Genomic DNA, 144,179 nt, shown 5'->3' with positions numbered 1-144,179 from the left:
GTCGTCGGCGCCTTGCAGCGCGTTGGGGCAAGCGCCATCGGGCGTGCCAGGCTGGCTACGCTCGCTGGGAAGGAAATGGGTTCCCGTCCAGAATAGGTCTCCGGACGACGGTGTACCTGGCCCCACGGTGGGCGCCAAATGTCGGGTGGTAGGTGCGACATATGCCAACGGGTGGCTTATCATTGTGGGAGCCAGTAAGACATCGCCGGTGCCTGGAAACGGGATAAGGCGAATACATGCACGCCGGCGAATCTTACCCAGGTTCGGGGCTCTCCGTGGAGATAACACCCCTAGTCCTGCTCTGCGGGGTCTCCGCATGATCACTAGATCAACACAAGTGGCTACAAGTGGCTCCTTGAGCTGTTTTGCTAGAGGAGGAAGAAGGGTAAGGCTAGCTCTCCTCTTCTCTCTACGTGGTGTCTGAAACTCTAAGATCCACCCTTTGCATGGGTGCCCGGGGGGTTTATATAGGCCTACCCCCCAGGGGTACAATGGTAATCCGGCTAGATGCGGTTCCAGGCCGTCAGTGTCTGTATCCGCCGGCTTCTCCGCCGGCCAATGGGGCCCGCCGACTGGTGGGTCCCGCCGGTTGCTGGTTACTGTAGCCTCGCCCCTGATGACGAGGGCTTTGCTGAGGTAAGCATGGCTACAGTGCCGCCGTCCGGCGGACTCTCACTGTAGCCTTACCTCGTCTTGTCTTCTTAATGATGCACATACTTCGAGGGAGTGAGGTAGCCGGCTATTGGGAGCCAGCTACACCCCAGGCCGACTAAAAGGGGGCTTGACCGCCTTCGAGCGTCTCTCTGGCTGTAGGGGCCCGCCGCCCGCGGGCCGTACTGACAACCCGTCGTGGGTGGCGTCATGGTCAACATGGCTACAGTGCCGCGCCGGACGGGGGATGGCCGACCCATACGGCGCACTGTGGCCATGCGTGCTCCGGAATTCGGGGGTGGCAGACTTTACTGTAGCCACGCCCGGTCTTGTCACCGTTATGTGGGTGCTGTCCTGGAGGGTGCAATCTTGGCCGCTTGCCGGGAGTCAGTCTTCTTGTGGCCGGCTTCTTGGAGTCGGCCTTCTTGTGGCCGGCTTCTTGGAGCCGGCCTTCTTTTCAGAAAGGTTTCAGGGTCAGGCTGCCTTCCAGCAGTCGCCCTGTGAGATGGCCGGCCAGGGGAATGCGGCCCCGTGCTTTGGGTGCTTGAAGGCTCGATCGGCCTGATAATTTTTGAAGAGCCAGGGGGAGTCGGTTAGGCTACCCGTGGTCATTTACTCCGACAAACATGAAGGTACAATTAAATTTTCTACATCATTTACTCTCATGCATATAGCCAAGATACATGTAGCTCATTGCTTGCTCTGTCATGCCTGTGCATTCACATGCTTTCATAGTCTATCTTCACATGATTGCATACATGTAGGGGGAGCCAATGCATGTTACATGTCCTTCCAAAGCTTTACTTGTTACTTCTCATATTTTTATCTAAAGCTTTGATGTATGTTGTCATCAATTACCAAAAAGGGGGAGATTGAAAGCACAAGTGCTCCCTGGGTGATTTTTGTAAGTAATGTCAACATATATCTTGTTGGACTAATATTTTCATCTAGTATATTTCAGAAAGTCCAACAAAGGTGTGGCATGGACAAGAGGATGTGGAACCCCTTCAAGGTGCTAAGGACAAAGATTGGCAAAAGCTCAAGACTCTTCATTTCTATTTTAGTGATCAAAGATCACATTGAGTCCATAGGAAAAGCCAATACTATTAAAAGGGGATGATGTGTTGCTTAATGGTCTACTTGCTCAAAATGCTTAGTGATATGCTCCAGATCCCTCAACCACTCTCTCAATTCCAAATATGTCCTAAATCTAAAGTCAAACTCGGCCCCACCGATTTGATCCATCTGGCGCCACCGAGTTCACTTGACATAGCCACTGCCAGAAACCCTAATTCCTGATGTTGCTGCAGCTGTTAGGCTGCCCTTAGTTGTTTATTCACCAGCGCGGAGCATGGTGCTTCCGCTCTTGCACGGGCATAGCCGCTCCCCGACCGTGTCGTCCGCCAGCGCGGAGCATGGGGCTTCCATTGGTACGTGGGTTGGAGCTCCCTCTGAGGGGAGACTCCTGGGCGTGTACAGCCCTATCCTGACACGTGGCTTGCATGGCTGGACTGGAGGAGGTGTGTATGGGCACTTGTGAGCCAGCGCGGGGCTCACGAGGCCCTACCTCAAGGCGGGTTGCGCCTGAATTTGATTCGAAACACTTGTGATGGTACTACGATATGGTTAGGCAGCCTTCACCGAGTGAATCTCTTGAGGATATCGCATGAGAAGGCCAAACACCAACGACCCCAGGAGGTGACATGAATGGGACCGGCCCGCCAGACAGAGCTCAGCTGTTGGGTTTGTCGACGCTACATGGACGGACCCGAGCACAGACGCTGTGCCCAGTCTTCTCATGCGAAGATCCTGAAGACAGACAACCGGCGCGTGGCTCCCGCAACGGCGAGGCACCGGGTCGTGCGCCCTAACTTACACGCTCTTGATTAGCTCATGTGAGAACAAGGCACCAAGGACCATGGGAGGTGACGTGCACGGGAGCTGGCCCGCGAGACAGAGCTCAGCCACTTGGATTTAGCGACGCTGCAGGAGCGGACCCGAGCACAGACGTCATGCCAGTCCTTAATCATGAGGCGGTCATGGGCGGGTTTGCATAAGATGTTCATGGCGACGAAGCACCGAACAGGCAAATAATCACATAACGAAACTCATGGAAGGGTAAGGCCAGTTCTGATAGATGCAAAGAACGATACATGCCGTAGGGACAGACCCACACGGCTTGGAGATAATGCAGCCCGAGGGGCGCCCCCAATGGAATAAATCAAAAAGTGTCACCTGGCACTGTTGCTGAAGAAGTGTTGAAGTAGCTAAAGACGCGTGCTGCAGAAGCCGCTCCTCACGAGTCGTCCAGGTCCTGAACCTCGTGAGGCTCTGGAGACCCAGGGGGGCTCGCAAGGATCTAGCGCCACCTCCGATAGGATTGCCTGATGCCTGGCCTCGTGAGCAGCCAGGACGCCCCGCATGTGGCGCTGGTGCGTGGCAGCCCTGTTCAGCAAACCGAAAGGCATGCGAACGTAGCTGTGAGGGGGCCTTCACACCGGCCAATGTGGGACGGCCAGAAGAGCTCCTGCGACGCGGCTCTGTTGAGCCCTGGGATGTTTTTTTTGACTGGGAACTGTGGGGCAAACCCCCACAACATATCAAAAACTTTATTAAACAAAGTAACAAAGATACAACAGCTGATTACAAGGAGTAATCTAGAAAAAGAAGCTAAACTAAAAGGAGAGGAGGGGGCAAAAAAGCCTTACTACACTAAGCCTTAAGGGGGAAGGAAAGAGATCCACTTGAGAAGGTCATCCTTGTAGGCAGATTTAATCCTATATTGCAACAAGGAGATATCATGCCTAAAAGCAGCACACCATTTATAAAATCTGGCCCTCTCATTTCTGAAAACCTTGGCATTTCGAATGATCCAAATGTTCCAACATGCAGTGAACACCACTTTAAAGAAAAAAGGCTTGTCAAAATCATTCCTAGCTTGAATAGCCACATCAGACATAGAGTTCCCTGCAGGCCAATCAATTTGCAGGTAGTTCCAGACACGAACATTGAAATTGTAGTTGAAGAAGAGATGATCCCTGGTCTCTCGAACCTGCAGGGGGCAGAGTCTACAATGCACACCATCCTCCATGTGCCAATGCCTTCTGTCCACCATATCCTTTGTATTCAGCCTGTCCATGATGAGCATCCAAGCAAACACCTTAATCTTGAGAGTATAGGATGATTTCCATATCCAACAGAGTAGAGGGTTAAAGGTTTCAGATTGGAATGTGTTGGTGTAAAACATCTTGGGTCTATACTGCTTGGAAGAGTTCTGCCAAAACCACACATCCTTAGAGCCAGATACTCTACTATGAGAATCCATCATAGATTGAATCATGCCCAATTCTCCAAAAGCCTGAGCAGACAGTGGGAGATGAAAATGTTGTACAATATCCTGAGAACTGAAGAACTCCTTGACTGTAATCCATGGGTCCTTAACATAAGAAAATAACCTAGGAAATCTTGATTGAAGAAGAGAGACCTCATCACCAATATTCCAGTTATCTGACCAGAACAAAGCAGTGTCACCATCATTAACCTCAACCCAAGAACACTCTCTAAAACTCAGCATAACCTTGCAAATATCCTTTGAGCCCTGGGATGTTGACGCAGACGCGCAGCTCGCTGCCCTCGTCAGGGAGAGAGCCACGCTGGGTGGTGTAGGGAGACGCTCGCCTCACATGGCTCTTGCCTCCTGAAGCTCCTTGGTTGCCTTGGTGATGAACTCCTGAGCACCTAGCGCCTCATGCCCTGCGCCCTCCTCCTGAAAAATGCGTGTTGAAGCACGCCTCCATATGGTGCCCGAGCACCTCCCTTGTGACGCCGGCCAGGTCAGAGGCCCTCTAGAGGAGAGCCCCCGAGCCCAGCCGGAGAGGTGCGCTGGGCGCGCCTTCCTATGGGAGAGGAGAAGGCGCGCCCGGCAGTGGGCGCAGGTCCTAAAGCACGGCCTTCGGACGCCTCATCCTCCTGGGGTCCTAGGCGGGGCTGCTACTTCTTCTTCTTGGGGACGCCCTCAGGAGGGTAGACAGCGCCCTCGTCATCTGGTTTCTCGACCGCCGCTGCCTGGTAGGCGCGCTCGAGGGAGCACACCGCGTCCTTTTTGTCGCAAGCGACTGTGATGATGTTGCAGCTTCCTGGCATCTTGAGGACATTGTAGCCATGATAAGTTGCAGCCATGAACTTGGCCAGGACCGGATACCCAAGGATGGCGTTGTACGGGATTCGAATGTGGGCGACGTCGAAGTCGATGAGCTCACTGCGGTAGTTGTCGCGCTTGCCGAAGGTGACAGGGAGGCGGATCTGCCCTATTGGGGTAGTGGAGCCATCGGTCACCCCCGAGAAGGGCTTGGTAGGCTGAAGCTGGTCGTACGGCACCTGGAGCCTGTCGAACGTCTCGATGGAGAGAACATTAAGCCCCGCGCCGCAATCGATGAGTGTCTTGCTGACAAGGACGTTGCTGATGGTTGGCGAGCAGAGCATCGGAGGGCGCCGGCAGTGGCCGCGCACTTGAGCTGGTCAGCAGAGTCGAAGGTGATGGCGTACTTGGACCACCTGAGCGGACGCGTTGCCTCGAGCTTGGGGAGGGCCGCGTTCACCCCGCAAGCGAATTGCTTGAAGATGTGATGGGAGGCAGGGGCCTGAGCGCTGCCTAGGATGCAAGCGATGGCACGAGGCTCTTGGAAGCCCCCTAGCCCCATCATCTTGGTGGTGGTCATCATTCCATCTTGGTGGCGGCGGTCGCAGAGGAAGGCCAGCGTTGCCCTGAGGACGGTCCTGACGAGGTTGATCCCTCCAGGGGCCCTCGCGAGGCTGGCCCTGCCAGCGGTCCTCACGAGGCTGATCGCGCCAGTCCTGGCGGGGGTCGCGGTTGTCCCAGCGTCCTCCGCCTCAGCCTCCTCCGCGGCCGTAGCCTTGGTCGTTGCGCTCGGAACAACGAACGAGGTGCCCGTCGCGGATGGCCCTAAGCTCTTGGCAGTGACTGGTGTTGTCGCTGTGCACATTGTGGAAGACGCAGAACGGGCGGCTGCCCTTGGATGACTCCGGGTGGTCGCAACCGCGCTTCATCTCGGGTTCGGCCGCGAGCACAGCTGGACTCTTGCGCTTTACGTCCTTGGCCTTAGCCTTCTTGTCTTCTGGGTCAGCCTCCGGGAGCTCCAGAAGGGAGAGGTGACCATCCTCGGCCCTTGCGCGCTTGGTTGCCATGTTGAACATTTCCAGAGCCGAGCACAGGTCCTTGTGTATGGCGAGCTCTTCCTTCATCTTGTCATCCCGGACGCAATCAGTGAAAGCTGAAATGATAGCCTCGTCCGACACCTTGGAATCTTGAGGTGAACGTTGGTGAAACGCTGGATGTATTTGTGCGAGGACTCTCCTGGCTGCTGCTTGATGCACCGCAGGTCACCCGTAGCCGGTGTGTGGTCGCAACTGCCCTGGAAGTTGGTGATGAAGCGCTCTCGCATCTCATCCCAGGAGGAGATCGATCCCGTGGGGAGGTTCAGGAGCCACGAGCGTAGCCATCCTTGAGGGCCATGGGAAACTAGTTTGCCATGACCTTCTCATTGCTGTTGGCGCCTCGATGCTCAGTTCATAGAGCTGCAGGAACTCGGTAGGTTCGGGGGTGCCGTCATAGCGTGGAGGCACGTCTGGCTCGAACTTCCCAGGCTAGACGACGCGGCGCAGCTTCGGGGTGAATGCGCAGAAAGCCTGCCCCACTCACCGGAGCAAGCTGTGGAGGTGGAGCCTGATCTTGGCGCTTGCACACCATCGCCTCTTGCGGCACACAGTCTTGACGTGGTGGTCCTGGGAGCGCACGCGCCTCTCCTTGCGGCCGATGAACCACCTGGCAGCTTTCCTCGTCGCGCGCCAGTGCCCTGTGCGGCAGTTCGCGCCGTGGAGCCTCACGCCCCGGCTCGAGGACGACGTCTTGCCTAGGAGGTGGAGGAGGCGCACCATGGGCCACATCACCCGCAAGAGGCGGCGGGGTAAGCAATGAGCAGGATGGTGCGGGGGCCTCTCCAGTGGCGCTGACGAGCTCGGCGATGCGGTCCAGCCTGTCCTTGTAGAGGTCATTGGTCGGGCGATAGAGCAGGAGCTCGCGTGCCATGAGCAATGCAGCCTACGTGTTCGCCGGCCCGCGACAAGCATGAGAAGACGAAGCCGCCGCCAGAGTCAGCAACGGAGTGGCGGTGCGCCCATCACGCCGCACAGAAGGCTGCAGCGATGAAGCCTGCTGCTCATGGGCCGCCGGGCCAGTGGCGGCGTTAGCCGCAGGCAATGGGGAACGACGGGAGCATCGCCGCCTGCAAGCACTATCTGGGCGACGCGGGCAGCAAGGCGGCCCGACGCTCGGCACGGACTCAACGAGCATTAGCCATGGGAATGGCGAGACGGTGGCGAATCAGCCGGAGGAAGAGAGGCTCCGACGCACCCCTACTTGGCGCGCCAAATGTCGGATTCAGGGCTCCGCAGACCCAAGATAGATTTGAACTCTAGGGTGCGTGCGAAGAACTCAACCTCCCCAGTCTGCCAACTCGTCGATCTCATGGCCTAGCTCTATGAACTGGAAGGAAATGGGACAAGGCAGTTTACCCAGGTTCGGGCCACCTTGCGGTGTAATACCCTACTCCTACTTTGTGGTGGATTTGCCTCGAGGTGGGCTGAGGATGAACTGGTACAAGGGGTGAAAAACCTCAGGAGGTTTGTTCTTGTGTTTGTGTGAGTTGGTGAGGGTGTGGATGATCTCTCTCCTCTCTATGGTGGTGGCTAGGCTATACTTATAGTGGCCTTGGTCCTCTTCCCCCAAAATGAAGGCGGGAAGGGATCCCACAATGGCCAAATTCGAAGGGAGACAACTAGTACTTCTTATCCCGACGAAAGGTGGTCTGCGCCTGCAAAGCCTCTGGTCGTGATGTCATGGTGGGCTCGGCGATGACCTCCATCCTGCCGTCTTGGCGGTCTTGGTCTTGTAGCATGGAAATTGAAACCTTTGGTTGATTCCTCAGGACTCCGCGGCTGCGCTTGCCTCTTTAGCACCAAAGAGGAAACCTGTTGTACTGCACCCGCTAGCGCCCGCCGGGCCTTGGTCGTCATGGCTTGCGTCGTCTGAACCTCACGAGGTGAGGGCTCGCATCGTAATCTCTGCTCCTCAGGAGCCAGCCTAAGGAGGCTGCTCCCTTTGGAGGTCTTGGCGTCGTCCGTGTCGCGAGGCTTGGCCCCTCGCGAGGGTTTTCTATTGTTGGTGCTGAAGATGGGCCGTACCAGGCCGCAGTGGAGCCACGCCGTGGGCCGCAGGCAGGCATGTTTGGGTACCCCGGTTCCCAAAACGCCGACTCTTCCGATGATGTGTGAGTAGTTCACCACAGACCTACGGGTCCATAGCTAGTAGCTAGATGGCTTCTTCTCTCTCTTTGATCTTCAATAAAATGTTCTCCTTGATGTTCCAGGAGATCTATTTGATGTAACCTTCTTTTGTGGTGCATTTGTTGAGATCCGATGAATTGTGGATTTATGATCAAATTATCTATGAATATTGTTTGAGTCTTCTCTGAACTCTTTTATGCATTATTAAGATAGCTTTATATTTCTCTCCGATCTATTGATTTGGTTTGTCCAACTAGATTGATTTTTCTTGCAATGGGAGAGCTTTGTTTTGGGTTCAATCTTACTGTCCTCACCCAGTGATAGGAGGGGTAGGGAGGCACGTACTTGTATTGTTTCCATTAAGGATAAAAAGATGGGGTTTATTTCAAATTGATTGGATCTATCCCTCTACATCATGTAATCTTCCTTAAGGCGTTACTCCATTCTTGTTAACTTAATGCACTAAATGCATGCTGGATAGCGGTCGATGTGTGGAGTAATAGTAGTAGATGCAAAATCTTTTCGGTCTACTTGTCACAGACGTGATGCCTATATTCATGATCATTGCCTTAGATATCATTATAACTTTGCGCTTTTCTATCAATTACTCAACAGTAATTTGTTTACCCACCATATGCGTTCTTTCAACAGAGAAGCCTCTAGTCAAAACTATGGCCCCGGGGTCTATTTTTCTCATATTATTTTCAGATCTATAAAACCAAAAACCAAAAAATACCTTGCTGCAATTTATTGATCTTTACTTTATTTTGCACTTTTATTTATCTTTTTGCGGTGTGTTTGTTGGGATCAATGAATTGTGAGTTTATGATCAGATTATACAGGAATATTATTTGAGTTTTCTCTGTAATCTTATGATTGTTATAGCTTTGTATTTTTGTCTGGTCCATTGATTTGGTTTGGCCAACTTGATTGATTTTTCTTGCAATGGGAGAGGTGCTTTGTGATGGGTTCGATCTTGCAGTACTCAACCCCAGTGACAGAAAGAGACATCACACATATTTTTATCGTTGCCATTAAGGATAAAAAGATGGGGTTTATTCATGCGTGAGTTTACTTTGTCTATCATGTCATCTTGCTTAAGGCATTACTCCGTTCTTTATGAACTTAATACTCTAGATGCATGCTGGATAGCGGTCGATGTGTGGAGTAATAGTAGTAGATGCAGGCAAGAGTCGGTCTACTTGTCTCGGATGTGATGCCTATATACACTACAAAAAAATACACTTCCGTGATGATACGTGTTTGTCACAGTAGGTCACGTTTTCTGTCATGCTTGTACATCCATGATGATTTTATGACAGAATCAAGATAGTCATACCTGTGCTGTCGTAGAAGTGTTCCGTGACATTACCAAAATTATCATCACGGAAGTGTCCACTTCCATGACGATAAATCGCGCGTCATAGAAGTGCTTTCGTCAAGGGTGACCGACACGTGGCATCGACCGTAATGGGTCACCATTAAGCTATCGGTTCTGGTTTTGGATCCAATAACCCGTTAATAGCCCGGACCAATGGGGATTTTCCACGTGTAAAATTCTCATTGGCCGAAGGAAACATGTGTTGGCTGAACGTTGGGACATATGTCATCCACTCATTGGACAAGAGGCGCCTATGATACGTCGACACGTGGCACGGCCCAACAGAGGACCATTCCGGTAAAAAGGCCGCCCCAGCTAAAGGCCCACAATGTTTTTTCCAGACACTAGTGGGCTGGCCCATTAATAGCCTGCCATGTTTTGGGTCAAATTGAGGCCCATACCAGATCAGTCCCGTTCACAGCCTGCCGTGTTTTGGGCCAAATTACGGCCCATATCGGATCTGGCCCGTTAACAGGCCTCTGTTCTTTTGGGCCCATACTAAGACAGTTTGTATTTCAGCCTGTTAAATGCCCGTTTACTAGTTCGGCCCGATAATAGTTTCGATCTGTTAGCGGCCCATGGAACATCTGGGACGTTGTCGGCCCGGTTTAACTTTAGGCTATTTAACGGCCCATGCAGAAACTGGGCTCTTTCTTGTCCGAAGTAACTTTAGGCCTCTTAACGGCCCGTAGTCTTCGTGGATAAATTTCAGCCCAACTGGCCTATCGGCCTGTTAATGGCCCGTGTAATAGATGGGCCTAATTACATCCCACGTTGAATCCGGACTGCTTACATCCCATCTGATAATGGCCCGTGACACATTTAGGCCAATGGCCCACGTAGATACCAACCTGCTTAAAGCCCATAATTTTATTGGGCTAAACAGGCCCGAGATATATTTTGGCATGTTAACTGCTCGTAATATTTGGGCCAAAACATGGGCCTTAGGAAGTTTCGGCCTGTATTGGCCCGTGAATATTTCGGCTCAATGCTAGCCCAATCTAGGTTTTAGCCTTTTAAAAGCCCATGGTATTCTCTGGCCCAGCTGGACAGAACTTTACTCGACCTGTTAAAGGCGGGAAACAACTGTAGGTTTAGACCTGCTAATGGCCCAAGATGATTATAGGCCCACGTTTTGGCCCATATGAGTAACGGGCCGTCCTGAAGACTGACGACACTAAGATCCACTGAACCTTCCGATCAAGAATAAACCTAGACTATACAACAAAGAAATTACATCATATTACATCCCCTCGGCATCAAAGTTCGCCGCCAGTGATAATAAAGGGCAACCAGATAGCAGATTACATAAACTGAGCAGGTCGCCACCAGTGAAAGTTAATAGGCGGACAAAATAATAGACAGAACCAACAGCACTTCAACATAGTTCAAGAAAGGTTAGCCCAGCCCAGGAGCTGCAGCGCAAGAAGCTTAGCAACCTGATGAGACTGTGCTTCTTTGGCGCTCATATCCACCAGCTCAAGCTGCATAGCATCAATAAACGTCCTGTATTTATGGTTATTCTTGCATAGAGATTGAAGTTCCAGTCGTATTTGAGCGGAAGCATGTATTTCTGCTTGAATTTCAGACTGAAAAAGTCGAATAGATTCAGGCGGCGATGTCGGAGTAAATGACCACGGGTAGCCTATCCGACTACCCCTGGCTCTTCAAAAAATTATCAGGCCATTTGAGCCTTCAAGCATTCAAGGCGTTGGGCCGCCTTCCCCCGGGCGGCTACCCCTGGAGCCGACTCTCAGAAGGCGACCCAGTCTTAGAAACCTCCCCCAAGATAACTACGAGATGGCCGACTCTAGGAAGCCGGCCACGGGGAATGCCGACTCCCAAGAGCCCGCCATGAAGAACGCCGACTCCAAGAAGCCGGCCGAGACCGCACCCACCAAAACTACGCCCCCATAACGGTGACAAGATGGGGTGTGGCTACAGTGCGACCCACTACCCCCGAATCCCGAGGCAGGCATGGCCGCAGGACGCCGTACGGGTCAGCCATCTCCCGTCCGGCTCGGCACTGTAGCCATGCTGGCCTCAACGTCATCCACGACAGACGCCAGTAAGGCCCGCGGGCGGCGGGCCGCTTTAGCCAGAGAGAGGCACGACGGCGGCCCGGCCTCCCCCAGTCGGCCAAGGGCGTAGCCGGCCCCCAGAAGCCGGCTACCCCCCTCCCTCGAAACATGTGCCACATTAAGGAGACAAGACGAGGTAAGGCTATAGTGAGAGCCCTCGAGGCGGCACACTGTAGCCACGCTTACCTCGACAAAGCCCTCGTCATCAGGGGCGAGGCTACAGTAAACAGCCGCCGACAAGACCCCCAGGCGATGGGGCCGGCCTGTCGACCAAGAGGCCGGCAGCCGGCGGGACCCACCATTCGGCGGGCCCCAATGGCCGGCGGAGAAGCCGGCGAGCGCAGACGCTGACGACTGGGACCCGCGCCCAGCCGGATTACAATTGTACCCCTGGGGGTAGGCCTATATAAACCCCCCGGGGCACCCATGCAAAGGGTTGGCTTCTTAGAGTTACACACACACCATATAGAGAGGAAAGCGAGAGCTAGACTTGCTCTTCTTCTCCCTTGAACCCGACAGCTCAAGGGGCACTTGTAGCTACTCTTTCTGATCTAGTGATCATGCGGAGACCCCGCAGAGCAGGACTAGGGGTGTTATCTCCATGGAGGGCCCCGAACCTGCGTAAGATTCGCCAGCGAGCATGTTTTCGCCTCATCCCGTTTCCAGGCACCGACGACGTCTTACTGGCTCCCACAATGATAAGCCACCCGTTGGCATATGTCGCACCTACCACCCGACATTTGGCGCCCACCGTGGGGCCAGGTGCACCGTCGTCCGGAGACCTGTTCTGGACGGGAACCCTTTTCCTCCCCCGCGAGCGCAGCCAGCCTGCTGCGCCCGATGGCGTTTGCCCCGACGCGCTGCAAGGCGTCGACGACGCCTGCGTGACGAGCCGCCTCGCTGATTTGCTCGGCGAGGCTCGCATCTCCGACGAGCCCGCGTCCGACACGGGCACGGACTACCCCGAGAGCCGCCTCGTCAGCCTCCTCGACCAACTTCACGTCTCCAGCGAGCCTGCTGCAGACTTGGAGTCGGTCGGCTCCACCGACCCGATGCTTGTCGATTCCGACACAGCATCGCTTGACGCCTACCCGTCCGACGTGGTGGTCTTCGACGACCCTCTCCCTCGAGCTGACGGCGGCAGCAGCGCCGTCACTGAAGTGTTGGTCATCAGCCACGTCGCCAACTCGGGCGAGAACGCCCAGGACGCCCTGCAACCAGCGATGCACGACTTATCCGTCCCCATCCCGGCCGACGCCGACGCCGAGACCTTGGAGGCACGCCGCCTCGCCCTCATCGCGGAAGGCCAGAAGATAGCCTCCATGAGACGCCTCACCGAGGCCCACCAGCGCGAAGTCGACCGCGCCGCCTTCGGTACGCTGCCGCGTAGCGGGCCGAGCCGAGCCGGCTTCGTCCAGAAGCGCGGCGCGGCTATCGCCAGCATGCTGGGGGCAGATCGCCCCGTCTACGCCACCCCGCTCGAGAATCTACGAGCTGCTCAGGCGGCCGCTGAAGAGCTGAATGGGTTGGGAGCCGATGAGCTCCCCTACATGACAAGGCAGATCCAGCAGCTGATCGACGCGGCCGCAAAACGGCACGAAGCCGGCGCCCACGCTGATAGTCATCCCCCGCGCTGGGAGCACGCCGCGACGTCCCAATCGTCGACTGCGAGCGGCGCCCGCGAGAGGAAAGACAAGGAGCCGGCTGCTAGCCGCAGCCGGACTCGTATCACCATCGAGCACGACGCGGAAGGCCGCCCTTGAGCGGTGGAGCGCCAAGGAAATCCGCCTCCCCCCCCGCCTCGAAGGGAGAGACGTCCCACCCCGCCGCCTGTCACGCATCCGACTCTTGGTGACCGACTAGGCCGCCACGAAGGAGTCGGCGAGAACGACGCCCGCCACCGGATCGACCGCCTTGCTCGATCCCTGGTGCTAGAAGAAGAAGACGATGTCGGCCCGCCGTGCGTTGGCCCCCGGATCCACGACGAGCCCTTCCCCAAAGGGTTCTCGCTCCCCAGAGACACGCCCAAGTACAACGGCTCTGTGAAGCTGGAAGATTGGCTCATCGACTATTCTACTGCGGTCAGCATAGCCAACGGCAACAGACGCGTCGCCATGAAATACGTCCCCCTCATGCTGCAAGGCACGGCGCGCACCTGGCTCAATAGCCTCAAGCCCTACAGCATCAAGAGCTGGCTGGACTTCACGGAAGTCTTTGTCCGCAACTTCACCAGCACGTACAAGCGGCCTCCCAAGCCTCGCCAGCTCTCCCTATGCGTCCAAGGGCCCAACGAATCAACCCGCGACTACCTCACGCGGTGGGCCGAGCTCCGCAACTCCTGCGAGAGGGTGCACGAGGTTCAGGCCATCGAGTACTTCACCGCCGGGAGCCGAGAGGGCACCCTCCTCAAGCACCGGCTCCTCTGCGACGAGCCGGCTACCCTCGACGAGCTGCTGATCATCGCGGATAAGTACGCCACGGCCGACTCCTCGACGAAGACCGAGCTCCAAGTGGACGCCTCTGGGAAGGTGCTCACTCCGGCTCCCAAGACGCCGGCTAGCGAGTCCAATCGGCGCCCCTACCAGAACGACCACAAGCGCAAGGCCCCTATGCCGCCTTCCACCAGTCGGCAGGTGGCCACAGTTGAAGACGAGCAACCCGAAGAACGGCCCGCTCTCAAGAAGAAGGGTGGCAGGCCGGCTTGGCAGCCGGCTTTCTCCTACGAGCAGACTCTCGATGCCCCCTGCAAGTTCCACAGCGGCGCGAAGCCGTCCAACCACACGACCCGAAAGTGCCACTGGCTCACGCGAATCTCCAAGGGCGAGGGGCTGGTGCCGCCTCCGCCTCCCGGCCCGCCGCCTCCAGCCCCCAGCAGCCGGCGGCTCGGCCAGCAGTCGGAGCCATTCAAGATGAGTTCCCTGAAGAGCACGCCGCCTACGTCATCTTCACAAGCCAAGTTGAAGACAAGCGTAGTCGGCGCCGTCAGCACCAAGAGGTCAACGCAGTCGCCTCTAGCACTCCCGAGTTCATGCACTGGTCCGAGAAGCCCATCAACTGGAGCCAGGCCGACCACCCAGAGGTGATGCCATCCCCTGGCTCCTATGCACCAGTCTTGGATGTCACCCTCGCGACGGAGAGGCGAGCTGCCCGATTCTCCTGCGTCCTGATTGATGGCGGAAGCAGTATCAATATACTGTACCGCGATACCATGGAGAAGCTGAACATCAAGGCAAAGCAGCTCATGCCAAGCCGGACCGTGTTCCATGGCATCGTGCCCGGCTTGTCTTGTTCCCCGATCGGCAAGATCAAGATGGATGTTCTCTTCGGAGACAAGGATCATTTTCGCCGAGAAGCGATCTGGTTTGAGGTAGTGGATCTGGAGAGCCCCTACCATGCTTTGCTTGGCCGACCTGCTCTGGCCAAGTTCATGGCTGTGCCCCACTACGCCTACCTAAAGATGAAGATGCCGAGCTCGAAGGGGATCATCACCGTAGCCGGCGACTACAAGAAGTCCATCGAGTGCGCCATGGCCAGCAGTCGGCTGGCCGAGTCCCTCGTAGTGGCAGAAGAGAAGAAGATGCTGGAACGGGTTGTAGCCATGGCCGGCAAGCAGCCGGCTTTGTCCCCCAACCCCAAAGATTATGATGCGCAGGGCTCCTTCCAGCCGGCCAAGGAGACGAAGAAGATACCTCTGGACCCAGAGAATCCGGAAAGGTTTGCTGTTATTGGGGCAAACCTGGACAGTAAATAGGAAGGCGAGCTCGTCGACTTCCTCCGTGAGAATTGAGACGTCTTCGCATGGTCCCCAAAGGAGATGCCGGGTGTCTCGAAGGATTTCGCCGAGCACAAATTGCACGTCCGAGCCGACGCAAAGCCGGTCAAGCAGCCCCTCCGCCGACTGTCAGAAGAGAAGCGAAGAATCGTAGGAGAAGAGATAGCCAGGCTCCTCACCGCTGGCTTTATTATGGAAGTATTTTTTCCAAAGTGGCTTGCCAACCCAGTCTTGGTTCTGAAAAAGAATAACAAGTGGCGTATGTGTATAGACTACATCAGCCTCAACAAGGCCTGCCCCAAGGATCCGTTTGCTTTGCCACGGATTGACCAAGTGATAGACTCCACAGCCTGATGCGAGCTGTTGAGTTTTTTGGATGCCTACTCAGGGTACCATCAAATCAAGTTGGACCCAACAGACCGACTGAAGACTGCCTTCATCACACCATTCGGAGCTTTCTGTTACCTGACTATGACATTCGGCCTCAGGAATGCCGGTGCCACTTTTCAGCATTGCATGCAGAAATGCCTCCTCAAGCAACTCGGCAGAAATGCCCACGTCTACGTAGACGACATTGTGGTGAAGACAGAGAAGCGCGGCACCCTGCTGGAGGACCTCAAAGAAACATTCGCCAACTTGCGCCGATTCCAAATCAAGCTCAACCCCGAGAAATGTGTGTTCGGAGTACCAGCCGGCCAGCTGTTAGGCTTTCTGGTCTCTGAACGCGGCATCGAGTGCAACCCTGTGAAGATCAAGGCCATCGAGAGGATGGAGATTCCCACCAAATTGCGAGATGTGCAGAAGTTCACCGGGTGCTTGGCCTCCCTAAACCGCTTTATCAGCCGGCTAGGAGAGAAGGCTCTCCCCCTGTACCGACTCATGAAGAAGTCCACTCACTTCGAGTGGAATGACCAAGCCGACCAAGCCTTCCATGAGCTGAAGAAGATGTTGACCACTCCACCTGTCCTGGCGGCACCGACTGAGAAGGAGCCCATGCTTCTCTACATTGCCGCGACTAGCCGAGTGGTCAGTACAGTTTTCGTGGTCCAGCGCCCAGAGGAAGGCCGAGCCCAGCTAGTTCAATGGCCGGTGTATTATCTAAGCGAAGTACTATCCAGCTCAAAGCAAAACTACCCGCACTACCAGAAGATGTGCTATGGGGTGTACTTCGCCGCCAAGAAGCTGAAGCCCTACTTCCAAGAGTATCCCATCACGGTCGTGTGCACCGCCCCGCTTGTTGAGATCATAGGCAGCCGGGATGCATCCAGCCGGGTGGCTAAATGGGCCATTTCATTGGCACCATACACAATCTTCTACCAACCCCGCACCGCCATCAAGTCCCAAGCATTGGCCGACTTCCTCGTCGACTGGGCCGAGACCCAGTACCTACCGCCGGCTCCCGACTCTACCCATTGGCGGATGCACTTCGACGGGTCCAAGATGCACACCGGTTTGGGAGCCGGCATCGTCCTCACGTCTCCCAAAGGCGACAAGCTCAGATACACGCTGCAAATCCACTTCGCCGCCTCCAACAACGTGGCCGTGTACGAGGCGCTCATACACAGGCTCCGGCTAGCCAAAGAACTCGGCATACGCCGGATCCTATGTTATGGCGACTCAGACTTGGTGGTCCAGCAGTCGTCGGGCGACTGGGACGCCAAGGATGCAAACATGGCGAGCTATCGATTCCTCGTCCAGCAGATCAGCGGGTACTTCGAAGGGTGCGAGTTCCTTCACGTGCCAAGGGCCGACAACGACCAAGCAGATGCCCTGGCACGGATCGGCTCCACCCGACAGGCTATACCGACCGGCGTCTCCCTCCAGCGCCTCCTCAAGCCGTCCATCAAGCCGTCTCCAGAGTCGGACTCTATCTTTGTACCGCCTGTGCCAGATGCAGACGAATCCGACTGGAGGAACCCCGCAGGCGGCAGGGGGACTTCGACAACTGGCCCGGGGACTGCCGTAGTCGCACCCGGCCCGGGGACTTCTGAACCCGGCCCGGGGACTGCAGCAGTCGGCCCAGGGACTGCAGCAACACAAGAAGCGGTGGCCAACTCCAATTCCACGCCACCCGACCCACCCACCCGAGTCATGGTGGTAGTACTAACAGAAGAAGAAGTCACAGCTCCATCATGGGCCCAGCCCATCCTCAAATTCCTAGTCAATAGAGAGCTGCCGGCTGATGAGATCTCAGCAAGACTAGTGCAACGACGAGCCGGAGCATATGCAATAATCAACAGAGAGCTTGTCAAGCGTAGCGTCACTGGAGTCTTCCAGCGCTATGTCGAGCCAGAAAAAGCAGTGGCAATCCTCAAGGATATCCATCAAGGCGAATGCGGCCACCACGCAGCCTCAAGATCACTTGTGGCCAAAGCTTTCCGCCACGGCTTCTTTTGGCCGACTGCTTTGGAAGATGCTAAAGAGATAGTCAAGAGCTGCAGAGGATGCCAAGTTTTCAGTTCCAAGCAACACCTGCCGGCGTCCGCACTCAAGACCATTCCCCTCACCTGGCCCTTTGCCGTCTGAGGACTGGACATGGTGGGCCCTTTCAAGACAGCCCACGGCGGCTTGACACATCTGCTTGTCGCCGTGGACAAGTTCACCAAGTGGATCGAAGCGAAACCGATCAAGAAGCTGAATGGGCCGACTGCCGTGACGTTCATCACCGACATCACTACTCGGTATGGCGTACCGCACAGCATCATCACCGACAATGGCACAAACTTTGCCAAAGGAGCACTGGCACGTTTCTGCGCGACGCAGGGTATTCGACTGGACTTAGCATCCGTTGCCCACCCGCAGTCAAACGGCCAGGTCGAGCGAGCAAATGGACTCATCCTCTCCGGCATCAAGCCCCGACTGGTTGTACCACTAGAGCGATCGGCCGGCTGCTGGCTCGATGAGCTGTCGGCTGTCCTCTGGAGTCTGCGTACCACCCCCAACAAGTCAACCGGCTTCACTCCATTCTTCCTTATATATGGTGCCGAGGCCGTCATCCCAACCGACATCGAGTTCGACTCGCCTCGGATCACCATGTACACGGAGGCGGAGGCCAAGGAAGCAAGAGAAGACGGTGTCGACCTACTGGAAGAAGGCCGGCTGTTGGCACTCAGCCGGTCCGCCATCTACCAGTAGGGGTTGCGCCGTTACCACAACCGCAAGGTCAAGCCAAGATCTTTCCAGGAGGGCGACCTTGTGCTTCGGCTGATCCAGCGAACAGGCGGCCAGCACAAGCTCTCGGCTGCCTGGGAAGGCCCTTTCGTCATCAGCAAGGCACTAGGCAACGACTCCTACTACTTGATCGACGCGCAAAAACCAAGAGCACGCAAGAGGGATGACTCTGGCAAGGAGTCGGAGCGACCATGGAACGCGAACCTCCTGAGAAGATTTTACAGTTGAAAGCAGTATGTATCATGCTACCCTTTTGTATTAAGTACGAAACAACAGCCCCCCCGAGGAGCACTCGGGGACTGCCTTCTTTTATCTATGAGTGACGAGTGTCATATCCATGAATGTATTATTACATTTGATTTCCTGTATGGCACCGGGTTCGACTAGTCGGCCCGGGGACTGGCCGCCTTAAGCTATATTAAAGTTCTACCTGAAGTCAGACAAGTAGTGTGCCGACTCTCGAGTCCTCTCTTGCTGAAAGTCGCAGCTCGAGGAACCGACTGTCCGACTAGCAAGAGCCAAGGCAGAAAGGATGCCCACACGAAAAACGGCTAAGGACCAATGAACTTGTATAGCGAAAGGACGGCCTCCAACCACGCTTGCCGGCTGTCAGAACAGCTGGCTGGCCGGCTTCCCAAACACTTCGCTATAATCCAACAAAGCTAGAGTACTTGCCCTCCCAATTGGCCAAGCACTTCTCCAGCCATAGATTGCAGAGCAACTGCCTGACTGGGGAGGCGGCAACCAAGGGAAGGCGGCAAAGGAAACAGCAGAAGGATGAAAAGCAAAGAACAAGGAAAAGCCAAACACTTGCATAAGTCATATATACATATAAAGCCCCCAACAGGCCGGCAATCGACATAGTTCGAATACACCCCCAGTGGGTGGAATTGTGTAAACTTAACAGAACATTGTTCCAAAAGTGACAAGACAGGAAAATAAAAGAGAGCAGACTAGACTAAGGGTGCGATGTGGGAGCCGGGTTGGTCGGTGGAGACGGCGTCGCCGGCTGAAGGAGTGGCCGGCTGGCGGGTCTCGGCTTGATCACCGCCAGTGGCAGGCGACGCACCCGCGCGTGACGTGTTGCTGGAGGCACGGTCAAGCTGAGGCTGGCCGGCTGCCCCACCATCCGGCCCGGCGTCTTCACCCTCCTCCTCCTTTTCTTCGCCCTCGTCGCTGGAGTCAATCTCCTCCGCCGAGTCTTCGCCGTCTGCCGGGTTCAGCCCGAACCATTCCTCTGGCTGGGCAACACCGTTGTCATCTACCTCAGGGGCGAAGGCGCTGGTGTCGGTGTAGTCGGCGATCGCCGAAGCCCGCCGGATGATAGCCGGCCGTGCCGGCTCCAGCTCCGTGTCGGCCTGCTGCCCCCAGGTAGCCAGCTGATCCAGACTCAGGACAGGATACCAGGCCTTGACGAACTCCAACGCCCGCCTGGCGCCGGACCGAGCCGCCGAAGCCTTCCAGGCTTCGAAGCGGCCGACTGCCACCTCCAGCCAGTTGGCAGTCCGACTAGGGGTGCGGGGAACCACTTCGCCGGGCCAGAGGGCGGCCAACACCTGCGCGCCGGCACGTTGAAGCCGGCGGAGCAGTCGATGAGCCGGCTGGAGGCGGGCCTGGATCGCCAAGAGCTGCTCCTCCAGCGACCAGCTAGCGTTTGGTGCAATCTCGGCGCCAGCCTGCCTCCGTGCCTCGCGGCGGGCCTCGATGATCTGGTTGTTGGCGGTAGAGTAGCCAGGGAAGTACTCTGCGCAAGAAAGAAAGAGAAAGAAGAGAAAACACCAAGTCAGAAAATGAGCCAAAAGCGGCAGGCGGCAAGAAAGGACGAAGAAGAAGGCGGCTTACTGTCAACCAAATCTTCGATCTGGCCATAGCCGTTGATCAGCGTCTGCCTTGCTTCGGCCCAGCCAGCCGCCTCTGTCTCATACTCGGCCTGGAGGGCGGCTTCGCTGTCCTGCACCGCCTTCAGAGCCGCCTTGTGGCTCTCCTCCTGGTCGGCCAACCTCTTGGCCAGGCGGTCACGTTCCTGCACCAAGGCGGAAAACTCGGCCTCCTTGGCACGAAGGGCGGCCTGAGACCCTCCCAGCTGCGCCCTTAGACTGGCGTTGGCCGCTGCAGGGACGGCAGAGAAAGAAGAAGCAATAAGAAGAAGTCGTCAAGGAAGATCTGACCCGACTGCTCAGCAGTCGGCCCGAATCTCGGGGACTACACCCAGTGGGTGCGCTGACGCGCCCCCACGTGAGATAAAGGACGAAGCACTTACCCCGGGTCTCAGTTCGGTTGGCGGTCTTCTGGGTCAGCTCCCGAGCCTGGGAGTTGAAGGCAGCTGCGCGAAGATTGTGGTAGCCCTGCAAGACAGGCAGAAGAGCGAAGTAAGAGCAAGAATAGCAAAACTAGATCCGCTAAGAAGTTCCAAGCCGCCTGCTCAGCAGCCGACTCGGAACTCGGGGACTACACCCAGTGGGTGCGCTGACGCGCCCCCACGGAAGAAACCAAGATCAAAAAAGCAAGATAAGAAGACTAACCCGGATGGCCGCCCGCGTCGAAAGGAACTCGTCGTTGTATTTCCTCACCGCCGTAGCCTGGACTTGGAGCCGGGTCCGGATGTCCTGCGCGGCCACATTCATCACGGCCGTCCCTCCGCCCGGCGTCCACCCCGAGGTGGCGCTGGCCGCCTCCATATCCTGGGCCAACGAGCTGGAGCCCGCGGCCGGCTGCAGCTCCGACACAGCCTTCTGCGGCTCTGATGCGGCCTTCCCTGCGCGCTGGCGCGGCGGCGTCCGGACCGCCAGATCAGTCCTCGCGGCCGGCTGGCCCCCGGCCGACTGCGCAGGCGGCAGATCAGGCTGGCCGCCTTGAGCCGCCCCAGTCGGTGGGGCCGGTGCCGCCACCCTCTCCAGGATGACGATGTCGTCTTCCCTCTCCAGCCCCGGCTGGTCACCGCCGGCTTCTTCTGGCGGGGGCTCCGGGGCCCCAGGAGCCGCGACGCGCAGTGGGGTGACCAGCAAGGCCCCCTCCGCCATCGCCGCAGCCGCAGCCTCCGCTTGGGCCTTGGCTGCGGCGTCAGCGCACGCCTTCGCCGCCTCCTCCTCCTGCGCCGCCTTGGCGGCGGCCGCCCTTAATGCCTCCGCCTCCCGCGCCTCCCGCTCCTCCCGCGCGTTCCGCTTCGTCGCCACCTGAAGATCGGCACGGGGGTCCACGCGGCGAGTAGTGCTCCCAGATCCTCCCGGCGACCCAACGACGGAGCCGGCAGCAGCCCGCTCGAGCGACAATGGAGCCCTAGTTTTTTGGAGAAAAGACAAGGATTCAGGAGAAAATACAAGAAGGAGTGTATACTTACGCGGACACCGTCTGCGGCTGCTTCACCGCCTTGCGGAAGAGGGCCGCCTTCATGGCTGCCTCCTCCCGCCTGGTCGCCGCTGCCCCGCCTCTGGGCTTCTTCGGCCGACTGCCGAACAAGCCCGGCACGGCACGACGCTTTTGCCCGCCGCCCCGAGCAGGCGGCACAGCGGAGGAACCCTTGCCGTGGCCAGGCGCCGGCTGGCGGCGTGGGACGACTTCAGCCTCGTCATCGTCCGGCCAGTCGTCGAAGCTGACTCCAAGCCCGGAGCCGCCTGCTTCACCGCCGGCTTGGACACCGCCCGCCTCGGTGTTGTCGTCCGTAGCGGCCGCCCCCAAGTCGGGGTCCTCCAGATCGTGCTCCGTCCGGTCGGGGACGAATCGGCGCTCCGCGTCCGACCCGCCTGCAGGCCGAAGAAGAGGGCTCTATCGAGACAAGCCGACTAGTCAGAGTTGGCCAAAAGGAACTCGGCGACAAAACTGAAAGAAGAGAAGGAGAAAAGGAGAGCATACCGTGGGCGGCGGATGGGCTCGGCAATATGGCTCCTTGCCGAACTGCCACTCTGCAGAGAGCTTGCAGTTCGCAAGGTAGTTCACCATATAGGCCACCTCGTCGTGCGGCATGTCTTTGGTGCACATCCGGCTCGGATCGAGCTGGCCGCTCATCTGACAGATCAGATGAGGGCGGCTCTGGAGCGGGAGCACCCGGCGCATGATGAAGGCGGCCAGCAGGTCGGGCCCCGACAAGCCCTCCGACTGGATCATCGCCCGCACTCGGGCGACAGCTGCGGTTCTAGCCGGCGTCAGCGTCACGGCCCGATAGGACCACTGGGGCCGCCTGCCTACCGGTGGGCCGGCTACGTAAGCCGGCAGATTGACGTAGTCGCCCTGCGGGGCGACGTTCTTCACGTAGAAGTATGACTTCTGCCATAGCTTCACCGACTGGATCAGCGTGATGACGGGGAAGGGGTTGTCGGCAGCCACCCTCCGCATCGCGACGAAGGCGCCAGTCTGAGCCGGCACGCCCTGCATCCGCGTGCCCAGCTTGGACTGGAAGAACTCCCCCCAGAGCTCGAGGGTGGGGAGGACGTCGAGGTAGCCTTCACACAAGGTGACGAAGGCGGACAGCAGCACCACCGTGTTCGGGGTGAGGTGGTGCGGCTGGAGTTGGTAGAACTCCAGAAAAGAGCGGAAGAAGGCGCTCACGGGCAAGCCGATGCCGTGCAAGAAATGCGAGCGGAAGACTACCCGCTCTCCTTCCTCCGGCTCCGGCGTAATCTCCTTCGCCGGCGCAAGACGGACCTCCACCTTGTCCGCGCCGGGCAGCCGCCGCGTTTTGCGGAGGAACTCGACGTGATCCTCATGGACGTTGGAGCCGTCCCAATCCCCGCGGAACTGCATCGTGGCGTAGGGCTGGCGAGAATGAGCGCGGCGGCGGAGGATCGAGTGGTGGCGCGGTGCGGCGGCGAGGCGCCGTCGCAAGAAAGAGCAGAAGGAAGAAGATGGCGGAGAGGGGAGGGGCGTGCCAGCGCCTGCCTCTCTCCCCCTCCCCCTACTTATAGCTTCACACGGTGAAGCCGGGGAGGCAGGGCGTGGGGTGAGACGTGGGATTAACTGCACCCACTCCCCCCACGCCTCGCGATTATTACGCCCTAAAGGCGTGCCGAAACCGCCGCAGGAAGACGTGCGGGCGGCTTCGGGCCGCAGAGAATCCGCGCCTGGGCCCGGGTGTAGGCGTGGCGGGCCCCCGACCTGCGGCGACGTCCTGTCGGCGCGTGGGCTGGCAGGCTTTTTAGCCAAGGGATGCCACGTGGTTCGCAGGCGGCAAGTGGCCGGCCCGCGGCCCGGTGCGCGCGCTGGCAGGCTCCCGCCCTCCGACTCCAAAAAAATTCGCCAAGACGGCGCACCCAACCGAAGACGGCTCGCAGCTGCCGGCTCGTCAAGATATGAAGCTGACCGAGCTTCTCGACTCCCACCCAGCCTCGAAGCTCAATCAGCTTCGGGGACTACTGTCGGAATAAATGGCCATGGGTAGCCTAACCGACTACCCCTGGCACTTCAAAAAATTATCAGGCCATTTGAGCCTTCAAGCATTCAAGGCGTTGGGCCGCCTTCCCCCGGCCGGCTACCCCCGGAGCCGACTCTCAGAAGGCGACCCAGTCTTAGAAACCTCCCCCAAGATAACTACGAGATGGCCGACTCCAGGAAGCCGGCCACGGAGAACGCCGACTCCCAAGAGCCGGCCATGAAGAACGCCGACTCCCAAGAGCCGGCCATGAAGAACGCCGACTCCAAGAAGCCGGCCGAGACCACACCCACCAAAACTACGCTCCCATAACGGTGACAAGATGGGGTGTGGCTACAGTGCGGCCCACAACCCCCGAATCCCGAGGCAGGCATGACCGCAGGACGCCGTACGGGTCAGCCATCTCCCGTCCGGCTCGGCACTGTAGCCATGCTGGCCTCAACGTCATCCACGACAGACGCCAGTAAGGCCCGCGGGCGGCGGGCCCCTTTAGCCAGAGAGAGGCACGAAGGCGGGCCGGCCTCCCCCAGTCGGCCAGGGGCGTAGCCGGCCCCCAGAAGCCGGCTACCCCCTCCCTCGAAACATGTGCCACATTAAGGAGACAAGACGAGGTAAGGCTACAGTGAGAGCCCTCGAGGCGGCACACAGTAGCCACGCTTACCTCGACAAAGCCCTCATCATCAGGGGCGAGGCTACAGTAAACAGCCGCCGACAAGACCCCCAGGCGGTGGGGCCGGCCTGTCGACCAAGAGGCCGGCAGCTGGCGGGTCCCACCAGTCGGCGGGCCCCAATGGCCGGCGGAGAAGCCGGCGAGCGCAGACGCTGACGACTGGGACCCGCGCCCAGCCGGATTACAATTGTACCCCTGGGGGGTAGGCCTATATAAACCCCCCGGGGCACCCATGCAAAGGGTTGGCTTCTTAGAGTTACACACACACCATATAGAGAGGAAAGCGAGAGCTAGACTTGCTCTTCCTCTCCCTTGAACCCGACAGCTCAAGGGGCACTTGTAGCTACTCTTTCTGATCTAGTGATCATGCGGAGACCCCGCAGAGCAGGACTAGGGGTGTTATCTCCATGGAGGGCCCCGAACCTGCGTAAGATTCGCCAGCGAGCATGTTTTCGCCTCATCCCGTTTCCAGGCACCGGCGACGTCTTACTGGCTCCCACAATGATAAGCCACCCGTTGGCATATGTCGCACCTACCACCCGACATTTGGCGCCCACCGTGGGGCCAGGTGCACCGTCGTCCGGAGACCTGTTCTGGACGGGAACCCTTTTCCTTAGGTATGAGAAGCTATGACTCTTCCTCTTAAATATCTCTTTCTCACACACAAACACAAACTCTGTCTCCCAGGGTCTCATATCTCTCCACCATTCTCTTGTATGTCGCTCACACACACATTCTCTCTCCCTAGAGATATCTTGTGTTCCCTCATATGTCTCTAGCTATCACTCTCGTTGTGAAATATCTTTCTCTCTCGTAGACACAAAACTCGGTCTCTCGGGATCTCATTTCTCTCTGAGATTTGTTTGTATGTGACTCACATGCACCCTCTCTCTATCTCTCTCACACCCACACACAAAACTCAGCCTTCTGATCCACTCGACTCCTATCTCTAACACACACTAGCTAGCATCTTTATCTTTCTATTTATCTGTTTCTCCATCATCCTTCTTTCTCGCCCTCACTCTTGCTTCCTATCATGCACACTATATATGTTTCTCTCTACATGCAGTCAAGTGCCATCGTTTTATCTTTCTCTCACACGCACATAACTTCACCCTCTGAACCACCCGGCGGTCATCTCCAACACTCAAACTAGCTGATGTTCCTCTAGCTAGCATCTCTATCTCTGTATCTATCTGTAATTTCTCCGTCAACATTTCTTTCTCGCATGCACTCTTGCTTCCTATCACCCACACTATATATGTCTCTCCATACATGCATTTATAGGTTGATCTCTTTTGCACAATCGTTGTGTCTCGCTCCCTCTGCTCGCCATAGATGCATGCTCCAGCCCACACCACTATCTCTTAAAGACAAAAACACATGCTCAATTATCGAGCCTTCTTCCCTGCACTCTCACATGCATGCATATTGTCATACCGATCCGTCTCTCCCATGTCGTTGATCTTATGACTTATGTCTTCTTTCTTTTATCTCGATCATGCTTGCGCACACACACACATCCCATGTATACATGTATACCTCTCGCACATGCACGTTCAAGGTCTCCTATGTCTCCATACGTAGTTAATTACCATCAACCCTAACGCCACATTGAATCGTTCTCTTCTTGTGTGCACATAACTTCCACCTGGATGGGTAAAACACACACTCACACTTAACAATCTCCTTCTAGCTACCCCCCTCTCTCACTCTTCCCCTATATCCCCGAAACCAATAAGACCATCCCTTCGTTTAATTCCCGCCTACATGCACCATCGATATATAGTAGTCTTCCACGGTGTCTCTTGAACAAACAAGTTCTCTCGATGTCGACTCATGTCATGCGCACACCCCTTCTCTTCCCTCTCTACGGGCCTTTTCTCTCTCGCACCACCTCGTTGGTGGCCTCTGCCATACACATCACCTCTCTATGATGAAGCCACGCACACTTAAATTACATCCGCCACCGAGGACCCCGCGTCACACACACACACACGCACCCACCCACCCACCCCCCCACACACTAAGACTCCATTTCACACACACATGCTCTAGGCGGAGCATTTTTTCCTACCACCCTTCATCCAACCTTTCCCGTATGATAAGCGGTCACCTTAATTTACTTGTATAACTTGGACAAATTCCACTTTACTTTAGTAGTTAGCAAACTTATCATCTCTACTCTTATAAAAAAGCGAGTTGGTGATGATGGTGTGCCTGCCATCTTGTAATATAGACCGTCCGATCTATATCTGACAGATAGAAAGCAAACTATGACAATTTTACAAAAGATACCCGCACCTCTCTCCAAACCCTTATTGCTGAGCAATTAAAAAAGGAAGTCTGTGGAACAATCTAGCATGGTGGCCATTGCCGCTTGCCGGCGCCGTCCATCCCCATGCCTCCGCCCAGTCCGACCACCAGTCACCACCACGCTCCACTCCTCCTCACCTTATCTCTCATCTTTCATTTTTTCGATGAAATTGTCGAGATACTAGTTTTCTAATAACATTCTCAAGATATCATTAGTTTTTACACATGGAATTACTCCTGCATGGGTCAATCACAACAGGTGTTTTGTAAAAAAATGCATATTGATGTTCCGTGCAATGCACGAGCATCTTGCTAATAATTATATAACGCAAATCACAAGCAGGAAGTGACATTTTTTTACAAACCACGTTAACATGGCCACGTAAATCACTAGCTAAAGTGTAATACCATTATACTTATATCCCGATGCAAAAGGTTCAGTACATGTCCGAAGAGTAGAGTCGCACACACGCACTCTGTCTCTCAGAATCTCTCACACACACCAGTTACATGACACCCACTTAAGCCGGATAGACGTGATGGTGCGCATTTATTTAAGCCGGATGGCGAACCCAAACAGTAGCTGCATTCATTCCACTCCCGCCGCCTCTTCTCTGGTCGCCGGAGCCCAGTAGCCATGGCCCGGCCGAAGGTAATGACATACGCCATAGTCCCGCCGGAGCGGCGCTTTAATCTGGAAATTTTAGTGGTCATGCATGCATCTTTTTGTGCTAGCACTCCTATATAAGGGTTGACCGGTCGCTTCCCGCGGATGTGCGCGGGCGGTGGAAGAGGAAGGAGAAGGGAAGCGGGCTGTGGAGTAACGTTTTTTACCACATTTTCTTAGGAAACTGAGTGCAATAAGTGAGTAGTTTTGCAAACTACCAGTACTACACCTGAAACGGTTCAAATCCAATACCACCACCACGCCCGCGTCTGACCGCCCTGGCCGGCCCAACCCGCCTAACTTGCCGGCGCGCGCTTCCCGCGTGAAACGGTCAACGTCGCCCCGGAACGTCAGTGCCGCATTAATGCCTGGCCAGAGCGGAGGCGACCTCTCACTGGCGTCGGCTTTGAAGCAGCGCGATAGCTGAGAGAGCGCCGCTTCCCGGTGCACGCGAATGCTCCGCGTCGAGGCTGGCCATAGTTTGGATGAGTCTCCATCGTGGGGAGCCACACTAACTGCGATGATATGGACTCCCGTTGCCCACAGTTATGGATTGTTCCATCTATGAAGAACACGTGGGACTGGAACTACGATACGGAGATGTAGCCAGGAGTGGACGTACGAACCTGAGTAATGTAGCGCAGTAAGTGAAGTAGAAAGGCACAAATAGTATGAACATGTGTGGTATATAGGCATTTGTCTCTTACTACCACTAAATGTTGTGCGTGCAATGCCCGGTGATGTTATGGAGTACGTGCCTAAGTACTCTACTACTACTATATTAATTGGAGGCACATATTAGGTTTTATATTTGTTTACGTGTATGCCCCGAGACCTTCCAACTAGACGTGTCTTTCTCTCCGGGTCGCACTTTGTATCGTTCATACCACTAGTACTACTACGTGTGGTCTTCGACCCAGAAGTGGAAGAAGTGGAGACGCTCTACCACGCTGTTCATGTCCCACTCCTTTCACTGACGTGTGGGACATCCAGCACGTGGCGTGTTTGGCACTCCTTCGTCATAAGAGTTGAAACGCTAGCATTCATCAGAAATAAAAATAAAATATAAATCAGCAGTGATACTATACCACGCGGTTTCCTTGCTCCTCGATATCGGAAAGAATACTTCCGTTTGCCGACATGTGGGACGTCGACCATCCTGGTCCACTTGCCATGCCCGCAGAACTCCAAGGGAGAGTCACCCCTATCGTCGCACCGCAGTAATTACTAATCAGCCGTCAAATCACAGGCCCAACCTTTCCCACTGTGAAGTTGCTCAGACGAAGGAACCATCATGACTTCGTTGAATTCCGCTTCTTGAAGAAAACTACTATACCAGCAGTACTGCTAGCTACAGTAGTTACTCCAGCAGAGGCCTCCTTTGGTCCATAGGATAGGAATTTTATAGGAATATGAAAATCATAGGAAGTGAGATGACATGCATCTCAATTCCTATAGAGAAAGAGATGCCATTTGATACATAGGATAGGAATTTTTCCATTGTGTCTAGGCTAATGTACTGGTAATTTGCTCTAAAAACTACAGTAGTAACTAGTACGGGTACATGCTCGTAATTAATTAAAAAAACGTACGGACGACACAGACACACACACTAACTACTAGTACTACTACTTCTCACATGCTGGCCAGACGCCGTCGTTCTCCTTCCCGGCTTTGTCGGCGACACCCCACCGTGCTTGGATCTCCGCTGACCTCTCCGCAGCAGCGCGTGCGTCCTCTTCTTTCTTGCGGCGGCGGGCCTCTCGTTTCTTGAGTGCTTTCTGACTTTTCCGCTCCCTCTGTGCGGCTTTGGCCGCCTCTTGCTCTACCGCCCATTCGGCCTTGGCAGCCTCAAATTCCGCCCACATAGGTGTGAGGTCGCGAGCGGCGATGAACTCGGCATGGCGGGATGCCATCGCTTCCCTACCATTCTGTGTGCGGTCGTGGGCAGCGAGGAACTCGATGCGGCGGGATGCCATCACTTCCTTACCGGTTAGTGTGCGGCGCGGTGATATGAATGACGCTTGGTGACAGCTCTGGGTTGGAGTGGCCGAACAACCGTATAGGGCATTGGTTTGTCAAGAGCTCAAGGACAGAAGACGAAGGAAATTTGGATTCCCCTTCAATCTTGGTCATTTATTACCGAGTAAAATGCATTGGTGGTCATCGAACTTGTCTTGATAGCTCACTTTGATCATTGTATACGAGAGATGGTGATTATACGATCACGGGCTCAGCGTATAGCTCCGTTTTTTGTCTAGTTGACCAGTCAAACAGTCCGCATGCGCCTCATCAGCTCGTGTTCTTTATCAATCTATTTATGCGGGCCTACCTGTCAGTGGAGAAAGAAATAAAAACCAAAATTATGCGTATGTGAGGAATCAAACCACGGACTCGTCGCTGCAACGCACACTCGTCAGCCAAAAGAAAATGAAATACTTTGTGTTAAATGCACAAACAAATTTATTATATTATACCTGATGCGCAATTAGCACACACTGTCCATAGAGGCAAGTAGCATGTACGCGTGCAGATACTCACACTCACGCTGTCAAACCATGGTAATGCATGCATGTCGCCCTCTCAATCAAAGTCCTGCTCATGGCGCAACGCAAACGGCGAGCCCGTCACCTGCGCGCCCCGGCGGTGCCTGAGATTACTGTTTAGACGTTTGCTGGAGGCCTCTACGAACACCGAGCATGTATTCACCTGGCTCAACACCAACGGTCATACTCGTGACTCGGCGCCTTGCTCATGTATATCGTCCATCACAACGACAATCTATAAAATAGCCTAGCTAGAGAGGGTACTATGGTACGGAGTATGTACTATCGCGAGCGACCGATCATAGTGCCACTGCACACGAGTGGGTGTCTGATCGATTCGTCCATTATTCGTAAGTTATGCATGGTTGTGTGGTGTCTAATGGTGGTCGCCGAAGGCTAGCTGGCGACAAGAGCGGTTGCATGGACACCTGGTTGTCAATACGTGCCGCATACGGTTCAAAGGCTTGTCATCCATGAGTTCACATTTTACCACCACGTCAGCATCTGACCGCCCTAGCCTACAGAAACCCCTTCCATCGCTAGAGCGCGCTTCCCGCCTGAAACGGTCACCATCTCTCCAGAACTTCAATGCCGCATTCACCGGACTTAACTGCACGTGCAGTTGGTGTGTCACTAACATGCGGGCCAGATGCCCATTGGGCCCACATGTCTGTGACCCAACGCACCTATGGTTAAGTCACTAAAGCAGCGTCCGCATTCATGCTCTACGTGACCTCTCACTGGCGCCGCCATTGCACCAGCGCAGCGGCTGATAGAGCGCCACCTGCGCGGCATCCGGGTGCAAGCGACTGTTTCGCGTTAACGACGCCACGGCCATCCTTCCGTCTGCTGCCCACATTAATGACACGCGGCTACCAACGAACCTACTCCGGCGCCAGCCGTCCATCCTTCTGCCGCGGCTCATTGCCATTCGCCCGCTATATTAACTTGAGCCCCAGCTCCCAGCCATAGCCAAAGACCCACACTCATTCTCCTCCGATCCCTTCCTTCTGTCGGCACCTCTCCAACCATGGCCTCCCGGCGCTCCAAATCTCCCTTGGATGTACTGTCGCAGGAGCAGACGAAGGACATCGACGGCTCCGCTCCGGGCGCGCTCCAAAGCTCTCTTGGACGTACTCTCGCAGGAGCAGATGAAGGAGATCGCCGGCTCCCCCCTGATGATGTTTGCCAAGACTACGTTGGTGGTTCCCCCAAGAGAAGAGGATGATGTAGCAAAGCAACAGTAGGTATTTCCCTCAGTAATGAAACCAAGGTAGAACAGAGCAACAAAACGTAAACAGCCCCTGCACACAAATAACAGCCACTCGCAACCCGACGTGATAAAGGGGTTGTCATTCCCTTTCGGGTACATCGCCAGAAATTGGCACGGAGACGGGAGAAAATTGTAATAGATTGAAATAATAAATCGCAAATAAAATAAAGTGCAGCAAGATATTTTTGTGTTTTGGGGTTTAATATATCTGAATAAAAATGCAAAGGAAAAGTAGATCGCAAGGCAAATATATGAAGAAGAAGAACCGGGGGCCGTAGGTTTCACTAGTGGCTTCTCTCGAGAAAAAATAGCAAACGGTGGGTAAACAAATTACTGTTGGGCAACTGATAGAACTTCAAATAATTATGACGATATCCAGGCAATGATCATTAGATAGGCATCACGTCCAAGATTAGTAGACCGACTCCTGCCTGCATCTACTACTATTATTCCACACATCGACCACTATCCAGCATGCATCTAGTGTCTTAAGTTCATGGAAAAACAGAGTAATGCAATAAGAACGATGACATGATGTAGACAAGATCCGTTTATCTATATGGTGGTAGATATAGATCTGATCTTTTTATCCTTAGTGGCAACGATACATACGTGTCTGTTCCCCTTCTGTCACTAGGATCAAGCACCGTAAGATCGAACCCACTACCGGGCACCTCTTCCCATTGCAAGATAAATAGATCAAGTTGGCCAAACAAAACACAAATATCGGAGAAGAAATACGAGGCTATAAGAGATCATGCATATAAGAGATCAAAGAAACTCAAATAACTTTCATGGATATAAAAAGATATGGCTGATCAGAAACTCAAAGTTCATCAGATCCCAACAAACACACCGCAAAAGAGTTACATCATATGGATCTCCAAGAGACCATTGTATTGAGAATCAGCGAGAGAGAGAGAAAGCCATCTAGCTACTAACTGCGGACCCGAAGGTCTACAAAGAACTACTCACGCATCATCGGAGAGGCACCAATGGAGGTGGTGAACCCCATCCGAGATGGTGTCTAGATTGGATCCGGTGGTTCTGGACTCTGCAGCGGCTGGATGAATATTTCGACGACTCCCCTAGGGTTTCTGGAATATTTGGGTATTTATAGAGCAAAGAGGCGGTCCGGGGGCACCCGAGGTGGGCACAACCCACCAGGGAACGCCCGGGCCTCCTGGCACGCCCTGGTGGGTTGTGCCCCCCTCGGGGCACCCCCAGGTGCAACCAGGGCCCATTGCCTTTCTTCTGGCCCATAAAAAATCATCATGGAGTTTCGTGGCATTTGGACTCCGTTTGATATTGAATTCCTGCGATGTAAAAAACATGGGAAAAACATCAACTGGCACTTGGCACTATGTTAATAGGTTTGTAACAAAAAATGATATAAAATGACTATAAAATGATTATAAAACATCCAAGATTGATAATAAAATAGCATGGAACAATCAAAAATTATAGATACGTTGGAGACATATCAGCATCCCCGAGCTTAACTCCTACTCGTCCTCGAGTAGGTAAGTGATAAAAACAGAATTTTTGATGTGGAGTGCTGTTCATCAAGTCAAATCATATTCTTTTCTTTATATCATGGACATTTGGACTTTCATGTGATTCAAAGCAATAATCTAGTTTTGACATAATAGTTTAGATACACAAGCATATCAACAAGCAACCATGTTTTTCAAAATTACAATGCTAAAATAAGTTATCCCTAGCCCATCATGCTCAAACATTGATCCATTCATGAAACACACACGAATATTAACTACACCCAATACTTGAGCACGATCATATTGCCTCCTAGTTGGTGCTTTTTATGAGAGATGATGGTGACTCAAATTTCAAAAATAAAAATTGCATAAAGTAAAAGAAAGGCCTTTCGCAGAGGGAAGTAGGGATTTGTAGAGGTGCCAGAGCTCAAAGCGAAAAAAATTAGAGATAAAAACATTTTGGGAGGTGTATCCATAGCACCAATGAAAACGACTTAGAGGTCCGAACACTTTCCATGCTAGATATGCCATAGGCGGTTCCCAAACAGAAAATAAAAGTTATTACTTTTTCCACCATTTCTTTCACTTTCCATGGCTAACTGTATCCACGGGTGCCGTCCATACCGACACTTTCCAAGGAATTTATTATTTGACAACATAAAGTAAATATTTTTTTGCATTTCGGGACTGGGCATCCCTAAGACCTTTGCCTTACTCTCGTGCAATAACAAGTGAATAAACACTCATCTTGAGAATAACACATCCAACATGGAAAATATTAGCCACCCGTTACCGTTCTGCGAGCGAAACAAACACACAAAAGAGAAGTTTATTTTGAAAATTAGAGATGGCACATGCAAATTTGCTTAGAACGGCAAAAGAATACCGCATATAGGTAGATATAGTGGACTCATGTGGCAAAACTGGTTTAAAGGATTTTGGATGCACAAGTAGAGGTCATACTTGGTGCAAAATGAAGGCTAGCAAAAGATTGGGAAGCGACCAACCAAGAAACGAATAATCTCATAAGCAAGCATTAAGTATAATTAATACCGAATAATGCACAACAAGTAGGATATAATTTTCATTGCATGATTATTGACTTTCATGCATGCATAGGGAATCAGAAACCTTAACACCAATATTCTTACTAGAGCACAATTACTCATCAACATAACTCACATATCACATCATCATGTCTCAAAACTATTACTAAGAATCAAGTTTATTTTGTCCAATGATCTTCATGACATTTTCTTTTTCTTTATCCTTCTTGGATATCTATCACTTTGGCACTAATTTTCATGTGTTGCTTTTCATAAGCTCAAACAAATATAAGTGAAGATCAAGAGCATAACAAATTTTCTTTCTCTCAAAATAATTTAAGTGAAGCAAGAGAGAATTTCTTCAGAATTTTACTAACTCTCAAATAAATTTAAGTGAAGCAAGAGAGCATTTCTTCAAAAATAACAAAGCACACCGTGCTCAAAAAGATATAAGTGAAGCACTAGAGCAAGTCCTAGCTCATTAAAGATTTAAGTGAAGCATAGAGAGCAATTCTAACAAGTCATGATATAATTTTAGCTCTCTCAAATAGGTGTGTCCATCAAGGATTGATGACTTAAAGCATAAAATAAAACAAGTAGAGACACATATCATACAAGACGCTCCAAACAAAACACATATCATGTGACGAATAAAAATATAGTCTCGAGTAAAATATCGATAGTTGTTGGAAGAAAGCGGGGATGCCACTCGGGGGCATCCCCAAGCTTAGTTGGTTGCTCATTCTTGAATAATAGCTTGGGATGCCGGGGCATCACCAAGCTTAGGCTCTTACATCCTTCATCCATCGTAAGATAACCCAAAACTTGAAAACTTCAATCACACAAAACTCAACAAAACCTTCGTGAGATCCGTCAGTGTAAGAAAAATAAACCACTACTATAAGTGCTGTATCAAACCAATTCATATTTTGTTTTTGTATTATATCTACTGTATTCCAACTTCTCTATGGCAAAAACTCATCAAAGAAAACCATAGAGTCATCAAAATAAGCACACAACACAAAGAAAACAGAATCTGTCAAAACAGAACAGTCTGTAGCAATCTGATTTGTTCGATTACTTCTGGAACTCCAAAACTTCTGAAAAACTAGGACAACCTGGATAATTTGTATATTGATCTACTGGAAAAAGAATTAGCATTTTATCGCGTTCTAGTGAATGTAAACAATTGTTTTTGTGAGCACAAAGTTTCTGTCTTTTTCAGCAAGATCAAACAACTATCACCCAAGAAGATCCTATTGGTTCTACTTGGCACAAACACTAAATAAAACACAAAAAACAGAATCATAACAGTAGCATAATTGTGCTAACTCTCAAGAACAGAAAACAAAAAGAAAAATAAATTTTATTCATTGGGTTGCCTCCCAACAAGCGCTATAGTTTTACACCCTTAGCTAGGCATAAAGCAAGGATCTAAGTTTTGCCATCCTTGTCCCTTGGAAAGAGAAGGGAAAACTTTCTATCAATGGCATTTAATTTTTTATTTTGTGAAAGCACATGGCCATTTATAGCAGAAGAAAGAGTAAGCACATTGCGAAAATTCGTATCTAAGCTAATCTTCATCTCTTTAATTATTTCATTTTGATAAAAACACATAAGAGTAGTTGATTCGGGTGCCAAAATATGGCTATCATCTTTTCATAAGTATCAACGGGATCCCCTTCAAGAAAACTGTTTTCAAATATAGAATCTAAAACTTGCTTGAAGGAAGAGGGTAAACCATCATAAAAACTTTTCAAGTATATCTCTATCTGATATTGGGGCACAGAGCTAGCTCGAATTCTCAACAACCTGTCCCAAGCATCTTTCAAGGATTCATCAAGTAAATAACGAAAAATTCTGGGATCATCTTCATCACAATGGTTAAGATTTTCCTTAACAACCCTGGTAGATCCTTCTATAGCATCATTGTTTATGAGCTTAGAGAGGACAGAGGGGTTATCCAAAGCATTAAGACAAGGGAGAAAACCCCTAGCTCTTTTGAGATTGGACATGGCGAAAAAACAGCGAACGAAAAAAGAGAGGCGAATAAAACGACAAATTTTTGTGAAGTGGGGGAGAGGAAAACGAGAGGAAAATGGCAAATAATGTAAATTGCGAGGAGATGAGATTTGTGATTAGTAACCTGGTTATGTTGAAGATCCTCCCCGGCAACGGCGCCAGAAATTCCCTTGATGATGTTTGCCAAGACTGCGTCGGTGGTACCCCCAAGAGGAGAGGATGATGTAGCACAACAACGGTAGTTATTTCCCTCAGTAATGAAACCAAGGTATCGAACCAGTAGGAGAACAGAGCAACAAAATGTAAACAGCCCCTACACACAAATAATTGCCACTCACAACCAGACGTGTTAAAGGGGTTGTCAATCCCTTTCGGGTACGGCCGCCAGAAATTGGCACAGAGACAAGAGAAAATTGTAATAGATTGAAATAATAGATCGCAAATAAAATAAAGTGCAACAATATATTTTCGTGTTTTTGGGTTTAATAGATCTGAATAAAAATGCAAAGGAAAAGTAGATCGCAAGGCAAATATATGAAGAAGAAGACCCGGGGGCCGTAGGTTTCACTAGTGGCTTCCCTCGAGAAAAATAGCAAACAGTGGGTAAAAAAATTATTGTTGGGCAATTGATAGAACTTAAAATAATTATGATGATATCCAGGCAATGATCATTACATAGGCATCACGTCCAAGATTAGTAGACCGACTCCTGCCTGCATCTACTACTATTACTCCACACATCGACCGCTATCCAGCATGCATCTAGTGTATTAAGTTAATGGAAAAACGGAGTAATGCAATAAGAACGATGACATGATGTAGACAAGATCCGTTTATCTATATGGTAGTAGATATAGATCTCGTCTTTTTATCCTTAGTGGTAACGATACATACGTGTCGGTTCCCCTTCTGTCACTGGGATCAAGCACCGTAAGATCGAACCCACTATCGGGCACCTCTTCCCATTGCAAGATAAATAGATCAAGTTGGCCAAACAAAACCCAAATATCGGAGAAGAAATATGAGGCTATTAGAGGTCATGCATATAAGAGATCAAAGAAACTGAAATAACTTTCATGGATATAAAAAGATATGGCTGATCATAAATTCAAAGTTCATCAGATCCCAACAAACACACCGCAAAAGAGTTACACCATATTGATCTCCAAGAGACCATTGTATTGAGAATCAGCGAGAGAGAGAAAGCCATCTAGCTACTAACTGCGGACCCAAAGGTCTACACAGAACTACTCACGCATCATCGAAGAGGCACCAATGGAGGTGGTGAACCCCATCCGAGATGGTATCTAGATTGGATCTGGTGGTTCTGGACTCTGCGGCGGCTGGATGAATATTTCGACGACTCCCCTAGGGTTTCTGGAATATTTGGGTATTTATAGAGAAAAGAGGCGGTCTGGGGGCACCCGAGGTGGGCACAACCCACCAGTGCGAAATATGTAATGAATTTCGTCCAGTTTATAGGAAAAGTTTTCAAAATGTAATGAATTTCATCACGCTAATTTGAAATTTGCTTTATTTGCACGAATTTTGTCCGGTTAGTTCATATAGTTGTCGAAAGGTATGCGGGCAGCATTGGATGGCATCCATTAGTGTCCTCGGACAGATGCCGGTGTAAATTTCTGGGCCAGCGCTGGAGATGCCCTAACTATCATGCTATAATCGCTAACAGTGCTCCATTATTTCGCAGAGAATAGTTATCCCTTGATCAAAATCAGATCCGCCGTGTTTCGCACTCCTCCCACGTAAGAGTGTAGACTCTTGCTTACATAAAAATGGAGCAAGTGGACATCACTGTAGCACGTCATATCACTCAAACTAGCCTGCCTAACGCGCGGGAAAGCACCGTCCTCGTCATTTTGTTCTGGATTTCTATCGATCGATCGCACGAAAATTTTATGCTTTGCAAGTTCAAAAGGAAAAGGCGGCACACTTACGACTCGTACGCGTCGCGTTCGCATCACACCCCCGACAGTCCGGCTCGCAGTACGCTCACCAAACAAGACACGCATTGTCTTGCATTTTCACTGACATGTGGGACTGCAATTGAATAAACAGTCGATAGCCGAAATCTAATCGCTCGGTGGGGGTTGGCTGAGAAGAGAGACGGGGGAGGGAGAAGAGATCGCCTGCCCGCCGCGCACGGACTCCAAGAAATATATGGTGATAATGTGAAGTGGGCCATGCCGGAGTCCGGACCGCATCCAAGCCCGCTTCTGACCGCCCTGGCCCACCAGAACCCCCCACCACCTCCCCCCGCGCGCTCTCCCCTCAGATGCCAGCTACCCTCATTCATAACAAGTAGTACCAGTAAAATTCTAGGCTATAAGCCCACTTATGTGGAGGAGAGAGAGGCATTGACAAAGTCAAGGAGTGAGATCTGCAGGAGCCCGTCTCTACACGTGCTCCTAGGTATAAAAAAACTAATTCTAAAAAAAGAGGGCATAAAAACAATTGTGTCTAAAACAACAAAGGTAAAAAACATTTGAGAGGAAATAGATAGAGAGAAAGTGAGAAAAAGGTGTAACCTTATAGTCAACACTATGGTAGTATTAGGGCATCCACAATGTTGGTTTTTCTTGCCTCTAACGCCGCCTCTAGTTCTTTTGCACCGTCGCCATACATTGTGCACACGGGCTCTTGGCAAAAAATGCCTTGCGACGCCTCCAAGCCTCTCAACTGATTAAAATAATCTCTTTACCGCACTTGTCATTCACTAGTTTGTACCTGTGCACAGCGTTGAATAGGAGAAAGTACATGCTTTGGCTGTATATTATATTTGAACCTGGGGTCCACTTAGAGACAATGTGCAGTCGCTACACATTACACACTTTTCAGCTGAAATTAGAGGTTGGACGAGGGGCCCACCTTAGAGGCAGTGTTGCCTCCAAACATTGTGGATGCTCTTACATGAGGAAGGAGGGAGTGGTGCACATGCCAAGTTCACTGGGATGCCGTGTTTCACACTCCTCCGTCGTAACAGTGGAGACAATAGCTTTCATCAAAAATAAACAATGAATACTCATTGCTCGTCCTCTATATCGGAAATAATACTTTCATTCGCCGACATGTGGGACGTTGACCATCCTGGTCCACCTGCCATGCACAAAATTATCCTGGTCCACCCCGGTCGTAGCGCAGGCCCAACCTTACCCACTGTAAGTTGGTCAGACGAAGGAACCATCATGACTTTGTTGAATTCTGCTTCTTCAAGAAAACTTACTGTACCCGCAGTACTGCTACCACACGCGAAGACTGGACGGCACTGTACCACGTCATATCACTGAAACCCACTAGGCCAAACTAGCCCCCCTATGATTTGTACTCCCTCCTTTTCAAAGTTAGTAGTACAAAGTTGAGTCATCTATTTTGGAATGGAGGGAGTACGTCTCTGTATTGCTATGATTTTGTGTTGTACGTCTCTGTACTTTTGCTACGATTTTCCTACCCTATGAACCAAATGAGGCCTGAATGTATCAGTGTCGACTATTGTCTGATCGATCGCGAAGCCTACAATTTTAGGAGGTTGGTCTATTGGCCGATTGACGACGGATCGGTATAAGCATACCACGAGCTCATCAGCCCCAACGTTTCTCTTCGGTGAGTGTTTTTCAAGTACTATAGCTCGTACAGTAGCTAGCCTACTAACACCAAGAATCATCAAACAAGCCCTGCCGATATGATAAACAGTTCAAACTTACATCTAAGCATGCCATATATTACATCAAAAGCTGGTGAGGATACATCTGTTTCCACAACTCGGAGAGGGTTTGCATGATTCACTATCAAACAAAAGTAGCAAGTACCACCCACACAAGACAGTGCCCTAGCCGTAAGATGGTTTGATAACACGCATCGCTCTGGTAATTAAACACAATGCAAACTACCCTGAAGGATTAGCGCGACCAACTATTTCTTGTCATCGATCTCTCGGGCAATAACCACAGCACGAACGATGGCATGGGAATCAATCGCTGGGGTGATGTCCACCACGACATCGGAATCGATCTCTGGGGCGATGTCCACATGATGGACAGCGGCATCGGAATCGATCTCCGGGGCGATGTCAATAGGACGGACTGCGACATCGAAAACGATCTCTGGGGCGTTGTCCACAGGACGGGCCATGACATCGGAATCATCAAGGACGTCCACGGGCACCTGCACAACCCTAACATATTAGCAAGCACATTGCAAATAATCAAAAACCACAACTATGGTAAGCCATTATTTTTTACCTTGTGCAGCTCACCGGGGGATCCCATCCCTGCGGGGGCCATCTCCTCGTCCTCGATGGGGGACATCACCTTGCCAAGGGAATACTGCTTCTCAACGGCGACTATCTCCTCAAACTCGGCCTTGAGCCTCGCATAGGTGGCCATTAGAGTTTCTTGGGTAGGCACGTTGGGCCCCTTGCTGTTCTTCCAACTTTCTTTGAGGAGTTCATCCGCCAACATCGTCAACTCTTTGGTCAGTGCTTGTTTCTTGGAGTTCTTCGTCTCCATGGGTTGGCCCGCCAACATGGTCAACTCGTTGGTAGGTGCTCGCTTCTTGGAGAGCGCTGTCTCCAGTGGGTTGTCCGTCGGCAACTCTTTGCCTAGTGCTCCAGGATCCACCAATGAACTGACAAAACTACAATCGCAACGAAAACGGGAAAATAATAGGCTATGAGAATTGGTAGGTGCTTCGCAAAAAGAAGATTCTTGGAATGAAAATATAGTAGCTCATTGATTCGCCCACCTTTCCTTCATCGATACAGAAGAAACATGGCAGAAGTGAGTAGCCTGGAGTGAGGTTTTCTTCAAGAAAGGGGAGAAAGGGCTTCAACGAGCGTTCCAGTGAAATGATGGTTGCTTCGTCCAGTCCAACTTCGAGGCCACTTCGAGGCCACTTTACCACTGCTGGTAAAGGTGTGGGTTTTGTGATATGACGGGTCATGACTGGCACACCGGGGTGACCGGTGAGTCTCGACTATAGCACCTCGATGTGATTTGGTGGATGGCACGCATGCCCGGATGCTTTGATGTTCCACATGTAGATAGAGCGGCTAGTCATATAGGAGTACTCAATGGTTGCCTCTAAATATTGTGCACTGCGACCAAGGCGGAGAGGAAAACGATAGAAGTATGCATTTATTTACAGTGTAGATTCACTCATTTTGCTCTAGTACTACTCATTTAGGGTGTAGTCTAGTCACTTGTTGAAATCTCTAGAAAGGCAAATACTCCTTTACGGTTTACAGGGCTATACTAGCAAGTAGTACTACAATAGTGGGCTCAAATAGTAATTTTGTCTCATGCAAGAGCCTGGCTATATGCATGCTCCAAGCCCTTGTCGACCCACTTTTGGGTGTTTGGTAGGGTGTATGAAGGGTGCATGAGTCCACACTAGCTTAACACAAATACACTAGGAGCATGCATGAAGAGGGGTGTTGGGATGAGCATGCACGAAGAGGGAACAACTATGCTGAGATGAGAATGCAACCAAACACACTGTGGCAAGTGTTCGCAACTGCCACGTTCGGGTTGCACTTGGCTCTTTGCCTCTTCGAGAAGACGAACAATGATGTTACTACTACTTCTACAGTATTGAATCCACTGTTGCATGTCCATCCACCGCGTGCGGGAGGGATAGCTTGTTGTAGTACTCTATAAGGCTAGTTGTAATGGGAGTATCAAAGGTAGTACTCCCTCCGTTCCTAAATATTTGTCTTTCTAGAGATTTCAACAAGTGACTACATATGGAGCAAAATGAGTGAATCTACACTCTAAAATATGTATATATACATCCGTATGTGATAGTCCATTTGAAATATCTAAAAAGACAAATATTTAGGAATGGAGGGAGTATCATGCATACCAACTAGGCAAATTTGATGAGGTGGCATAGAAGTAAATGAAGGAAGAGAGGGTTGAGTATCATATCATGCTACCGTATCATATTAAATGTTGTGCTACTATGTGTCATGCATGCTAATAAATGAACTCATTGATGATACTAACATATGATACTATGCACTACGGATGTGTAGTATCATACACTAGTATCATATGCATGATACTAGTATTCCATTACGACCAGCCTAAGCAAAATCCTATCCTCGTCTGCGAGCCACCGCGCGCATGGGCGAGGGAGAAGGCGTGTAGTAGTAAAATCAAGCTTCTCCTCGTTGTACAAGTTGACGCGACACGTCATAACACTAGCCCCACGTGGTTTCCTTTAAGCTTGGTTGAAAGACCCGTAGTGTACAATATATTTGCTGCAACCTCTAACATTTATCCCACCACAAATTAAAAAATATATTACTGTCTTGACCAGATGAGTGTGCAAACTACAATCACCAGGATGACAGATAGGGCCAGAAGATTATTTTAATAAAAAAGCATGGAGCCGACCCCAACGATTTTAAGCTTACAGGCATGGTACACGCTATCCTAGACTACTCTACACATGAAACTGCCACACGAGCGTCCGGGCTGCGCTTGGCTCTTCGCCTCTTCGGGAAGTCAAACAATGATGGAGTACTACTATAGTGGAGGAGTACTACGGTATGCTTCTGGCCATCTAACACCGAATGAACTGCTCCATGTCCACCACGTGCGGGAGGGAGAGTGTGTAGCGAAAGCTTCTCCTAGTCCTGCTAGCCACCACGCTCATGGGCGAGGGAGGGACGCAACTTCATTGACTTATTGCTCCTGCCTTTGCGTGTATGACAGGTGGGGCCAACAGGTGGGTGGCCCATCTGTCAGGCAGCCAAAGGCAGGTGCAGTTAAGGCGAGAGGGCGTTGTAGTAATCAAACTTCTCGTTGTTGTACGAGTTGACGCGACACATAAAAGCACTGCACTCGATATATTTCAATAATTTGCGTTTACCGATGCATTAATTACAACGCATGCATGCATGCCGTGACTCTCCTTTTGATACTTGCATGTGTTGATTTAATGCACCTTGCCAAATTTTGACTATAAATTTAACTAACCAAATGTTCATGCATGTCACAAAAATTAATCATTGAAAACTATGTTCAAATACGAATCAAACGATATAATTTTTGTTAACATGCACTAACATTTTGTCAGTTAAATCTTTGGTCAAAATTTAGCACCAATTATAAAGGGGCCCAATAAATATTGTACTCTCACATTTTGTTTTGAGGATACTCCCACATAGAAAATATAAATAATAATGCATGTTGGGGCAGCCCACGTTTCCGATAATTTTAGCCGTGGGCTTGTTCACAAATTTTACGAGGGGGTGGTTGTTCATTTAATGGAGGGTCTTGTACCAAACTTGAACCATACAAAGTGTGACCTGGCACACCGTAACACCACTTGGAATAAGCGGGTAGCTATCTCAAAAAAATCACCAACTCAAAAAACGGCGACCTGGCACGTACACAATTTTAAACGATTGTTTTGATGGAGTGAAAAAGGAAAACTACCCCACTACGTATATATAGGCCGAAGCCTCCGCGCTTGCTTGCTAGGGTTTCTCTATTCTCACACTCTCATCCTCTCCAGATCTAAACAAGATAGCTGTGGTAACACTGTCTTTCTCCCTACAAAAAACACTGTCTTTCTGTCCTCACCGCTGGTTACAGATCCGGACGTATCCCCCTCCACCGGTGAAGGGGATGAGGGGCAGCATTTAGGCCATCGTCGACAGCGAGGGAGGAGACCCACTGCCGGCCGCACCGTTATCTCTGGCCGAGCGCCGGCACGGGAGGTCCTCCGATCCCTTCGTCGTTGCCCTAGTGTGGCGGATCCGGCATCCCGCCGCCCACCTATCCACATCCCGATGACCTTCAGGTATATCTTCCTTCGAAACCGCCCTAGCTCTACTTCCCCAGCTCGCTACGTCGCTGCATGTGCATCATTTTCTACCTCTTAGCCCCTCTCGATCGGATGGTCCAACGACACATATTTCTTCTTCTTCTATTGTTAGAGGTAAAGCTACTTCATGGAGTCGAATCTTGTACTTGGTTCAAACAAGAAATAAAGTGGGGGTGGGGGAATTTAGTATGTACATCGTACTTGGTACAAATAGGAAGGAAAGGGGGTGAAAGTAGTACAGACTGGTCATCCAACCGGTCTCTTGGTCGAAAAGGGAAATATAGGGGAAACGTTGTACACAGTGGTATGACCAGGACTAGATTTGCTATCCACACATAGGAGTAGATGGCTAGAGTGAACAAAAATGGGACCAACCCAGATATGTTTCTTGGATGTTTGTTTCTCGGGGCAACAAACTTTGAATCACCACTTTATGCCCCGGTTTAGGTACATGGTGCTGGACTGCTGGTGCGCCCACTGTCCCATGCCCTTATACCAAATATTTAGTTGTTCTTAATCTAATGCCCCTAGTAAAATGAAGCCATGCCACTGTTATAAGCCATGACAAGTTTGGCCAAATGTTTTTGCCTGTAATTGTTTGAGACTCTAACTGTTTCCTCTGTAGCTTTTTGTGCAAACAGGGATATCCATTTCACTCGGTTGCTGTTGTGACCTTTTGGTGCACTGCACAAAACACTTCTTAAAAGAAGTGACTTTTGTGCTGTTTAACTGGAATGTCAAAATGGAACAGTTGGTTCATTTCGGTGGAACTGCACAAAGGGAGATATGTGTTCCAATCCTCATCATCCATATTGGCACCATAACCTTCCTTTACGTAAGAATGATATTTAATGCATGTGTTCATCTCTATTTTGTGACTCCCATGAGAAAATAATGCTATTGTTTACTAGTACACTTATACTCCCTCACTAATAAAACAAATTCGGAAATAGAAGGCCAATCATGTACTTGGTTTCACCAACTGGTGAGGAAAAAGAGAAACAGAGCATGAAGAGGAAGAAGAAGAAGAATAAATAGTGCCAAGGTGATCTTGCTGAAGCCGAGGCCTCAGTCGAGGCCATTCAAGGGCTCCGGCAACGTCTAACTTACATGTGAGACGATCCTCCAGGGAGCCCTTCCACTTCTGCATATTGTCCATCATGAATTTGATGCTACTGTTAGAGTAATATGCTAATATCTTTCTATCCTTTCTCACTAAGCTAATGAAGGTTTCATCTTGTTCCTACTTGTGCAAACAAGGATCATGTTGTGCCAATCATAAATTTTAGTGGAACTACACAAGACAATACAATGAACTGTATCCCAGCCAGTGCTTTAACTCTGCTGGAAGTTCTTGATAATCGTTCGATATAATCTCAGCAATGGTAAACAAGAGTGATTTCAACCATACATTTGAAGTGCACAAAAATATATACTATTGAGTGATTCCAGTGAGTGCTTTATCATCTCTTCTGGGACTACATGAATAAGATTTTTTGCTCAGGTTGGTACCGGCCTAAGGCCTTCATCCATATTAGTTTGCTATCAGCTCTATTTGTATCGTGCTACTGTCATGAGAAACTCCTTTATCTTTGCACGTTAAAGTTTAGCAACCTATGATACATGGCAATGCTTTGAGTGTTCAGCTAATTGGCACTGATTAAATAAACTAAGGCCTCTCTTTAAGCAAGACTACTATGCTGCTAACTTTACCCAGTAAGATAATGAGGGTGCTTCTATTTGTTAGTGTATGTTTCATCAACTAGTCCCACTATTACAGTAATCTCACTCTCTAAATATATGTGCCAACAGGGATGCTCGATTTTGGTGGAACTGCACAAAAACTTTGGGTGCTTCATTGCCTGGACAGCTTCCTTCCTTTCCTATCAGTCACTAATCTGGGCTTGCTTCCTTCCTTTGCTGTCAGTCACTTTGCTTATCTCGGCTTCCAGTCAAAGGAAATAGTAATTGATATGCTACCTCACATAGGTTGGTACTGGTCTTTATCCTGATTATTGTGCTTGCCATATGTATTGGTAATTTGGTATTGTGCTACTGTTTGCCGATTTCATAAAGGAGTAACTTGGAGCCTGAACTCGCAGGCAAATCATTACATTGGGTGATTTCAGTAGAACTGCACAAAAAGATCAGATGGACAGATACTTATGCTGCTGCTATGTACTCCAAAGTTCACTCAGACAAGCATCGATGTTGACAAGAAGAAGTGCCTATATTCATTCGAGTATCAACCGGCGTCAACCAGTTGTCAAACTCCAAGTATTAGGAGAGTGAACGCCAAAAATATTGCTTGGCGCATAGCCCAGAAAAACGCAGTCCAGTCTTTGGTCCCAACTTGTGCCTTTTGGTTATCGGCACATATGGTAGCGAACTGTATGGCATGGAGTCGAAAGATTCCAGAAAAGTTGGTTGACGCATATATTCATCTGGCACTTAATCAGTCTGCATGCCATGGATGCTCCATTTCAGTTGAACTGCACAACAAATTTGGGTGGTTCATTTTCTCAACAACCTCCTTTCTTGTCTGCAATCTAAAATTTTGGCGAGCTACAGGACCAAGATGGGCCAGTAAACTAGTTGGATGAAAGTAGTGGCCAAGTTTCTAACCACCCTCGGCACGAGGCCACTATTTGAGGATAAACCTACAAGCAAAGTTCAGATTGTCTGTGCTGCCTCTTATGTACTCGAAAGTTTACTCGTACAAGCATTAATTTTAGCAAGAAGTACCTCCGACTTAACACCATTTACCAGTCTGTACCCTAGGTAATTAAAGTTCATCCATGGATGATATTGACTGTGATCTCAATCATTTGGTTGCATAAACATACTGAACATGTGTATATCTGAATCTTTTTGTGAATTATCTATGAATATTGTCGTGTGATCTATCAATCATTTGGATGCATAGACATGCTGAACTTGTGTATATATGAATCTTTTGAGTTGTTGATTGTGAATGTTGGCTATGAATATGAACGTGCCCTGTGAACCTGAGTTTGATAAGAATGTTTACCTGTTCTATTGTACTTGTGTGTGAACTTGTTAGTATGTCTACTGTGGGATTTGTGACGTGTGGGTGTCAACGGCATACCTTCTCCCCGAGAAGAATTGCACCTGCTTTGTTAGGGTAGCAACGGTGCATCAGCTCTTTTTAATATTTTTGCTCTGTCTTCCCCCTCCCCCGCTCAACCCCTGCCATAATGTTTTCGGCCTCAAAACAAGCATAGTACTGCGTTGTTTTTGGGGCTTGATGAAAAATCGAGTGCTGGTTTCTGTAGGTTGGCCCGCCCAGCAAATGGGCTGCTGGTCCACCACGGACTGGGAGGCTAAAAATACAAGTTGTATGGTGCAGAGGCAAGTAAAAAAACGCCATCGAGAGCCATCCACTGAAGAATCGCTTCTGATGTGCTTTTTCAGTCGCACTGCCGGCCCCTCTTTAATTTAGTTCGCTCGGGGATCTAGCTGGTATCATTTTTTTCCAGAGGGCGAACAAGTATCAGCTAGGCCTAGGTATGCGTAGCCCATGACATACGGAGACAGTGGTTTCAACTTATTTTTTTAGGTCCATACCGGCCTATGGGCCTCCTAGCGTAGGTTTTACTTTTTCTTAAAGATCGGCAGCCCAATATAAGAATAATAATATTGTGTCCAATTTATGTTTTCCCTTCTAACCACATTATATATATTTATATTATTACTATTATCGTATATTTTATAGAGACTTATATATACATTATAAAAACATCCCACGTGTTATTAACTTATAAAAGTAAATGTTTAACAGAAGTTGGCAAGGAAAATCCTAGTTGTTTTTGACTCATAGGTAGGAAAATCCTGGTGATTGCGTACAAAAGCTTGCGAAGATTTTAAGGATGAATGTAATAATAACGCGCTCATTTTTATTTTGAGCAATAACACGCTAATTTGTTAATTTTATATGAAAAAATGTGTCACTCTGGTTTATTTTTTGTTATTAATTGCTCCTTCTAACCTAACATTATATATAGAATGAGCCCAGCTAATTTGTGTATCTCAAGAAAGTGCAAATGGGTTGGGATTTCTTAGAAAATATTAAATGGGCCGCATTGACGCGGAATTATTTGTTCACCCAGCCCAGCAAATGGACTGTACATTCTAGAAAACATGGATTAAATATATGCCACATTTTTCAGGCTGACAGGTGGGCCAATAGGTCGAAGCCTACGCAGGGCGTTGTCAACTTGGTCAACAAAATGATTATGACATCCACAGCCATTGGATTTATATCCAACGGCCGACATACACCTTCAATCTCTCGTCTTCTTCCTCCAGCATCGCCGGGACCACCTGGTCCGGCCTCCGGCGGCTAGCGGGTCTGCTTAGCACGCATCGCTGCGAAGCGCTACCCCACCGTCAGCCGGGATATCCCTCCACCCCTCCACACCTCCTATTATTCTCCACCGACTGCAGCCCCACGCCGCACCATAACCAGTTATAACCCCTTTACTCCTCTCAATCTGCGACTCCATTGCCGCGTCTTCCCATCTCCGGGTCGTTCCCGTCCGGGGCCTCGCCGTCGTCCACCGCCTCGCTGCGCTCGGCGCGGCGTGGTCAACAAACGAGAGTCATTGGAAGAGGACTGTACGTGGAGAGTCTGACGGCTAGGACCCACGAGGTCCATGGTCGCACGCAAGGAAAGTTCCTCCTTTTTACGCAAAAAAAATGTTTCCTCCCCCTGACAGCTGGGACCCACCGGCTGTATCTTCGCACGGAAGAAAGTGCCTCCTTGTTATGCGAAAAACTATTCCTCTCGTTGACAGCTGGGATCCGTCAGATTTGGTGGCTGACTTCTGGGCCTACTAAGCGGACGTGTACGCAGGGCTTTCTCAACTTAATCAACAAATGATTCTAGCAGCTGGATCGTTGGATGTTAATCCAACAGGCGTGCTCCTTCTTCAACCTCTGTTCTTGCTCCAGTCTCCCGTGGGCGGCAGTGCTGCCGCGCACCCGAACCAGTCAAGTTTCCCACTCCTCTCCATCTGCGACTCCACTGCCGCGTCTTCCCCATCTCTGGGTCGTTCCAGTCTGGGGCCTCGCCGTCGTCCACCGGCCTTGTTGCGCTCAGCACGGTGTGGTCAACATGGTCAACAAATGAGAGTCATCGGAAGATGACTGTACGTGAGAGGCTGACAGTGGGGACGCACCACGCCCATGGACGCATGCATGCAACAACATCCTTTTTACCCTGAAAAATAATGTTTCCCCCCTGACTGCTGGGACCCACCACCTACATCTTCGCACGCAAGGAAGTGCGTCCATATTACGGACAAAAAAAAGACCCCCTGACTACTGGGACCCACCAGCTACATCTTCGCACGCAAGGAAGTGCCTGACAGTCGGGACCCACCTGGTCGAAGCGTATGTAGCGTTGTCATTCTGGTCGCGAACGTGTACGTACATACTAGTCGATGTAGATGCGCGCACGTGTCGTAGTAGAGGCGCGCACGTGTCACGGTAGGGGCGCGCACGTAGCATGTACACGTACGTACAACGGCCAGGGTCCAAGAAAGTAAATACAGCCACGTACGTACATATGGGCGGGGTTTCGAACGCCTACTCGCGCATACCTATGGCCAGGGCTCGTGTACATGGCTGGGTCAGAATGGAGAAACTGCATCGTCGTCGTGTTCATGGGAAGGCAACGGAACACGTGTTGTTCATCGGGAGCCAACCGGCTTGGACGGAACAGCCCATGGAAACGAGGCCTAGCGTACTGCAAAACGGAGGAAACAGCCTTGTGTTCGACCGGCCACGGTCGAAACTGGATCCTGTTCATTGGGAGGGGTCTGGCGTACCGCAAAATGGAGGAAACGGACCTCCTACGGTCGAAACGGGGTCCTGTTGATCGAGAGGGGTGTGGCGTACCGCAAAACGGAGGAAACAGACTTGTGTTGGAGCGCTACGGTCGAAACGGGGGTCCCGTTCATCGGGAGGGGTGTGGTGCACCGCAAAACGGGACTCCACGAGATACTGTTCATCTCCACCGTTGACTGCCTCCATGGGCTACTGTTCATCCATTGTCGACCTCCTCCAGCCTCCACCTGCAACTGTTCATCCAGCCTCCACCGCGCGCTCCTCCACCGACTACTATTCATCCAGCCCTCTCCACGGGGTCCTGTTCAACCACCCCTCCATGGGCAACTGTTCATCCAGCCCTCCACCAGCTACTGTTCAACTAGCCCTCCATGGGGTCGTCATGTTCATCCTGCCCTCCACGGGTCCTATTCATCCACCCCCAACCGGCTCGATCGATCGGGGTACTGTTCACCCAGCGGCAACGGCCTCTACTACCACAGGGTCTTGTTCATCCACCTCCACCGGGAACTGTTCATCCAACCACCCAACAACGCAAACTGTTCATCCAGAGGCAGCAGGTTCGATCGACTTTAGTTAGCAGCAGTAGCGAAGCGAAGGAATCGCTCGATCGGGTTCAGTTAACAGCCTTCGATCATTCGCTCGGGTTCAGTAACGCGTAGCCTGCAGTGCAATCGCTCGGGTTCAGTTAGAGCCCAACGCCTCGCTCGGGTTCAGTTAGAGCGCAACGCCTCACACAAACGCGCGTACGTACGAGGGAAACGCGCATCGCTCGGCCCCCGACCACCCACCATAACCGGGAACTCCCCGATATTTTCCTCGCCCTCGCTTCTACCATGGTTTTTCCATCATGGACGGCCCAAAGAATGTCATGCAGCTGCGTCTCCGGCCCGCCCAGGATGAAAAGCCCATTTTCTGTCATGATTTTTTGTCATAGAAGTAGGAGCCCACCACATCTATGATGATACTGGGTTTTGTCACAATTATCGTCATAGAAGTGTCATAAGCATGACAGAAAAAAATTCATTCGGCCCAAAATGTCACGGATGTGTCTTTTTTTTGTAGTGATACATGGTCATTGCCTTGGATATCGTCATGATTGTTTGCTTTTCTATCAATTTCCCAATAGTAATTTTTTTACCCACCGTATGCTATTTTCAAGAGAGAAGCCTCTAGTGAAAACTATGGCCCCCGGATCTACTTTTTATCATATATTAAAATCAAAAATATCTTGCTGCAATTTTTCGTTATTTATTTTACTTTGTGTTTTAATCATCTATCTATCACTATGATATTTTATCCTTGCAATTAACCGCTGAGAGATTGACAACCCCTTGTTCGCGTTGGGTGCAAACATTTGTTATTTTGTGTGTAGGTACTGCTAACGAGGTGTTGTGTGGTTCTCCTACTGGATTGATAACCATGGTTCTTAACTGAGGGAAATACGTATATCTACTATAATGCATCATCCTCTCCTTTTCGTGGAAGTCCCAACGCAGCTCACAAGTAGCAGGAAGAATTTCTGGCGCCATTGCTGGGGAGACATCATCAACATCTATCAAGTACCATCGCATAAACTTTCATCTCCTTCCATTTACATTATTTGCCATTTGCCTTTAGTTTTCATCTCCCCCACTTCTAAAACGTTTTCACAAAAATACAAAAATATTTTCTGTTTGCCTTTTTGTTTGCTTGTTATCTTGCTTGCCATGTCGCTATGACTAGTATCACTATTCCTCCTTTGTCTCCGGACTTTGAAGATCTTTACTTCAAACAAAAACAAGGAGAAAATTTGAAAGATGCTTGGTATAGAATCATGAAATCTTATCATGTTTGCACTATAAAAGGGGATATGAAAATTTTACTTTGAAATTTTTATGTAGGGCTCACCATGCCTAATAGAGAACTTCTGGATTTTGCTGCAAAAGGGAATTTTATTGATTGCGATTCCATCATTGCTTATGAAATAGTAGAAGGAATAGCGGGAACCCCTCCTCCACAAAAGGGATTTAATTAAATTCAAGAGGTAATTCAAATCTTGGAGAAGTTAAGTGATATGCAGAAAAAATTGGTTGTGTTACAAAAATCTAATGAACCTCTTAAAAAATATTAGTGGGAATCTCAACTGCATGAATATCTTGATTACTCTTTGAAATAAGCATCTAGATGCTTCAGATATACAAATTGCTTCATTTTTAGAAAATAATGGGAAGCATAAAGAACCTCCAAGGTTCGAGAAAAGCCCCATCAATATTGCAAAAACTAAAGACGACAACACTTGAAACTATGCGTTACGCCTAGCTAGGAACGCAAAACGATAGCGCTAGTTGGGAGGCAACCCAATAGTTATTTTAATTTTCTTGTTTATTTTTTTGTTTCTTTTGTGTGCACACAATTATGCTACATTTATGGTTGTGTTTTTGTGTTTAAATAGTGTTTGTGCCAAGTAAATCCTTTAGGGTGATTTGGTTGATAGTTGCTTTGATTGTGTGCAAAAACAAAAACTTTTGTGTCCAGTAGCAGAATTGTTAAAATTGGCTGGAGCATGATAAAATTCTAATTTTTTTACACATGATTGATATAAAAATTGCCCATGATTTCCTATTTTTTCAGAATTTTTGGAGTAACATAAGTATCGTCATTGTTCGAATTATTATAGATTGTTCTGTTTTCCGACAAATTTTGTTTTTGTTGCATTGTTTGCTTGTTTTGATGAATCTATGGATTGTATCGGGGGGTATAAGCCATGGTAAAGTTAGAATACAGTAGGTATAACATAATAATAAAATATGAATGGGTTAACAACAGTACTTAAAGTAGTGATTTGCTTTGTTATACTAACGGATCTCACGAAGGTTTTGTTGAGTTTTGTGTGCTGAAGTTTTCATGTTTTGGGTGAGATCAAGATGTATGAAGGAATAAGGAATGGCAAGAGCCTAAGCATGTGGATGCTCGAGGAACCCCAAGGTAATATCCGAGGACTCCCAAGCATCTAAGCTTGGGGATGCCTCAGCAGGCATGCCCTCTTGCTTCTACCAACTATCGGTAATTTTACTTGGAGCTATATTTTTATTCATCACATGATATGAGTTTTGCTTGGAGCGTCATGTATTATATGAGCCTTTGCTTTGTTTGCTTTTTAGTTTGTCATAATCATTGTAACACCCCAAAAAAATTTAATCTAATTTTATTAAGTAAAATTTGGCCAGAAATAAAATTTTGAATTATACTAGGTCATTTATTAATTCTAGAGCCTTTTCTATTTTCTGTTTTACAAAATTCTCCCCTCCATAGAAGATTATTTTGTAAAATGTGGTGGTCTTTGGTTGTTTTGTAGATCATTTCATTTATATCATAGACAACAGTAGGAAACATTTTCATGATGAAATTTTCCACAGAGTAATACTTTTAATAACATTTTCAATCTCTCAAATGCTTCTATTGAGCTACAGTTATTTTAAATAATTGTTTTAAAACCCCACAAAAATTATGAGAGATCAGGTGATGCCTATAAATTACTTTTGAGCAAAACCTAACTATATCTTTTGAAAATTTTGAGTGAAACATCCTCTTTTCATTTGTGCCCCATTATTGAGTTATAACTGCAACCCCAATTTTCCTAGATCCATTAATTCTGAAACTTTGGTACCTTGTAGTCCTTCCAACCAAAACCTTAACTCCAGGAGATCAGCTCCATTTGCATCTTTCAAGTCCACGAATCATGCCACTGAAGTTTCTGTCCAGAACTGAATTCTCGTAAAACTTGCACTAGCAAGTTTCTGATCTTGCCAAACTAGCTCCACCTCCATCTCTATCATCTAAAGAGACCCCATCCTGCCAAGTGTCAAATCCATCAAAGTCTTTTAGCTTGCCCTAGCATTCTGTCAAACATCTTCCGGGCATGGCAGAAACTTTGCAACTTTCTAACTTGCACAGGAAACTTTGCCATTTGGCAAAAGTAACATGTCCATCATCCTTGCCACACTAGGGATCATCATCCTGTCAAAATTCAACCCCAGTGGGGCACTCTAGGCCACCCTGGCATTTTGTCAAACGCATTGCATGCGTGCACTGGGCACGGCCAGAGTGTGCGTATTACATGCGTCGGCACCGAGCTTGTGCCGCCGCTCTGCTGCCTCCCCCTCTCATCCTGATCCTCCTATGGATCAGCTCGGCCGCCCAGGACCTCGCCGACACCCTCGCTTGGCCTCTAGCGCCGGCCACCACCGTCCACGACGACCAGGACCGCCGCCTGACGAGTCCCGCACGGCCACGTCTCTGTCCAACCCGCGTGGCGCGCCCCGAGCAGTCCAGCTCCTCCCAGGAGTAACTGCGGGCGGCCACCACCCTCGCCTACCTCCACCGGCCACGCCTACTGCCGTAATGGCCGCCGCCGTCGTGTCTATCTTCGGGAACCCGCGAAGCCGACCTCACCGGGCTATAAAAGGTTACCCCGAGCATGATCCCAACACCATCAGCCCCTCTCCTCCCTCTCTGAGCTCTCTCGAACAGAAGAACGACCGGAAGCGGTCATCTTCCTCACCTCCGACCGAGGCGGCCGCCGCCGTTGTTCGGTTGATTCCGACACCACTAGAGCCACTCCCTCTCCAAGTTCTTCTCTAGTAGCTTTCTAGGGATCCCACGAATCCAACCCACTCTCTCGATTCTGCTCAGGAGCCACCTTAGGCGAAAGCTCAATCCCACCCGACACCACCGTCCGCCGAAGAGCTCGCCGCCAGTGACTTCGTCCACTCCGGTGACCAAGGATGGTACCCACGGGTTCGCCTCGATCTCCTGAGCTCGTGGGTGGCCTCGGTTTTCCGAATGGTGCCACCGTTCACCGGAGCCGATCGCCGGAGCTCCGCCTTTGTTCGGCCGGAGTAGGAGGCGTGCGCGAGGACCGGTCAAACCTGACCAGTGGGCCAGGGGGGCCCACTGTCTGTGACCCAGCGCCACGCCAGCTCGACTTAAGTGGAGGCGTATTTCTTAAAATACGTCTCATCCTCTGGAAATCACAACATCGGGACGGGTAATCACGAAAGTACGTTTTCCTTATTCTGAAAGCGTATTCTTGATCGAATTGTTTCCTTTTTCTGTTTTAATTTAAAATCCAGATTTGTCCCTAACTTTGACTGGCTCTAGTTTTTAAACCACAACTCCAAATGACATGATTCTTTTTCTGGTATTTCTCAAATTTCATCTAGTTTATTTTAGTGTTTATTCCAAAATTTTCCAAACAACTTTTTAGCACTATTTTGGATTTATGTGGTAATTATAATATTTTGAAAATAGGAGATGGATGGGAGATATAATTTTCAAAGTTTTGGAGTGCACCTAATCTTTCTGCATGCTCAAGGCAAGCATCTTGAACACATGATATGGTGAATTCATAGTTGTTTGTTTGCGAGCATAATTGAATTATGAATATGTTTTGAATTCACATAGAATGTGCATATTGCTAGTCATACATGCATGACCCCCTTTATGGTATTTTATCTTCATTTAAACATGAGGTATAGGTGAGTATGGTTATTTTCACATGCCATATATGCCTGTGATGGTCCAGGCTAATCCGCCGGAAAGAATCAGTCACGAGGAAAGTGACTATGAGATTGAAATCTCGTTATGATGAGAATGAATAGTAAGGGCCTGTTGGGACATGCCAGGTGGTGACCCTGTCGTGTACCACTAAGGAAATATGTTGTGCTAACCACTGCAGGAAAAACTTAAACCACCTGAGTTGACCGTAGATCGAGTCTTGTTCTGGTAACCCCCATACTGGTTTCGTGCTACCACTTGTCCCTTCCATAGGCAGGGTACGGTTCAGTAGGTTGTTAACCCCTTTCCCTGCACACCTCGTACAGAGAGGCCACGGTGAGGGTTTCTAGGTACCGGCTGCAATGCCAGTCATCGGGTCAGGGGGCATGGGTGTATCCGGCTGGGCCGAGACTGGGCACCCCTTGTAATCCGCGTGTGCTAATAGTGATCCCATGCTACTCGAGACGATGGTCTCCCCGCCTTAGAGTTTCTCTTGAACGATGCTTTGGGTGATTCTAGGCATCCGGAAAGTTAATCTGGTGTGTGCTGGTCAGGTGTGTTTTCAATCCAAAGGCCGTAACGGGAATTAGTCAGCGTCTCGGTGCTGGCTAAAGAAATCCTTTACTTGTGGGTAAAGAGTACACCCTCTGCAGAGTTATATATATTCGAATAGTCGTGTCCATGGTTAAGGACTACAGTCTGGGTTGGTCAAGTGCCGGTCTTAGTGTCAGTCTCCGGGGGAAATAAGTAAAGTGATCATGGTTCCTTCTGCAGGATAATTATTGTTACTACTGGTGCTACTATGGATATTATTATTGATATGGATATTGTTGTGGACAAACCTCTTCCTCTTATGTTTAACCTTGAGTATCTCTTGGGATGGCTAGACTACCCGGGATACTCAAGTTTATTTTCGTTTCTGAGTATCACTTGGGATGGCTAGTCCACCTGAATACTCATGTTATTTTTGTATAAGCCCTTTATGAGGCGTCGCTCAGACACCCGATTCTCATGTTATTTTCTTATAAGCCCTTTATGAGGCATTTATTTTCAAGACCTCTCGTGGCATCGCTTGAGTTCTCGGGCGGTCTTGTCTCGCCCGATTCTCTTTTAGACACCCGTTTGGCATTTCTCTTGGAATTTCTCGGGCGTTCCAACGCCCGACGTTCCGTTTCATTTCTTTGATTTACTAATAACATGACTTATTTTCTGTATGGATATTTGTCATGCCATGCTTTAATACTCAGTCAGCACATGCATGCAATTTAATTCGTCATGAGCATATGCATCCGGTATATCTTTTGTTCTTGATGTTTGCGAGTACATTCAAACGTACTCACTGGCTTGTCCCTGGCTATTGTCTTGGCCAGATCATGACTCAGAGAGGAGCATTACGGAGACACCCCCGCAACCTAGGATTCGGAGATAGAAGCCACACGAGATAGGAGTTATCCAGGTCAGCTGTTCCCGTGGGAATGGAGTTGCATCAACGTTGGAGATCCACTTGTCGCTTCCATCATCTGCCACTAGAAATCATTATTGTACTCAATGGACCTATAAGGCCTTGTACTCTAATCCTTGTAATTGCTTGGAATTCTATATCAAGGAAATATCCACCAGCAACAGTAATCCTGGGGCTGGTGGTGACATAAGGGTCGTTTGCTGGGAATTTATGTCCCGGAAATCCGGCCCCGACAACCTTGGTATCAGAGCTAGGCTGACCACCGGCTAATACTATCTTAGCCTGGTCACTATCCCTAGGTTTCCACACCGTCCATATCCTTTCTTATCCACCGTCAAGCTCATCCTATCCGATAGCCTGCTGATGACCCACAAGTATAGGGGATCTATCGTAGTCCTTTCGATAAGTAAGAGTGTCGAACCCAATGAGGAGCAGAAGGAAATGATAAGCAGTTTTCAGCAAGGTATTCTCTGCAAGCACTGAAATTATAGGTAACAGATAGTTTTGTGATAAGATAATTTGTAACGGGTAACAAGTAATGAAAGTAAATAAGGTGCAGCAAGGTGGCCCAATGCTTTTTGTAGCAAAGTACAACCTCGACAAACTCTTATATAGAGAAAAGAATTATCGTCAAGCTAGTTTTCATCACGTTCATATGATTCGCGTTCGGTACTTTGATAATTTGATATGTGGTGGACCGGTGCTTGGGTTCTGTCCTTACTTGAACAAGCATCCCACTTATGATTAACTCCTATTGCAAGCATCCGCAACTACAAAAGAAGTATTAAGGTAAACCTAACCATAGCATGAAACATATGGATCCAAATCAGCCCCTTACGAAGCAACGCATAAACTAGGGTTTAAGCTTCTGTCACTCTAGCAACCCATTATCTAGTTATTACTTCCCAATGCCTTCCACTAGGCCCAAATAATGATGAAGTGTCATGTAGTCGACGTTCACATAACACCACTAGAGGAGGGACAACATACATCTCATCAAAATATCGAACGAATACCAAATTCACATGACTACTAATAGCAAGACTTCTTCCATGTCCTCAGGAACAAACGTAACTACTCACAAAGCATATTCATGTTCATAATCAGAGGAGTATTAATATGCATAATGGATCGGAACATATGATCTTCCACCAAATAAACCAACTAGCATCAACTACAAGGAGTAATCAACACTACTAGCAACCTACAGGTACCAATCCTAGACTTAGAGACAAGAATTGGATACAAGAGATGAACAAGGTTTTGAGAGGAGATGGTGCTGGTGAAGATGTTGATGGAGATTGGTCCCCTCCCAATGAGAGGAGCGTTGGTGATGACGATGGCGATGATTTCCCCCTCCTGGATGGAAGTTTCCCCTGCAGAACAGCTCCGCCAGAGCCCTAGATTGGTTCCGCCAAGGTTCCGCCTCACGGCGGCGAAGTCTCGTCCCGAAAGCTTGCTTATGATTTTTTCGGATGAAAGACTTCATATAGCAGAAGATGGGCACCGGAGGCCAGCCAGGGGGCCCACGAGGCTGGGGCGCACCCAGGGGGTAGGGCACGCCCCCACCCTCGTGGCCAGGGTGTGGGCCCCCTTTGGTATTTTCTTCGCTCAGTATTTTTTATTATTTCCAAAAATTACTTCCGTGGAGTTTCAGGACTTTTGGAGTTGTGCAGAATAGGTCTCTAATATTTGCTCCTTTTCCAGCCCAGAATTCCAGCTGCCGGCGTTCTCCCTCTTCATGTAAACCTTGTAAAATAAGAGAGAATAGGCATAAGTATTGTGACATAATGTGTAATAGCAGCCCATAATGCAATAATTATCGATATAAAGCATGATGCAAAATGGACATATCAACTCCCCCAAGCTTAGACCTCGCTTGTCCTCAAGCGGAAGCCGATAACGATAAATATGTCCACATGTTTAGAGATAGAGGTGTCGATAAAATAAAGTACAAACATGAGGGCATCATGATCATTCTTATAACAGCAACATATATGGATATTGTCATATGATTTCTTATTCTCAAGTAATAATCTATTCACAATGCAAAGTATGAATCAAAAACTTCATTGGGAACTAACATACTATAATCTCAGTCACTGAAGCAATTGCAATTTATCATAACATCAGAAAGAGTCAATATAAGAGCTTTTCAGCAAGTCCACATACTCAACTATCATTTAGTCTTTCACAATTGCTAATACTCACGCAATACTTGTGGTTACAGAGTTTTAGTCGGACACAGAGAAAGATAGGGGCTTATAGTTTCGCCTCCCAACCTTTTACCTCAAGGGTAATGTCAACAATAATAGTTCATGCTAACTTACATCCAATTGGATATATATATATCAGGATCTTTCCAACACACTGTGCTTGCCAAAGGATAAAATGTAAAAAGGAAAGGTGAAGATCACCATGACTCTTGCATAAGGTGTAAAAAGGAAAGGTGAAGATCACCTTGACTCTTGTATAAGGATTGGAGATAAAAGTAAAAGATAGGCCCTTCGCAGAGGGAAGCAGAGGTTGTCATGCGCCTTCAGGGTTGGATGCACAAAATCTTAATGCGAAAGAACATCACTTTATATTGCCACTTGTGATATGGACCTTTATTATGCAGTCCGTCGCTTTTATTTCTTCCACATCACAAGATCGTATAAAGCTTATTTCCTCCACACTAATCAATCATACATATTTAGAGAGCAATTTTTATTGCTTGCATCGATGACAACTTACTTGAAGGATCTTACTCAATCCATAGGTAGATATGGTGGACTCTCATGGCAAACTGGATTTAAGGGTATTTGGAAGCACAAGTAGTATCTCTACTTGGTGCAAAGAATTGGCTAGCATGAGAGAGAAAGGCAAACTCAACATGTTGGATGATCCATGACAATATACTTTATTACAGATGTAAGAAAACATAACCCATTACGTTGTCTTCCTTGTCCAACATCAACTCTTTAGCATGTCATACTTTAATGAGTGCTCACAATCATAAAAGATGTCCAAGATAGTATATTTATATGTGAAACCTCTCTTTCTTTATTACTTCCTATTAATTGCAACGATGACCAGAACTATGTTTGTCAACTCTCAACAAATTTTAATCATCATACTCTTTATATGTGAAGTCATTACTCTCCATAAGATCAATATGATATCTTTATTTCTTTTTATTCGTTCTTTTTCTTTAATTCACTCAAAATCATAGCAAGATAATCAAGCCCTTGACTCAACACTAATCTTTATTATATAGCTCACGGACTCGATTACATAGAGGGATCATAAAGCAAAACTCAAAACTAGATCATACCAAAAACTTTATTCTACTAGATCAAGATATTACTAAAAGGATCGAACTAAGAAAAACAGTAAAGATAGGAGTGTGATGGTGATACGATACCGGGGCACCTCCCCCAAGCTTGGCAGTTGCCAAGGGGAGTGCCCATACCCATGTGATTATGTCTCCTTCTTCGGAGGTCGCGATGATGGAGTTGTTGATGATGTAAATTGTGCTTTCAGCTTCTTCATGTTGTAATTGAGAAGAGCACTTTCCTCCTTTAAATCATCCACCTCCGACTCCAGCTTCAAGATCTTGTCACATAGATCTCCTTTGCTTTTCTACCAAAAACGAGAAGGAATAGATCGATTGTTAGATAGTTTAGCCCTCTTAGGGAGACTAGACTTCTTGAACTTCACGTGCATATCCCCAGGTTGAGGTAGAGGAACATCCTCCTCCTCCGAACTTGAATCATTGATCCTCATCAAATGAGCATCCTCCTCCTCATCCATAGTTCGACCACAAGGAGATAAATCCCCATAGGTCTTTGGGTCAGCAATGAGGTGTGAGACATAGCTCTCTCCGTCGGAATCCTGAGATGACATCTTGCTCCGAATCTGCTATAGAAACAGCTCAAAACAAAAACAGAGGATATTTGCGTGATATGGTGGTCAAAACCTTCGGGAGATTATATAATGAATTTTTACCGACCGAAAGAAGTATCGTGCAAGAAAACAGAGTCCGGAGAGCACACGAGGTGCCCACGAGGCAGGGGGCGCGCCCAGGGGGGTAGGGCGCGCCCTCCCACCCTCGTGGAGGCCTCGTGTCCTTCCCGGACTGCTTCTTATTTTCCTATTTTTCTAAATATTCCTAAACGGAGAAAAATTGCCATTAGAACTATTTTGGAGTCCGTTTACTTACCGTACCACATAGCTATTCCTTTTCGGAGTCTGAAACGTTCTGGAAAGTGTCCCTTATGTATTCCTCCGGGGTTACAGTTTCAATAATATTAGTTTCAACATTTATGGGATTACCTGAGATATAATGTTTGATTCTTTGACCGTTCACCACCTTCGGATTTGTGCCTTCGAAAGTTGTTGATTTTTATGGCACCGGAACGATAGACCTCCTCGATAACGTAAGGACCTTCCCATTTAGAGAGAAGTTTTCCTGCAAAAAATCTTAAACGAGAGTTGAATAGCAACACATAATCACCTACATTAAACTCACGCTTTTGTATCCTTTTGTCATGCCATCTTTTAACTTTTTCTTTAAACAACTTGGCATTCTCATAGGCTTGGGTTCTCCATTCATCAAGTGAGCTAATGTCAAATAACCTCTTCTCACCGGCAAGTTTGAAATCATAATTGAGCTCTTTAATAGCCCAATATGCCTTATGTTCTAGTTCGAGAGGTAAGTGACATGCTTTTCCATAAACCATTTTATACGGAGACATACCCATAGGATTTTTATATGCAGTTCTATAGGCCCATAATGCATCATCAAGTTTCTTGGACCAATTCTTTCTAGATCTATTAACAGTCTTTTGCAAAATTAATTTGAGCTCTCTGTTACTCAATTCTACTTGACCACTAGACTAAGGGTGATAAGGAGATGCAATTCTGTGATTAACATCATACTTAGCAAGCATTTTACGAAAAGCACCAGAATGAAATGTGAACCACCATCAGTCATTAAATATCTAGGGACTCCAAACCTCGGAAAAATAACTTCTTTAAGCATCTTAATAGAGGTGTTATGATCAGCACTACTAGTTGGAATAGCTTCTACCCACTTAGTAACGTAATCAACAGCAACTAGAATATGTGTATACCCATTAGAGGCAGGAAACGGTCCCATATAATCAAAGCCCCAAACATCAAATGGTTCAATAACAAGTGAATAATTCATAGGCATTTCTTGACGTCTACTAATATTACCAATTCTTTGACATTCATCACAAGATAAGACAAACTTACGGGCATCCTTGAAGAGAGTAGGCCAATAAAAACCGGATTGCAATACCTTATGTGCAGTTCTATCTCCAGCGTGGTGCCCTCCATAAGCCTCGGAGTGACACTTGCGTAGGATCTGTTCCTGTTCATGCTCAGGTACACAACGTCTAATAACACCATCTACTCCTTCTTTATAAAGATGTGGGTCATCCCAAAAGTAATGTCTCAAATCATAGAAAAACTTTTTCTTTTGCTGGTATGTGAAACTAGGTGGTATAAATTTAGCAACAATGTAATTAGCATAATCAGCATACCATGGAGCAGTACAAGAAGCATTTATGACATTTAATTGTTCATCAGGAAAGCTATCATCAATAGGTAGTGGGTCATCAAGAACATTTTCTAACCTAGACAAGTTATCTGCAACGGGGTTCTCAGCTCCCTTTCTATCAATAATATGCAAATAAAATTCTTGTAGCGAGAGAACCCATCTAATAAGTCTAGGTTTAGCATCTTTCTTTTCCATAAGATATTTAATAACAGCATGATCAGTGTGAATAGTTACTTTAGAATCAACAATATAAGGTCTGAACTTATCACAAGCAAATGCAACTGCTAAGAATTCTTTTTCAGTAGTAGCATAATTTCTCTGAGGACTGTCTAGAGTTTTACTAGCATATTGAATAACATTTAATTTCTTATCAACTCTTTGTCCTAGAACAGCACCTACGGCATAATCACTAGCATCGCACATAATTTCAAAGGGTAAATTCCAATCAGGTGGCTGAACAATAGGTGCAGAGATTAATGCTTTCTTAAGTATTTCAAATGCTTCTACACAATCATCATCGAAAATGAAAGGTATATCTTTTTGTAAGAGATTAGTCAGAGGCCGAGAAATTTTTGAGAAGTCCTTAATGAACCTCCTATAAAAACCGGCATGACGAAGGAAACTTCTTATACCTTTGATGTCCTTGGGACATGGCATCTTTTCAATAGCATCAACTTTAGCTTTATCAACTTCAATGCCTCTTTCAGAAATTTTATGCCACAAGACAATACCTTCATTAACCATAAAGTGGCACTTCTCCCAATTCAAGACAAGACTAGTTTCTTCACATCTCTGCAAAACTCGATCAAGGTTGCACAAGCAATCATCAAAAGAGGAGCCATAAACGGAGAAATCGTCCATGAAAACCTCACAAATCTTTTCACAAAAGTCAGTGAATATAGCCATCATGCATCTTTGAAAGGTAGCAGGTGCATTACATAAACCAAAAGGCATACGTCTATAAGCAAAAGTACCGAAAGGGCAAGTAAAAGTGGTCTTTGCTTGATCATCAGCTAACACAGGTATTTGAGAGAAACCAGAGTAACCATCTAGAAAGCAAAAATGTGTATGTTTGGATAATCTTTCTAGCATTTGATCAATAAAAGGTAAGGGGTAATGATCTTTTTTAGTAGCCTTATTTAATTTGCGGAAATCAATTACCATCCTATAACCTGTAATAATTCTTTGCGGAATCAATTCATCTTTATCATTAGGAACGATAGTAATACCTCCTTTCTTATGGACACAATGGACAGGACTTACCCACTGACTATCAACAACGGGATAAATTATACCTGCCTCAAGGAGCTTCAGTATTTCCTTTCTTATCACTTCTTTCATCTTAGGATTCAACCGTCGTTGGTGATCAATAACTGGCTTGGCATCTTTCTCCAAATTTATTTTGTGTTGACATAGAGTGGGACTAATGCCCTTAAGATCATCAAGAGTATATCCAATAGCACCACGGTGCTTCTTCAGAGTTTTCAATAATTTCTCTTCTTCATGCTCTAAAAGGTTAGCACTAACAATAACAGGATATATCTTCTTTTCATCAAGATAAGCATATTTAAGAGTATCAGGCAACGATTTAAGCTCAAACACGGGATCACCCTTGGGTGGAGGAGGATCCCCTAAGATTTCAACAGGCAAATTGTGTTTCAGAATAGGTCCTTGTTTAAAGAATACTTCATCTATGTCCCTTCTTTCATTCATAAACATATCATTTTCATGGTCTAGCAAATATTGTTCTAAAGGATCACTAGGAGGTACGACAATAGAAGCAAGACCAATAATTTCATCTTTACTAGGCAATTCCTCATCAAGAGGTTGTCTACGAAATTTAGAGAAATTAAACTCATGAGACATATCATCCAAACCAATAGTAACAACATCCTTCTTGCAATCTATCTTAGCATTAACAGTATTCAAGAAGGGCCTACCAAATATAATGGGGCAAAAGCTATCTTGTGGGGAACCAAGAACAAGAAAATCAGCAGGATATTTAGCATTCCCATACAAGACTTCAACATCTCTAACAATCCCAATTGGTGAAATAGTATCTCTATTGGCAAGTTTAATGGTGACATCAATATCTTCTAACTCAGCGGGTGCAATATCATGCATAATTTCTTTGTATAAGGAAATAGGTATTGCACTAGCACTAGCACCCATATCACACAAGCCATGATAACAATGATCTCCTATTTTAACAGAAATAACAGGTATGCCTACCACAGGTCTATGTTTATCTTTAGCACCAGGTTTAGCAATTCTAGCAGTCTCATCAGAGAAGTAAATAACATGCCCATCGATATTATCAACCAAGATATCTTTAACCATAGCAATATTAGGTTCAACCTTAACTTGCTCAGGGGGTTTGTGTGTCCTAATATTACTTTTGTTGACTAGAGTTGAAGATTTAGCATGATCCTTAATTCTAACAGGGAAAGGTGGTTTCTCAACATAAGCAGTAGGAACAATAGGATCATTATAAGTGATAGACTTTTCTTCAACTTTAATAGGTGAAACTACTTTTACTTCAATGGGGGGATTATATTTAAACCACTTCTCATTAGGGAGATCAACATGAGCAGCAAAAGATTCACAAAAAGAAGCTACTATCTCAGAGTCAAGTCCATATTTAGTGCTAAATTTACGGAAAACATCGGTATCCATAAAAGATTTAACACAATCAAACTTAGGTGTTATACCTGACTCCTTACCTTCGTCGAGATCCCAATCTTCAGAGTTGCGTTTAATTCTTTCCAATAAATCCCATTTGAATTCAATAGTCTTCATCATAAAGGAACCAGTACAAGAAGTATCGAGCATGGAGCAATTGTTGTCAGAAAGCCGAGCATAAATTTTTTGAATAATCATCTCTCTGTAGAGCTCATGATTGGGGCATGAATATAAAATTGACTTAAGCCTCCCCCAAGCTTGAGCGATGCTTTCTCCTTCGCGAGGCCAAAAATTATATATATAATTACAATCACGATGAACAAGATGCATAGGATAAAACTTCTGATGAAATTCCAATTTCAATCGCTTGTAGTCCCATGATCCCATATCATCACATAGCCTATACCATGTCAATGCATCTCCCTTCAAAGATAAAGGGAAGACCTTCTTCTTGATAACATCATCAGGCATACCTGCAAGCTTAAATAATCCACAAACTTCATCCACATAGATTAGGTGTAAATCGGCATGCAATGTTCCATCTCCTGCAAAAGGATTAGCTAGCAGTTTCTCTATCATACCTGAAGGAATTTCAAAGTAAACATTTTCATTTTCAGTAGGTTCAGTAGGTTGAGGAGCAACTCTTTGCTCTACTGGTCGAGGTGAAGATACCCCGAACAAGCCCCTCAAAGGATTACTTTCCATAGTAACAAGTGACAGTAAATTTCAGCACACTATATAAATTTTTCCTTACCAAATTCCACCTACCAAAGGTGCTTCACTCCCCGGCAACGGCGCTAGAAAAGAGTCTTGACGACCCAGAAGTATAGGGGATCTATCGTAGTCCTTTCGATAAGTAAGAGTGTCGAACCCAACGAGGAGCAGAAGGAAATGATAAGCGGTTTTCAGCAAGGTATTCTCTGCAAGCACTGAAATTATAGGTAACAGATAGTTTTGTGATAAGATAATTTGTAACGGGTAACAAGTAATGAAAGTAAATAAGGTGCAGCAAGGTGGCCCAATCCTTTTTGTAGCAAAGGACAAGCCTGGACAAACTCTTATATAGATAAAGGCGCTCCCGAGGACACATGGGAATTATCGTCAAGCTAGTTTTCATAACATTCATATGATTCACGTTCGGTACTTTGATAATTTGATATGTGGGTGGACCGGTGCTTGGGTGCTGTCCTTACATGAACAAGCATCTCACTTATGATTAACTCCTATTGCAAGCATCCACAGCTACAAAATAAGTATTAAGGTAAACCTAACCATAGCATGAAACATATGGATCCAAATCAGCCCCTTACGAAGCAACGCATAAACTAGGGTTTAAGCTTCTATCACTCTAGCAACCCATTATCTACTTATTACTTCCCAATGCCTTCCTCTAGGCCCAAATAATGGTGAAGTGTCATGTAGTCGACGTTCACATAACACCACTAGAGGAGAGACAACATACATCTCATCAAAATATCGAACAAATACCAAATTCACATGACTACTAATAGCAAGACTTCTCCCATGTCCTTAGGAACAAACGTAACTACTCACAAAGCATATTCATGTTCTTAATCAGGGGAGTATTAATATGCATAATGGATCTGAACATATGATCTTCCACCAAATAAACCAACTAGCATCAACTACATGGAGTAATCAACACTACTAGCAACCTACAGGTACCAATCCCAGACTTAGAGACAAGAATTGGATACAAGAGATGAACTAGGGTTTGAGAGGAGATGGTGCTGGTGAAGATGTTGATGGAGATTGGCCCCCTCCCGATGAGAGGAGCGTTGGTGATGACGATGGCGATGATTTCCCCCACCCGGAGAGAAGTTTCCCTGGCAGAACAGCTCCGCCAGACCCCTAGATTGGTTCCGCCAAGGTTCCGCCTCGTGGCGGCGGAGTCTCGTCCTGAAAGCTTGCTTATGATTTTTTTCGGATAAAAGACTTCATATAGCAGAAGGTGGGCACCGGAGGCCAGCCAGGGGGCCCACGAGGCAGGGGGGCGCGCCCAGGGGGGTAAGGCGCGCCCCCACCCTCGTGGCTAGGGTGTGGCCCCCTCTGGTATTTTCTTCGCTCAGTATTTTTTATTATTTCCAAAAATAACTTTCGTGGAGTTTCAGGACTTTTGGAGTTGTGCAGAATAGGTCTCTAATATTTGCTCGTTTTCCAGCCCAGAATTCCAGCTGCCGGCATTCTCCCTCTTCATGTAAACCTTGTAAAATAAGAGAGAATAGGCATAAGTATTGTGACATAATGTGTAATAACAAACCATAATGCAATAATTATCGATATAAAAGCATGATGCAAAATGGACGTATCACCTGCACAGTGGCGAGCCGACATCTTTTTGACAGTCGGTGCCCAACCTATCATCCTAGGCCATAGGCCGTGCGCCCGTGGCTGACACCTGAGTTGTCCCATCCGCAAGTGTGCGATGGAAGACTCCGCTGGCTTATAAGGGAAGCCTTGCCCGAACTCAGCACATCACAACTCTCACTTGCACCCTGATTTCCAAACCACCAAGATGCCTGGTCCCATCATCTGCAACGAGACCACCGCATCCGAGCATGGAGATTTCGTAGCGATCCTCGCCAATCGCACTCGTCATGCTTTCGGCATAGACGAACCCCCAGAATTTGTTGTGTACCAGGAACACACAAGTGATGCCATCCATCACTTCTGGGCCACAGTGCACATCTACGGGAGGGGCACCACATCAGAGTGTCCCTACCGGTTCACCAGAAGGACGACCTCCGACAAGCCCCAAGCCATCCAACTTTCAGCCCGAGAGGGGATAGTTCATCCCCGGCATTTGGCACCGAGGGTTAACACTCGCTCTTTCTTCTACTACCCTAGTAGTGAAGGCTATGGCAGCCCGACCCAAGTCGCCAACGGTGACCATGAGTCGGATCCTACTCTAGTGCATCTGGTGCGCTACCTGAGAGCGCAAGAGGCACTATTCGATCAGGTCACTAATGACCTGATTGCGACTCGAAGGACGCTTGCTCTCCTGACACCGGTGAGAAGTGAAGCTGCAACCGACAATGACACCCCGATAATGCTACTTGGGAGGCCAGTTGAGCCCCCAAGGTCTGCTCATGTCATCTATCCGGGTAATGCTTTCGCCTCCCCAGGAGAACTCCGTCATCTCTTGGAGACCTACTCCAATGGAATTCTGACCACGAGACCCCACAAGGGGCATCATCGCTATCCCGGCACTGTAGCTCCCCATCCTACCCCGAACAACTCCGACACTGAAGCTCACGGAGAGGCCTCGACATCTGCAAGACACGCCCGGCTGGATGTCAATGAGGTGGACTAAGTCTACCATTAGTGTTGTTAAATCTTAGTAGTACCGTTGTCTTGTATTTTCAGTGTAGCAGTCACATGGCATAGTGAGCTTGTAAGTTACCCGTGTGCCATTGTTTTAATGGTACTGTGTGTGATATAGCATAAATGGTTGGCATGTGGCGACAGAGTAAATGGTAGACGTGACTGCCGACATGCATAGTAATACGTCACACTCCTTTTGAGAAGTGGTGTCCGAGAATTTGACTTGGACAACCCTATGTCGGAGCCAATGCACAAGTCGTACCAGCGCTGCATCGTGTTTCCTGACCCAGGCACCTTATAAGGGGTCGTATCCATGCACCACACCAGCCACCACCACACTTGAGCACCACTCTTCTCCATACATCCTTCCATGTCTCACCCCGAAGCCTACCTACGAACTCCAGATGCAAGCCCTGGTAGTTTTGTTAAGGTTTTGTGGGATCTGACCCGCAATACACTTGGTTCCAGCCACCCACCCCAGTATGAGTTGTTCAAAATGAGGATCACCTCTGATTCCTCAAAATACTAGGCAGTTGTGCACATCCCACCGAAGGATTTAAATCAAGGCCCTCCATATGTTGTCTTCGTCGGGAGATCCATGCCCACCTCAGGCATGGCTATTGAGGCTGCTGCTTATGAAGCAGTTACCCGTCTTCCATTCAGGGTACCCGCTGCCAGTGAAAGGAAACACTACTATTTCCCGAGCCGCGCAGCTTCTGGAGCAGAAGCCACATTCCGTTGTGAACGTATAGAAAGCGATCCAACTCTGGCCAACCTCATTCAATATGTGATGGCCCAGGAGCATCTAACCCAGCAACTAATGGATCACCTCCATTATCTTGCTGTCCTAAATCCTCATATCGCCATTGGTGGACCACCATGGCCAACTCCGGAAGGGCGTGTTCTTCGTTTACTTCCTTCACTTCCCCTGGAAGAAGAAGAATGTGCTCCAGCACCAGGAACCCTTCCACAAGAACCTATAGATCTCACCTTCGGACCATAGACGATCATTGTTGTTGTACCTAGCACTAGTTTACGTGTTGCAACCATTGTATTGTAATTTAGGGCGTATGTCGTAAGTGCATTGCCATGACTACATTCTGCATATGATCATTGTTGGGATTTGCATTCAGTTCTTCTGCCCTTAACAAATCTCGAGGACGAGATTTTTCTTAAGGTGGGTAGAGTTTGTAACACCCAAAAAAATTAATCAAATTTTATTAAGTAAAATTTGGACAGAAATAAAATTTTGAATTATACTAGCTCATTTATTAATTCCAGAGCCTTTTCTATTTTCTGTTTTACAAAGTTCTCCCCTCCATAGAAGATTCTTTTGTAAAATGTTGTGGTCTTTGGTTGTTTTGTAGATCATTTCATTTATATCATAGACAACAGTAGGAAACATTTTCATAATGAAATTTTCCACAGAGTAATACTTTTAATAACATTTTCAATCTCTGAAATGCTTCTGTTGCACTACAGTTATTTTAAATAATTGTTTTATAACCCCACAAAAATTATGAGAGGTCAGGTGATGCCTATAAATCACTTTTGAGCAAAAACCTAACTATGTCTTTTGAAAATTTTGAGTGAAACATCCTCTTTTCATTTCTGCCCCATTATTGAGTTATAATTGCAACCCCAATTTTCCTAGATCCATTAATTCTGAAACTTTGGCACCTTGTAGTCCTTCCAACCTAAACCTTAACTCCAGGAGATCAGCTCCATTTGCATCTTTCAAGTCCACCAATCATGCCACTGAAGTTTCTGTCCAGAATGAATTCTGGTAAAACTTGCACTAGCAAGTTTCCGATCTTGCCAAACTAGCTCCACCTCCATCTCTATCATCTAAAGAGACCCCATCCTGCCAAGTGTCAATTCCATCAAAGTCTTTTAGCTTGGCCTAGCATTCTGTCAAACACCTTCCGGGCATGCCAGAAACTTTGCAACTTTCTAACTTGCACAGAGAACTTTCCCAAAGTAACATGTCCATCATCCTTGCCACACTAGGGATCATCATCCTGTCAAAATTCAACCCTAGTGGGGCACTGTAGGCCACCCTGGCATTTTGTCAAACGCATTGTGTGCGTGCACTGGGCGCGGCCAGAGTGTGCGTATTACACGCGTCGGCACCGAGCTTCTGCCGCCGCTCTGCTGCCTCCTCCTCTGATCCTGATCCTCCTATGGATCAGCTCGGCCGCCCAGGACCTCACCGACACCCTCGCTTGGCCTCTAGCGCCGGCCGCCGCCGTCCACGATGACCAGGACCGCCGCCTGACGAGTCACGCACGGCCACGTCTCTGTCCAACCCACGTGGCGCGCCCCGAGCAGTCCAGCTCCTCCTAGGAGTAACTGCGGGAGGCCACCGCCCTCGCCTACCTTCACCGGCCATGCCTACCGCCGTAATGGCCGCCGCCGTCATGTCTATCTTTGGGAAGCCGCGAAGCCGACCTCACCGGGCTATAAAAGGTTACCCCGAGCATGATCCCAACACCATCAGCCCCTCTCCTCCCTCTCTGAGCTCTCTGGAACAGAAGAACGACCGGAAGCAGTCGTCTTCCTCACCTCCGACCGAGGCAGCCGCTGCCGCTGTTCGATTGATTCTGACACCACTAGAGCCACTCCCTCTCCAAGTTCTTCTCTAGTAGCTTTCTAGGGATCCCACGAATCCAACCCACCTCTCGATTCTGCTCAGGAGCCGTCATAGGCGAAAGCTCAATCCCACCCGACACCACCGTCTGCCGAAGAGCTCGCCGCCGGTGACTCCGTCCACTCCGGCGACCAAGGAGGGTACCCACGGGTTCGCCTCGATCTCCTGAGCTCGTGGGTGGCCTCGGTTTTCCGAATGGTGCCACCGTTCACCGGCGCCGTGTATCATCCCAAATTTTCAATTTGAAATTTATACATAGGTCATTCATGCATATCATATTTTATTGCATTTTCATTTCGCAATCCTCGAAATTCTAAGCAACTCAAGGACCCACGGAGAGAGTTGGGGATTTCACGTTTTTCATATTTGAATTTTATCAAATATTGAAATAAGGATCACTTTGGTTTTAATTATTTTTCTCTTCCAAAATATTTCATATTAAAATATATGAGAGGAGATAATATGACTTCTCCAAAATAAATGAAATATTGGAGGAAAAATATTAAAATCAAATAAATAAATTTTATTTGGATTTTATTGCAATTTTATTCGAATTAGGAAAAAAATATGCGTTTTTCAAAATTGCATTAGAGGCCCAAATAAATGTTCACTTTGACCGGAATATTATTAGAGGACCGCAAAAAATTATTTCAGGATTTTTGGAGTCTGTTTATTATTTCTTTTATTAGTTTTTCCGCGTCAGGTTTTTTCTTTTAAAAAGAGCACTAACCTAACGGGCCGTGTTCGACACGGACACCTCGCAAGGCCGGCCTTATAAGCCTGTGCCCGACCCCGCCAGCCCAGCCACCACGCCCTGCAAACCCTAGCCCGCGCCACCGCCCGACGCCGCCGTCCCGCCGGAGCCGCACCGCCGCCACTGCAGACCTCGCCGGAGGTAGCTGACGCCGCCGACGCCGTTCGGTTTTTTTTAAACCCTAGATCTAGTTTTTTTAAATAGACCGGTTCATTCGGTTTTCCGTCGGTTTATTTTTTTGCGGACGTTCGTTCGTACGTTCGTTTTAACAAACATTGTTCATCGGTTAGTCGCAGACAGCGAACGTTCGTTCGTTAGCCTGTTTGTCAGTTTCTCTTTTTCCAGGATTTTTCTGCGATTATTTTCGATCATGATTTCTGCCCTAATCTTCGATGTAGTATATCTTTTCGCTCGTTTGTCCAAATCAGGTGAAACAAGCGCCTAGATCTTCGTCTCGAAACGCTCTTTCTGTTTAACCAACTTGAACAAGATTTTGGTACTGTAAAATTTGACTTTAGTCCAGATTAGTAATCGGACCCTGTTTCTTTAGTAATCAGGTGAAACAAGCGCCTAGATCTTCAATTGAACTTTCTGGTTAGTACTTCTTATTTGAGTTTTACCCGTGCATCTTTGCTTGATTGCTTATGTATGCTATTGTTTATTTGCGATAGAATTCCCGGAGTGCGAAGCGTGCTACTATGAGTCTCTAGGATTTGCATATCGTCAGCAAGGCAAGTAACACATTGATCGTACTCTTTCATACCCAGTTTTTATGCATTAGTTCTAAACATCAAACACTGCATGATTAGGATGTGATTAACTTGTGGGTTTGGGAAGTAGTTGATGAGGTAGAACCTATTACCTGTTTCATTATCAAACCCTTGGGAGTTACTTCTACGTTATGCTTATATTGATATGCTATGCTCGTAGACGTGGATTGGGTTTGAGTGTATCCATGACAGATGTGAGTTTGTTAATTAATTGTTCAATTTATGGTGGCAACTTTAATACACATCTGAGTGGATTGTTGGTTTTGGGCACCTGGGGTTATACCAGTGTTGTCCTAGGAGATCCCGGGGTTATACCGTGTGATCCTCCTATGGTCCGCCACCCAGGCTCAAGGGGATCATAAGATTATTCATGCTAGAAACTTCTGTGTGCAGCCGCAAGCTATTATGGGCTCTAGCATAGTTGAGTATGTTGCATGACCTCTTCCAGTGGTAGGCTAGCAGATGTAGGGGTAGGTTGGTACTATCTACCCGGGGTTAGAGTTAATGCTTCTGAAAGACTGTGTCTCGGTCATCCGTTTCTCAAACACAATGTAGTGCGAGAAATCCAACGGAGGAGATCGAGTCTTGTGGGGAAAAGTGCGCAAACCTCTGCAGAGTGTATAAACTAATCATGGTTAGCCGTGTCCCCGGTTATGGACAACTTGAGTATCTGGTACTTGAATTATTGATTTGATCTCATCACTCTAAATTAATTTGTTGGGTTGATAATTACTTTTTAATTGGGATTGAGATGGGGGTACCATTCTCAATGTTTCAACTACCATGATAGTTAAATAAAATGTATTCCTTTGTTGTAGGAAAAAATGGCTTTTCACAAAACATTATAACCATAGAGCCTCCACCAGCCATATATGCATGTAGTGATAGCATTTGTCTGTTCATTGCTCTAATGTGTTATATTGCCAGCATATTCCATGTGCTGACCCGTTCTTCGGGCTGCAACGTATCATGTTGCAGACTTTTCAGACGAGGAGTAATGTGCGCTAGGTCGTTTGTCATGCACTCAGCTATGCCGTTGGAGTTGATGGACTCACTTTATCTTCCAAGCCTTCCGCTGTTGTCTTATTTAGATGGCCTTAAGCCATATTTATTGTAATAAGTTCTCTTTTGAGACATTCGATGTAATAAGTGTGTGATTGCTACTCTATTATAAATCCTTCGAGTACTGTGTGTGTCAGCATTACCGATCCAGGGATGATACTGAACACAGAGACTTGACCGTCTGAGGTCAGGTCGCTACAAGATGGTATCAGAGCACATGCTGAATGTAGGACATGACCACTAAGATGAGCCATAGGTCACTCTTCTCTACTCATTTCTGACTCCTCTCCATTTTCTACTCTTTAAGATGACGGACTCAAGGAACAAGTTTGCACAACCGGATGAAGACACACCCTTTGGACGACACTTGAAGGAAGTCACTAGATACGTGAACATCGGAATACCAAGCTTCACCGGGACCTACACCGCTACTTTACCGGAAGAAGAGCGCTGGATGATTCGAGTTCAAGTTCCAGGAAGGACATTCACGCCAGTCACTGAGCCCATAGAGTTTTCCTTTGATGCCCCAACCTGGAGTCTAGGAAAGAGCATGGCAGCCCACATCGCCATGGGACGCATTGGCGAAGTTTACCACAAGGATCTCAAGGATACTATCTACCAGATATGTGGGCGCCGAGATGAGCAATGGGAGATAGTCAGCACCAGGAGGGACAGGTCCATTGCAGCATTCATCCAGGAGCTAAACCAGCACATATGATGCCAGGAGAACCAGATGTGCGCAAGCATGATAGATTTGAAGAAGGCGATGACTAGGATCACAGAGCTAGAAGAGGAACTCAAGTCTACACGTGATGGATATGAGGAGGAAATGATGATACTCATGGAGAAGAATGACGACCTAACAAGGAAGCTAGGAGTTTTCATGGGAGACCCCGCGCTAGGAGGAGAAGACGACGAACCCAAGGAAGTTCGTTCTGAAGACTACATCATCATCGACGACACTGACTCCGACCCTGATGGTAGTGATGATGATTATGAAGACGAAGCTAGAGCAGATATCATGGAGTCTTCCACTGTTCAATATTTCTAGAATGACCACCATACGATTAGTAGTATTCCCCCATGTATATAGTAGTAGTCCGAGCACTTTTGTAACGATAGTTCTAGACCGATTGTATGCCCTTGCTTGAATTGATTTTGTGTGATATGATTGTGTTTGTCGCATGTGCATATGGGTAGTGCTTTCTCACTAGACCTCATTTCTATTCTAATCTCTCCCCTCTAAACCCATCAGATGCCTCCGAGACGTGATACCGGGTTTGTCTTCCCACCGGAGATCACCCAGTTGATCCAGCAACAAAATGCCTTGATGCAGATATTAGTCCAGAACCAAGGCAACAACAACCACAACAACAACAACAACCCGCCGCCACCACCTCCAGTTGATAACTTAGCCCTTTTTTTGAGGTTGCAGCTGCCGATGTTTTCTAGTAGCACCGAGCCAATAGTTGCTGATGACTGGTTACGCAAGGTTGGAAGGGAGTTGACCATCGCAGGTTGCACAGATGCTGAGAAGGTGCGTTTTGCCGCACACCAATTGGATGGACCAGCAGCTTCATGGTGGGATAATTACACAACCACTTTCCCTATAGACAATATCACTTGGGATCAGTTTCAGCAAGCATTTTGCACAGCCCATGTCTCAACTGGAGCTATGAGCATGAAGAAGCGTGAGTTTCGCAACTTGCGCCAGGGAAATCGTACTGTGGCTCAGTACGTAGATGAGTTTAGTAAGCTATCTTGTTATGCCCCTGATGATGTGGCCACAGATGCCGCGAAGCAGGAGAAGTTTATGGAAGGGCTGAATGATGAGATGAGCATGCAGTTGATGGTGGGAACATTTAACAACTACCAGGAGCTGGTAGACAAGGCTCTTATGATGGAAGGGAAGCAACAACAGATTAAGAGCCACAAGAGGAAGTATGGACAAGGAAAGTACAATTCTGGAGCTCAGCAGAAGCCTCGTTTAACCCCGAACTCGGGAGGATTTGCCCATAACCATGGAGGCCACACTCACAATGGAGGGAGTTTGCATAACCACAGTGGCCCCAAGAATGGAAACGTGAATGGAGCAGGCAGCAATCAGAACCGCTCTAACCCAGCCATACCCGCCAAGAAGGATCAAAGTCACATTACCTATTTCAAGTGCGGGAAGACTGGGCACTATGCCAATGGTTGTTCGGAATTGAAGAACGGAAATGGCAATGGAAGCGCTAGGAAGAAGCCCAACCTTTTCAACAGGGGACAAGTGAACCACGTGAATGTGGAGGAGGTTGAAGAGCAGCCTGATGCAGTTATCGGTAAGTTTTTGGTTAAGTCATTTACCGCCCTTGTTTTATTTGATACTGGTGCATCGCATTCATACATTTCAAGGGGGTTTGTGGACAAGTTTAAGTTACCCACCTTAGCCCTTAGGACACCCTTGCTAGTGAGCTCACCCGGTGCAGAGTATATGGCCAGCCGATGGTGCGATCGGATACCCTTAACCATTGGTAGCCACGTTTTCCCCTCAGACCTAATAATATTGGGATCACAAGGATTGGATGTGATACTAGGAATGGATTGGTTATCAAAGTATGGAGGAAACATTGACTGTGCTAGCAGATCAATTCCACTCACCACCCCGGAGGGAAAAAGGATCAAGTATGTATCTAGGCATGCGCCTAGGAGGACTCAAGTAAATTCTCTCACGGGAGTTGTTCAGGAGGAAGTGCCGGTAGTCAAGGATTACCCCAATGTATTTCCAGAGGAATTACCAGGCATGCAGCCAGATCGAGACATCGAGTTTTTGATAGAGCTGTTGGCAGGCACTGGACCGATATCGAAGAGACCGTACCGGATGCCCGCGAATGATCTTGAAGAGATCAAGAAGCAGATTAAGGAGTTGTTGGAGAAAGGTTACATCTGACGAAGTTCATCACCATGGGGAGCCCCAGTGCTCTTGGTTGAGAAGAAGGATGGATCATTGAGGATGGTTGTTGATTATCGTGCGTTGAATGAAGTGACGATCAAGAACAAGTACCCACTGCCGATGATCAATGATTTGTTTGACCAGCTGCAAGGAGCTAAAGTGTTTTCGAAGATCGATTTGCGATCAGGATATCACCAGCTGAAGATCCGAGAAAAGGATATACCCAAAACCGCTTTCACCACAAGGTACGGGTTATATGAGTATACGGTTATGTCATTTGGACTGACTAACGCCCCTGCCTATTTCATGAGTATGATGAACAAGGTGTTCATGGAGTTCTTGGATAAGTTTGTCGTGGTGTTCATTGATGATATCTTGGTATACTCGAAGAATGAAGAGGAACACAAGGAGCATTTGCGTTTAGTTCTCGAGAAGCTCAGGGAACATCAGTTATATGCCAAGTTCAGCAAATGTGAGTTTTGGTTGAAGGAAGTTGGATTTCTTGGACATGTTATATCAGGAGAAGGTATAGCAGTGGATCCTACCAAGGTTCAGTCAGTCACGGAGTGGTTGGCACCCACCTCAGTTGGAGAGATCCGCAGTTTTCTTGGACTCGCGGGATACTATCGGAGATTTATTGAGAATTTCTCCAAGATTGCGAAGCCTATGACGGCATTGTTGAAGAAGGACACCAAGTTCCATTGGACTGAAGAATGTGAAGCAAGTTTCCAGAGTTGAAGAAACGTTTGACTACAGCCCCAGTGCTGATTCTGCCGGATATACACAAGGATTTCCAAGTGTATTGCGACGCCTCTCGCTTAGGACTTGGAGGAGTACTTATGCAGGACGGAAGAGTTGTTTCATATGCCTCACGACAGCTTTGCCCGCATGAGTTGAATTATGCAATGCATGATTTGGAGTTAGCAGCCGTAGTGCATGCGCTCAAGACCTGCAGACAATTTCTTATTTGAAATCGTTGTGATGTGTACACGGATCATAAGAGTTTGAAGTACATTTTCACACAGAAGGAGCTGAACCTCAGGCAGAGGAGATGGTTGGAGCTCATAAAGGATTATGATATGAAGTTGCACTATCATCCAGGAAAGGCCAATGTCGTAGCAGACGCTTTGAGCCGGAAGAGTTATGTCAATACCCTCGGAAGCGGAGGATTGCCAAAGGAGTTAGCAGAAGATCTCAGGGAGCTAAGTTTGGAGATAGTTCCTAGAGGCTTTGTCGCAGCATTATAGGTTCAGTCAACATTATTGGAAAAGATCCGAGAAGCTCAGAAGGAAGACAAATAAATTGTTGAAATAAAGGAGAAGATGAGTGAAGGAAAAGCCAAGGGTTTTCGTGAGGATGAGCACGACACCTTGTGGTTTGAGGACCATGTATATGTGCCCAATAATGCGGAGATCAGGAAGTTAATACTTCAGGAGGCTCATGACTCACCATACTCGATACACCCCCGGAAACACCAAGATGTATTTGGATTTGAAGGAGCGTTTCTGGTGGACTGGTATGAAGAAAGATATTGCCGAGTATGTAGCCATATGTGATGTATGTCAGAGAGTGAAGGCAGAACATCAGAAGCCAGCAGGATTACTGCAGCCTATGCTGATACCCGAATGGAAATGGGACAAGCTTGGCATGGATTTTCTCACCGGATTACCCAGGACCCGATCAGGATATGATTCTATCTGGGTAGTAGTGGATCATTTGACCAAAGTACCCCACTTTATCCCAGTGAAAACCACATATACCAGTGCAAAGTTGGCTAAGATATACATGACCAGGATCGTATGTCTGCATGGAGTTCCGAGGACCATCATATCAGATAGAGGAACACAGTTTACTTCAAAGTTTTGGCACCAGCTGCACCAGACTTTGGGAACCAGGCTAGAGTTTAGTACAGCCTTTCCTCCACAGACGGATGGACAGACCGAGAGAGTCAATCAGATTCTGGAGGACATATTGAGAGCTTCTGCATTAGATTATGGATCTAGTTGAGATGACAACTTGCCCTACGCGGAGTTCTCATACAACAACAGCTACCAGGCCAGTTTGAAGATGGCACCGTTCGAATCCATGTATGGAAGAAGATGCCGCACACCATTGATGTGGGATGAAATTGGAGACCCCCAGTTGTTTGGACCGGATTTGATTAAGGAGTCTGAAGAGAAAGTTAAGCTGATTCGAGATAGACTGAAGGTAGCTCAGTCCCGACAGAAGAGTTATGCAGATTCAAAACGCAAGGAGGTAGTCTATGAAATCGGAGATAGAGAATATCTGCGAGTATCACCTCTGCGAGGATTTAAACGTTTTGGAGTTGAGGGAAAGTTAGCCCCGAGATTTGTAGGACCGTACCGAGTTTTGGAACGCATGGGAGAGGTTGCCTACAAGTTGGAGTTACCCAAAGGGTTGTCATGAGTTCATGATGTGTTTCCCGTTTCCCAGTTAAAGAAGTGCCATGCAGAGATGGCCGATATTCCTCTGAAAGATACAGTGCCCCTGGAAGCAATTCAGTTGGATAGTGATTTGACATATGAGGAGAAACCTGTCAAAATTCTCAAGTTTGCCAACCGAGTTACTCGCAGCAAGGTTATCAAGTTTTGCAAAGTTCAGTGGAGCCACCATACCGAGGATGAAGCCACGTGGGAACAAGAGGATGATCTACGCAAGGACCACCCACACCTATTTTCTAGCCAACCCGAATCTCGAGGACGAGATTCATGTTAGGGGGGTAGGTTTGTAACATCCCAAATTTTCAATTTGGAATGTTATACATAGGTCATTCATGCATATCATATTTTATTGCATCTTCGTATTGCAATCCTCGAAATTCTAAGCAACTCAAGGACCCACGGAGAGAGTTGGGGATTTCACGTTTTTCATATTTGAATTTTATCAAATATTGAAATAAGGATCACTTTGGTTTTAATTATTTTTCTCTCCGAAAATATTTCATATTAAAATATATGAGAGGAGATAATATGACTTCTCCAAAATAAATGAAATATTGGAGGAAAATATTAAAATCAAATAAATAAATTTTATTTGGATTTTATTGCAATTTTATTCGAATTAGGAAAAAATATGCGTTTTTCAAAATTGCATTAGAGGCCCAAATAAATGTTCACTTTGTCCGGAATATTATTGCAGGACCACGAAAATTTATTTCAGGATTTTTGGAGTCTGTTTAGTATTTATTTTATTTGTTTTTCCATGTCAGTTTTTTTTAAAGAGCACCGACCTAACGGGCCGTGTTCGACCCGGACACCTCGCCCGGCCGGCCTTATAAGCCCGCGCCCGACCCCGCCAACCCAGCCACCCCACCCTGCAAACCCTAGCCCACGCCGCCAGCCCACGATGCCGTCGCCGTCGCCCCGCGCCTCTCGCCGACGCCACCGCCCCGTGCCGCCGTCCCGCACCGCCGCCGTCCCGTCGGAGCCGCGCCGCCGCCGCCCTGCGATCCCGCCACCCCTGCCGACCTCGCCGGAGGTAGCCGACGCCGCCGCCGCCGTTCATCGGTTTTTCTTAGAAAAACTGTTCGGTTTTTTAAACCCTAGATCTAGTTTTTTTAAATAGATCGGTTCGTTCGGTTTTCCATCGGTTTATTTTTTGTGGACGTTTGTCCGTACGTTCGTTTTAACAAACGTTGTTCGTCGGTTAGTCGCAGACAGCGAACATTCGTTCGTTAGCCTGTTCGTCAGTTTTTCTTTTTCCAGGGTTTTTCCGCGATTATTTTCTATCGCGATTTCTGCCCTAATCTTCGATCAAGTATATCTTTTCGCTCGTTTATCCAAATCATGTGAAACAAGCGCCTAGATCTTCGTCTCGAAACCCTCTTTCTGTTTAGCAAACTTGAACAAGATTTTGGTACTATAAAATTTGACTTTAGTCCAGATTAGTAATCGGACCCTGTTTCTTTCGTAGTTTGAGTTTCGTTGCTCCGTTTGATTTGATTATTTTTGCAAACCGGAGTTCTTCAATTGAACTTTTTGGTTAGAACTTCTTATTTGAGTTTTACCTGTGCATATTTGCTTGATTGCTTATGTATGCTATTGTTTATTTGTGATAGAATTCCCGGAGTGCGAAGCGTGCTACTATGAGTCTCTAGGATTTGCAGATCGTCAGCAAGGCAAGTAACACATTGATCATACTCTTTCATACCCCGTTTTTATGCATTAGTTCCAAACCTCAAACACTGCATGATTAGGTTGTGATTAACTTGTGGGTTTGGGAAGTAGTTGATGAGGTAGAACCTATTACCCGTTTCATTATCGAACCCTTGGGAGTTACTTCTACGTTATGCTTATATTGCTATGCTATGCTCGTAGACGTGGATTGGGTTTGAGTGTATCCATGACAGATTTGAGTTTGTTAATTAATGGTTCAATTTAAGGTGGCAACTTTAATACACATCTGGGTGGATTGTTGGTTTTGGGCACCTGGGGTTATACCAGTGTTGTCCTAGGAGATCCCGGGGTTATATCGTGTGATCCTCCTATGGTCCGCCACCCAGGCTCAAGGGGATCATAAGATTATTCATGCTAGAAACTTCCGTGTGCAGCCACAAGCCATTATGGGCTCTAGCATAGTTGAGTATGTTGCATGACCTCTTCCAGTGGTAGGCTAGTAGATGTAGAGATGTAGGTTGGTACTATCTACCCGGGGTTAGAGTTAATGCTTCTGAAAGACTGTGTCTCGGTCATCCGTTTCTCAAACACCATGTAGTGCGAGAAATCCAACGGAGGAGATCGAGTCTTGTGGGGAAAAGTGCGCAAACCTCTGCAGAGTGTATAAACTAATCATGGTTAGCCGTGTCCCCGGTTATGGACAACTTGAGTATCTGGTACTTGAATTATTGATTTGATCTCATCACTCTAAATTAATTTGTTGGGTTGATAATTACTTTTAATTGGGATTGAGATGGGGGTACCATTCTCAATGTTTCAACCACCATGATAGTTAAATAAAATATATTCCTTTGTTGTAGGGAAAAATTGGCTTTTCGCAAAACATTATAACCATAGAGCCTCCACCAGCCATATATGCATGTAGTGATAGCATTTATCTGTTCATTGCTCTACTGTGTTATATTGCCAGCATATTCCATGTGCTGACCCGTTTTCGGGCTGCAACGTATCATGTTGCAGACTTTTCAGACGAGGAGTAAGGTGCGCTAGGTCATTTGTCATGCACTCAGCTATGCCGTTGGAGTTGATGGACTCACTTTATCTTCCAAGCCTTCCGCTGTTATCTTATTTAGATGGCCTTAAGCCATATTTATTGTAATAAGTTCTCTTTTGAGACATTCGATGTAATAAGTGTATGATTGCTACTCTGTTATAAATCCTTCGAGTACTGTGTGTATCGGCATTACCGATCCAGTGATGACACTGAACACAAAGACTTGACCGTCTGAGGTCGGGTCGCTACACGCCGATCGCCGGAGCTCCGCCTCTGTTCGGCCGGAGAAGGAGGCGCACGCGAGGACCGGACAAACCTGACCAGTGGGCCAGGGGGGGCCACTGTCAGTGACCCAGCGCGATGCCAGCTCGACTTAAGTGAAGGCATATTTCTTAAAATACGTCTCATCCTCTAGAAAGCGCAACAGCGGGACACGTAATCACGGAAGTACGTTTTCCTTATTCTGAAAGCGTATTCTCGATCGAACTATTTCCTTTTTCTGTTTTAATTTAAAATCCAGATTTGACCCTAGCTTTGACTGGCTCTAGTTTTTGAACCACAACTCCAAGTGACTTGATTCTTTTTCTGGTATTTCTCAAATTTCATCTAGTTTATTTTAGTATTTATTCCAAAATTTTCCAAACAACTTTTTAGAACTATTTTGGATTTATGTGGTAATTGTAATATTTTGAAAATAGGAGATGGAGGGGAGATATAATTTTCAAAGTATTGGAGTGCACCTAATCTTTCTGCATGCTCAAGGCAAGCATCTTGAACACATGATATGGTGAATTCATAGTTGTTTGTTAGTGAGCATAATTGAATTATGAGTATGTTTTGAATTCATATAGAATGCGCATATTGCTAGTCATACATGCATGACCCCCTTTATGGTATTTTATCTTCATTTCAACATGAGGTATAGGTGAGTATGGTTATTTTCACATGCCATATATGCCTGTGATGGTCCAGGTTAATCTGCAGGAAAGAATCGGTCACGAGGAAAGTGACTGTGAGATTGAAATCTCGTTATGATGAGAATGAATAGTAAGGGCATGTCGGGACATGCCAGGTGGTGACACTGTCGGGTACCACTAAGGAAATATGTTGTGCTAACCACTGCAGGAAAAACTTAAACCTCCTGAGTTGATCGTAGATCGAGTCTTGTTCCGGTAACCGCCATACTGGTTTCGTGCTACCACTTGTCCCTGCCACAGGCAGGGTACGGTTCAGTAAGTTGTTAACCACTTTCCCTGCACACACACCGTACAGAGAGGCCACGATGAGGGTTTCTAGGTACTGGCTACAATGCCAGTCATCGGGTTAGGGGGCATGGGTGTATCCGGCTGGGCCGAGAGGGGGCACCCCTTGTAATCTGTGCGTGTTAACAGTGATCCCATGCTACTCGAGACAATGGTCTCCCCGCCTTAGAGTTTATCTTGAATGATGCTTTGGGTGATTCCTGGCATCCGGAAAGTTAATCTGGTGTGTGTTGGTCAGGTGCGTTTTCAATCAAAAGGCTGTAACAGGAATTAGTCAGCATCTCGGTGCTGGCTAAAGAAATCCTTTACTTGTGGCTAAAGAGTACACCCTCTGCAGAGTTATATCTATTCGAATAGCTGTGTCCATGGTTAAGGACTACAGTCTGGGTTGGTCAAGTGTCGGTCTTAGTGTCAGTCTCCGGAGGAAATAAGTAAAGTGATCATGGTTCCTTCTGCAGGATAATTATTGTCACTACTGGTGCTACTATGGATATTATTGTTGATATGGATATTGTTGTGGACTAACCTTTTCCTCTTATGTTTAACCTTGAGTATCTCTTGGGATGGCTAGACTACCCGAGATACTCAAGTTTATTTTTGTTTCTGAGTATCATTTGGGATGGCTAGTCCACCTGAATACTCATGTTATTTTCTTATAAGCCCTTTATGAGGCGTCGCTCAGACACCTGACTGTGGCATTTATTTTCACGACCTCTCGTGGCGTCGCTTGAGTTCTCGGGTGGTCTTGTCTCACCCGATTCTCTTTTAGACACCCGTTTGGCATTTCTCTTGGAATTTCTCGGGCGGTCCAATGCCCGACGTTCCGTTTCATTTCTTTGATTTACTAATAACATGACTTATTTTCTGTATGGATATTTGTCATGCCATGCTTTAGTACTCAGTTAGCACATGCATGCAATTTAATTCGTCATGAGCATATGCATCCGGTATATCTTTTGTTCTTGATGTTTGCGAGTACATTCAAACGTACTCACTGGCTTGTCCCTGGCTATTGTCTTGGCCAGATGATGACTCAGAGAGGAGCATTACGGAGACACCCCGCAACCTAGGATTCGGAGATAGCAGCCACGCGAGATAGGAGTTATCCAGGTCAGCTATTCCCGTGGGAATGGAGTTGCATCAACGTTGGAGATCCACGAGTCGCTTCCATCATCTACCACTAGAAATCATTATTGTACTCAATGGCCTATAAGGTCTTGTACTCTAATCCTTGTAATTGCTTGGAATTCTATATCAAGGAAATATCCACCAAATAGTAATCCTGGGGCTGGTGGTGACATAAGGGTCGTTTGCTGGGAATTTATGTCCCGGAAATCCGGCCCCGACAATCATCTTTGCTAGACACACCTTTTTGAGAGGGACACACATTATTCATGATTTTTTAGAATACTCGATGTGCTTCACTTATATCTTTTCAGCTAGGCAGTTGCTCTAGTGCTTCACTTATATCCTTTAGAGCATGGCAGTGGTTATATTTTAAAGAAATAGTTGCACTCTCATGCTTCACTTATATATTTTTCGGAGTTGATAATAGTAATGGCAATTATTGTGGGTTATGAATTTGGTCCTCATATGATAGATATTCAAGAGGGTATAATAAAAACTTTCATGTAGATAACTGAATATGATAAGTTTGATCCCTTGCAATAGTTTTTCAATATAAAGGTGGTAATATGTGGGTTGTGCTAGTAAGTAATTGTGGTTTAGTAAGAATATTGGTGCTAATGTTTGTGATTCCCGTACCATGCACGTATGGTCTCCCGTTATGCTAAGAAGTTGGAGCATGATTTATTATTGATTGTCTTCCTTATGAGTGGCATTCGGGGACAAGCAAATGGTCTTTTCCTACAAATCTATCACCCTAGGGGCAAGTGTAGTAGTATTTTGCTTCGAGGGCTAATAAACTTTTGCAATAAGTATGTGAGTTCTTTATGACTAATGTGAGTCCATGGATTATACGCACTCTCACCTTTCCGCAATTTGCTAGCCTCTTCATTACCGTGCATTGCCCTTTCTCACCTTGAGATGTGGTGCAAAATTGGCCGATGCATCCAAACTCAGTGGTATGATACGCTCTATCACACATAAGCCTCCTTATATCTCCCTCAAAACAGCCACCATACCTACCTATTATGGCATTTCCTTAGCCTTTCTAAGATATATTGTCATGCAACTTCCACCATTCCGTTTTATTATGACACACATCATCATTGTCATATTGCTTTGCATGATCATATAGCTGACATAGTATTTATGGCTCATCCACTGTTCATCATTTTCTATACATGTTACGCTAGATCATTGCACATCCCGGTACACCATCGGAGGCATTCATATAGAGTCATATTTTGTTCTAGTATCGATTTGTAATTTTCTTTCGAGTTGTAAGTAAATAGAAGTGTGATGATCATTATATTCATTATTAGAGCATTGTCCCAAGTGAGGAAAAAAATAGAGGCCAAAAAGAGTCCACAAAAAAGGGAGGCCAAAAAGAGTCCACAAAAAAAGGGAGGCCAAAAAGAGCCCCAAAAAAAGACAAAAAAAGAGAAAATGAGAGAAGGGGCAATGTTACTATCCTTTCCACACTTGTGCTTCAAAGTAGCACCATGTTTTTCATATAGAGAGTCTCATATGCTTTGTTTTCGTATAACTAGTGGGAATTATTTTCATTATAAGAACTTGGCTTGTATATTCCAATGATGGGCTTCCTCAAATGCCCGAGGTATTCATGAGGAAGCAAGTTGGATGCACACCCACTTAATCCTATTTTTGAGCTTTCATACACTTATAGCTCTTAGTGCACCCGTTGCATGGCAATCCCTACTCCTTGCATTGACATCAATTGATGGGCATCTCCATAGCCCATTGATTAGCCTTCTCAATGTGAGACTTTCTTCTTTTTTGTCTTCTCCACACAACCTCCAACATCATACTCTATTCCACCCATAGTGCTATATCCATGGCTTGCGCTCATGTATTGCATGAGAGTTGAAAAAGCCGAAGCGTGTTAAAAAGTATGAACCAATTGCTCGGCTTGTCATCGGGGTTGTGCATGATATAATCATGGATGTTTTATATGCAATTGTATATCATTTTTTGGGACTAACCTATTAACCTAGTGCACAGTGCCAGTTGCTGTTTTTTGCTTGTTTTTGGCTTTTCAGGAAAACAATATCAAATAGAGTCCAAACGGAGAAAAAACTTTCGATTAATTTTTTTTGACACCAGAAGAGACCCTAGAAGGTTCGGGAGAAGACCTGACGAGACACGAGGGAGCGATAAGCTTGGGAGGCGCACCCCCAGGCTTGTGGGCCCCTCGTGGCACCTCTTGACCTAATTCTGCCTCTATAAATTCTAAAATATTCCCCTGACATCAGAGAGCCACCCGAAATACTTTTTCTGCCGTCGCAAGTTTCTTTTCCCACGAGATCCCATCTGGAGGTCTTCTCCGGTACTCTGCTAGAGGTGGATTCGATCACGGAGGGGCTCTACATCAACTTTGCCGCCCTTCCGATGATGTGTGAGTAGTTCACCACAGACCTACGGGTCCATAGCTAGTAGCTAGATGGTTTCTTTTCTTTCTTTGATCTTCAATACAATGTTCTCCTTGTTGTTCTTGGAGATCTATTCGATGTAATGAATTTTTGCGGTGTGTTTGTTGGGATCCGATGAATTGTGAATTTATGATCAAATTATCGATGAATATTATTTGAGTTTTCTTTGAACTCTTTTATGCAAGATTGTTAAGACTCTATATTTCTCTCTGATCTATTGATTCGACCAACTAGATTGATTTTTTCCTTCAATGGGAGAGGTGCTTTGTGATGGGTTCGATCTTGCGGTGTTCAATCCCAGTGACAGAAGGGGACATGACATGTATTTGCATCATTACCATTAAGGGTAAAAAGATGGGGTTTACTCATGTGTGAGTTTACTTTGTCTACATAATGTCATCTTGCTTAAGGGGTTACTCCGTTCTTAATGAACTTAATACTCTAGATGCATGCTGGATAGCGGTCGATGTGTGAAGTAATAGTAGTAGATGCAGAATCGTTTCGGTCTACTTGTCTCGGACGTGATGCCTATATACATGACCATTGCCTTAGATACCGTCATGATTATTTGCTTTTCTATCAATTGCCTAATAGTAATTTGTTTACCCACCGTATGCTATTTTCAAGAGAGAAGCCTCTAGTGAAAACTATGGCCCTTGGGTCTACTTTTTATCATATATTAAAATAAAAAATATCTTGCTGCAATTTTTCTTTATTTATTTTATTTTGTGTTTTAGTTATCTATCTATCACTACGAGATTTGATCCTTGCAATTAGCCGCCTAGGGATTGACAACCCCTTGTTCATGTTGGGCGTAAATATTTGTTGTTTTGTGTGTAGGTGCTGCTAACGAGGTGTGACGTAGTTCTCCTACTAGATTGATAACCTTAGTTCTTAACTGAGGAAAATACTTATCTCTACTATACTGCATCATCCTCTCCTATTCAAGGAAATCCCAATGCAGCTCACAAGTAGTAGTATGTCAAGAACAATTGAAGTGTAATGCGAAGACAAACAACAACTGGGTATAACAACGCAGTTTAGGAAGATAGTGTGAAGACAAATATGTAGGCAGAGGGAATGTCTTCACCCAATGTCTTCGAACAGAATGAGCAAGCAATGACTTCAGGAAACTAAACAATAAGTAAAGGAATGAAGTGATAGAACCAGTTGCTCGAAGAAGACATGTGATTTGTTTGACCAGTTCCAACTACTGTGACAGTTGTATGTCTGGTTGGGGAGGCTGAGATTGAACTCTGAAGACCTAGTCTTCACCTTATTCCCCTTGAGCTAAGATCCACATATCTCGCCCAATCACTCGGGCAAGCCTTCAAGGTAGACTTCCAAACCTTCACAGACTTCGTTCACCGGCAATCCACAATGTCTCTTGGATGCTCAGAACACGATGCCTAACTGGCTGGAAGATCACAACCTTCAAGTGTACCAAGTCTTCGGTTCACGCGGAACAAAAAGGCTTCAATGATGCTCAATCAATTTTGGGCTCACGTTGTTTTGGGTTTTTCCTCGCAAGGATTCTCACTCAAAGGCTTCGGAGGTGGGTCGCTCTCAAACGACAAAAGTCGTGCACTAACTCAGAGCAGCCACCAATTTATGATGGAGGGGGTGGGCTATTTATAGCTAGGAGGCAACCTGACATGATATGTCTGAAATGACCCTAGGTAAGTGGACAACTGACATGTGTCCAGCGGTCGGATTTCAAACACACTCGAGAGCTTGACTTGGGTTCCAAGTAAAGCTGACTCAACCAACTATGGAAGAGATTTTCTCTCATTGTATTCACTCAAAGATATAGGATTTTAGGTTGAGCATCATGTCAGTTTCTGACTTTGTTTACCTAGAACCCACTTAATAGTGCGGTGGTTCCTATGACTCGGGAAAGAAGAAAATGAAACTAACAAAAGACTACGTCTTCATGCTCCATTGTCTTCAAGCCAAAGTCTTCGTGCACCATTATCTTCAACACAAATGTCTTGCAAACCACCATTATCTTCAATGTCTTCATGCATTTTTAGGGGACATCTTCGATGGGTAAACCAAATCAATAGGAACTTCTACCTGTCTTCCCCTGTAAATCTCACAAACACATTAGTCCCTCAACCAAGTTTGTCGTCAATACTCCAAAACCAACAAAGGGTGGCACTAGATGCACTTATAGAGTGAAGTTGAAAATGTTGAAGTGAGAAAAAATATGATACAATTGCTTGGTTTGGCACATGGGTGTTTGAAAGTGCTAGTTATCGACTAGAGGGGGTGAATAGGCGATTTTTATGAAAGTCTTCAAAACACGAGATCTTTGAAGACAAACTGTTAGAATGAACTTATAAGATGTGCAGTGGTAAATAAACTACACTAGACAAGCCATAGTCAATTAAGCAATGTAGTGAAAGCACGAAGACTAATAGCAGCTAGGTAGTATGGATCGAAATGGAAGACAGTATGAAGCCAAACAGGTAATAGTCTTCGCACAGTGAAGTCAAACAAATCAGGTGGGCATGCAATGACTTCACCAAGATAAACTAAAAAGGAAAGGAAGTAGGGGATAGAACCAGTAGCTTGGTGAAGACAAGGGTTTGGTAGACCAGTTCCAGTTGGTGTAACAACTATACGTTTGGTTAGGGAGGCTGAGATTGAACTCAGAAAACTGTGTCTTCACCTTATTCCCCTTGAGCTAAGGACACACAGTCCTCGCCCAATCACTCTGGTAAGTCTTCAAGGTAGACTTCCAAACCTTCACAGACTCCATTCACTGGTGATCCACAATGACTCTTAGATCCTCAGAACGTGACGCCTAACCGGCTGGAGGATGCATAGTCCTCAAGTGTAACGAGTCTTCAGGTCACGCGGACAGAAAGACTTCAGTGACGCCTAACACTCTTTGGCTCTGTGTGTTTTGGGCTTTGTCCTCACAAGGATCTCTCTCTCAAAGGCTTCAGAGGTGGGTTGCTCTCAAACGACAAAATCCGTGCACTAACTCTGAGCAGCCACCAATTTACGGTGTAGGGGGTGGGCTATTTATAGCCAGGAGGCAACCCGACATGATATGTCTGAAATGACCCTGGATCACTAAGGAACCGACACATGCCCAACGGTAGGATTTCAAACACACGCGGCAGCTTGGCTTGGGCTACAAGCAAAGCTGACTCATCCGACATAGGATAAGATTTGCTCTCATTGCCTTCGCTCGAATACATAGGATTTTGGTTGAGCATCACTTCAGTCATCTGACTTTGTTCACTTGGACCCCACTTAACAGTACGGTTGTTTCTATGACTCAATAAAGAAGAAAAGGAAACTACGAAAGAAACTATGTCTTTGCACTCCATAGTCTTCAAGTGAATGTCTTCACCAGTCATTATCTTTAACGTGAATGTCTTCACGAACCACCATTGTCTTCAATGTCTTCATACATTTTTAGGGGTCATCTCTAGTAGGTAAAACGAATCAATGAGGGACTACTACCTGTGTTATCCTACAATTCTCACAAACACATTAGTCCCTCAACCATGTTTGTCATCAATACTCCAAAACCAACTAGGGGTGGCACTAGATGAACTTACCATCTCCCCCTTTTTGGTGATTGATGACAAACTGCTTGAAGTTTTCAACGGGGATAAAAGTATGTGAAAGTTAAAGTACATGGGCATTGTCTTCATAGGTTAAATAAGTCTCCCCCTGAAGATGTGCATATAAATGATTTGCTTTTGAATGCAAATGCACATGGCAGGTTTTGATTTGTGGAGATCCCCTTCAACACATGAAGACAATTCACCGTGCATACATAAGAGAAATGAAGATAATGACATGCACAATGAGAAATGGGCATCTACAGAATGACTTCATGCGGAATTTATCATCGCATCATAAGGTACCAACAATAACAGGAGATTACCATCAAGTTTAAGTGTTACAACTCAAAAACCAACAGTTTCAAGAACGGTATGTCTGAAACTCATACGCTTCTCCCCCTTTTGTCAGGAAGGACCAAAAAGGTTTGAAGACATAGAGTGTTGATACGTCTCCAACGTATCTATAATTTTTGATTGTTCCATGCTATATTATATTCTGTTTTGGATGTTTAATGGGCTTTATTATATACTTTTATATTATTTTTGGGACTAACCTATTAACCGGTGGCCCAGCCCAAATTGCTGTTTTTTGCCTATTTCAGTGTTTCACAGAAAAAAGAATATCAAACGGAGTCCAAATAGAATGAAACCTTCGGGAACATGATTTTCGGAACAAACGTGATCCAGAGGCTTGGAGTCTACGTAAAGCAATCAACGAGGAGAGAACGAGGCAGGGGGCGCACCTACCCCCCAGGCGTGCCCTCCACCCTCGTGGGGCCCACGTTGCTCCACCGACGTACTTCTTCCTCCTATATATACCTACGTATCCCCAAACCATCAGACGAGGAGCCAAAACCCTATTTCCACCGCCGCAACCTTCTGTACCCGTGAGATCCCATCTTGGGGCCTTTTCCGGCGCTCCGCCGGAGGGGGCATTGATCACGGAGGGCTTCTACATAACCACCATAGCCTCTCCGATGATTTGTGAGTAGTTTACCTCAGACCTTCGGGTCCATAGTTATTAGCTAGATGGCTTCTTCTCTATCTTTGGATCTCAATACAAAGTTCTCCTTGATTCTCTTGGAGATCAATTCGATGTAATCTTCTTTTGCGGTGTGTTTGCCGAGATCCGATGAATTGTGGGTTTATGATCAAGATTATCTATGAACAATATTTGAATCTCCTCTGAATTCTTTTATGTATGATTGGTTATGTTTGCAAGTCTCTTCGAATTATCAGTTTGGTTTGGCCTACTAGATTAATCTTTCTTGCAATGGGAGAAGTGCTTAGCTTTGGGTTGAATCTTGCGGTGTCCTTTCCCAGTGACAGCAGGGGCAGCAAGGCACGTATTGTATTGTTGCCATCGAGGATAAAAAGATGGGGCTTATATCATATTGCATGAGTTTATCCTCTACATCATGTCATCTTACTTAAAGCATTACTCTGTTCTTATGAACTTAATACTCTAGATGCATGCTGGATAGTGGTCGATGTGTGGAGTAATAGTAGTAGATGCAGAATCGTTTCGATCTACTTGTCGCGGACGTGATGCCTATATACATGATCATACCTAGATATTCTCATAACTATGCTCAATTCTATCAATTGCTCGACGGTAATTTGTTTACCCACCGTAATACTTATGCTCTTGAGAGAAGTCACTAGTGAAACCTATGGCCCCCGGGTCTATTTTCCATCATATTAATCTTCCAACACTTAGCTATTTTTATTGCCGTTTATTTTACTTTGCATCTTTATGATAAAAATACCAAAAATATTATCTTACCATATCTATCAGATCTCACTCTCGTAAGTGACCGTGAAGGGATTGACAACCCCTTTATCGCGTTGGTTGCGAGGTTCTTATTTGTTTGTGTAGGTGTGTGGGACTTGACCGTGATCTCCTACTAGATTGATACCTTGGTTCTCAAAAACTGAGGGAAATACTTACGCTACTTTACTGCATCACCCTTTCCTCTTCAAGGGAAAACCAACGCGGTGCTCAAGAGGTAGCAAGAAGGATTTCTGGCGCCGTTGCCGGGGAGATTCGCGCCAAGTCAAGTCAAGTCAAGACATACCAAGTACCCATCACAAACTCTTATCCCTCGCATTACATTATTTGCCATTTGCCTCTCGTTTTCCTCTCCCCCAATTCACCCTTTCCGTTTTATTCGCCCTCTCTTTTCCGTTCGCCTCTTTTTCACTTGCTTCTTGTTTGCTCGTGTGTTGGATTGCTTGCTTGTCACGATGGCTCAAGATAATACTAAATTGTGTGACTTTACCAATACCAACAACAATGATTTTCTTAGCACTCCGATTGCTCCTCTTACCGATGCTGAATCTTGTGAAATTAATGCTGCTTTGTTGAATCTTGTCATGAAAGATCAATTTGCCGGCCTTCCTAGTGAAGATGCCGCTACCCATCTGAATAGCTTCGTTGATTTGTGTGATATGCAAAATAAGAAAGATGTGGACAATGATATTGTTAAATTTAAGCTATTTTCTTTTTCGCTTAGAGATCGTGCTAAAGTTTGGTTTTCGTCTTTGCCTAAAAATAGTATTGATTCATGGAATAAGTGAAAAGATGCTTTTATCTCTAAGTATTTTCCTCCCGCTAAGATCATCTCTCTTGGAAATGATATCATGAATTTTAAACAACTTGATCATGAACATGTTGCACAAGATTGGGAGAGGATGAAATTAATGATACGTAATTGCCCTACACATGGTTTGAATCTTTCGATGATTATACAAAAAAATTATGCCGGATTGAATTTTGCTTCTAGAAATCTTTTAGATTCGGCCGTGGGAGGCACTTTTATGGAAATCACCTTAGGAGAAGCTACTAAACTCCTAGATAATATTATGGTTAATTATTCTCAATGGCACACCGAAAGATCTACTAATAAAAAAGTGCATGCGATAGAAGAAATTAATGTTTTGAGTGGAAAGATGGATGAACTTATGAAATTATTTGCTACTAAAAGTGTTTCTTATGATCCTAATGATATGCCTTTGTCTACTTTGATTGAGAATAATAATGAATCTATGGATGTAAATTTTGTTGGTAGGAATAATTTTGGTAACAACGCGTATAGAGGAAACTTTAATCCTAGGCCATTCCCTAGTAATTACTCTAATAATTATGGTAATTCCTACAACAATTCTTATGGAAATTTTAATAAGATGCCCTCTTAATTTGAGATTAGTGTTAAGGAGTTTATGAATTTGCAAAAGAATTTCAATGCTTTGCTTGAAGAAAAATTGCTTAAGGTTGATGAATTGGCTAGGAACGTTGATAGAATTTCTCTTGATGTTGATTCTTTGAAACTTAGATCTATTCCACCTAAGCATGATATCAATGAGTCTCTCAAAGCCATGAGAATTTCGATTGATGAGTGCAAGGAAAGAACTGCTAGGATGCGTGCTAAGAAAGATCGCTTTGTGAAATCGTGTTCTTCTAGTTTCGATGAAAATAAAGATGAAGATCTAAAAGTTATTGATGTGTATCCTATTAAATATTTTTTTTTGCAATATGAATCTTGATAATGATGGGACTGGAGATGAGTCACCTTTACCTAGAAGGCGTCCCAAAAATTTGGAGTTTTTAGATCTTGATGCAAAAATTGGTAAAAGTGGGATTGAAGAGATCAAAACTTTGGATATTAATGAACCCACTATTTTGGATTTCAAGGAATTTAATTATGATAATTTCTCTTTGATAGATTGTATTTCCTTGTTGAAATCCGTGCTAAATTCTCCTCATGTTTATAGCCAAAATAAAGCTTTTACTAAACATATCATTGATGCTTTAATGCAATCTTATGAAGAAAAACTTGAGTTGGAAGTTTCTATCTCTAGAAAACTTTATGATGAGTGGCTACTATTAAAATTAAAATTAAAGATCATGAATGCTATGATTTGTGTGATTTGGGTGCTAGTGTTTCCACGATTCCAAAAACTTTGTGTGATTTGTTAGGTTTCCGCGAATTTGATGATTGTTCTTTAAACTTGCACCTTGCGGATTCCACTATTAAGAAACCTATGGGAAGAATTAATGATGTTCTTATTGTTGCAAATAGGAACTATGTGCCCATAGATTTTATTGTTCTTGATATATATTGTAATCCTTCATGTCCTATTATTCTTGGTAGACCTTTCCTTATAACGATTGGTGCAATTATTGATATGAAGGAAGGGAATATTAGATTCCAATTTCCGTTAAGGAAAGGCATGGAACACTTCCCTATAAAGAAGATAAAATTACCTTATGAATCTATTATGAGAGCTACTTATGGATTGCCTACCAAAGATGGCAATACCTAGATCTATCCTTGCTTTTATGCCTAGCTAGGGGCGTTAAACGATAGCGCTTGTTGGGAGGCAACCCAATTTTATTTTAGTTTTTTCTTTTTGCTTCTGTTTAGGGATAAATATTTGATCTAGCCTCTGGTTAGATTTGTTTTTATGTTTTAATTAGTGTTTGTGCCAAGTTAAACCTGTAGGATCTTCTTGGATGATAGTTATTTGATCTTGCTGAAAATTCCAGAAACTTTCTGTCCACGAAAACAATTGTTAAAAATCACCAGAAAGTGATAAAATACTAGTTACAATTGCAGTAGATCAATAAACAAATTTTCTAGGTCATCCCATTTTGGTAGATTTTTTTGAGTTCCAGAAGTTTGCGTTAGTTACAGATTACTACAGACTGTTCTGTTTTTGGCAGATTCTGTTTTTCGTGTGTTGTTTGCTTATTTTGATGAATCTATGGCTAGTAAAAGAGTTTATAAACCATAGAGAAGTTGGAATACAGTAGGTTTAACACCAATATCAATAAAGAATGAGTTCAATACAGTACCTTGAAGTGGTGTTTTGTTTTCTTTCGCTAACGGAGCTCACGAGATTTTCTGTTAAGTTTTGTGTTCTGAAGTTTTCAAGTTTTGGGTAAAGATTTGATGGATTATGGAACAAGGAGTGGCAAGATCCTAAGCTTGGGGATGCCCATGGCACCCCAATATAATCTAAGGACACCAAAAAGCCAAAGCTTGGGGATGCCACGGAAGGCATCCCCTCTTTCGTCTTCGTCCATCGGTAACTTTACTTGGAGGTATATTTTTATTCACCACATGATATGTGTTTTTCTTGGAGCGTCTTGTATGATTTGAGTCTTTGTTTTTAGTTCACCACAATCATCCTTTCTGTACACACCTTTTGAGAGATACACACATGATTCTGAATTTATTAGAATACTCTATGTGCTTCAGTTATATCTTTTGAGCTATATAGTTTTTGCTCTAGTGCTTCACTTATATCTTTTAGAGCACGGTGGTGGATTTTTTTTATAGAAACTATTGTTCTCTCATGCTTCACTTATATTATTTTGAGAGTCCTACAAAACAGCATGGCAATTTGCTTTAATTATGATAGACATCCAAGATTAGTAAAAAAACAATTCTTATGAGTTTGTTGAATACTACGAGAAGTTTGATGCTTGATAATTGTTTTGAGATATGAAGATGGTGATATTAGAGTCATGCTCGTTGAGTAGTTGTGAATTTGAGGAATACTTGTGTTAAAGTTTGTGATTCCCGTAGCATGCACGTATGGTCAACCGTTATGTGATGAAGTCGGAGCATGATTTATTTATTGATTGTCTTCCTTATGAGTGGCGGTCGGGGACGAGCGATGGTCTTTTCCTACCAATCTATCCCCCTAGGAGCATGCGCGTAATACTTTGCTTTGATAACTTGTAGATTTTTGCAACAAGTATATGAGTTCTTTATGACTAATGTTGAGTCCATGGATTATACGCACTTTTCTTCCTTCCACCATTGCTAGCCTCTCTAATACCGCGCACTTGTCGCCGGTATCATACACCCACCATAAACCTTCCTCAAAACAGCCACCATACCTACCTATCATGGCAATTCCATAGCCATTCCGAGATATATTTCCATGCAACTCACCATCGTTCCATTTACTATGACACGCTCCATCATTGTCATATTGCTTTGCATGATCATGTAGTTGACATCGTATTTGTGGCAAAGCCACCATTCATAATTCCTTCATACATGTCACTCTTGATTCATTGCATATCCCGGTACACCGCTAGAGGCATTCACATAGAGTCATATTTTGTTCTAAGTTTTGAGTTGTAAAGAAAATAAAAGTGTGATGATCATCATTATTAGAGCATTGTCCCAAGTGAGGAAAGGATGATGGAGACTATGATTCCCCCACAAGTCGGGATGAGACTACGGACGAAAAATAAAAAAAAGAAAAAAAAGAGGCCATAAAAAAGAGAAAATGCCCAAAGAAAAAAAAGGAGAGAAAAAGAGAGAAGGGACAATGCTACTAACCTTTTTCCACACTTGTGCTTCAAAGTAGCACCATGATCTTCATGATAGAGAGTCTCCTATGATATCACTTTCATATAGTAGTGGGAATTTTTCATTATAGAACTTGGCTTGTATATTCCAATGATGGGCTTCCTCAAAATGCCCTAGGTCTTCGTGAGCAAGCAAGTTGGATGCACACCCACTTAGTTTCTTTTGTTGAGCTTTCATATACTTATAGCTCTAGTGCATCCGTTGCATGGCAATCCCTACTCACTCACATTGATATCTATTGATGGGCATCTCCATAGCCCGTTGATACGCCTAGTTGATGTGAGACTATCTTCTCCTTTTTTGTCTTCTCCACAACCACCATTCTATTCCACATATAGTGCTATGTCCATGGCTCACGCTCATGTATTGCGTGAAGATTGAAAATTTTTGAGAACACCAAAAGTATGAAACAATTGCTTGGCTTGTCATCGGGGTTGTGCATGATTAAATACTTTGTGTGATGAAGATAGGGCATAGCCAGACTATATGATTTTGTAGGGATAACTTTCTTTGGCCATGTTATTTTGAGAAGACATAATTGCTTAGTTAGTATGCTTGAAGTATTATTATTTTTATGTCAATATTAAACTTTTATTTTGAATCTTTCAGAACTGAATATTCATACCACAAATAAGAGAATTACATTGAAAATTATGCTAAGTAGCATTCCACATCAAAAATTCTGTTTTTATCATTTACCTACTCGAGGACGAGCAGGAATTAAGCTTGGGGATGCTTGATACGTCTCCAACGTATCTATAATTTTTGATTGTTCCATGCTATATTATATTCTGTTTTGGATGTTTAATGGGCTTTATTATACACTTTTATATTATTTTTGGGACTAACCTATGAACCGGAGGCCCAGCCCAAATTGCTGTTTTTTTTGCCTATTGCAGTGTTCCGCAGAAAAAGAATATCAAACGGAGTCCAAATGGAATGAAATCTTCAGGAACGTGATTTTCGGAACAAACGTCATCCAGAGGACTTGGAGTCTATGTGAAGCAATCAACGAGGAGAGCACGAGGCAGGGGGCACGCCTACCCCCCAGGCGTGCCCTCCACTCTTGTGGGGCCCACGTTGCTCCACCGACGTACTTCTTCCTCCTATATATACCTACGTATCCCCAAACCATCAGACGAGAAGCCAAAACCCTATTTCCACCGCCGCAACCTTCTGTACCCGTGAGATCCCATCTTGGGGCCTTTTCTGGCGCTCCGCCGGAGGGGGCATTGATCACAGAGGGCTTCTACATCAACACCATAGCCTCTCCGATGATGTGTGAGTAGTTTACCTCAGACCTTCGGGTCCATAGTTATTAGCTAGATGGCTTCTTCTCTCTCTTTGGATCTCAATACAAAGTTCTCCTCGATTCTCTTGGAGATCTATTCGATGTAATCTTCTTTTGCGGTGTGTTTGTCAAGATCCGATGAATTGTGGGTTTATGATCAAGATTATCTATGAACAATATTTGAATCTCCTCTGAATTCTTTTATGTATGATTGGTTATGTTTGCAAGTCTCTTCGAATTATCAGTTTGGTTTGGCCTACTAGAATGATCTTGCTTGCAAAGGGAGAAGTGCTTAGCTTTGGGTTCAATCTTGGAGTGTCCTTTCCCAGTGACAGCAGGGGCAGCAAGGCACGTATTGTATTCTTGCCATCGAGGATAAAAAGATGGGGTTTATATCATATTGCATGAGTTTATCCCTCTACATCATGTCATCTTACTTAAAATATTACTCTGTTCTTATGAACTTAATACTCTAGATGCATGCTGGATAGCGGTCGATGTGTGGAGTAATAGTAGTAGATGCAGAATCGTTTCGATCTACTTGTCGCGGACGTGATGCCTATATACATGATCATACCTAGATATTCTCATAACTATACTTAATTCTATCAATTGCTCGACGGTAATTTGTTTACCCACCGTAATACTTATGCTCTTGAGAGAAGTCACTAGTGAAACCTATGGCCCCGGGTCTATTTTCCATCATATTAACCTTCCAACACTTAGCTATTTTTATTGCCGTTTATTTTACTTTGCATCTTTATCATAAAAATACCAAAAATATTATCTTATCACATCTATCAGATCTCACTCTCATAAGTGACCGTGAAGGGATTGACAACCCCTTTATCGCGTTGGTTGCGAGTTTCTTATTTGTTTGTGTAGGTGTGTGGGACTTGAGCATGATCTCCTACTAGATTGATACCTTGGTTCTCAAAAACTGAGGGAAATACTTAAGCTACTTTACTGCATCACCCTTTCCTCTTCAAGGGAAAACCAACGCAGTGCTCAAGAGGTAGCAAGTGTCTACTCGTTCCCAAGTGGTGAAGATGTTGGAGTAGCAGGGTTGACGTTGGTGTTGCGCGGTGCAGCAGGGCCTGATGTGGAATCATGATGCAGGGAAGCCATTGCTGGTGAAGTGGCATCGTCCTCTTCATCTATGACTCGAGCAACCACAATAGGAGCTGAAGATGAATAGTCTGAATCTTCAAGGGATGGAGTTGGACGCCAGCTTGCAGATTTTGGAGGCCTGGAGTCAAACTTGAAACGTTGAGTGAAGCCATCTTCGCGAAGATCGTCTTCAGAACAGAGTATTGTGAGGCTCTACCAGGACCACCGACAGGCTTCATGTGCAACAAAGGAATTCTTGGTGGCCAGGTTGCGAATACGATTGAAGTCAATGAGTAGACTTCGCGTATCATGCTTTAGCCATTCATGATGCCTATCCTGCTTCTGATGAACTGATACAAGAAGCTCTCTGCCATTTAAGACACGAGCATGCTTCTGAGGCCTTTGTGCTCCCGTGCTGGCAGTTGCATCAGTGTTGGCATGATGCGGCGGACGAAACTGACCAGCAAGAGGACCAGCAGGAGCAGGAGGATTTGGTGCATGAACTCCTTCAATTGGCAGCCTAGGCTTTGGCTTCTGCGTTTGAGGTCTTTGCTCCACATGATAGTCATATTGGGGACCAGGAGCAGTGGGTGGAATCAAGATGGGCCACCGGACAGTAACGAGCTCACCATGGTTGTATGCACGTTCCATAGTGTGAGGTACAGGGGGAGGAACGGCCACATCCGAGGTGGATGGCTGCGCATTGTCTTCCATGGTAGCAATGACTTCAGGCTGCACATTGTCTTCAGCCATGACACCGTCATTGGCTTCAGTAGTGGTGGTGGTGGTGGCAGCCGCATTTGCCTCAACGTCAATGGCTTCATGGACTAGAGGGTCTCGCACAATCACTTCTTCTTCTTCTCGAACAACAGGATCACTGGTAGGGGGAACAACTTCACGGTCTTCTTCTCTTTCTTCATCGGCTGATGCAGCCGGAATGTCTTCAGCCTCTTTGGCTTCAGATTCATGAGCAATCGCTGAAGGAATGGCTTCAGGAAACACTTGAAATGCTACTGAGCTTGTGTTTTGCATATTCTCTTCAGGAATGCTGTACATGGAGACCTGGGGGCCTAGGGCCTCTGCGGAGCCTTCGGAGCAGTCTTCTCCATGTCTTCGTGTGTTGCTTGCGGGGTCTCAAGCACCGGAGTGGTGACATGAGCAGGTGGTGTGCGAGGAATCACTTCATGCAATGCGGAGTTGGGGTGTTGCTCTTCCCAAAATTCATCATGAGAAATTGGCGTCATGTGACCACCAATGCATATCAGTTCACTGCTCGTAGGAGCAGGCGATGATACTAGGTTGGACTGGATCTGAGGAAGGACTTCATCATCTTCAACATTGTCATCATGACCAATGTCTTCAACTGCGGTGGAGTCAGCAGCTGGAATATCTCCAGACTCATGAGCCTCTGTGGAAGTAGGCTCATGCACAATGAGACGATGCTCGCGATTGGTGGAAGCAGGCAGTGCAACACAGATGTGCTCCACTATCTATGGTTCTTGAGGAGCAGCACATTCTTTGCGTCAAGACTTTGTCTTCTGCTTCTTCTGGGAGGGAGCAGCATCAGAAGTGTCAAGATGCTTCCTCTTTTTGGCTTCAGCCTCAGCCTACTTAGTCTTCTTCTCCTGTGAAGCTGCTGATGGTGTTGGAAATATGCCCTAGAGGCAATAATAAATTGGTTATTATTATATTTCCTTGTTCATGATAATTGTCTGTTGTTCATGCTATAATTGTATTAACCGAAAACCGTAATACTTGTGTGAATACATAGATCGTAATATGTCCCTAGTAAGCTTCTAGTCGACTAGCTCGTTGATCAATAGATGGTCATGGTTTCCTGACCATGGACATTGGATGTCGTTGATAACGGGATCACATCATTAGGAGAATGATGTGATGGACAAGACTCAATCTTAAGCATAGCACAAGATCGTGTAGTTTCTTTGCTAAAGCTTTTCTAATGTAAAGTATCATTTCCTTAGACCATCAGATTGTGCAACTCCTGGATACCGTAGGAATGCTTTGGGTGTACCAAACATTACAACGTAACTGGGTGGCTATAAAGGTGCACTACAGGTATCTCCGAAAGTGTCTGTTGAGTTGGCACAAATTGAGACTGGGATTTGTCTCTCTGTATGACGGAGAGGTATCTCTGGGCCCACTCGGTAATGCATCATCATGATGAGCTCAATGTGACTAAGGAGTTGGTCACGGGATCATGCGTTACGGAACGAGTAAAGAGACTTGCCGGTAACAAGATTGAACGAGGTATGGGGATACCGGCGATCGAATCTCAGGCAAGTAACATACCTATAGGCAAAGGGAATTGCATACGGGATTGATTGAATCCCCGACATCGTGGTTCATCCGATAAGATCATCGAGGAACATGTGGGAGCCAACATGGGTATCCAGATCCCGCTCTTGGTTATTGACCGGAGAGATGTCTCTGTCATGTCTACATGTCTCCCGAACCCGTAGGGTCTACACACTTAAGGTTCGATGACGCTAGGGTTATAGGGAAAGTTTGTACATGGTTACCGAAGGATGTTAGGAGTCCCGGATGAGATCTCGCACGTCACGAGGAGTTCCAGAATGGTCCGGAGGTAAAGAATGATATATAGGAAGTGAGGATTTGGACACCGGAAGTGTTCCGGGCATCACCGGTAATGTACCGGGACCACCGGAAGGGTATTACGGTCCACCGGGAGGGGCCACCAGCCCCGGAGGCTTGCATGGGCGAAGAGTGGGAAGGGACCAGCTCCTGAGTGGGCTGGTACGCCTCCCACCAAGGCCCAAGGCGCAGCAAGAGGGGAGATGGGGGAAACCCTACGCGCAGATGGGCCTAAGGCCCACCCTAGGGCGCGCCCCCCTCTCTCCCCCTCTTGGCCGCCCCCCTCCATCCCATCTAGGGCTTCCGCCCCGCTAGGGTGGGAACCCTAGAGGGGCCGCAGCCCCCTCCCCTCCTCCTATATATAGTGGGGGTTTTGGGGTTGCCATACACGAAAGTCTCTCTCTCTATGTCGGCGCAGCCCTACCTCTCCACCTCCTCGTCTTTCGTAGTGCTTGGCGAAGCCCTGATTGAGAACCAAACTGCTCCACCACCACCACGCCGTCGTGCTGCTGCTGGAGTTTTCTTCCGCAACCTCTCCCTCCTCCTTGATGGATCAAGGTGCGGGAGACGTCACCGGGCTGCACGTGTGTTCAACGCGGAGGCACCGTTGTTCGGCGCTTAGATCAGAATCTACCGCGATTTGAATCGCTGCATGTACGACTCCACCAACCGCGTTCTTGTAACGCTTCCGCTTAGCAATCTTCAAGGGTATGAAGATGCACTCCCTCTCTCTTGTTGCTAGTATCTCCTAGATTGATCTTGGTGACACGTAGGATTTTTTTGAATTATTGCTACGTTACCCAACAGTGGCATCATGAGCTAGGTCTATGCGTAGATTCTATGCACGAGTAGAACACAAAGTAGTTGTGGGCGATGATTTGTTCAATTTTCTTACCGTTACTAGTCTTATCTTGATTCGGCGGCATTGTGGGATGAAGCGGCCCGGACCGACCTTACACGTACGCTTATGTGAGACTAGTTCCATCGACTGACATGCACTTGATGCATAAGGTGGCTAGCGGGTGTCTGTCTCTCCCACTTTAGTCGGATCAGATTCGATGAAAAGGGTCCTTATGAAGGGTAAATAGAAATTGGCATATCACCGTTGTGGTTTTTGCGTAGGTAAGAAACGTTCTTGCTAGAAACCCATAGCAGCCACGTAAAACATGCAACAACAATTAGAGGACGTCTAAGTTGTTTTTGCAGGGTATGCTATGTGGTGTGATATGGCCAAAAGGATGTGATGAATGATATATGTGATGTATGAGATTGATCATGTTCTTTTAATAGGAATCACGACTTGCATGTCGATGAGTATGACAACTGGCAGGAGCCATAGGAGTTGTCTTAATTTATTGTATGACCTGCGTGTCATTGAAAATGCCATGTAGTTACTTTACTTTATTGCTAACCGTTAGCCATAGTAGTAGAAGTAATTGTTGGCGAGACAACTTCATGAAGACACGATGATGGAGATCATGATGATGGAGATCATGGTGTCATGCCGGTGACGAAGGTGATCATGCCGCGCCTCGAAGATGGAGATCAAAGGCGCAAGATGATATTGGCCATATCATGTCACTTTATGATTTGCATGTGATGTTTGTCATGTTTACATCTTATTTGCTTAGAACGATGGTAGCATAAATAAGATGATCCCTCACTAAAATTTCAAGAAATGTGTTCCCCCTAACTATGCACCGTTGCGAAGGTTCGTTGTTTCGAAGCACCACGTGATGATCGGGTGTGATAGATTCTAATGTTCGCATACAACAGGTGTAAGCCAGATTTACACATGCGTAACACTTAGGTTGGAGCCTAGCATGTACAAACATGGCCTCGGAACACAAGAGATCGAAAGGTCGAACATGAGTCGTATAGTAGATACGATCAACATGGAGATGTTCACCGTTCATGACTAGTCCGTCTCACGTGATGATCGGACATGGCCTAGTCGATTCGGATCATGTATCACTTAGATGACTAGAGGGATGTCTATCTAAGTGGGAGTTCATTAAATAATTTGATTAGATGAACTTAATTATCATGAACTTAGTCTAAAATATCTTTACAATATGTCTTGTAGATCAAATGGCCCACGCTAATGTTGCCCTCAACTTCAACGCGTTCCTAGAGAAAACCAAGCTGAAAGACGATGGTAGCAACTATACGGATTGGGTTTGTAACTTGAGGATCATCCTTATAGCTGCCAAGAAAGCATATGTCCTTGAAGCACTGCTAGGTGAAGCACCCATTTTCCCAGCAACTCAAGACGTTATGAACGCCTGGCAGTCGTGTAGTGATGATTACTCCCTGGTTCAGTGTGGCATGCTTTACATCTTAGAACCGGGGCTCCAAAAGCGTTTTGAGCAGCACGGAGCATATGAGATGTTCCAAGAGCTGAAAATGGTTTTCCAAGCTCATGCCCGGGTCGAGAGATATGAAGTCTCCGACAAGTTCTACAGTTGTAAGATGGAGGAAAACAGTTGTGTCAGCGAGCATATACTCAAAATATTTGGGTTGCACAACCGCCTGTCTCAGCTGGGAGTTAATCTCCCGGATGACTCGGTCATTGACAGGATCCTCCAGTCGCTTCCACCTAGCTACAAGAGCTTTGTGATGAACTACAATATGCAAGGGATGGAGAAGTCCATTCCTGAGTTATATTCAATGCTGAAATCAGCGGAGGTGTAGATCAAAAAGGAACATCAAGTGTTGATGGTGAATAAGACCACTAGTTTCAAGAAGGGCAAGGGTAAGAAGAACTTCAAGAAGGACGGCAAGGGAGTTGCCGCGCCCGGTAAATCAGTTGCCGGGAAGAAGCCAAAGAATGGACCCAAGCCCGAGACTCAGTGCTTTTATTGCAAGGGAAATGGTCACTGGAAGCGGAACTGCCCCAAGTACTTAGCGGATAAGAAGGCCGGCAATACCAAAGGTATATATGATATACATGTTATTGATGTGTACCTTACCAGCACTCGTAGTAGCTCCTGGGTATTTGATACCGGTGCGGTTGCTCATATTTGTAACTCAAAACAGGAGCTGCGGAATAAGCGGAGACTGGCGAAGGACGAGGTGACGATGCGCGTCGGGAATGGTTCCAAGGTCGATGTGATCGCCGTCGGCACGCTACCTCTACATTTACCTACGGGATTAGTTTTAAACCTCAATAATTGTTATTTAGTGCCAGCTTTGAGCATGAACATTGTATCTGGATCTCGTTTAATGCGAGATGGCTACTCATTTAAATCTGAGAATAATGGTTGTTCTATTTATATGAGAGATATGTTTTATGGTCATGCCCCGCTGGTCAATGGTTTATTCTTATTGAATCTCGAACGTGATGTTACACATATTCATAGTGTGAATGCCAAAAGATGTAAGGTTGATAATGATAGTCCCACATACTTGTGGCACTGCCGCCTTGGTCACATTGGTGTCAAACGCATGAAGAAACTCCATGCAGATGGACTTTTGGAGTCTCTTGATTATGAATCATTTGACACGTGCGAACCATGCCTCATGGGCAAAATGACCAAGACTCCGTTCTCCAGAACAATGGAGCGAGCAACCAACTTATTGGAAATCATACATACTGATGTGTGCGGTCCAATGAGCGTTGAGGCTCGCGGTGGCTATCGTTATGTTCTCACCCTCACTGATGACTTAAGTAGATATGGGTATGTCTACTTAATGAAACACAAGTCTGAGACCTTTGAAAAGTTCAAGGAATTTCAGAGTGAGGTTGAGAATCAACGTGACAGGAAAATAAAGTTCTTACGATCAGATCGTGGAGGAGAATATTTGAGTCACGAGTTTGGCACGCACTTAAGGAAATGTGGAATTGTTTCACAACTCACGCCGCCTGGAACACCTCAGCGAAATGGTGTGTCCGAACGTCGTAATCGCACTCTATTGGATATGGTGCGATCTATGATGTCTCTTACCGATCTACCGCTATCATTTTGGGGTTATGCTTTAGAGACTGCCATGTTCACTTTAAATAGGGCTCCGTCGAAATCCGTTGAGACGACACCATATGAATTATGGTTTGGGAAGAAACCTAAGCTGTCGTTTCTGAAAGTTTGGGGATGCGATGCTTATGTCAAGAAACTTCAACCTGAAAAGCTCAAACCCAAGTCGGAAAAATGCGTCTTCATAGGATACCCTAAGGAAACTATCGGGTATACCTTCTACCTCAGATCCGAAGGCAAGATCTTTGTTGCCAAGAATGGATCCTTTCTAGAGAAAGAGTTCTCTTGAAAGAAGTAAGTGGGAGGAAAGTAGAACTTGATGAGGTACTGCCTCTTGAACCGGAAAGTAGCGCAGCTCAGGAAGATGTTTCTGTGGTGCCTGCACCGACTAGAGAGGAAGTTAATGATGATGATCATGAAACTTCGGATCAAGTTGCTACTGAACTTCGTAGGTCCACAAGGACACGTTCCGCACCAGAGTGGTACGGCAACCCTGTCCTGGAAATCATGTTGTTAGACAATGGTGAACCTTCGAACTATGAGAAGCGATGGCGAGCCCGGATTCCAACAAATGGCTTGAAGCCATGAAATCCGAGATAGGATCCATGTATGAAAATGAAGTATGGACTTTGATAGACTTGCCCGATGATTGGCAAGCCATAGAGAATAAATGGATCTTTAAGAAGAAGACTGACACGGATGGTAATGTGACCATCTATAAGGCCCGGCTTGTCACTAAGGGTTATCGACAAGTTCAAGGGGTTGACTACGATGAGACCTTCTCACCCGTAGCGAAGCTGAAGTCCGTCCGAATCATGTTAGCAATTGCCGCATTCTATGATTATGAGATATGGCAAATGGACGTCAAAACGGCATTCCTTAATGGTTTCCTTAAGGAAGAATTGTATATGATGCAGCCAGAAGGTTTTGTCGATCCTAAGAATGCTGACAAGGTATGCAAGCTCCAGCGCTCAATCTATGGACTGATGCAAGCATCTCGGAGTTGGAACATTCGCTTTGATGAGATGATCAAAGCGTTTGGGTTTACACAGACTTATGGAGAAGCCTGCGTTTACAAGAAAGTGAGTGGGAGCTCTATAGCATTTGTCATATTATATGTGGATGACATACTATTGATGGGAAATGATATAGAATTTTTGGAAAGCATAAAGGCCTACTTGAATAAGTGTTTTTCAATGAAGGACCTTGGAGAAGCTGCTTACATATTAGGCATTAAGATCTATAGAGATAGATCAAGACACCTCATTGGTCTTTCGCAAAGCACATACCTTGACAAGATATTGAAGAAGTTCAATATGGATCAGTCCAAGAAGGGGTTCTTGCCTGTATTGCAAGGTGTGAGATTGAGCACGGCTCAATGCTCGACCTCGACAGAAGATAGAGAAAAGATGAGTGTCATCCCCTATGCCTCAGCCATAGGGTCTATTATGTATGCCATGCTGTGTACCAGACCTGATGTGAACCTTGCCGTAAGTTTGGTAGGAAGGTACCAAAGTAATCCCGGCATGGAACACTGGACAGCGGTCAAGAATACCCTAAAGTACCTAAAAAGAACGAAGGATATGTTTCTCATTTATGGAGGTGACGAAGAGCTCGTCGTAAAGAGTTACGTCGATGCTAGCTTCGACATAGATCTAGATGACTCCATGTCACAACTGGATACGTGTACATTTTGAATGGTGGGGCAGTCAGCTGGTGCAGTTGCAAGCAAAGCGTCGTGGCGGGATCTACATGTGAAGCGGAGTACATAGCAGCCTCGGAGGCAGCACAGGAATCAGTCTTGATGAAGGAGTTCTTCACCGACCTAGGAGTTATTCCCAATGCGTCGGGCCCAATGACACTCTTCTGTGACAACACTGGAGCTATTGCCCTTGCCAAGGAGCCCAAGTTTCACAAGAAGACCAGGCATATCAAGCGTCGCTTCAACTCCGTTCGTGAATATATCCAAGATGGAGACATAGATATTTGTAAAGTGTATACGGATCTGAATGTTGCAGGTCCGTTGACTAAACCTCTTCCACGAGGAAAACATGATCAACACCAGAACTCTATGGGTGTTCGATTCATCACAATGTAACTAGATTATGTCTCTAGTGCAAGTGGGAGACTGTTGGAAATATGCCCTAGAGGCACAAATAAATTGATTATTATTATATTTCCATGTTCATGATAATTGTCTATTGTTCATGCTATAATTGTATTAACCGAAAACCGTAATACTTGTGTGAATGCATAGATCGTAATATGTCCCTAGTAAGCCTCTAGTTGACTAGCTCGTTGATCAATACATGGTCATGGTTTCCTGACCATGGACATTGGATGTCGTTGATAACAGGATCACATCATTAGGAGAATGATGTGATGGACAAGACCCCAATCTTAAGCATAGCACAAGATCGTGTAGTTCGTTTGCTAAAGCTTTTCTAATGTCAAGTATCATTTCCTTAGACCATGAGATTGTGCAACTCCCGGATACCGTAGTAATGTTTTGGGTGTACCAAACGTCACAACGTAACTGGATGGCTATAAATGTACACTACAGGTATCTCCGAAAGTGTCTATTGAGTTGGCACGAATCGAGACTGGGATTTGTCACTCCGTATGACGGAGAGGTATCTCTGGGCCCACTCAGTAATGCATCATCATGATGAGCTCAATGTGACTAAGGAGTTGGTCACGGGATCATGCATTACGGAATGAGTAAAGTGACTTGCCGGTAACGAGATTCAACGAGGTATGGGGATACCGGCGATCGAATCTCGGGCAAGTAACATACCGATAGGCAAAGGGAATTGCATACAGGATTGATTGAATCCCTGACATCGTGGTTCATCCGATAAGATCATCGAGGAACATGTGGGAGCCAACATGGGTGTCCAGATCCCGCTGTTGGTTATTGACCAGAGAGATGTCTCGGTCATGTCTACATGTCTCCCGAACCCGTAGGGTCTACACACTGAAGGTTCGATGACGCTAGGGTTATAGGGAAAGTATGTACGTGGTTACCGAATGTTGTTCAGAGTCCTGGATGAGATCTCGGACGTCACGAGGAGTTCCGGAATGGTCCAGAGGTAAAGAATGATGTATAGGAAGTGAGGATTTGGACACCAGAAGTGTTCCGGGCATCACCGGTAATGTACCGGGACCACCGGAAGGGTTTCGGGGTCCACCGGGAGGGGTCACCAGCCCCGAAGGCTTGCATGGGCCAAGAGTGGGAAGGGACCAGCCCCTGAGTGGGCTGGTGCGCCTCCCACCAAGGCCCAAGGCGCAGCAAGAGGGGAGAGGGGGAAACCCTAGGCCAGATGGGCCTACGGCCCACCCTAGGGCGCGCCCCCTCTCTCTCCCCCTTGGCCGCCCCCTCCATCCCATCTAGGGCTGCCACCCCCCTAGGGTGGTAACCCTAGATGGGGCGCAGCCCCCTCCCCTCCTCCTATATATAGTGGGGGTATTGGGGCTGCCATACATGAAAGTTTCTCTCTCTGTGTCGGCGCAGCCCTACCTCTCCACTCCTCGTCTTTCGTAGTGCTTGGTGAAGCCCTGCTGGAGAACCACGCTGCTCCACCACCACCATGCCGTCGTGCTACTGCTAGAGTTGTCTTCCCCAACCTCTCCCTCCTCCTTACTGGATCAAGGCGCGGGAGACGTCACCGGGCTGAACGTGTGTTGAACGCGGAGGCACTGTTGTTCGGCGCTTAGATCGGAATCGACCGCGATCTGAGTCGCTGCGTGTACGACTCCACCAACCGCATTCTTGTAATGCTTCCGCTTAGCGATCTTCAACGGTATGAAGATGCACTCCCTCTCTCTCGTTGCTGGTATCTCCTAGATTGATCTTGGTGACACGTAGGAATTTTTTTGACTTATTGCTACGTTACCCAACAGAAGGGACCTTTGGCTTCGAGCCAGTCATACTGGCAGGGAAGATAATGCTTGGCCTTTCCTGCCTTGGGGCTTTGGGTTCAGTTTCAGGAGGCTTCTTCTTCTTGGCAGCTAGCTTGGGGTCGATTCCTGGACGCCCAAGTGCCTTTCTCTGCACAGCCTCATTGTGAGTCTGAACACATTTCTCAGCATAATATTTCATGCGCTCACGAGAGCCTTTGGCTTCCTCATGTTTCTTCTTAAACTGCGCCTTGCGGTCAATCATCATCTGCTTGAAGTTTTGAATATCAACAACACTGAGCTTTGCCATATGCTTCTTGGACTGGGCCTTCTCATAGTCGATCTTGTTCTTCAGCTCAACAATTTTCTGAGCTATAGCAAGCTCCTTGGCAATGCTGCCTTGAAATGTGACACTGATGTCAATCGGTAGCTGCAGATCGTCGATGGTAACAGTAGGATCTTTAAACAATTCGTCAATGAAATTGTTGAGGATGTCTGCATCAAAGAGAGGCAAGTCTTTGAAGATTTCAGCCTATTTCGTGCTCTTGATAAGCATCTCAAGAGCATCATCAGCAAGATCTTCATCGCTTGACAAATCAATAACATTCTCTTCATTGCGCAGAATGCTAGCTGGGGTGAGGTCATGCCCAGAGATCTTCTTGGGCTTCTGAGACTTCTTGGAGATGTGGGATTGATCCTCAGACTGCATACTGGATTCAGGAGGTGCAGATTTCAATGGCTTCACCCTTGAAGCTTTTGGAGCTACAGAAGATTTTGAAGCCTTTGACTTCTTCTTTGGCTTCGGAGACTCAGGAACTTCAACATGTTCCTCTTCACCAGCAACCTCTGTGACAGTGGCCCTTTGGGCAGCAATGTGAGAGAGAAGCCCATCAAAGCTGTTGAAGGGGCCAATGACATTCTGATTGGCTTCACAACTGCCATCCGACCTTGGAGCTGCTGGACCAGGATTGAAGTCAATTCCCAGTTCCTTCTTGTTCTGCACAACAGAAGCTCTTGCAAACTGAACATTTCGCTCAAACAATCATTGTCACGACACCATCGGAGACTAGAAGCGTCGGCATTCTCAGGCTGTGGTCCTCTGACCATGCATGGATAGAAGCCATGTGCAATTTCTTCAGCCTTTGTTCTGGCGTGTAGTTTCTTGTACACAATATCAGCCCATGGTGGCCTCACTGCATTCTTCTTCGCATACTCATTTGTGACAAAGTTGTATAGAAACCATTGCTCTGCCCAATATCTTTGAATCCATTGGACTCGAGTCTTGCGTTCTCCATATGTTTCCTCCGGGCCAGACTTGTATTGCTCATAAATATCTGGTGGCAGGTCCATAGCAGTGTTGTCCCGGTGCTGCCTACCACTCTTCTTTCCAGATTTGCCGCCAGCCATTGGATTCTGCCTAAAAGGCTTCACGACAGTATTTGGCTTCAATCTGCCTGTCAGACAAGAGCTGGCTTCACGTGATTCAATGTGATGACGTAAGAATTCTGCAAATGAATGCAAGACTATGAGAACCAAGGGATTCTCCCACGGACATATACATGTGACAGCATTAGAGATGCGAGGGAAGGGGAAGAGGTCATATGCATTATCAGAAGATTTTGAAGATAAATCAGTTTGAAGACATTGACCTCATAGTGCGAAGACATTCACTTATCGATGTGAGTTGGTTCCAGATTTGTAAAAATCCACGAATAGGTACAAGTGAGGAATCTAACTAGCTTTAATGCATAAGTGAACATACTTGCAAGTTATGAGATGCAGAAACAGAGGATATCGATTTGGAAGTGTATAAACCACTTTTGGAAGATGTGGACAAATTCAATGGTCAAATCAGTGGTAAAAAGCGAGTTTTATGTACCTCACAATGAACTGCTAGACGAGGCGGAACGAGGCCGAGCAGTCCAATCTCGCGCGCCCTAAATTGGCGGCGGAAGACACCTATGGCGGCGAAGAAGAAGACGAAGTCAGCGGCCGGCGTGAAGATGGTGTAGGAGAGGTTGCGACAGCGAAGCGCTTCATCCCCGATGTCGACTGAGGCTAGCGGTGGCACTAGGGTTTGAGCGAGATGGTGACGTGGGAGAAGAGATAATGACCGCGTGGTGGTGGAGTATTTATAAGGAGAAGGGGCGGTGCAGTGCAATTACGCAAGTGCCCCTGACAGTTCACATCTGGTGGACACGTGGCAGGCATGCAACTTATCAAGGGTTGAGCCATGATCCCATGCGCGCCTGGTTTGTCGGCTGGTCGTTCCAGCTTCTCCGGTATTCAGGGGAAAGAGATAAGAGCATTAAAAACGTTTTTGAATGTGTGTCTCTGTATCTTCAGCTGACAAGGACAGAGTGAAGACATTCGACACGTGTCAACAGAATGCATATGAAGAGACAGAGATAATTTGAGGAATAATCACAGAAGGGGTTAGGGCCCGATCACATTCACTTAGTTCAGAAGATAACAAATTCAAGACATAGCTATAAGTGAATGTTGTAGAGGACTAAACACACACACACACACACACACATATATATATATATCAGAGAAGACCAAGACAACATTGTGAAGATAAACCTTGATGACAAACCAAATATGAAGATAATGCAATCATGATGCCAAATGAAAATCCTCAAGAAAGTGTGGTGGTGGCGTTACCCACCGTATAGGAAATATTAGACCCAGACATGGCGCACAATTATCATGGCGCTCCGAAGTAAAATTCCACATTAATGTATTCACACTTAGAGGTTAAGTCTTCATGAATTGAAGATATACGTTACTTTGTGTGTTGTGCACCTAAGTCATCAATATGCATAAGCGTTAGGATGTGTGTCCATTCACAGTACATTCATGCACTCTAAGATATTTAGCTCACACCGCAGCTTGCAAAACCTTTTCTCATCCAAGGGCTTCGTGAAGATATCTGCCAATTGCTCTTCAGTGTTGACGTGAATGATATCAATGTCTTCCTTCATGACATGATCTCTGAGAAAGAGATGACGGATCTGAATGTGCTTTGTCTTCGAGTGCTGAACTGGATTGTTAGCAACCTTGATGGCGCTTTCATTGTCGTAGTAAAGTGGCACATGCTTCATGTTGATGCCATAATCCTTGAGAGTTTGCTTCATCCAGAGAAGCTGAGCGCAGCAGGATCCAGCAGCAATGTATTCAGATTCAGCACTAGAGAGTGATACACAGTTCTGCTTCTTTCAAGACCAACAGACAAGAGATCGTCCAAGAAAGTCACATGTGCCTGATGTGGACTTGCGATCAATCTTGTCACCAGCATAATTAGCACCCGAGAATCCAACTAGATCAAATTCTGAGCCCTTTGGATACCATAATCCTAGCGTTAGGGTGTGATCCAAATATCAAAGAATTCACTTCACATGGAGGTGATGCGATTCCTTTGGTGCCGCTTGGAATCGGGCACACATGCAAACACTAAGCATTATATCTGGCCTAGATGCACATAAGTACAATAAAGAACCAATCATGGAGAGGTATATCATTTGATCGAACTCTTTACCATTCTCATCGGGGCCCAATTGAACTTTGGTTGGCATTGGCATCATGTATCCTTTCCAGTCTTGCATTCCAAACTGACAATCATTGAGTTATTTCTCTCAAGATATGAAGATGGCATTTCTCTGCTGACGGGTTTGAAGACCAAGAATGAATTTCAGCTCTCCCATCATGGACATCTGATATTGCTCTTGCATCATATGCCCAAACTCGTCATTGTATCTCTTGTTTGTACATCCGAAGATAATGTCATCCACATAGATTTGGCATACAAACAGTTCTCCATCGTCTGTCTTCGTGAAGAGAGTGGGATCTAGTGAACCAGGTTTGAAGCCTTTGCTCTTCAGGAAGTCTTTGAGTGTGTCATACCAAGCGTGAGGTGCTTGTTTGAGGCCATACAGTGCCTTATTTAGTTTGTACAACATATCAGGATGCTTTGGATTTTCAAAACCAGGAGGTTGAGCAACATACACTTCTTCTTCAATTTTGTCGTTGAGGAAGGCACTCTTCACATCCATTTGGTACAGAAGAATGTTGGTGTGGTTAGCATAGGCTAGCAGTATACGAATGGCTTCAAGCCTAGCCATAGGAGCAAAGGTTTCATGGAAGTCAATTCCTTCCACTTGTGTGTAATCTTGGGCAACGAGATGGGCCTTGTTTCTGACAACTTGACCATGATCATCTTGCTTGTTGCGATAGATCCATTTGGTGCCAATAATATTGTGCTTGCGAGGATCTATACGCTTAACTAGCTCCCAGACATTATTCAGCTCAAACTGTGGAAGCTCTTCTTGAATAGCTTGAATCCATCCAGGCTCCATGAAGGCTTCATCAACTTTCTTGGGTTTAGATATAGACAAAAAAGCAAAGTGCCCACACAAGTTTGCTAGCTGTGTTGCTCTTGAACGTGTGAGTGGACCAGGTGCATTGATGTTATCAATAATCTTCTCAATTTGGACTTCATTTGCAACCCGAGGATGTGCTGGACGAAGACTATGCTCTTGCTGATTGTCATCTTTAGCTTCAGCACTGTCTTTAGACTGAGCATTGTCTTCTTGTTGATTATGTGCTGATACGATGAGTTCTTCTTTAGCATGTTATTCAGTGGGTATGATTTCTCCAGTACCCATATGCTTGATAGATTCACTGGGAGAGGCTTCATCTAGCACATTTGGTAGGTGCTCTCTTTGCGAGCTGTTAGTCTCATCGAACCGCACATCGACAGTTTCAACCACTTTATAGTGAAAGAGGTTGAAGACTCTGTAGGTGTGCGATTCCTTTCCGTAACCAAGCATAAAACCTTCATGTGCTTTCGATGCAAATTTTGAAGTGTGATGAGGATCCTTGATCCAGCACCTAGCACCAAAGACTTTGAAATAGCTGACGTTTGGCTTCTTACCAGTCAGGAGTTCATAGGATGTCTTCTTGAAGAATTTATGAAGATAAACTCTGTTGATGATGTGGCAAGCAGTATCAATGGCTTCAGGACAGAACTTTCTTGGAGTCTTTTATTCATCAAGCATCGTACGTGCCATCTCAATGAGGGCTCTGTTCTTGCGCTCCACGATGTCATTCTGCTGAGGTGTGTATGGAGCAGAGAACTCATGTGTGATGCCCAATGTATCAAGATAAGTGTCGAGGCCGGTATTCTTGAATTCTGTGCCATTGTCACTCCAAATGTGCTTGATCTTGATGCCATAATTGGTCATGGCACGATTTGCGAAGCGTCTGAAGACATCCTGCACTTCAGTCTTATAGAGAATTATGTGCACCCAAGTGTATCTTGAATAATAATCAACAATAACGAAGCCATAGAGATGTGCAGTGGTAGTAAGGGTAGAGTAGTGAGTAGGGCCAAATAAGTCCATGTGTAGCAGCTTGAAGGGATGTGATGTAGTAATGATTGTCTTCGAGGGATGCTTGGCCCTAGTCATCTTCCTGGCTTCACAAGCATCGCATAGATGATCCTTCTTGAACTTGACGCCCTCGATGCCAATGATATGCTTCTTCTTCACGAGAGTGTGCAAGTTCCTCACGCCCGGATGTCCTAGCCTTCGATGCCAAAGCCAACACTCTGAAGCTTTTGCTAGTAGACATATGGCAAGCTATGGTCCTGTGGAGAAATCTATCATATACAGATCACCTCTTCGATAACCTTCGAAGACTAGAGATTTGTCAGTTTCCATCAGCACAAGGCAATGATATTTTCCAAATATCACAATCATGTCAAGATCACAAAGCATTGAGACGGACATTAAGTTGTAACCAAGGGATTCAACAAGCATCACTTTATTCATGTGTTGATCCTTTGAGATAGCAACTCTACCTAGGCCCAATACCTTGCTTTTACCAGTGTCAACGAATGTGATGTGACTTTTAGTAGATGGACTTAGGGTTTAATCCACGAGAAGACTTCGATCACCAGTCATGCAGTTAGTGCATCCACTGTCCATTACCCACTCAGTAGCTTTCAGAGTCGTACCCTACAGTGTAGTTAGCGGGATAGGCTTCACCAAGAGTATTGTGAAGCACAAACATATAGCAAACAAGCATGCTATCAAAGTTAAGATTCTTGCTTGGTAGGATAGGATGCTTGTCAAGAAACCCTGGGACGAAATACATGGTAAGACCATTTTCGCACTTTATCTTGCGTTCCACAAGATGTTTTAGGTCCCCAGCATTGGCTTCAGATCTCTTTGATTTTCGGCTGGACCTTTCCCTGCAAGAGAAAGTTAATTCTTCTTAACCACCCACATCTTCAGGGGTGGCTTAGAAGCAATGAATCTAAGTGTAGCATCTGAGAACTTTGGCTTTGGAGCCCTAGCAAATAGTCTTGCAAGAGGTGAATAATACTCATAAGAATATGCAGAAAAGTTCTTTGATTTGTGAACATAGCGGTTAGAAGAAACACGCTCATATTCATGAGTCTGATGATGGTTTCCCTGCAAAACATTGGCGTTAGGGTGACCTTGTGAGGTCATCTGTCTGTATGAAGCCTTTGGGCCATAGAAAGCCTTTGGTCTGGGGTTTGTCTTCTTCCTAGGTGGTGTCATGATGACATTCACGGGAAGCTTCTCAAGACAACGTTTGGGCACCCAGATCTTCTTCAAAGGTGGCCCATTCCCGTAGTTAGTACTAATGAACCTGGCAAACACTTCACCATTCTGATTCTTAAACAGCTTATAATTGGCGTCAGAGGATTCATCAATGATAATGGGGTTAGCACGGGTGAAACCAGATAAGGTGGATGGGTCCACTGAAGGGCCTATGCAGCAACCCACGTGGTTTTGGGGTACTGCTCAGGCTTCCAGTAAGAACCGTCCACATTCATTTTCCTCTCGAACCCAACACCCTCTTTCCTAGGGTTTCGGTTTAGAATCTGTTTCTTGAGGACATCACATAGTGTCCGATGCCCATTGAGGCTTTTGTACATGCTTGTTTCAAGTAATGTCTTCAACCTAGCATTCTCATCAGCAATATTTGTGGTATCCTCAATAGAGGGGTTAGTTACCAAATTAGTAGTTGAAGATATTGCAACATCAGCAGCAGTAGAACATTCAGCCACGCAGACAACATTATCACACTCAAGACATTTTGAACATGGTGGTACAAAATCTTCCTGAGTGGAACTGATCTGTTGAGCGCGTAGTGAATCGTTTTCCTTTTGAAGATCTTCATGAGACGCTCTCAGATTCTCTAGATCTTGCTACTTTTGAAGATAATCGTAGGAAAGCTTCTCATGAGTAGCTGAGAGAGTTTCATGACGACTTTCAAGTTCCTCGTACTTAACATGAAGAACTTTAATGTCTTCGATTAAGGACTGGGTTTGATTCATTTCCTCATCCAACAGGTCATCCCTTTTGTCTAGCAACTTTTGAATATGTTCCATAGCAGTTTGTTTTTCAGTTGCAATTTTAGCAAGAGTTTTGTAGCTAGGTTTGGATTCACACTTAGAGTCATCTTCATTGGAGGATTGAAAGTAAGCATCGCGTGAGTTTACCTTGGCACCTCGTCCCATGAAGCAGTAGGATGGAGCAGAGTCGTCCTCATCATTGGCTTCAGCGTCGGTGATGTGACCATTGTCTTTGGTGTTGAAGATGGACTTGGCGACGAATGCCGAAGCTAGATCCAGGCTTGCCACGCCTGAATCAGACGCCTCCTCAAATTCCACCTCTGCCTCCTCAGAAGCAGGCTCCTCCTCTGAATCCATCTCCTTGCCAATGAACGCACGAGCCTTGCCAGATGAGCTCTTCTTGTGAGACGAAGATTTGATTAAGACTTTGAAGAAGACTTTGAAGATTTCTTCTTCTTGTCGTCAGAATCATATTCCTTGCTCTTCTTCTTCTTCTTCTTCTTCTTAGTTTCCTTCTCCCATTGAGGACACTCAGATATGTAATGGCCTAGCTTCTTGCATTTGTGGCATGTTCTCTTCTTGTGGTCACGAGAGGAAGCCTCATCATTTCTTGAGCTGGATCTTGAAGACTTTCCGAAGCGATTCTTCTTGGAGAACTTTTGGAACTTTCTCACAAGCATTGCTAGCTCTTTGCCAATGTCTTCAGGATCACTAGAACTGCAGTCAGATTCTTCAGATGAGGAAACAACTTTTGCCTTCAAAGCACGGGATCAGACATAGTTGGGGACATAGATATCTCCCTTCTCAGATAATTGGAACTCATGTGTGTTGAGCCTCTCAAGTATGTCAGGCGGATCAAGATCTTTGAAGTTAGTGTGTTCTTGAATCATTAGGGCCAGAGTGTCAAATGAGCTGTCAAGTGATCTCAATAGCTTCTTCACAATTTCATGCTTGGTGATCTCAGTGGCGCCGGGTGCGCGAAGCTCATTGGTGATATCAGTGAGGCGATCAAACATGAGCTGTACATTCTCATTGTCGTTTCTCTTGAAGCGGTTGAAGAGATTGCGAAGAACATCAATCCTTGAGTCTCTCTGAGTTGAGACGCCTTCGTTGACCTTGGACAGCCAGTCCCAGACTAGCTTCACAGTTTCCAGAGGATTCACACGACCATAATGTCCTTTGGTCAGATAACCACAGATGATGTTCTTGGCGGTCGAGTCTAGTTGCGCGAACCTCTTGACATCAGCAACGGTGACACCTTGACCAACCTTGGGAACGCCAGTCATGACGACATACCAGAGGTTGATGTCAATGGCTTCAAGATGCATACGCATATTATTCTTCCAGTAGGGGTAATTAGTGCCATCCAAGACTGCGCACGCAGCGGAGACCTTGATTATCCCGACAATCGACATAGCCATAACTCCAGGTGGTTAAACCGAATCACACAGAACAAGGGAGCACCTTGCTCTGATACCAATTGAAAGTGCTAGTTATCGACTAGAGGGGGGTGAATAGGCGATTTTTATGGAAGTCTTAAAAACATGAGCTCTTTGAGGATTATAAAACATCTCGGCGGCCATCAGCTCTGGTGGCCATCTTCATCATCCCGGCGGCCACCACGATGAGGAGGGAGTAGTCCACCCTCGGAGCTGAGGGTTTGTACCAGTAGCTATATGTTTAATTTCTCTCTCTCTCTCTCGTGTTCTTGAGATGTCACGATCTTGATGTATCGCGGGCTTTGTTAATATAGTCAGATCATATGGTGTTTTCCCCTCTCTATCTTGTTGTGATGAATTGAGTTTTCCCTTTTAGATTTCGTTGTTATCCTATTGAATACTTTTATGGATTTGAGAGCACTTGATATATGTCTTGCATATGAATACTCGTGATGACAATGGGGTATCATATTGATTCACTTGATATGTGTTTTGGCAGTCAACTCGCGGATTCCCGCGGTGACATTGGGGTAATCTATGCATAGGGGTTGATGAACGTTGTCGTCTTTTGTTTCTCCGGTAGAAATCTTGGGGCACTCTTTGAGGTTCTTTGTGATGGATTGAGTATTATGAACTGAATTTGCTTTGGTGTTATTTTAGTACAAACGCTTGATAGATCGATCGGAAAGAATAACTTAGTGTTATTTTAGTACGAACTCTTGATAGATCGATCGGAAAGAATAACTTTGTGTTATTTTAGTACGAACTCTTGGATAGATCGATCGTAAAGAATAGCTACAAACAATTTCTTCTTATGTTCTGCGCTAGATAAGAACTTTTGGAGTGATTCTTCGTCGCACTTTGAGGGATGGTTATATGATCCAATTTATTAGCATTGTTGAGAGATTGCACTAGCAAAAGTACGAACCCTAGGCCTCATTTTCAAGCATTGCTATACCATTTGTTCTCCGTTTTATCAATTGCTACCTTGCTATTTTTTATTGTTCCTATTACAAAAATCAATATCTACTAGCATTTCTACACTTTTATCACCACCTCTTCACCGAACTAGTGCACCTATACAAATTACCACTGTATTTGGTGTGTTGGGGACACAAGAGACCTTTGTTATTTGGTTGCAGGGTTGTTTGAGAGAGACCATCTTCATCCGACACCTCCCACGGATTGATAAACCTTAGGTCATCCACTTGAAGGAAAATTGCTATTGTCCTACAACTCTGTGCTTGGAGGCCCAACATGAGTCTACAAGAACAAGTTGTGTAGTAGACATCAAGCTCTTTTCTGGCGCTGTTGCTGGGGAGGTTAGGTAAGCGGCACTCACACCCCGTCAAGGAAGCTCTTTTCTGGCGCCGTTGCTGGGGAGGTGAGTGCATGAAGGTATATCTTTAGATCTTGAAATTGAATCTTTTAGTTTCTGTTTTATCACTTGTTTGGTTTATTAAAGAAAACTACATAAAAAATGGAATTGAGGTTGCATCATATTATTGATCATCTTTATAATATCTTTCTTGAAAATGATGGTTCGGAAAATTGTGCTCAATTGTTAGAAGAAGAAGTCAACAAAATGTTTGGTACAAAATATTTTAATGATGAGCATGATTGCAATGTTGTTAGTATGAATTCTATGAATATCCATGATGCTAATGATGTGCAAAGCTACAAGCTTGGGGATGCTATGTTTGATGAAGATGATATTTTTTGTCCCCTGAGTTTGGATGAGCAAATTTATTATGATGATAGCATGCCTCCTATTTATGATGATTATATTGATGAAAGTGGGTTTGGAAGAGTGTCAACTCTAGGTAATGATCCCACTATTTGGAGGGTGTTGAATCTTGTTATAATATTTATGAAAGTGGATTTGGAGAGGTCATGACTTTATTTAGTGATGAATCCAGTATTTTGGTTTTGGGTGAGATGTCGGTATGAGGAGAATAAGGAGTGGCAATACCTTAAGCTTGGGGATGCCCAAGGCACCCCAAGGTAATATTCAAGGAAGATCCAAGCAAATTAGCTTGGGGATGCCCCGGAAGGCATCCCCTCTTTCGTCTCCAACATTATCGATAACCTCACTTGGAGCTATGTTTTCATTCGTCACATAATATGTGTTTTTCTTGGAGCATCATTTTATTTTGTTAGGATTTGCTTGCTGTTATTTAGAATAATGTTTTGCATCTTTTATTTCAATAAAAGTGGCTATGATAGCCTTTACTATGCTCATTTTGCAAGCCTACATGTTGCTTTTTGAAAACAAAAAGTTTATCGATGTTGCAAAATTACCTAGAAAAGTCAGAATGTGATAAAATGTTGAAACTTTTTGCAAAATGAGCTCTGATAAATTTTCTACAGTGTGGAAAATTTTCATAACTTTTGGAGTTAGGGAAGTATTGATACTCTTGCATTCTTTACACACTATACTGTTTTGGCAGATTGCTGTTATGTTTGCATTGTTTGCATATGTTTTCTTGTTTAGATTCTATTTGAGGATAGGAGTATTAAATATGTAGAGGCATTTAGTGTGCAATGTTGAATAATAATTTTAGTGATTTGCTACAGTAGAGAATGATAAGGTTTTTGCATTGGTTTATACTAACTTATCTCACGAGTTCTTGTTGAGTTTTGTGTGGATGAAGCTTTTGAGATTTAGGAAAACCATGATATGAGAAGAATTAAGGAGACATAAAAGCTCAAGCTTGGGGATGCCCAAGGCATCCCAATATAATATTTCAAGAAGTCTCAAGCATCTAAGCTTGGGGATGCGTCGGTAGGCATCCCACCTTTCTTCTTCAACAATTATCGGTTAGTATCGGTTGAGCCTAAGTTTTTGCTTCTTCACATGATGTGTGCTATTCTTAGAATGTCATTTTATTTTGTTTTTGCTTGCTGTTTTAATAAAATACTTAGATCTGAAAGCTTTCTAATAAGAGAGAGAGTCCGCAAATAGCTACCTATTTACTTAACTACTCGCACGATCCTTATATCTTTTTGGAGTAGCTTGTCATTTACTCTTGTGCTTCACTTATATCCTATGAGTAAATTGTTGAATAAATCAAATGTCATGAAGTTGAAATCATATCATGCCTAGTGGTAGCTTCACATTGGGTTTGTAAAGTGAAATCTTTTGAAGCTTGACAATCACAATATTGGTCATACAAGCAATTCATGAATGATTAGTAGGAGGAAGAGAACTTTCACATGCAAATACACTATCTTGGAAATCTTTTGTGATTGTGAGCCCCCATCAAAATATTATATGCCAAAAATTTTGACGTTGGAGAAGGAAGACAACGTAATGATTTATGTTTGTTCATATTCACATAGAAGTTATATTGTCATAGATCCTTCAACATGTGGTGCTTGCCCCCCATCTTTGCTAGCCGAAAATTCCACACCATGAAAAGGTTCCTAAGACACAGCATGGAAGAGTCAAAATATTCAGAAGCAGTAGAGATACTACTTGTGCATCCAAAAACCCTTGAACCCGAATCTTATTTTCAAGAGTCCACCATACCTACCTAAGGATTGAAGAAGATCCTTCAAGTAAGTTGTCATCGGTGCAATAAGGAATTAAAATTGCTTCTAAAAGTGTTAGATCATTTAGTGTAAGAGAAAATTGAGCGTTGTACGAACTTGTGATGGCAAAGAATAAAAGTAATAGACTGCACAATAAAGGTTGCTATCATAAGGGGCAATATAATGTGACGTTCTTTTGCACTAAGGGGTTGAGCATACAAACAAATAAGCGCATGGCAACCTCTGGTTCCCTCTGCGGAGGGCCTATCTTTTACATTTATGTATTTACTCTCATTCATGAGTCAAAGTTTTTCTCTCAATTCCTTTTTATTTTTCTCTTTTGGCTAGCATCATGTGGTGTGGAAAGATCTAGGCACATCTATCCAGTTGGATATGGGTAGCATGAGTTATTATTGTTGACATCACCCTTGAGGTGAATGCGTTGGGAGGCAAAACAATAAGCCCCTATCTTTCTATGTGTTCGGTTGAAACGTTTTGCTCATGTGTATGCCGTGAGTGTTAGAAATCATAGAAGACTATATGATGGTTGAGTATATGGAGCTCTTACATAAACTCTATTGAATAAGTTGAATTACAATTGCTTGGTGACTGAGAACATAGGTTGTTGAGTTTCAAGAGAATTCATTGTTTGAACCTTAACATGTGAATTGGTTGCTACTTTAACATGAGAAGCTTCATAAGAAAGAATTGCTGTTATGATGCTAGGAAAAGTGATTGAAATTATCATTGATCAAATTTGTGCACTTTGCTAGCATTCACACTTCATAAATTATTCCTTTTATCATTTACCTACTCGAGGACGAGTAGGAATTAAGCTTCGGGATGCTGATACGTCTCCAACGTATCTATAATTTATGGAGTATTCATGCTGTTTTATTATCATTCTTGGATGTTTTACAATCATTTTATAGCAACTTTATATCATTTTGGGGACTAACCTATTGACCCAGTGCCCAGTGCCAGTTGCTATTTTTTTGCTTGTTTTTTACATTGCAGGAAATCAATATCAAACGGAGTCCAAACACCGTGAAATGTTTTGTGGATTTTTCATGGACCAGAAGACTCCCGATGGGCCAGAGCAGCACCTAGGGGTGCCACGAGGGGGGCACAACCCACCAGGGTGCGCCTGGGGGCCCAGGCACGCCCAGGTGGGTTGTGCCCACCTCGGTGGCCTCCCGCACCCCCTCTTTACCCTATAAATCCCCAAATATTCCTAAAACCCTCGGGGTTAACCTAGATCAAAAGTTCCGCCGCTGCAAGGCTCTGTAGCCACCGAAAAACAATCAAGACCCCGTTCCAGCACCCTAACAAAGGGGGATCATCTCCGATGGCCATCTTCATCATCCCGGCGGCCACCACGATGAGGAGGGAGTAGTCCACCCTCGGGGCTGAGGGTTTGTACCAGTAGCTATGTGTTTAATCTCTCTCTCTCTCTCTCTCTCTCGTGTTCTTGAGATTTCACGATCTTGATGTATCGCGGGATTTGTTAATATAGTCAGATCATATGGTGTTTTCCCCTCTCTATCTTGTTGTGATGAATTGAGTTTTCCCTTTGAGATTTTGTTGTTATCGGATTGAATACTTTTATGGATTTGAGAGCACTTGATATATGTCTTGCATATGAATACTCATGGTGACAATGGGGTACCATACTGATTCACTTGATATGTGTTTTGGCACTCAACTCGCGGATTCCCGCGGTGACATTGGGGTAATCTATGCATAGGGGTTGATGCACGTTCTTGTCTTTTGTTTCTCCGGTAGAAATCTTGGGGCACTCTTTGAGGTTCTTTGTGATGGATTGAGTATTATGAATCTGAATTTGCTTTGGTGTTATTTTAGTACGAACTCTTGATAGATCGATTGGAAAGAATAACTTAGTGTTATTTTAGTACGAACTCTTGATGGATAGATCAGAAAGAATAACTTGGTGTCATTTTAGCACGAACTCTTGGATAGATCGATCGGAAAGAACAGCTATAAAAAATTTCTTCTTATGTTCTCCGCTAGATAAGAACTTTGGAGTGATTCTTCGTCGCACTTTGAGGGATGGTTATATGATCCAATTATATTAGCATTGTTGAGAGATTGCACTAGCAAAAGTACGGACCCTAGGCCTCATTTTCAAGCATAGCAATACCGTTTGTGCTCTGTTTTATCAATTGCTACCTTGCTTTTTTGTTGTTGTTCCTATTACAAAAATCAATATCTACTATCATTACTACACTTTAATCACCATCTCTTTGTCGAACTATTGCACCTATACACATTACCATTGTATTTGGTATGTTGGGGACACAAGAGACTCTCTGTTATTTGGTTGCAAGGTTGTTTGACAGAGACCATCTTCATCCTACACCTCCCACAGATTGATAAACCTTAGGTCATCCACTTGCGGGAAAATTGCTACTGTCCTACAAAATTCTGCGCTTGGGGGCCCAACACGAGTCTACAAGAACAAGTTGTGTAGTAGACATCAAGCACGAAGACTAACAGCAGCTAGGTAGTATGGATCGGAATGAAAGACAATATGAAGCCAAACAGGTAATAGTCTTGACACAGTGAAGTCAAACAAATCAGGCAGGCAGGCAATGACTTCACGAAGATAAACTGAAAAGTAAAGGAAGTAGGGGATAGAACCAGTAGCTTGGTGAAGACAAGGGTTTGGTAGACCAGTTCCAGTTGCTGTGACAACTGTATGTCTGGTTAGGGAGGCTCAGATTGAACTCAGAAGACTGTGTCTTCACCTTATTCCCCATGAGCTAAGGGCACCCAGTCCTCGCCCAATCACTCTGGTAAGTCTTCAAGGTAGACTTCCAAACCTTCACAGACTCCGTTCACTGGCGATCCACCATGACTCTTGGATCCTCAGAACATGACGCCTAACCGGCCGGAGGATGCACAGTCCTCAAGTGTAACAACTCTTCAGGTCACATGGACAAAAAGACATCAGTGATGCCTAACCCTCTTTGGCTCTGGGTGTTTTGGGCTTTGTCCTCGCAAGGATCTCTCTCTCAAAGGCTTCGGAGGTGGGCTGCTCTCAAACAACAAAAATCGTGCACTAACTCTGAGCAGCCACCAATTTATGGTGTAGGGGTGGGCTATTTATAGCCCGGAGGCAACCCGACATGATATGTCCGAAATGACCCTGGGTCACTAAGGAACCGACATGTGTCCAACGGTCGGATTTCAAAGACACGCGGCAGCTTGGCTTGGGCTATGTGACGCCCCCGATTCAATCATACACGCAAATGTGTATGATCAAGATCAGGGACTCACGGGAAGATATCACAACACGACTCTAGACACAAATTAAAATAATACAAGCTTTATATTACAAGCCAGGGGCCTCGAGGGCTCGAATACATAAGCTCGAAAACACAAGAGTCAGCGGAAGCAACAATATCTGAGTACAGACATAAGTTATACAAGTCTGCCTTAAGAAGGCTAGCACAAAAGCAACATCGATCGAAAAAGGCAAGGCCTCCTACCTGGAGCCTCCTAACTACTCCTGGTCGTCGACAGTCTCCACGTAGTATTAGGCACCCTCGGTGTAGTAGTAGTCGTCGTCGAAGGTGGCGTCTGGCTCCTGGGCTCCACCATCTAGTTGCAGCATCCGAGAAGAATGGTAAAGGGGAAAAAGAGGAAGGAAAGCAACCGCGAGTACTCATCCAAAGTACTCGCAAGCAAGGATCTACACTACATATGCATCAATGTCAATGAAATGGGTAGTATCTGTGGACTGAACTGCAGAATGCCAGAAGAGAAGGGGAAAGCCTAGCCAATCGAAGAATAACATCTTCAAGCTGCTCCAAGCATCTTGCAGTATTCAGAAGAGTATAGAATAGCAGTTTATATTTAGCAAACATGTTGTAACATTAGCGCCGAGAGATCCTTTCTTGACTCCCTGCGAGAAAGCAATACCGGAGCCACATATCCATAACATGCCTCAGCATTCAGTATCCAGTTCTAGTTGTATCGATCAGGATACAACTCTGAGCGTCTGTTACCGTGGACAAGGCTATTCGAATAGATCAATCTTCCCTGTAGGGGTGCCCTAACTTACCCAACACGCTCGATGAACTCCGGCCGGACACACCATTAGGTCATGACTGGCATCGGCCGATCAACACGCCGCAGCCCTACCTAGGCTCACCAGAGAGGCCAGCACGTCGGTCTACATCCTAAGCATGCAGGGGTCTTGGGACCATCACCCTTTGCACTCCTGCACGTTCTGAACGCAGCCGGTGAGCAGACCTGCCTACCTCCTTAAAAAGGTAGGTGCTTACGCAGTCCAACCCGGCGCGCGCCGCTCCATCGCTGATGTCCGTTGAGCTTTTTGCTGATACATACGACGCAGAGTGCCCATACTTATTCTCGCGTGGTGGTTAGTGCGAAAAGGCCAGAGGCCTACTCGGATCAAATATCCAAACCGTTAGTGTCTTGGTAGTGTGCGGTAACGAGCAGAGACACGATCATGTGACCCCATCGCCCCGTCTCACGGACTTGCGGCAAGGGCTAAGAATGCCCACCTCCAGATCAACCCGACTTCACATCACTCGCGGGTACCCCTCGGGGCCGACCCGATGTCATCATGGCTCTATGGTAAGTCAAAGTAATCGTGTGTCCGAAACAGCAAGGGGGAAACTTGAGGAATCACCCTCGACAGATTCCCACTCGATGTAACCATCAAGGTGGACTTGGAGGAATCACCCTCGTTGGTCCACACTTGAGGGGTTGCACGACAGAGTCATTGTCGGGAGTGGTCAAGAAGGAATCACCCTTGATGACCACGACCGAATAGCTACACTACATGGTTAACATCAGAAGTGCTGATGAGGTATCACCCTCGGCACTCGATAGTAACTCTGCAGAGTCGTACAACTAAGGGGGTGATGTGCGGTGTCGGGGCCTGGACATCGATCACGTTGATCGAGTCATCAAACATAAAGCGGGGCAACTGGGGCAAGATGGGTGTCACTGGTGGATCTCTAACCAGCCTATACTAAGCAGTTTAGAATAAGCAGGTAAGGTAAGAAAGCAGGAAGCAAAAACAGGCTATGCATCAGAATAGGAGCAAACAATAACAGTAAAAAAATCTAATGCAAGCATGAGAGAGAATGGAATGGGCGATATCGGAGTGATCAAGGGGCGGGGGGGGGGGGGGGGCTTGCCTGGAAGCTTTCCTGCAAAGGAAGAAGGGTCGTCGGAGACGTAGTCGATCACAGGGGCAGCATCAGTCTCGGGGTCTACCAGAGAGAAGAGGTGAAGAAACAATAAATATAAAGCAAACAAAGCATCATAAAGCATAACATGGTAATACGTGGTGTTAGGGGTGAACTAACGCAGTGCTAGACGTTGCAGACGGAGAGGGAAAACATCCGAAGGGGTTTTTCCGGCGTCTGACATTTTCTGGACAGATGAAAAGAGAGGGGACGGTTCCATGTTCAGCATGCTATGGGCATGTGACAAATGAACGGACTGTGTATTCAGATTTGTTGGATTTTTCTGAGCAACTTTCATATATAAAACTTTTTCATCCGAGTTACGGATTATTTTCTATGTTTTTTCAAAGATTTAAACATTTACTGAAATTATCTAAATTAACAAAAGGGATTATTGCATCAGCATGATGCCACTGCGACATCAGCAGTCAACAGATCGGTTGACTGCTAAAAATGACCAGTGGGTCCCATATGTCATACTCAGAGGGACTAAGAGTAGTTTATTTTAATTAAACAGAGTTCAAAAGCAGTAGGGCCCACATGTGAGTGACAGTTTATGTTAACTAATTAATTTAACTTATAAAAAGTTTTAATTAGATTAATTACGTGGTGGGGCCCGCCTGTGAGTGACACTCGGCTGCCCAGTCAGCATGTTGACTGGTCAACCAAGTCAACGGGGCCCGTGGGGCCCGCTGGCCGCGACCCAGGGGTGGCCCCAGGCCAGCCACGTCGGCGGCGTCGCCGGAGTAACTCCAGTGACCATGTTTTGTGGCGGCGCGCATTAGGAGGTGATAGGTTTCGGCTACGGGGGGTTAAAACGAGCGCTGTGATGCGCGTTCGAACGAGGGGAGTCGCACGCATCCAACGCCGGCGGTCCCGCGTGCTGGGATGGCCTAGAGCCACGGCAGCGCTGACCAGAGCGACGTTGGAGCTCGGACGTCGACGGATTCGAGCGTTGATAACCCACAAGTATAGGGGATCAATTGTAGCCTCTTTCGATAAGTAAGAGTGTCGAACCCAACGAGGAGCTAAAGGTAGAACAAATATTCCCTCAAGTTCTATCGACCACCGATACAACTCTACGCACGCTTAACGTTCGCTTTACCTAGAACAAGTATGAAACTAGAAGTACTTTATGCTGTTTTTTGATAGGTTTGCAAGAAAGTAAAGAGCATGTAAATAAAAGCTAGGGGCTGATTAGATAAAGACACAACTAAATTAGTTTTAGTAAAGAGCTTGTTGTTACGAGAAAGTTATTTGTCCCTAGGCAATCGATAACTAGACCGGTAATCATTATTGCAATTTTATTTGAGGGAGAGGCATAAGCTAACATACTTTCTCTACTTGGATCATATGCACTTATGATTGGAATTCTAGCAAGCATCCGCAACTACTAAAGATCATCAAGGTAAAACCCAACCATAGCATTAAAGCATCAAGTCCCCTTTATCCCATACGCAAACAACCTACTTACTCGGGTCTGTGCTTCTGTCACTCACGCCACCCACCATAAGCAAATCATGAGAATATTGCAAACCCTAGAGCGGGAATCCCTCACGCTTGCGCGACACGGAGAGCACCATAGGATAGCACCAATAATAAAACATGCAACTCAAACCAATCTTGATCATCAAATAGCCCATAGGACAAAACGGATCTACTCAAACATCATAGGATAGCCATACATCATTGGGAAATAATATATAGCGTTGAGCACCATGTTTAAGTAGAGATTACAGCGGGTAAGAGAGAGGTTACACCACTGGATAGAGGGGGAAGAGTTGGTGATGATGGCGGTGAAGTTGTTGGTGAAGATTGCGGTGATGATGATGGCCACGGCGGTGTTCCGACGCCACCGGAAGAGAAGGGGAGAGGGGGCCCCTTCGTCTTCTTCTTCCTTAACCTCCTCCCTAGATGGGATAAGGGTTTCCCCTCTGGTCCTTGGCCTCCATGGCGTGGGAGGGGCGAGAGCCCCTCCGAGATTGGATCTGTCTCTCTGTCTCTCTCTGTTTCTGCGTTCTGCGATTCTTCCCTGGCACCGTTTCTTTTATATTTGGAGATCCGTAACTCCGATTGGATTGAAACCTTCGCCTAGATCTTTTTCCAAAAATTAGCTTTCTTGCAGTCAAAGTAGAGCATCAACCGCCTTACGGGTGGCCCACGAGGGTCAGGGCGCGCCTGCCTGGAGTGGGCGTGGGCCCCACCCTCGTGGCCACCTTGGGCACCGTCACGCGTTCATTTTACTTCCCAAAAATCACAAATATTCCAAAATAATTCTCCGTCCGTTTTTATCCCATTTGGACTCCATTTGATACGGGGTTTCTGCGAAACATAAAACATGCAACAAACAGGAACTGGCACTGGGCACTGGATCAATATGTTAGTCCCAAAAATAGTATAAAAAGTTGCCAAAAATATATGAAAGTTATAGAATATTGGCATGGAACAATCAAAAATTATAGATACGATGGAGACATATCAGCATCCCGAAGCTTAATTCCTGCTCGTCCTCGAGTAGGTAAATGAAAAAAAAAATTGATGTGGAATGCTACCTAGCATAATCTTGATCATGTATCTAATCATGGCATGAATATTAAGATACGAGTGATTCAAAGCAATAGTCTATCATTTGACATAAAAACAATAATACTTCAAGCCTACTAATAAAGCAATCATGTCTTTTCAAAATAAAATGGCCAAAGAAAGTTATCCCTACAAAATCATATAGTCTGGCTATGCTCCATCTTCACCACACAAAATATTCACATCATGCACAACCCCGATGACAAGCCAAGCAATTGTTTCATACTTTTGACGTTCTCAAACCTTTTCAACTTTCACGCAATACATGAGCGTGAGCCATGGACATAGCACTATAGGTGGAATAGAATATGATGGTGGAGGTTGTGTGGAGAAGACAAAAAAGGAGAAAGTCTCACATCGACGCGGCTAATCAACGGGCTATGGAGATGCCCATCAATTGATGTCAATGTGAGGAGTAGGGATTGCCATGCAACGGATGCACTAGAGCTATAAGTATATGAAAGCTCAAACTGAAACTAAGTGGGTGTGCATCCAACTTGCTTGCTCATGAAGACCTAGGGCATTTGAGGAGGCCCATCGTTGGAATATACAAGCCAAGTTCCATAATGAAAATTCCCATTAGTATATGAAAGTGATAACTCAAGAGACTCTCTGTATGAAGAACATGGTGCTACTTTGAAGCACAAGTGTGCTAAAAGGATAGTAACATTGCCCCTTCTCTCTTTTCTCTCTCTTTTTTTCTCTTTTTTGGGCCTTCTCTTTTTTTGGCCTTTCTCTTTTTTTTCGTCCGGAGTCTCATCCCGACTTGTGGGGGAATCATAGTCTCCATCATCCTTTCCTCACTAGGGCAATGCTCTAATAATGATGATCATCACACTTTTATTTACTTACAACTCAATATTACTACTCGATATCTGGAACAAAGATATGACTCTATATGAATGCCTCCGGCGGTGTACCGGGATGTGCAATGATCTAGCGTAGCAATGACATCAAAAAAGGACAAGCCATGAAAACATCATGCTAGCTATCTTACGATCATGCAAAGCAATATGACAATAAATGCTCAAGTCATGTATATGATGATGATGGAAGTTGCATGGCAATATATCTCGGAATGGCTATGGAAATGCCATGATAGGTAGGCATGGTGGCTGTTTTGAGGAAGATATAAGGAGGTTTATGTGTGATAGAGTGTAGCGTATCACGGGGTTTGGATGCACCGGCGAAGTTTGCACCAATCTCGAGGTGAGAAAGGGCAATGCATGGTACCGAAGAGGCTAGCAATGATGGAAGGGTGAGAGTGCGTATAATCCATGGACTCAACATTAGTCATAAAGAACTCACATACTTATTGCAAAAATCTATTAGTCATCAAAACAAAGTACTACGCGCATGCTCCTAGGGGGATAGATTGGTAGGAAAAGACCATCGCTCGTCCCCGACCGCCACTCATAAGGAAGACAATCAATAAATAAATCATGCTCCAACTTCATTACATAACGGTTCACCATACGTGCATGCTACGGGAATCACAAACCTCAACACAAGTATTTCTACAATCCACAACTACCCACTAGCATGACTCTAATATCACCATCTTTATATCGCAAAACTATTGCAAGGAATCAAACATATCATATTCAGTGATCTACAAGTTTTATGTAGGATTTTATGACTAACCATGTGAATGACCAATTCCTGTCAACTCTCTAAATAGATATAAGTGAAGCAAGAGAGTTTAATTCTTTCTACAAAAGATATGCCCACGCTCTAACAAATATAGGTGAAGCAAAAGAGCATTCTACAAATGGCGGTTTTCTATGTGAAGAGAAACAGGCAATCCAAATTTCAAATGATATAAGTGAAGCACATGAAGCATTCTATAAAGCCATACTCAAAAGATATAAGTGAAGTGCAAAGAGCATTCTATAAATCAACCAAGGACTATCTCATACCAGCATGGTGCATAAAATAAAAATGAAAACTAAATGCAAAAGACGCTCCAAGATTTGCACATATCGCATGAACGAAACGAATCCGAAAACATACCGATACTTGTTGAAGAAAGAGGGGATGCCTTCCGGGGCATCCCCAAGCTTAGACGCTTGAGTCTCCTTGAATATTTACTTGGGGTGCCTCGGGCATCCCCAAGCTTGAGCTCTTGCCTCTCTTCCTTCTTCTCACATCGAAACCTTCTCGATCATCGAACACTTCATCCACACAAAACTTCAACAGAAAACTCGGTAAGATCCGTTAGTATAATAAAGAAAATCACTACTCTAAGTACTGTTGCAAACCAATTCATATTTTGTTTTTTCATTGTGTCTACTGTAATATAACTTTTTCATGGCTTAATCCACTGATATAAATTGATAGTTTCATCAAAACAAGCAAACTATGCATCAAAAACAGAATCTGTCTAAAACAGAACAGTCTGTAATAATCTGAACATTCACCATACTTATGATACTTGAAAAATTCTACCAAAATTATGAAAAATAAAATATTTGTATAGAAATACAGTGCAATAAGAATCAGAACCATTTGACGTTCCAGTAAAAAATGTAAAATCTCTCACTACAGCCAAAGTTTCTGTCCTGCACCGTACAAACCAACAAGTATTGTAAACATCCTAAAGGCAAACCTTGGCACATTATTTTTATAATACAATGGAATTGTACAAGGGGATAATTATTTTTGTTGAAAAGTTTCTGTAATCAAGATTCACAAAGTTTCCGTGAGCATGAACAAAGTTCAAGGCTAGCTCCCACTTCAACAATGCTTGTCTCTCTCACTTTCACTTTCCTTTTTGAAAAAGTTTTGGGTTCCCCTCTTTATTTTTGTTGTTTTTAAACTATATAAAAGCACTCAACAGAAATAAATGACTCTCTAAAACTTCCGGGTTGTCTCCCTGGCAGCGCTTTCTTTAAAGCCATTAAGCTAGGCATATAGTGCTCAAGTAGTGAATCCACCCGGATCCAAGGTATATCGAAGCCAATTTTAATTAGCGATGATTTGGCATTTAGTAGTGAGCACAAAGCAACATATATAAAGCAATGACGAAGTCTAACTCTCTTCCTATGCATCGGCATGTCATAAAAGAACAATTCATGCACATATAGTAAAGGCCAACACATAGTATAAACAGTTTCTTGCAATTTTTTCATGTTGGAAACATAGAGAGGTGGAGATATAGTTCCTCTCTCATAATAATTGCAAGTAGGAGCAGCAAGCACATGCATATTATACTCATCAAAATCATCATGTGTAGTAGTAAAAGGCAACCCATCAATATAATCCTTAATAAAGGCAAACTTCTCCGATATAGTGTAGTCGGGAGAATTCAAAAAGATAATAGGACTATCATGCGTGGGTGCAATAGCAACAATTTCATGTTTAACATAAGGAACTATAGCAAGTTCATCTCCATAAGCATAATTCATATTGGCATCTTGGCCACAAGCATAGCAAGCATCATCAAAAAGGGATATTTCAAAAGAATCAACGGATCATAACAATCATCATAGCAATCATCCTTCGGTAAGCACGAAGGGAAATTAAACAATGTATGAGTTGAAGAGTTACTCTCATTAGAAGGTGGGCACGGGTGATCAATCCGCTCTTCCTCCTTTTGTTCTTCGCTCTCCTCCTCATCTTTTTCATCCAATGAGCTCACAGTTTCATCAACTTCTTCTTCCATAGATTCCTGCAAAATATTAGTCTCTTCTTGGACAGCGGAGACTTTCTCAATAAGTGCATTAATATCGGAATTGTATTCATAATTCTCATAGCAATATTTGAGGATAGCTAAATTTTCAGGTCTATAAACAGCATCATCAAAATCTTCAAACTCTTTAAACATAGATTCAATTTCATAAGCACCCATAAAAGCAAAAAATTCTTCTATTTGTTCCACATCATAGTAATCATATATACCATTAGCATAAGAAGCTAAGGTTTTATTATCATTAAATTCGCATGAAAAGGGAAGGTGTGGAGACTTCATCCTAGAGCAACAAGTATAATCATATCTCAAGCATAGTTGCCTAGCATACCAATATAACATATAAATTTGATCCCATAATAGTTTCCCTTTTTGTGTCAAGCGATAATCCCTAAAGTATTCACGTTGATCCAACGTTACTCCCATTACCAAATTGAATGGGGTTTTCTCTGGATTATCAAAGTAGTACATAATTTCTGTCACATAACGAGCATCGAGGGTTTTAGGAGGTTCCCCATCTCCATGAGCAGCAAGTACACCTAATTTTTTTGGTATTTCGTGTTCCATATCCATAACTAAAGATAGAGAACAACTAAGTACAGCAAATAAAAATTACTTAGTGATAAAGCAAACAAGCACACATGAGAATATTCACCCCACGCTATTGCTCCCCGGCAACGGCGCCAGAAAAAGGTCGTGATAACCCACAAGTATAGGGGATCAATTGTGGCCTCTTTCCATAAGTAAGAGTGTCGAACCCAACGAGGAGCTAAAGGTAGAACAAATATTCCCTCAAGTTCTATCGACCACCGATACAACTCTACGCACGCTTAACGTTCGCTTTACCTAGAACAAGTATGAAACTAGAAGTACTTTATAGGTGTTTTTTGATAGGTTTGCAAGATAGTAAAGAGCACGTAAATAAAATCTAGGGGCTGTTTAGATAAAGACACAACTAAATTAGTTTTAGTAAAGAGCTTGTTGTTACGAGAAAGTTATTTGTCCCTAGGCAATCGATAACTAGACCGGTAATCATTATTGCAATTTTATTTGAGGGAGAGGCATAAGCTAACATACTTTCTCTACTTGGATCATATGCACTTATGATTGGAACTCTAGCAAGCATCCGCAACTACTAAAGATCATTAAGGTAAAACCCAACCATAGCATTAAAGCATCAAGTCCCCTTTATCCCATACGCAAACAACCTACTTACTCGGGTCTGTGCTTCTGTCACTCACGCCACCCACCATAAGCAAATCATGAGCATATTGCAAACCCTACAGCAGGAATCCCTCACGCTTGCGCGACATGGAGAGCACCATAGGACAGCACCAATAATAAAACATGCAACTCAAACCAATCTTGATCATCAAATAGCCCATAGGACAAAACGGATCTACTCAAACATCATAGGATAGCCATACATCATTGGGAAATAATATATAGCATTGAGCACCATGTTTAAGTAGAGATTACAGCGGGTAAGAGAGAGGTTACACCGCTGCATAGAGGGGGGAAGAGTTGGTGATGATGGCGGTGAAGTTGTTGGTGAAGATTGCGGTGACGATGATGGCCACGGCGGCGTTCCGGCGCCACCGGAAGAGAAGGGGAGAGGGGGACCCTTCGTCTTCTTCTTCCTTGACCTCCTCCCTAGATGGGAGAAGGGTTTCCCCTCTGGTCCTTGGCCTCCATGGCATGGGAGGGGCGAGAGCCCCTCCGAGATTGGATCTGTCTCTCTCTGTTTCTGCGTTCTGCGATTCTGCCCTGGCACCGTTTCTTTTATATTTGGAGATCCGTAACTCCAATTGGATTGAAACCTTCGCCCAGATATTTTTCCAAAAATTAGCTTTCTTGCGGTCAAAGTAGAGCATCAACCGCCTTATGGGTGGCCCACGAGGGTCAGGGGCGCGCCTGCCTGGAGTGGGCGTGGGCCCCACCCTCGTGCCCACCTTGGGCACTGTCTGGCGTTGATTTTACTTCCCAAAAATCACAAATATTCCAAAATAATTCTCCGTCCGTTTTATCCCGTTTGGACTCCGTTTGATATGGGGTTTCTGTGAAACATAAAACATGCAACAAACAGGAACTGGCACTGGGCACTGGATTAGTATGTTACTCCCAAAAATAGTATAAAAAGTTGCGAAAATTATATGAAAGTTGTAGAATATTGGCATGGAACAATAAAAAATTATAGATACGACGTATCAAGCGTCCAGGGCACGGCAATGGTGGCGGAGGGGCGCATTGAGCAGCTAGGAGCTCCAAGAGTTCGGTGGTGGTGTTAACGCGACGCGAGGAGCATCAGGGCGACGACAATGAGCTCAATGGCGGAGCTTGGCTCGGCCATGGCGGGGCCAGCCGCTCCGGGCGCGTATGGGAGCAAAAGAGAGGGGGAGGAGTGTAGCTCACAGTGAGCTTGCAGATGTGCTTAGTGGGCGTTGGGGAGGCGCGGGGTAGCCGGAACCGACGCCGATGGCGGCGGTGCCCGAGGAAGAAGAAGAAGAAGACGGGGCAGCGATGTAGTGGCTCCCGTCCCCAACGTCTTTATGTAGAGTACGTAGTCGACGACGGCGGTGCGCGGGAATGCGTTGGCGAGGTGGGACGTGGATGGTGGCCACGTTGACGGCTGTAGCGACCAGACCTCAAATGGTCTGTGCTGCTGTGCACCAGTGTCATCCCTGGATCAGTAATGCTGACACGCACGGTACAAATGGAGGATTTATAACAGAGTAGCAATCACACACTTATTACATCGAATATCTCCAAAGAGAATAAGTATGATAAATATGGCTTAAGGCCATCTAAAAACGATAACAGCGGAAGACTTGGAAGATAAGTGAGTCCATCAACTCCAACGGCATCATTGAGTATAAGACCATGACCTAAGGCACCTTACTCGTCGTCTGAAAAGTCTGCAACATGAAACGTTGCAGCCCGAAAACGGGTCAGCACATGGAATATGCTGGCAAAATAACACATGGAGAATAATGAACAATAATAATGCTATACTACATGCATATTTGGCTGGTGGAAAGCTCTATGGTTAAAGTTATTGCGGAAAGCCAATTTTTCCCTACTGCAAAGGAATAAATTTTATTTAACTATCATGGTGGTTGTTAAACATTGAGATGGTTGACAGCATCTCAATCCCAATTAAAAGTCATCATTAACCCAACAAAATTAATTAAAAGTAACATGGTGATGAGATTCAAATGATAATCCAGGTACTAGATACTCAAATTGTCCATAACCGGGGACACGGCTAACCATGATTAGTTTGTACACTCTGCAGAGGTTTGTGCACTTTTCCCCACAAGACTCGATCGCCTCCGCTTGATTCTCGCACTACATGATGTTTGAGAAACGGATGACCGAGACACAGTCTTTCAGAAACAATCACTCTTTACTCCGGATGGACAGTTACACCTACTTTCCCCTACATCTGCTAGCCCACCACTTCAAGAGATCATGTAACCTACTCAACTATGCTAGAGCCCATAATAGCTTGTGGCTGCACACGGAAGTTTCTAGCATGAATAATCTTATGATCCCTTTGAGCCTGGGTGGCGGTCCTTATACAAACAGACAACACTGGGTTCCCCAGGTGCCTCAATCCACCCAGATGTGAGTTTTAGTTGCCACCTTAAGTAAACCATTATTAACAATCTCACATCTGTCATGAATATCTCTCAAACCCAATCCACGTCTACGAGCATAGCATGGCAATATAATAGCAAACGTAGAAGTAACTCCCAAGGGTTTGATAATAAGAACAGGTAATAGGTACTACCTCAACTACTTCCCAATACCCACAATTTAATTAGATCCTAATCATGCAATGTTTGAGGAATAGATCTAATGCAATAAAAACTGGGTATGGAAGGGTATGATCAAAGTGTTACTTGCCTTGCTGATGATCCGCGAAACCTAGCGATTCGAAGTAACAAGCGGCACACTCCGGGTACTCTATCGCAAACAAACAAGCAAACAATAAGTACTTATCTAATGCATAGGTAAAACTCGAATGAAAGATCCAACCAGAAAGTTCAACTTAAGAACTCCGGTTTGCAAAAAGAATCAACTCGAACGAAGCAACGAAAGTCAAACGGCGAAAGAAACAAGCTTCGTTTACTAATCTGGATCTAGGTCAAATTTTACAGTAGCAAAAACTTGTTTGAGTAGGTTAAACGGAAAGAGAATTTTGAGACGAAACTCTAGGCGCTTGAATCGCCTGATTCCGATAAACGAGCGAAAAGTTAAACAGAAACGAAGATCCGATCAGAAATCGAGATCTGAGATAATCGCGGAAAATCCGACGAAAAAGAAAAACGGACGAACGGTTAAAGAACGGACGTTCGTTAACAGAGAAAATCCGACGAACGCGTTCGTTAAAACGAACGGGTCGGTGAACGTTCACAAAATAACAAAACCGAAGAAATAAACCGATCTAGGGTTTTTTTTTAAAAACGAATGGTTTTTTTAAAATAAACCGGCAAACGACGGTGAGGTGTACCTCGTCGGGGCGGGGCTCCGGCGGGGCTCGGGGGCTCCGGCGAGGGCGGCGGGGTGCGGCGGGGCTCGGGGGGCTCAGGGGCGGCGAGGGGCGGCTCCGGCGGCGGGGTTTGGCGAGCGGGGCGGCGGCTCCTCGAGCTCCGGCTCCGGCGGCGGGGTGCGGGTCGAGGCGGGGCTCGGGGTGGCGAGGGAGGGGGCGGCGGCGGGGTATAAAAGGAGGGGGGTGCTTGCAGGAGGGGGCAAGGCGCGGAGGCGGCGGTGTCCGTGGCGGACAAGGCGGCGGCGGGCGGCATGCTCGCGGAGGAGACGCGGGGATGGGCCGGCGGCTCGGCGGGGCCTCGGCCCGGTCGGGCGCGGCGGGAATTTTTTTTTAAACATTCCGCCGAAAAATTCATAGAAAAATAAATAAAAATCCAAAAAAACAAATTTTCCCCGTCTAGTTAGAATATTTAGAACAGGGTGAACATTTTTTTGACACAAAATGAAGTTTTGAAAACGTGCAATATTTTTAATGCAATTAAAATTGCAAATAAAATCCGAATAAAATCCAATAAATGATTTTAACATTTTTCCTCCAATATTTCAATTGTTTTGGAGAAGTCATATTTTCTCCTCTCATTAAGTTTTTAATGAAATACTTTTCCGGAGAGAAAATAATTAAAACCAAAATCCTCGTTTTATTATTTGATGAAAATCAAATATGAAAATTCGAGAAAATCCCCAACTCTCTCCGAGGGTCCTTGAGTTGCTTAGGATTTATCGAGGATTTGTCAAAATGCAATAAAATATGATATGCAATGATGATCTATGTATAACATACCAAATTGAAATTTTGGGATGTTACAAACCTACCCCCCTTAAGATGAATCTCGCCCTCGAGATTCAGGTTGGTTAGAAAACAGGTGGGAGTGGTCCTTCCGTAGATCTTCATCTCGCTCCCAGGTGGCTTCATCTTCCGAATGGTGACTCCACTGGACTTTGCAAAACTTGATAACCTTACTGCGGGTAACTTGGCTGGCATACTCAAGAATCTTAACTGGTTTCTCCTCATAGGTCAAATCACTTTCCAGCTGAATCGCTTCCAGCGGCACAGTATCTCTCAGTGGTATCTCAGCCATCTCTGCGTGGCACTTCTTCAACTGGGAAACGTGAAATACATCATGAACTCCAGACAATCCTTCGGGCAATTCTAGCTTGTAGGCAACTTCTCCCATACGTTCCAAAACTCTGTATGGTCCGATAAAACGGGGCGCTAACTTTCCCTTAACTCCAAAGCGCTTCACTCCTCGAAGTGGTGATACTCGAAGATAAACTCTGTCTCCGACTTCGTGAACTGTCTCCTTTCGTTTAGAATCAGCATAACTCTTCTGCCTGGACTGGGCTACCTTGAGCCTATCGCGAATCAACCTCACTTTCTGTTCAGACTCCTTAATCAAATCTGGTCCAAACAACTGACGGTCTCCAACTTCGTCCCATAACAACGGTGTTCTACACCTCCTTCCGTACAAAGCTTCGAAAGGGGCCATCTTCAAACTGGTTTGATAACTGTTGTTATAAGAAAACTCTGCATATGGCAAATTGTCGTCCCAACTAGATCCATAATCTAGTGCACAAGCTCTCAACATGTCCTCCAAAATCTGGATGACTCTCTCGGTCTGTCCATCTGTCTGTGGGTGAAAAGCTGTACTAAATTCTAGCCTGGTTCCCAATGTTTCATGTAACTGCTTCCAAAACTTCGAGGTAAATTGGGTTCCTCTGTCTGATACAATGGTCCTCGGAACTCCATGCAAACATACGATCCTGGTCATGTATATCTTTGCCAACTTAGCACTGGTGTAAGTGGTCTTCACTGGAATAAAATGAGCCACTTTCGTCAAACGGTCGACTACAACCCATATTGAGTCATAGCCTGAACGAGTCCTGGGTAATCCTGTGATAAAATCCATGCCTATTTTATCCCACTTCCATTCGGGTATCGGCAATGGTTGTAGCAATCCTGCTGGCTTCTGATGCTCTGCCTTCACTCTCTGACACACATCACAAACTGCTACATACTCTGCAATATCCTTCTTCATTCCGGTCCACCAGAAAGTATTCTTCAGATCCAAATACATCTTGGTATTCCCTGGGTGAATCGAGTACGGTGAATCATGGGCTTCTTGCAAAATCAACTTCCTGATCTCCGGATCATTTGGCACATAAACGCGGTCCTCAAACCATAAGGTATCGTGCTCATCCTCACGAAATCCCTTGGCTTTTCCTTTGCTCATCTTCTCCTTTATCTCTTCAATCTCCTTGTCTGTCTTCTGAGCTTCTCTGATCCTTTCCATCAAGGTAGACTGAATCTCCAGTGTCGCTAAATAGCCTCTTGGGACTATCTCCAAACATAGCTCGCGAAGGTCCTCGGCTAACTCCTGAGGTAACTCTCCTGTCATGAGGGTGTTGACATGACTCTTGCGGCTCAACGCGTCTGCTACTACGTTAGCCTTTCCTGGGTGATAATGCAATCTCATATCATAATCCTTAATGAGCTCCAACCATCTCCTCTGTCTGAGGTTTAACTCCTTCTGCGTGAAAATATACTTCAAACTCTTGTGATCCGTGTACACCTCACAATGGTTTCCGATGAGAAAATGTCTCCATGTCTTCAACGCATGCACCACGGCTGCTAACTCCAAATCATGCGTAGCATAATTCTTCTCATGGGGTTTAAGTTGTCGTGAAGCATATGACACAACTCTTCCTTCCTGCATAAGCACTGCTCCAAGTCCTCGACGAGAAGCGTCGCAATAAACTTCATAATCCTTGCGTTGATCTGGCAGAATCAACACTGGTGATGTAACCAATCGTTTCTTCAACTCTTGGAAACTAGCTTCACAATCCTCAGTCCAATTGAATTTGGTGTCCTTCTTCAATAGCTCAGTCATGGGCTTAGCAATCTTCGAGAAATTCTCGATGAACCTCCGGTAGTATCCTGCAAGTCCAAGAAAACTCTGGATTTCTCCAACTGTCGTGGGTGATTCCCAACTTGTCACTGTGTCAACCTTGGCAGGGTCTACTGCTATTCCTTCTCCAGAAATAACATGTCCAAGGAATCCAACTTCCTTCAGCCAAAATTCACATTTGCTGAACTTGGCGTATAACTGATGTTCTCTGAGCTTCTCAAGTACCAATCGCAAATGCTCCTCATGCCCTTCCTCATTATTGGAAAAGACTAAAATATCGTCAATGAACACCACGACGAACTTATCCAAAAACTCCATAAACACTTTGTTCATCAGTTTCATAAAATAGGCAGGTGCGTTAGTCAGACCAAATGACATAACGGTATACTCATACAGTCCATATCTGGTGGTAAAAGCCGTCTTAGGTATATCCTGCTCTCGAATCTTTAACTGATGGTATCCTGATCGTAGGTCGATCTTGGAAAATACTTTAGCTCCTTGTAGACGGTCAAACAAATCATTGATCATCGGCAGTGGGTACTTGTTTTTGATGGTCACTTCATTCAATCCACGGTAATCAACAACCATCCTCAACGATCCATCTTTCTTCTCCACTAGAAGTACTGGTGATCCCCAAGGTGACGAACTTGGGCGAATATAGCCCTTATCCAGTAACTCCTTGATTTGCTTCTTAATCTCCTCCAAATCTTTTGCGGGCATCCTGTACGGTCTCTTAGATATTGGCCCTGTGCCTGGCAAAAGTTCAATCAAGAACTCAATGTCTCTATCCGGTGGCATGCCTGGCAACTCTTCTGGAAATACATCCGGATAATCCTTCACCACAGGTACTTCCTCCTATACAACTCCTGATAAGGAATTCACTTGAGTCTTCTTCGGCATATGCCGGGATACATACTTAATCCTTTTTCCTTCTGGGGTGGTAAGCAAAATCGACTTGCTGGCACAATCGATGTTTCCTCCATACAACGATAGCCAATCCATTCCCAAAATCACATCCAAACCTTGCGACTCCAAAACTATTAGGTCTGAGGGGAAAACATGCCTACCAATGGCCAATGGCATCTGAAAACATCCTTGGCTTGCCATATACTCTGCTCTTGGCGAGGTTACTAACATAGGGGTTCTGAGAACTTTGGTGGGCAGCTTAAACTTATTCACAAATCCCCTTGATATGTATGAATGCGATGCACTAGTATCGAAAAGAACGGTTGCAGTAAATGACTTAACCAAAAACTTACCTATTACTGCATCAGGCTGTGCTTCAACCTCCTCCACGCTCACGTGGTTCACGTGTCCTTTGTTGAACGGGTTCGGCTTCTTCCCAGAGCTTCCATTACCATTTCCATTTTGGGCTTCAGGACAATCAGTTGCATAATGTCTAGTCTTCTGGCACTTGAAACATGTAACGTGACTTAGATCCCTCTTGGCTGGGGTAGATGGGTTGGTGCGGTTCTGTCCGTTGGTTCCTCCATTCCCATTACCATTCTTGGAGCCATTATGATTGTGCGAACTACCTCCTCCATGGGTATGCTGAAACTGTCCTCCCGGCTTCGGGGCAAATCATGGTTTCTGTTGGGCTCCAGAGTTATACTTCCCTTGTCCATACTTCCTCTTACGGTTTTCAATCTGCTGTTGCTTCCCTTCAATCATGAGAGCTCTATCTACCAGCTCCTGGTAGTTGTTGAAGGTGGCTACCATCAACTGCATACTCAGTTCATCATTCAGTCCTTCCAAGAATTTCTCCTGCTTGGCTGCATCTGTAGCAACGTCATCTGGTGCATAACGTGCTAACTTACTGAATTCCTCCACGTACTGGCCTACGGTGCGTCCTCCTTGGCGTAGGTTGCGAAACTCGCGCTTCTTCATAGCCATAGCTCCTGCTGAAACATGAGCTGTACGGAAAGCTTGCTGAAACTGGTCCCATGTGACAGTGTCAATAGGGTGCGTGGCTGTATAATTCTCCCACCATGATGCTGCGGGTCCATCAAGCTGATGTGCGGCAAAACGCACTCTTTCCGCATCTGTGCATCCTGCAGTGGTCAACTCCCTTCTAACTTTGCAGAGCCAATCATCTGCAACAATCGGCTCGGTGCTACTGGAAAACACCAGCGGGTTTAGCCTTAAGAAACGGGCTAAGTGATCAACAGGTGGTGGTGGTGGTGGGTTGTTGTTGTTGTTGCCTTGGTTCTGCACTAACACTTGCATCAGGGAATTCTGTTGCTGAATCAACTGGGTGATCTCCGGTGGGAAAACAAATCCGGTGTCGCGTCTCGGAGGCATCTGATGGGTTAGAAAAGATGAGAGTTAAGAATAGAATGAGGTCTAGAGGGAAAACACTACCCATATGCTCATGAGAGAAATACAATCAATATCACTCAATCAATTCAAACAGGGCATAACAATCGATCTAACTAGCGTTACAAAGTGCTTGAACTATACTATTAAATGGGAGAAAACTACTACTGATATGGTGGTCTACTTAGAAATTCTGATCAGTTGAAGACTCCATGATGTCTGCTCCAACTTCATCAACAAAGTCATCTTCACTTGGTTCTGAGTCGGTGTCGTCGATGATGATGTAGTTGTCCGGACAAGTGCATTCGTCATCTTTTGCTTTTGGCACTGGATTTCCCATGAATACTCCGATCTTCTTCTCCAGGTCGTCATTCTTCCCTACTAATGCGACGATTTCCTCCATATAATCCTCGCGTGTAGCCTTGAGTTCTTCCTCCAGCTCCTTGATCTTCGTCAATGCCTTCTTCAGTTCTTCCTTGTCCGAGCACATCTGGTTCTCCTGGCGACGAATGTGTTGGTTTTGCTCCTGGATGAAAGCTGCAATTGATTCATCCTTCTTGGTTCTGATCATCTCCCATTGCGCGTCTCGGCGTCCACAAATCTGATAAATTGTATCCTTAAGCTCCTGGTGGTAGACTTCTCCAATGCGTCCCATAGCGATGTGGGCTGCCATGCTCTTCCCTAAACTCCAGGTTGGTGCTTCGAAAACCAATCTTATGGGTTCAGTAACTGGCACAAACGTCCTTCCTGGAATGTGAACTTGAATCTTCCAGCTCTCCTCTTCGGGTAATGTGGCGTTGTAGGTTCCGGTGATGCTTGGTATTCCTATGTTCAAGTACTTAGTGACTTCCTTCAAGTGTCGTCCAAAAGGCATGTCTTCATCTGGTTGCATGAACTTGCTCCTTGCATCCGCCATTCCTAAAAGAGTAGAAAGTGGAGAGGGGTCAGAAATGAGAAGAGAGAAGTGTTCTAGGGCTTAAGCTTAGTGGTCGTGTCCTACAGTCAGCGTGTGCTCTGATACCACCTTTTGTAGCGACCAGACCTCAAATGGTCTGTGCTGCTGTGCACCAGTGTCATCCCTGGATCAGTAATGCTGACACGCACAGTACAAACGGAGGATTTATAACAGAGTAGCAATCACACACTTATTACATCGAATATCTCCAAAGAGAATAAGTATGATAAATATGGCTTAAGGCCATCTAAAAACGATAACAGCGGAAGACTTGGAAGATAAGTGAGTCCATCAACTCCAACGGCATCACTGAGTATAAGACCACGACCTAAGGCACCTTACTCGTCGTCTGAAAAGTCTGCAACATGA

Source organism: Triticum aestivum, chromosome 1D (assembly GCF_018294505.1).
Source record: "Triticum aestivum cultivar Chinese Spring chromosome 1D, IWGSC CS RefSeq v2.1, whole genome shotgun sequence".
NCBI classification, from domain to species: Eukaryota; Viridiplantae; Streptophyta; class Magnoliopsida; order Poales; family Poaceae; genus Triticum; species Triticum aestivum.
This window is presented reverse-complemented; position numbering follows the sequence as displayed.